The sequence below is a fragment of the Hibiscus syriacus genome, unplaced genomic scaffold (assembly GCF_006381635.1).
Source record: "Hibiscus syriacus cultivar Baekdansim isolate YM2019G1 unplaced genomic scaffold, ASM638163v2 tig00111392_pilon, whole genome shotgun sequence".
Lineage (NCBI taxonomy): Eukaryota > Viridiplantae > Streptophyta > Magnoliopsida > Malvales > Malvaceae > Hibiscus > Hibiscus syriacus.
Window position 1 is genome coordinate 4338855 of NW_024063078.1, and position 122297 is coordinate 4461151.

At 33.6% G+C, this 122297-nt stretch overlaps 8 protein-coding genes and 5 pseudogenes across 9 annotated transcripts; 5 read left to right on the top strand and 8 right to left on the bottom strand.

Moving 5' to 3' along the window:
* Positions 1–6930: 6930 nt before the first annotated feature.
* Positions 6931–20024, bottom strand: LOC120160721 (NPC intracellular cholesterol transporter 1-like). The gene is made up of 39 exons (XM_039171070.1): positions 19746–20024; positions 19172–19224; positions 18765–18864; positions 18462–18569; positions 18000–18116; positions 17557–17707; positions 17226–17473; positions 16890–17078; positions 16627–16703; positions 16428–16545; positions 15819–15902; positions 15008–15103; positions 14784–14885; positions 14357–14422; positions 14038–14133; positions 13817–13924; positions 13604–13717; positions 13321–13404; positions 12491–12619; positions 12109–12307; positions 11855–11998; positions 11646–11678; positions 11448–11554; positions 11291–11359; positions 11120–11196; positions 10495–10564; positions 10159–10308; positions 9647–9712; positions 9388–9532; positions 9175–9239; positions 9020–9085; positions 8602–8695; positions 8312–8348; positions 8157–8214; positions 7938–8048; positions 7755–7822; positions 7542–7608; positions 7384–7452; positions 6931–7292 (listed from the first exon to the last, which is right to left on the bottom strand). Exons 1-39 carry the CDS (start codon positions 19947–19949, stop codon positions 7206–7208), a joined length of 4026 nt encoding a protein of 1341 aa, XP_039027001.1. The 5' UTR covers positions 19950–20024; the 3' UTR covers positions 6931–7205.
* Positions 20025–32005: 11981 nt separating this feature from the next.
* Positions 32006–36408, bottom strand: LOC120160178 (annotated as a pseudogene).
* A 4152-nt stretch (positions 36409–40560) lies between these two features.
* On the top strand, positions 40561–42347 carry LOC120160255 (glycosyltransferase family 92 protein At1g27200-like). The gene has a single exon (XM_039170666.1). The coding sequence runs from the start codon at positions 40561–40563 to the stop codon at positions 42253–42255; it is 1695 nt and encodes a 564-aa protein (XP_039026597.1). The 3' UTR covers positions 42256–42347.
* Positions 42348–46155: 3808 nt separating this feature from the next.
* LOC120160130 lies at positions 46156–50015 on the bottom strand. 2 transcript variants are annotated; one of them, XM_039170566.1, is made up of 9 exons: positions 49528–50015; positions 48798–48846; positions 48599–48677; positions 48457–48502; positions 48267–48365; positions 47388–47456; positions 46951–47296; positions 46687–46835; positions 46156–46377 (listed from the first exon to the last, which is right to left on the bottom strand). In XM_039170566.1, exons 1-9 carry the CDS (start codon positions 49984–49986, stop codon positions 46168–46170), a joined length of 1506 nt encoding a protein of 501 aa, XP_039026497.1. In that variant the 5' UTR covers positions 49987–50015; the 3' UTR covers positions 46156–46167. The 2 variants fall into 2 exon arrangements, with proteins under 2 accessions (XP_039026497.1, XP_039026498.1); XM_039170567.1 differs by having other exon boundaries at positions 48798–48834; positions 49528–50014.
* Positions 50016–58290: 8275 nt separating this feature from the next.
* On the top strand, positions 58291–60101 carry LOC120160756 (transport and Golgi organization 2 homolog). Its single transcript, XM_039171109.1, has 4 exons — positions 58291–58388; positions 58465–58654; positions 58729–59127; positions 59954–60101. Exons 1-4 carry the CDS (start codon positions 58306–58308, stop codon positions 60077–60079), a joined length of 798 nt encoding a protein of 265 aa, XP_039027040.1. The 5' UTR covers positions 58291–58305; the 3' UTR covers positions 60080–60101.
* A 939-nt stretch (positions 60102–61040) lies between these two features.
* Positions 61041–62268, top strand: LOC120160755 (transport and Golgi organization 2 homolog). The gene is made up of 5 exons (XM_039171108.1): positions 61041–61159; positions 61233–61422; positions 61491–61697; positions 61780–61971; positions 62119–62268. Exons 1-5 carry the CDS (start codon positions 61077–61079, stop codon positions 62251–62253), a joined length of 807 nt encoding a protein of 268 aa, XP_039027039.1. The 5' UTR covers positions 61041–61076; the 3' UTR covers positions 62254–62268.
* Positions 62269–64123: 1855 nt separating this feature from the next.
* LOC120160739 (phosphoprotein ECPP44-like) lies at positions 64124–65051 on the top strand. The gene is made up of 2 exons (XM_039171088.1): positions 64124–64473; positions 64559–65051. The coding sequence occupies exons 1-2, from the start codon at positions 64234–64236 to the stop codon at positions 64931–64933; spliced, it is 615 nt and encodes a 204-aa protein (XP_039027019.1). The 5' UTR covers positions 64124–64233; the 3' UTR covers positions 64934–65051.
* Positions 65052–65173: 122 nt separating this feature from the next.
* On the bottom strand, positions 65174–67890 carry LOC120160738 (alcohol dehydrogenase-like 7). The gene is made up of 10 exons (XM_039171087.1): positions 67801–67890; positions 67563–67699; positions 67434–67480; positions 66798–67123; positions 66627–66709; positions 66458–66533; positions 66265–66329; positions 65937–66032; positions 65552–65716; positions 65174–65437 (listed from the first exon to the last, which is right to left on the bottom strand). The coding sequence occupies exons 1-10, from the start codon at positions 67853–67855 to the stop codon at positions 65321–65323; spliced, it is 1167 nt and encodes a 388-aa protein (XP_039027018.1). The 5' UTR covers positions 67856–67890; the 3' UTR covers positions 65174–65320.
* Positions 67891–75680: 7790 nt separating this feature from the next.
* LOC120160682 lies at positions 75681–79521 on the bottom strand (annotated as a pseudogene).
* A 21132-nt stretch (positions 79522–100653) lies between these two features.
* LOC120160692 lies at positions 100654–102654 on the bottom strand (annotated as a pseudogene).
* Positions 102655–104315: 1661 nt separating this feature from the next.
* On the top strand, positions 104316–106538 carry LOC120160691 (annotated as a pseudogene).
* A 139-nt stretch (positions 106539–106677) lies between these two features.
* LOC120160693 (ganglioside-induced differentiation-associated protein 2-like) lies at positions 106678–107776 on the bottom strand. The gene is made up of 3 exons (XM_039171047.1): positions 107589–107776; positions 107218–107482; positions 106678–107042 (listed from the first exon to the last, which is right to left on the bottom strand). The coding sequence occupies exons 1-3, from the start codon at positions 107713–107715 to the stop codon at positions 106823–106825; spliced, it is 612 nt and encodes a 203-aa protein (XP_039026978.1). The 5' UTR covers positions 107716–107776; the 3' UTR covers positions 106678–106822.
* A 4480-nt stretch (positions 107777–112256) lies between these two features.
* Positions 112257–116501, bottom strand: LOC120160301 (annotated as a pseudogene).
* Between the last annotated feature and the right edge of the window lie 5796 nt (positions 116502–122297).

Sequence of the window (122297 nt, forward strand, 5' to 3'; positions counted from 1 at the left end):
AAGGATTCTATCTGGGTGATTGTTGATCGACTCACCAAGTCAGCGCACTTTATTCCTATTCGGGTTAATTATTCTCTGGGCAAACTGGCTAAGTTGTACATTTCTGAGATCGTTAGACTTCATGGTGTTCCGTTGTCTATCATATCTGATCGAGATCCGAGATTCACCTCCAGGTTCTGGAAAGCTTTGCACGAGGCTCTGGGTACTCGTTTGAATTTCAGTACAACTTTTCATCCTCAAACTGATGGACAGTCTGAGCGAGTGATTCAGGTGTTGGAGGATATGTTACGGGGTTGTGTGATTGATTTTCGTGGTAGTTGAGAAGATTTCTTGCCGTTAGCTGAGTTTGCTTATAATAATAGTTACCAGGCGAGTATTCGCATGGCACCGTACGAGGCTCTGTATGGACGTAGATGTCATACTCCTATATGTTGGACATAGTTGCATGATAGAAAAACTTTGGGTCCAGACTTGATTCGAGAGACTGAAGATACTGTCAGACTGATTCGTGATCGCTTAAGAGAGGCATTTGATAGGCAGAAGTCATACGCAGATAAGCGACGTAAGGATATCGAGTTTGAGGTTGGAGATCAGGTTTTTCTCAAGGTATCTCCATGGAAGAAGGTATTGAGATTTGGACGTAAAGGTAAACTGAGTCCGCGATTTATTGGGTCGTATCGTATTCTGAAGAAAGTTGGACCTGTTGCTTATCAGCTTGAGTTACCTTCCCAGCTCAGTCGTATTCATTATGTTTTTCATGTTTCTATGTTGAGGCGATACCGTCCAGATCCAGATCACATCATTCAGGTTGATGAGGTAGAGCTGAGACCTGATTTGTCATATGAGGAGGAGCCTGTTCAGGTTTTAGAGAGGGATGAGCGAGTTCTTCGGAATAGGCGTATTCCAATGGTCAAAGTTCAGTGGAGTAATCGTAGCCCCTCAGAAGCTACTTGGGAGACATTGGAGTCAATGGAGGTTCAATTTCCTCATCTGTTTTCATAAGGTAAATTTCGAGGACGAAATTTCTTGTAGAGGGGGAGAATTGTAACAACCCGAAAATTTTAAAATAATATTTAATTGGGAATTGAGGTTTTAATTGTAAAAATTGGTGGATTTTTTGGGACTAAATTGGAAGTTTTTAAAACTTGAAGCTTGTTTTAGAGTTAAAGAAAATTCAGGGACCAAGCCCTGAATTTACCCTAAAATGTTAGGTATGGGTTGTTATATACGTGAATTGGTTTCTGAAAATCAGAAACCAATTCCTCCCAAATTCCCTCTCCCAACCTCAACTTCCGACGACGATCCTGACGCCGTCCGAATTCCGATCGTCATTTTAAAACCACCATCGTGTTCATCATCGAGCGAGGAACAAACCCTTCAATTTAATTGAAGCGAAACGCTGCCAAACGTTGTGAATTTCAAGTCAAAGCATCGACGTTTTTTTAAGCTCAATCGCTTAGAAAATCCTAAATCCATCGTCGATCGTTGCTCCGTTTACGACACCTCCCGCACCATCGTGTTCCTTGTGCCGTTCCGAGTCCGCCGGTATCATCCTCAATCTCCGTTGACGGCGGCGCGTGGGGAGGTGGATCAGTCAAAGATTCGGCCAAGTCGAAATCGAGCTCTCCGCCATTCAAAAATTTGAACCGATCTTTGTAAGTATCTCGAAATCGCTCAAAATAATTTTTAGAAAATTTTTCCGTGATTTTTAGAGCCCCGTAGGACGTCGCACGCGCCACATCGCAGGCGAGTGAACGCTGAAAACCGGTTTTGACCGGTCACGACCCGTTTACCCGTTGACCCGACTCGACCGTTGACCCGACCCGTTGACCGTTGATCGGTGTTATTTTGGGAATTAATTCGGTTTAGTGCTATACGGGCAATTAATTCGAAATGGGAGCTATTTTGGTATTTTTTTGAAAAAGGTGATATTCTGGGAATTAATTCAAATTGGTGCATTTTGGGAATTAATTCGAAAAGGGTGCTATTTTGGTAATTATTAAAAAAAAGTGCTATTTGTGTAAAATGTTTGATAGTTTGTTGACCTCCCTTGACCAAAACTTTGACTGGCTTTGACCAGCTATTAAACGACCTTTGTTTTCGACCAAGAATACCTATCCTGATAGTTTTCGACGTCTCGAATCCGTTTTTGGGGTCCGTTTTGCTAAATTCAAACCCGAAAGTCTCCAAATCGTCAGTCAACCCCGTTGACTTTAATTTTGACCAAGAATTCAAAATTTCGGAAGGTCATACTTTATATTTTTCGACGTCCTGAATTTGATTCCGAAGTCCGTTTTGCCAAATTCTGACTCGAAATTCCCAAATCGAGCTTGTAAACCCAAAAGGCTTAATATTTTAATATTTTGATTATTTAAATGAGATTTGGTCAAGGATTTATTCAATAAAATATTTTATGAAAGTACTCGTGTTTCACCTGAGCAAGGATCAATTAGGTCCTGTATTATCCGTTCGTTAGATCAGCCTGAACCGCGTACTACGAGAATTACCCGTAGGTTTCCGTATATTATTTAAATAATATTTAGATTATTTATATTAGGATTCCAATATGGATTTTTCCAATTCGTAGGATCTAGCGCTGCAGCAGAACGTGATCGACAGACCTAGTAATAGGCTTCCCTATTTGATTTCTCATACTGTTACAGGTGTGTTTCCTAACAGTATTATATTACTGATTTAAATAATTTATCTGAATACCGAGTATTTGATATTTGATTTGCTGTATATTCTGATATAATTTCTGAATTAAGGTATTTCATACCGATTTCTGAGATCTGCTTATCTGATATCTGAATTATTGATTTGAATTTTGATTTCCGTATTTTTGCATATGGTTTCTAAGTATGAAATATTTGTTATGTTTTAAGTGATTAATCATTGTTTTCAATTGAATACATTCATTGTCATTTGGGGGGGTATTGTTGAAGGAAGATTTTCTGCAGACTTCTCGGCTTTGTGCTCAGGGTCTAAATGGCATGTGCGGTTGGGTGTATGGTTCTGGGGAACCTACACAACTATGATGTGAACGGATGGGGGTAGTGTTCATGTTTAAAAAAAAACATGTTGCATAAACCGATTTCATTGAAAGATTTTATCTGTATATTTTTCTTATATACTGTATGGAGCACACTGAGCTTTTTAGCTCATTCTGTAGTTTTTACCCTTTTTCAGATAGTAGCAGACAGTAAGCTAGCAGATTTGGCATCAGTGGAAATCAACTACTTATTTTGTACGAACATATATTTCTATATGTTTTTCAGTTATGTTTGGTGACATGTATTTGCTATAATTTTGGACATATCTGTATTATTAATATAATGTATTGTAAGATATTAAAAAAAAAACCTCTGAATGGGATATGTGACCACTTAGGTTTGGGTCTAACTCACAGACCGGGTCTAGGGGGTTACATTGTTATCTTTGAAGGGACTCTTCAGGTTAACAACCTTTTTCTTGTCTTGCCCCTGCAACCTTTGCCAAACCATTTTCGAAAAGTGGACTTTTGATGTGCTTGGCGTAAATCTCGGTCTATTCTGAGTCATTCACAATGCAGCAAGTGACATAACCTTTGATTATGGGCACCATGTATTCTTGATCGAACGATCGAACGTGACATAACTGCCTTGCAGAGTGTCTCCATTTTCCTTCTGAGTCTTTTATGACTATAGTCGGGCCTCTGCGTTTTTTATCTCTTGTATTACGTCCCCTTTGTCCATTAATGCAAATTATTTATGTTTAACGAACACATTTTTTTTGGATCAACACCTCTTTTTGAATGAATGATGCAAAAGATGAAAAATAAAATAAAAGATAACAAAAATGACAAGAGGTAGTGAGGTAAATATAATAATCAAAATAATCATGAAAATAAAAAGTCTTACCCCACATGCTTATCATTCCTACTCGGACATGATCTCTATCCCACATGCTAATTTTAAACAAATCCTAACTGCATATTTGTCTAGTTCGCATGCTTTGAACAGAAAGTAAAACAGGAAATAATTCTAGCATCCTAGGGTTTGAAATGAGGTTTTGGGGTGGGCTCTAATTCTCTATAATCTCTCGGTTTAGGTTCTAAAACGGTACCCGAGTTCTCCTTGCCGGTGCCCCCTTGAGCTTGCCAGACCCTTAGTCCTAAGCCCATCACAAGTTTGTGTGGACTAAGTTAAACTCGAGGGGAAACATTCTCTTATGCCCGCACGGTGAATAAATTCACACGAAGACATAAGGTATATGAATCCCGAAGGCTACTTGCTAGGCCCGCACGGTGAATAAATTCACACGAAGGCGTTGCTTTCACCCCCACTTAAAATAGGGTTCAGAGTTCGGGTATAGAGCCAGAGATAGAAAATTTTCAAAAATCTGAAATCATTGAACAAAATGTTAGTACAACTATTTATTTGAAAAATGATCAAAGGTAAATAATTACAATCGAATAAATAAATTTAAATTTTCAATTTTCACTCAAAAAGGCAACCGAAAATTAATTCTGGCCTAACTCACTTACCTGTCCCCAGCAGAGTCGCCAAGCTATCGTAAACGTCTTTCGGTTAAACCCAGAATCGGGCTTCGACTTGAAAAATGTGGATTGGGTTAGAGTCGCCACCGATCATTTAAAAATAAGTTTCAGGTTGATCGGACACCATCTTATCTGATCTGTGTTTTACCAGAAACGTGTCGGGCTCGGGAGTCGGTTACAGTCAAGGAAGGACTAGCACCCTTGAACCGCCCTTTCGGTACCAATTAATTTGTCAGTTGTATTTATTTGCGAAAATTAAAATTTAAAAGTATTCGATTCGAATTGTTTACCTTTGATTGGTTTAAATGAAGACCTTTAAAAGATAGAAACGTTAGACAAAAAATAAATAAATAAATAAATGTTTAAAAATATATATAAAATAAATAAATAATAAATCAAGAGGAAAAGAAAAAAAAAATAAAAAAATTAAATAAAAATTAAATAAATAATAAGAAAAATGAAAAAAAGTCAAAGGAAAGTAAATAAAAATAGAATAAAAAAATCAAAGAACACAAAAAAATAATAATAATTAAAAATGTTTTAAAAAAGTTAAATTTCAAAAGCAACAAAATAAAGAAAAATATGAATAAGAAAAAAAATTAAAAATAATAAAATAAAAAACGTAAAGGATCAAATTAAAACAAATTAAACTTAATGGGTTAAATTAGTATTAGAAATGAACTGCAAAATTAAAAATAAAAAGTTAGGGGGTAAACTAGAATGATTAAAATAATTTTTCATGCAAAAAAAGAAGGGTCACAATGGAATAAGTCAGAACCTTGAAGGGCCAAGATAATAATTTGCTTGAAAATTCCAAAAACAATGGATTACACGTGACCTTTTTCTCCAATAATAGTGAAACCAAATGCAGATTTGATTCATTCTTCCTCTTCTTTCGGCCTTCTCGCTTCAGACCATAGCAACGCCGTTCGTGGAGTTTTTGCAACGTCGCGCCGTCATTCATCATCAAGGTAAGTTCGCGAGCCATTCCTCATGAACCCTTCGCACCCCATTCGCAGCCACCGTCGTTAGAGCGGGTTATCATCAAACCTGCGAGCTTCGGCTAGCCAACCTATCTCTTACGCTACTGTGCTCGGTTATTCGTGGCCATGGTAAGGCGTATCTTCTCCGGGAAAGCACAGTTGACTTGGATTGCGGCTGGACAACACCGGTTGGCCGTGAAACCTTCCCCGTCGATTCTGATTCAGGTATTTCCCCCTTTTTTCATGATTTTCCTGTGCCTAATCGTAGTCCATTTCGTGTAAACTCGGGTGTATGATTCGTGTGTTCCCGTATTTTTCATGTAAGTCTCTAGTGTGCAATAGTAGATTTTTTTGCTTGTGTATCTCCCCCTCTGTTCGATGTACATGATTTTATAGCCAAAGCTATCGGCTATTTTTAGAATCATATACGAATTAAAACACTTGATTTGTTTTTTGTTGGTAATGGGTCGTTGTCGTGCTCTCCTTGCGCCGGAGGATCCGAGAATGGTGGTGTGTTGCGTGAAAAGCGGAGGAGAAGCGTGCGATCGTGGGGGAGTCCTTGCTGAAGAGGAAAATAGCGCTGGATGGGTTCACAGGTTCATTTACTGGGCCACTTGGTCTTGTAAATGGGCTAGGTGTAATGATTTTGGGCCCATGTCTAGGCTTGTAAAAAGAAGGAAAAAATGTAATTAATATATACATATTATATAATATATGCATTATATAATAAGGGAGAAATACGGTGTCTACAAGGAGAAATTGGGTAGTTGATCTGGATTACATACCTAGGGAGGCCAATCGTGTCGCTGATTTCATCGCCAAACAGATGGGGAATCACCATGAAGATACCAATTTGTTTGAAGATTACCCTAAGGAAGTTGAGGAGCTACTTATTGTAGACAAAACGGGTAGATAGGCGAATTTTGTACCTTTCTCAACCAAAAAAAAAGGTTGATATACTTCTATAATTTCACACACATTTAATCATATCGTTCTATCAGCTTTTTGCCCTTACTCTTTCGTAAAATTAAGTTTATTCCAACAAGCACATAGTAAAAGTAGATCTTTTATCTTCTTTTTATATCATGTCTAATTCGAATCTAAAAAACATTAGATCTTAATGTGATGGTAATTTTTATATAAAATTCCACGTTCATGAGCAACTTTCAAATAGCAAACGCTCAGTAAAAGTGTTTCACCAAAACGTTACTTTCTTTATCTTCCATAAGAGAGAGAAAAAGTATGGGCTACAGACCTAGCAAATAGGAATAACGAAATTTGGGGAAGAAAAGTCATATAAAGATTATACACAGGATGGGAGTGGGCAAGGGCAAATGAGAATACGCAAACACTCGTTCAGCTTCTGACAGAAAAATTCAAAGACTACAACAACTACTACCATCATTCTATCCAAGTAATTTTAACTTTTTAGGTTACATGAATCAGCTACCTTAAAATATTGACAACAGCAGCAGCCAATATATGATTTTCCTATTACTTTGTTCCTCCTTGCTTTAAACAAAGCTTTACATGTTGTGATGGGATGGGGTGAACAGTTTTTTCTTCTTAATTTTTTCTGTTGTCTTTAATCCTTTGCTCTGGCGGTACATGCAGTTTCTATATCAGGCACAAATAGATTTGTAAAATCTCGACAAAAGTGGTAATTCGTGTCAAAGATTATCGCATTAAGGCTGTGATGAAACCGACGGCCGCTCGTCTTGTTTCTCGATTTTTATACATCTAGACGGTGGACCAAACATGCTCAACACCACCTGAATGAGAACACTTGGTTAGTGCCTTTCGCTTTGGAAACTAAACTTACCTGGTTCTAGCCTTTCTACATAACGGAAAAAACGGACTCACCGGCAAAAATACAAGCCCGTGTAAGAAACCTAGAAGGACCAACGCTAGGTACATCTGGAAGTAATAGACCTACAAAACCGATGAGGGTAAAGGGTTAAAAATCTACAGGACAAAATGAATGGTCCCATGATTAAAAAGGTCAGTAAAGGAATTGGTACCACAAAAACTTCCGTCTTTGAGAAGCAAAGAACCAGCACCCCTACTAGCTTTGTCAAAGTGATTCCACTGCAAATAATTACATTGGATAACAACGGTAAAGCAAGAATAGATGGCTCAAACATGGTGTTTCTTTCTTCATTTATCACACTCCCGGCGTAAAAAGATGGAAAGGAGTGCGGTGGATGGTGTGCTTATAAGAGAAGGAAACAAACCTGAAGACAGAAGCTCCCATCGTACCCAGAGCTTCCTTTACCCTTTCATCTCTATTCCCGCTGCTTACCTGCACAAGGAACTTGTAATTTTATATCAGCAAAATGATGAATATGGTAAATATCCACACAGCAAATGGGGGTGGATAAACCATATGATTGAACTGAAAGCTGATCGATACTAACCGAAAACGCATGTGTTATATGCACGCAGAACTCAACTGCAATGCCAACTGACATAACAAGATTAACAACCGAGACCGCATTGAGTTGAATTCCGAGAATAGCCATCACACCCTGAACAGTTTAACTTTGTAAGAGGGTATAACATGTGCAAATAGAAAACCGAAGTAAAACCAGTTCAAACGAAAGAAGTATTAAGGTGACGGTCAGAGAATAGATTACCATAAGATCAACGAGAATCATTGCCAACACCAGCATGATGATCGCTGAGGTCCACAAACTATATTTGGGGGGAGAATGTCATAGAGATTAGTAATTATATAGGTAAACCCGATCGTTAAAGACTTTAAATGGAGGGACAAAATTAGGAAGCTAACCTGCATGTAATAACTAAACAAACAATAAATACCGCACCTGAAGGCAATCAAACATAAGAAAATACAATCGAGTGTTAGAAATTACTACAAAATTACAATCCATTGTAATAATGCCTGCTAAATACCAGTCAAATACAAATGTAAAATTCAGTTACAAAAGACGCAGATCAAAATTAAATAACACTTTTGAATTGTTAATGTGTACCAGAAATGCCTTAAAAATAAATAATTTCTGGGAAAATGTGTGTACTAATTTACGACACTTGAGCAGGTTTCTGCAAATTACTAACCAATTGCAATTGCAAGGTTGATGAGAGCTGTCTTCCATATATCAAGGTATTGCTCAAAGAACATATAAAACACGGAATATGGGAAGATTTCCATCTGCACCAGAAAATGTCAGTTAACAAACGCATATCATCGCAACACTAGCATGCATCTAAATTTGCAAATATATTACGAACAATAGACTGCTTGCATGAGAACTTAAATAAGTTCCCATGAAATGCTGGTGTAGGAGAATTAATGAGGACCATAAAGTCGTATAATGAGTAACAATTGTACCACGCAAAAGAAGAGCTACATAAGGATACCCAATTACGTAGGGAAAAATAGGTTTTCTACCGAAGTACAAATATATGAACCGAATCATTTAAGAAAAACAATTAAAATAGGTTTTCTACCGGGCAATTACGATTGATATCTTACCTTTAAAGAATCTGAAACCCTTGAAGCAAATTGTCGAGCAGCCCTCATTGAGTTAACATAATCAATCTAAAACAATTGAAAGACAATTAATGCTGCTGTAAGAAATGAGAGAGAAAATAATTAACAAAAATTGCTGCACTGACTATTACTTCTACCTGCTTATTGAGGGGTGTATGGTAGGTGCGGAATGATGATGCCTTAATAATACCATTTTCATATCCTGATAAAATATAAAACTGGTCATTACCAAATTTAAATTTGAATACATATTATTTAAGGATTCTATCTCAAAGTCCAAAAGGTAAGTGAAAATTGTCAACAAATGGTAAATTGGTGTGGTTGTGAATGGAAAACTTGTTCCAACAAACCTTGAAGTTCCACACTGCTAGTGTAAGCTCCATGTCCACCTTTTGAACAATCAGCAGAAGGTAAAGCATCAAGGAACCATGGAAGTTTCTCCTTAAACTGAGCCGTAGAGGGTCGATCATTATGTAAATCTGAGTGACGGAAACACTGAAACATCCCATAATTGTTAGTCACAATAACTGCTTCATTTCATGTTGTTGAGAAGATACTACTGTAATACCCCCAAAAAAAATCAGGCAGAATATAAGGGTTGTCTATTACCGTGGTGCAGTCTTTGCATACTTCACTCAACCCACAAGTAGAGTCATTGGCAGAGCAACAAGGAGGCTGGAAGAAAGAAAATTTAATTTCAGTGAACTCAAATGTATCCAATTACCATAAACCCAGTTTGGAAAACCTAATTCTGGCGTGATACGAGAAACATTACATTGAACTTATTGATATCTTCTTAGAAATGAAAACTGCTAAGCATAGCTAAGTTCGAACAGGAAAATAGAGATATCTGGTTATTTCACTAAAAAATGGTGCCACCACTACCAAAAAATGCTTACCTGTAAAGCTATCAAAACTCCAGTCTTGAAATTAGATACAGAATTATAGAACCAAATGAGGTTTGATACCTAAGTTCAAGTGAACTTCTTTGCATAAGCAAAATACATGAGGCCCAGCAGATGAAGTCAGGATACATTATTATTGGAAAGAGAAAAACTCCAGGCATATCATAGGATTGCATTAAATCTAACAATAAGTACAAAGAATAATAGGATCATAACCTGATCATCAGGGGGACAATAACTCCCATTAGTAAATTTCCGACAGCAACCGAATGCTTCCGGAGATACCCATACAAGAAAATCATCAAGCCATGAAGCAGCTGGCTTAGCAATATAGCTTGATTCTGGTGTCAAGGATGCTCTAGCTATCTGGAGAGGCAATAAGATAAGGCTGTCAAATCAAATGAAACGGAAACAACACTAGGCAAAGGTTTTTAGATATGCCATCTTAAAAACATAAACATGCTTCAACTAAATAGAAGAGAATGGTTTACTAAGATAAACCTAATATCATGAATGAACACTCAAGAGATACAATCTACTAAACGATTTTACCTCATTTAAAAGAGAGTCTGAGTTACATTGGCTGATGGAGCACAATTTATTCGTATCTATTGATTCTGAACTGAGGATAGAAAAACGTCAGCACGAAAAGGATATTTATCAACTATTCAACTATAAACCAATTAGATGAAAATTTGATAATTCCATCTTTTTTCCTTGATAAGCAATGAAGCTTGACATACTTATCAGAAAGCAAGCACTTCTTAAATGATAAGAGTTTAACACCTGTTATGGAAAATGCATAGAAGAATATTCACATGGAGCTCTAATAGAATCGGCCTAAAATCACAGTTTTCTGCCATTAGTAGTTTCCTTTATAATATCAAAAGAAAGTAAATTGCATCATGGTCTTCTTCAGGTGTTTATAATAATTCCTGATATATTTTAGACAGGAAATTCATAAGCCTTTAGAAGAGACAATACTATGCTCTGTCATTTATGGTATTAAAAATTTTCCATATGCAAGGTTCATCATGTTCATAGTTGATGCTCCAAGAATGAAAAACAACCAATATGTCTCTTCATACTTTGGACCAGGTAATCATCCTTTAAAACACAGAAGCAGGTACCATGTAGTAAACTGAAGAAAAAGAAACTAGAAATAAAATGGAAATACCTATAATTATAGTTCTTCACGACAAAATACAGTGGCGGCCCAATTCTGAGATACTCTGAAACATTATTGAAATAGCCCTGCAAAATAGAATGCAGCAATAACTCAAGGATAAGAATGGATATCATGTGATTCATTTCTCCATTCAGGAAAAAGGAAACAAAAAAACTGAACCTGAAGATATGAGTCTTGGGGAAGAACTATCTTTTGTTCCAAACCAGGCTCGATTCGTGTGGACAATGCCTACAAAAATTTCCAAGCATAAGAAGTTTACTTCAAGTCATAAGCTAAAAGAATAAAATAGATCTTTGAAAAAGTTAAAGCAACTTACAATGCTAGCCAATGAAAAGGCAACAAAAACAGAAACGACTAAAATTTTCACTCCCCAAAGACTGAGAATGGGAGCATGTACCACCTGAAAGTGAAAACAGAAACAAACTGAGAAGCAAAAAAATGAAGCTTGTTTTGAGAAGAAGTACAATCACATTGTTACTTAAGTTCTAAAGTAGACACAATTACCTTCATATACCAAGCAATAGCCCAGGTTTTCTCCCACCAATGCCTGAAGTTTCATAAAAAAAATATCTAGTAAGCCTTCATGACAGCTTCATGATGAGTAAGAAAGGGTTCAAAGTAATAAATAACTAATAAAACTAGTTATATTCTAATGTATGTTCAAAGAATCAAGATATCAAATCAATTACATGATTCATCAATCATATACAACACCGGCTATACCTTTCTCGGATTCAGCATATGTCGATGATGCTTTTATACATGGAAAACAATCAACCCTTCTACCCTCGGCTCGCAAAAAGTCAAACACTATCAGAGAAACAAAAGCAGTGACCTGCAGAAGGAAGTCCAACAAAACGGCCAGTGCTGCAACAGAAAGCATGGATGTGAGGGGAGTGGCATAATTGGCATAAAAGAAGAAAAAAACTGTTTCAATGTATATTACTTATAAAATGTACACAGTAGCATGTATAGACCTGCAAACATGGAAAATACTCGACACGCTGGCATAGGAATGAAACTTCCAACTGCAAACACAAAAACCTCAGATAGACTAGCAAGTGTTATCGATGGTCCCACTTCCACAAGTGCGTTGCTTATTCTTCCTTCTAGAGGTAAGTCCAAAGGTTGCCGCTTAACAGCATGCACCAGTATGCACATATTGTCCACTCCAACCTGTTACAGGATAAAGAGTTCAGAAGGCAAGCCACAACAGAACTTGGCAATGGAGAGATGGAACTTGACAGACAAAATGCTTGATGTAATTGTAATATACATCCTCCAAGTCAAGCACTTGATAGTTTCGAACTTAGAAACATCATATGAATTTGAAATATGCTAAAGGAGCAGGGCACTTACTGCAAGAACAAGAAAAGGAATAACTTCCATAATGATTAGGGTAGATTTTACTCCAACAGCACTGAAAAATCCTACTGATCCAAGAACTGAGAGCATGACAAGCACAACACCAGAAAGGCCAAGCAACACCTGGAATTTAATCAATCATACAGTACCCATCATAGAAGATAAGCAATGGAAAATGTTTCAGACATTCGTCCAACCCTAACAGGTAACTTTTGTTATCTTGTTAACCTATCTATGGCAGTCCAAGAATTCAAGGGACATTTATTTATAGCTCCATCCAAGCATAACCCAAGTCATCCAATAGAGCATAACATGGAAATTTTCAAAACCAAGAGAAGCTCTCATTTATTAGATATAGATACCTGAAAGCATGAATAAGGTACACTTTGTTTTGGTAAAAAGGTCATTTAACTAAGTTTCAGCAAATTGTTAATAGCATATAAAAGTGGTCCAGGAGAAGTCATACAAATGGTTGGATTTCTAATAGGATAACCAATATGTATCATTTGCTTTGTCCTTTCTTTCTGAGATGCATCAAGATGTTAGTCCACTAGACATAAAGTCCCTATTGCTAAAAGCAAAACTAATTAAGGGCTTGAATTTATGACTATTAACCTTGTTAAGTTAAATATGCAAAGGCTTGAATTCCGAAGCACTTGATCAGATAAATTTCAATAACAATGTTACAGAACCTCTCAACAGAAAAGCTTAAGCTACTAGGTGAGTATCCGAGAAATCAAACCCAAAAGGAGAATAGAAGGTAGAGTAATAATAATTTGAAACAAAATATTATTATCTGGAAAGAAGAATCATGAACAAGATACCTTAGATGAAATGTAAAAGGAAGATAATCGAGGCGTATCACCCAAGGTCAGAGATATGTAAGCAAACATCACAAGATAGCTTATCTGCGATAAAATATGGTGGAAGGAAAAAGAAAGCAGTCTGAGAAAATTAAAACAAAAAAATCATATTTACAAGATTAATGATTTTATTTAAAAGAAGCGTGCTGGAAGGCCTCTTAGGAATTCCATTAATTACAAAGGTTAGGCTTCTAAAAGGACTCAAGTGTCATGTTTTCAAGCCATAATAAAGAAAAACACCTACCAATATGGTTATGGCATCTGCAGTGCTTTCTCTTTTCAACTCCTCCTCGATGGAGCTTTCCGAAGAAAACGAAAATGTCAAATTTTTAGATTGCACCATAGGCAACAACTCATCCTGTTCCATAACATGGTATCACAGATCCAAGAAAGGCCAAGACAAGGCAATTGCAAAGACAATAAACACAATGATATGATGCAAGTACTTGTACCACACCTTTGCTAACTGAACAAAGGCCTTCTCCCAAGCCACAGCCTTTTGAGTTGCATTCCCTTCTTTGTCAAGAGCATTGTCTACCGGATAAGTTACTATAAATGCAGAAGCCTGTATGATAAATATCATTTTACGTTACAACATCCAACTAGATATTTATATGATAAAGATCATACATTCAAAGATCTGACTGCATTGGAAGCTCAGAAAAGTAAAATTAATACCTCAGTATAGTTGCTCCCAGAGAAACCTCCTAATACGGTGCTAGGATCAACTGGTGCTTTAAAAGCACTCATACATGATTCTGCAGAGGTATAATGCTGAAAGAATGCACAACTTGAAACATTAAAGGTCAACTCAGGTGACAAGAAGATAGTGAAAAAGAGAAATGTGAGGAAAAAACAAGAAAAGAATCAATAATTTAACTTTATTGTCAAGATCTATAACTTGAACATGCCTTAGAACAAAGGTTGGTCAATAAGTAGAAATGTGAAGAAGGCGATTACCTTTTAACCAAATAAACAAAGAGGTATTAGGATATACCTGAAAACAATAGTTGACATGATCCAGTCGATCATCAGCATCATAACTTGGATCCATTTTGAAATACTATCAAGAGAAACATAGTTAAATAAAATAGTAAAGAAAAAGGATTATAACGAAGAACTTGTAAGGTGCTCTAGAAATTCGATTAGTCTGGTCAAATATAAAACACAATGGAACTTACGACAATGATCATAAATAGTAACCTACAAAGATATCACATCAAATTGTTTTCAATACTAAACCATGCTTGTAAAAGAAGCAACTAAAGTGTATATGAAGAAATATGAAGACCATTGCTTTTCTGCTGAGATTGAACAGTAAATGGTGATAAACAATTCATCAGTTCCACTTCCACGCATTTACATTTCAATTGAAAATTTATGATTCCATATTCTTCATTCATGTGCAGACACAAGCATGCTACCTGTATAACACTTTGTGTGGCACAATCCTCACCCATCGGCTTCATGCAAATATCTGTCAAAGATATCCTTGAGCCAGAATAATTTCCCCGGATTCCATCAACCTGTTAAGTAAACTACAATTGTTCAAGACCATTCTAAGAGAATCTAAATGCACAAACCATAACAAATCCAATCACACTGTGTAATGTTAATCCAGCCTGATAAATTAAAGTAGAACCAATACCTTCTTCTGAATTTCAAATAACAACTTAATGTTTTCTTCGGTCACAATGCTGGGCGATTTACCATCCAAGGGATCTGGAATTGTTGCTAGTATTAGCTGAAAAACATAGGAAACATTGTTATTCCTAAGTAATACGAGAAGATGCGTGCACTATAAAAACAAAAAACAATGCTCAATCCAATAAATAGATTTAAACCAGTGGTTCTCATATAATATCTCATTAGAGAAGAAAACTAAAGAATGTGAGAAAATGATTCCATGAGGAAGAGAATTAAATAGTCAAAGTTGATTTAAATAAATAGGAAAAGATTTAAAATTTGTGAAATGAGGGCTATTAAATAGGAAATTATATTGCACGTTGATCAATCCAATGAAGAGGAATTTAAACTAATGGTTCTTAGATAATATATCATTAGAGAAAACAAGAAAAGAACGCGAGAAAAAAAAGTTTCTATGAGGAAGAGAATTATATAAATAAAGTTTATTTAAATAAAAAGGAAAAAGAGAGATGAAAAGATTTGCAGGAATTACACAAATATGGAAATTATATTGCCGACTAATGGTAGCACCCTAAAGGATATATATACCCAGAAAAAGAATTAGCAAGAATATTTTACTCCAGGAAAGGATGTGAAAATATAATATATTGAAAATTGCTAAGGTATGCCATATAACAAGAAAATATTACTTAGAATATATTGGCCTCAGAATCATTCTATTAATTTTACCCACTTGACCAGCAGCAACAAACAATAGGGGAACCGTATAAAATGGCAAAGAAGGGGGAAAATAGTATAAAACAGGGGGAAACCTGCTCAATTCTGTAAAAAGGAGATAGGTTGCTGTCAAAAAACCGTTTCTCTTCTGCAGCTTTACTCCCAGGTCCTACCCATAGCTGACATTGTTTTGGTAACAGATATTCAGATAATAGAAAATGTATGGAAAGATGCATGTAAGCAGAAGTTTATCAAAATCAATTCGCTGATCTCAAAATGCTTGACAACTGATTGTATACATCCATTCAAAACAACAAAGCAGACACTATATTTGAGCATAGAACAGAAACAATGCAAAAACATCATTAAGGGAATCAATATAGAACATGGCTTGCAAGCATGCCAGTGTCTCAGGTGTCAGTTTCTACAGATTAGCTGGAGAATGCATCTAATCATAATGAAACAGATCATTTAACTTATATCTCATGCAAGTAAACAGAAGCCTGGGATTATTGTCGCTGGATCAACCATGGAAGTTAGGATGTTTTACTCGATATATTTGAAATTATTACACATAGTGAATCCTGAGGATGAATTTTGTACCAAAGTAATCATAATTACTAACCTCTTTGAATGGAAACAGAAATGATTGATGGTTCAGTTTATATAAAGATGCATCTAGCTATTCAGCAGTCAAGTATTACCTTCTCTGGTCGTGTTTCCACCTTGAAACGGACTAGGCCCAAGCAAAGTAGAAGAACCATTCCCACGGACAAACTCAATACAAGGGTTGGATGTCTAGCAACCCATAGTCCATATTTCCTGAAGATAAGTAGTTTAGGACAGGATACGAGACTTAATCATTGCTCAACTGATGTAAGCCATTATACATAGAAAGTTAACCTGTAAAAGTTTGACATGTATCCTTGCACGACAGAAAGTCGAACCGCAGTGCTAATTTGATTGGCATCTTCTAGCCTCTAATATCAAACATGAAGCACAAAGAAGAAGAAGAATGGTACAAAATAGAAAGGTTGTCAAATAATAATTACAATTTCGTAAAGATTTAAGGCAGATGTGAATGCAATAAACTAAACTAAAATATCAAGTGTGGAATAGAATGAGATCAAAGAAAACAAGCACAAAGTTTAAAAAAAAAAAGGCACCTGCATGGGGAGGTTCTCTGCTTTTTGCCTATTAAGAGAATCAGATTGACCACCATCTGTTGTATCCAAAAATGGTTTCATTCGAAAAGATCGACTTCTTTTTCTTGTCTGATGGAACAAGCCCCATCCGAAAAACACAGAAACCAATACAACATAGAGGATTGCTAAAGCTAAATCGACACATTTGGCCTGCAGATTTTCAATGATTATAATAAATTAGAAAAACATGTATTGTGGCACAAATTAGGAAACCAACTGTGCTCTCATATGAATTAGAGAATTCTCATTCGTTACAAAGGATTTTAAAAAATGAAATAAAACAAAAAAAAATCTCACCTTAAGAGATCCAATTCGAACTGAACATTTAGCCCCATTATTGGAAGTAGATATAGCTGTATTAGAACAGACAGGAGATGAAGCGCAATCACCACAAGAACAGCCCAGTGAAACATCTCCACATGAATAAGTGGATACATTCATAGGTTTCATCCCAGATGAATCAGGAACAGTTGGCAGGAATTGAATGGCATATGGTGAACCTGGCAAGTTATTCGGTGCTCGCCTACCAATGAAAGCAAACCACTCTGCCAGAACCAATCAGTCAGATGATGAGATTGAGACATGATGCACAAGTCCTGAAATAAAAAACTTATAACTAGCACTTCACCTTTGAAATTTTTAGCACCAGCACCAATAAATTCCATAGCACGAGTATTCATGGTACCAAACTTGACGTCCTTGCAAGATTCATACAAACCCTCACCAAAATCATCAGTTATGTAAAAGTCAATTCCATCCACAGTCAAATTATTTCTGACCTGAAAAGAGAAATATCAAATAATTTATCATCTTTGATATAAAAATTTGTGCCCCCGAAAGAAGTGCAGGACCATCTGTCCAAAGAAGCATACATAAGACATTGTGTATGTTAGTGGTTAATTCAGATTTCCACCCATAAAATAGCGTTTGAAACAACAATGTGATTGAAGATATCATTCCCAAGTTCATATTGGTCAATAATATTTCCAAGCTTTTATAAGGGAGACACAATTTCATGATCATATAAAAAAAATATCAAGTTGTCTTATAACATGATCAGAGATTCCTGACCTGAGACACAGAAGTCACATTGATGAACAAACTTTGATTTGGAGAGCATGAGAGCTCACAGAACAGATTCAAAAAGTTTCTCAAGCATGCTGGACAGCCTACAAGGAAAGGAATTGCCTGCAGTAATGTATAAATTAAATATATCATGTTATGAAGAGATGAAATTTAGGAGCATGCAGTCAACTAACTCCAATTGATCAAAGCCGGCATAAAATCCATGATGTTCGAATGAAATTCATCACTTAAAATAATTGAAGCTTTCAGGTAAGAAACAAATATTATACTTCTGATAGAACTAGAAGGACAAGCAGGAATAAATGCAATTATAAGTAAAAAAGTGCGTCGTGCAAAATAACAATCTAATAACATCAAAAGCCACATAAGCAAAGCAGTAATCATTCACGTTCTCTAATAATTCAAGCTATCATAACAAAAACAGTAAAGCTGAACAATAAATCTTACTTGCTGGACTTGACTCCGTAGTGTATCAAATTGAGCTTCTGTACAACAAACATTTCCGGTGATTGTTGGGCACAAACTTTGAATCTTGGACGAAAGTAACTCATCAGGCTGAGAAGCATAATAAGATATAAACGTCAAATAATTAGAGTTATAGTTTGTAACAGTTTTTTCCCAAATCTATTCAGAATAAAAAATAAAAAGGAATTTGTGCAAATTGGCTCGAGGAATATAGTTCATATCATACGAGACTGTCAGGACCTGAATTAGTACAAAATTTATGTGAGACAGTTATCAGTAACTTACCTTTACTGCAGGAGAACCAGAAGCACAGTTTACTACTTTGCCATCACTTCGTGCTCCGCAAATGTCATACATTGCACAATATCCTTCAGCATGTCTCTGCCTAGACATAACAAACACAAACAAGAGGGGGGAAACAATTAATAATAATTTACCAATCAAAATTTTCAATCAAGTTGAAATAAATTAGCAATTGTCATCAATTACTGTATAGATTTTCAGAAAGCGCAAATTTAACCAATAATTGTTGGAGCTATTATTTACAGGGAAAAAAATAAAAGCACCAAAAACGTATATACCTAGCTCGCTTCAAAATGACAGCTCAGAACAATAAATTTGAGCTGCACTGAAATTTATTGTTTTTGTGTTTTGTAGCAAAGTTGGCAGAGATAAGCAGGAATAAGTCATACCTTAGTTCATTATTGCTCGGCTGCGAAACGGCCACTTGTATAATCAATAAAACCTGCACAGACAAAACAAAACTGCAGATTCAGCTAAAATGAACAAGGACAATTTAATTGTAATCTCTTTTTTTCCTATTTTAACAAAATCTTCCGCTCAAATGAAAAGTCAGAACCAAAATATGAAACTGCACAACTTCTTAGGCCAAGAATTAAATGCTATTTTGAAGAAAAAAAATCAGTTTCTATGAAAGATTGACCAAAACAAACTTTCAAGAATTAGAAACAGAGCAAACAAAATATAACTTGAATTCTACATTTCAAGCCTCGATTTCATTTTTAAAAAATGGAGAAAAAAAGGAAGTTGATCAAGCAAAGCATTTGACAAGCTTTGACAAAAAAAATAAGAACATGATCAGATATTGTAGATCTCACGGAGTTCAAGCGTAAATAAGGCTCAAAACGACACATGTTTTTCCTTCGAAACAAAAAGTAAACGACTAGAGAAGCCAGAATTAAACATAAAAAGAAAAGTAAAATCCGAACAATGGAAGCAGAGGATGAAAGCGACGGAAACACTTACCTGAAACAAGGAAACGAATGAAAGAAATCCAGAAGGAAGCGCTGATCTCCGGCGAGAGGAGTCCATTCTGTTTAACTGCAGAAAGCCTTCTGCTGCAGCTTTGCTGGTCTGAGTGAGAGCAAAATATATATAAATATAAAAGGGAAAAGAACTGAAGTCGTTAAGCCGAGTGAGGCTGTGAGGGACTGAACGGGAGGATTGCATTTGCCCAAGGAAAAACGGTGTATAACTATATATACATTCGAGCCAAATATACAGCTGCCGGTTTTACGCTTTCCAAGGGGAATTAAATTTAAAAGGAAGAAAACTAAATTCCTGGCACGATTTCGATTGAGGAGATTTATGTATACACTGTATTTACGATGCCACCCTCGTTTTCGGTTTGATTCGTCCGGGTATTTGTTGGGTCGGGTCTCGTTGAGTTCGTTCTCAATTGTGGAAGTGATTTTTACAATTGTGGTCGACATTTTTTTTACTTTTTTATAGAATTAATTACTCAATACATATGCAAACTATATCTAGATTTTTGTCCTCTCAATTTCATGATTTCGTCATGAATAATTTAGACTGATTTACGTCGCACGCCTAATTTTACTAAGTGAGTCTCCCATCAAATTTTTTTTATATACACAAGAAATCTCAAACACGTGACATACTTAAGTGACATCAAATTATTTATCACTTGAACGAATCGTCATTAATTTGTATCTAGATTTTAAATAGTGTTGAATATGTTTAATTTATATATTTAATTTATTATCTTTTTTAAAATAATTTTCTTTATTTAATAAAATTAATAAAAAAATATTAGTTTAAAAATATATATTCAAAGATTCTCACATATAATATAATTATATTAAGATCCATTAATTAGTCGATTGATCAGAAATATTTATGTTAAATAAATTTATATATCAATATTTATCTTGAAAATATAATATATATATATATAACTAATTTTATTCAAAGTGGTAAATATCTTAAATCATGATAAATATTTAAAATCATAATCGTAAATTAAGCACATTATTATGACAATTTTCTATAATCATTGAAACAAAACTAGTGATTTAATATCACATAACTACCATACAATGAAAGATTAAAATATAACCAATAAAACTCGAACAAATATAGATATAAACAAATCTAATCACATCAGCAAACAAACCACGAAATGAGATCAAACTATTGAAATACCATTGACAAACCGAAAATCAAACTCAAACTATGTGAAAAGTTATCCATAAACGTATAACGGGTATCCAAATCCAATTCGATGGTCCAAAACATGGAAGATCTATAGTATAACATATAAGTGTCATATTAATCAGTCGTGGCAATATCAAATCAACCCTTAGAAAAAAGATAAGTGAAAACAACGATCAAATAATCGAAAAACTTGTCAAAAGACAAAAAAATGTTTCATAAAGATATGAAAATGTGTCATACATACAGACTTACTGAAAATAAAAGATAAAAAAATAAAATGGCATTAAAAAATACCAATAATTAACCACCAATATTAAAATTTGTGCCGACACTGATCAACAAAAAAAATTAACTACTTACCAATAAAAGAAATTTAAAACTCTATAATACATGTTTACTTAATAAAAAAAGTAATAATACTACTATATCGGTTTTAAGTAAATTAAAAACTCAATATCAGCTTACAACATCTTCTGTGGACAATTTTTGAAAATTATCCATCTTTGGTGATTTGTACTTTTTTTTCTCCACAGTTGCAAAGTATGTTGCGGGGATGAGGGCGTAATTGGAAACTAATGATGAGACTGAATTACTTTATAAAGATGAATGAGAATGAAGCTCAGTTGAAATGTTACCCAAAAATCATATAAAACAAATTATTTATTAAAATACTACTCCATTTACTATTATTTACAAAATTACCACCCATTTGAATAAAGTATTTGTTAGTATTTATAAAAATGTCACCTATCTAGATATAACGTGTTCTACAAGACGCACCACCTTACGTATACATAACAAAGCATATTATGCAGAAAACATATTATGTTGATTTGGCAGTACTCGTGCAAAACATATTTAATAAAATGTATTTTTTAAAAATTAAAAGAATTATAGGAGCCAAAGATGTAATTTGATACATATTGGCTTCATAAATTAAAAATGCTAATAGTGTTAGGTTATATAGGCACAAATTGAGTGTAGGTTTTGTTTGTTAACAATGTGAAATTAAAAGCTAAAATCAAATTTTTACCTTTTTCTCATATAATCTTTAGTTTTTTTTATTTGATTTAATACATTTTAAGTAATTTATCGACTTTAGCCTCATTTATATTAAAAATAAATAAATATTTTAATATTCTAAAATATTAAACAATTAATCTTATAAATTATGAAACAATTTTTTATTAAAAAATTTGTATAAATATTGAACTATAATAATCTTTCATATTCAATAATAAATTATTACAATATAATTATTTATTCTTTTTTGTTTTTCAGGTATTAAGAATAATATTTCAAAAAAAGGTGATCTAATGAATTTAAATTTTAATAAATTTATTCTTATTAAAAGTCAATTTTCTTTATATTTATTGTGTCAATGTAACAATTCATATTTGTTATATAGGATTCAACTTAAATTATAGATATAATTTTTTTTGTTTATAATTGGATTTACAATGATATATTGTAAACGTAAATAAAATAGAGATAAAAAAAAGTTAGAAGAAATATTATTTTATTCTTTAATCTCACATTGTTATAATAAACAAAGGCTAGCACTCCATTCACTCATATATAAACTAACCTCATTTGCTTTCTAACTCATGGAGCCAAAATTTACTAAATTATGTATTTGCTCCTTATAGTTTTATTTTTAAAAAAAATAAAAGTGTGTTTTATTAAAATTCATTTTGCCATGCATACAAAAAGACGTTTTTTTATAAAAAAAAAAACATTTTTACTTGCCTGAAAATATGTTTTCTACTTATCGCGCTCTTATTGACAAAATAGGTATTAGATTAATAAATAATGATCGATGGATATTAATTTAGTAAATAATTATTTTTAAGTGGTTTTCTATTAAAATTGTCAGTTTAGTGGGGTAAGGTCCCACGGCAAAAGGATTAAAAAAATAATCAGTGTCAGTCACTCTCACACCAGTTCACACTTGTGGGAACTGGCTGACCCTAATTATGTGTGGAAGTTCAGATGAGGTTCCACTGACAAACCAGCGCACAACTGAAAAAAGAAGAAAAAGTCATCGGCCCCGAGCCTTTTACATTTCACAGTTTTTGGACACCTTGGAATTGCAAAATGGATGCTTCGGTTTTAGTGCGTATGGTTGTTGTGTGAAAACAACCCAACCATTATTGCCTTACTTCAAATTTATACAATACGTTTGTCTCTTCACAATATTCCGACAAAAATATATTACATATTTATATTTAATATTTATAACTACTTTTTGATAATATTATTTCGAAATGCTTCCTTAGTTAGATAAACTTCCTAGGCGTGAGAAAATAGGTACAATTGAGTTTAAGGTGGGAACCTTTAGGTGAACACACAAATCAATACTCCGGTCTTATTCTAAGGTGCAACAAATGATTAGGTGATCAGTGTATGAATCATAGTGAAATTTATTATGATTTCAATTTATCATTCCAACTTTTATTTGAGTTTGTTTTTATTTATATTTAAATATTAATTTAATTATATATTCTAATAATTGATTTTACTTATAATTATTTTTAAAAAATTATGATTATATTTATATATGAAACTATATATATTTAAAGTATAAATATTCTTTTAAGAAAATTGTAGTGCCTTAATTCACATTTACCCAACATCTAGTTCTAGATTTCTAGAATGATCAACAATAATTACGCCTTGTCATGTATTGATGTAGTATCCAACAATAATAAGTTTCTTATAGGATGCAATAGGTTTTGGAAACTTGTATAAATTTGTCCAACTAAACTACTCCACGCACATTTTGGCAAACCATTATCGAAAGTGACTTTCGAACACTAGACTATTATCCATCAATATATAAGAAGGGATGGATGGATGGAAATATGTTAGGATGCAGTCGCATATTTAGAAATTTTGATATTTTTTTATATTTTAAATTTTTATATTTTTTATTGATTATCTAATTTCACGCATGTTAAAATTTTATAATTTTGTATGTTTTAAATTTTTTAATACAATTTTTTAAAATTCGCATCTCCTTGACATAAATTTATGCTTTTGATAATGTATACAAGTTTATTATATAATTGTGTATGTTTTTTAATTTTATTTTATTTTAAATAATCTAGGTGATTATAAGGTAGTCTTCGTTTATAATTACTTTAATAATTAGCTGTGTACATACATCATACACATCATGTAATTGCTTGAATTCATAATATCAAGGGCGATTAACACTTCATTTAACAACTAGTTCATTCAATGAATTATATTTTAAATTAATATATAAGTATAAAAAATCTCAAAATTGATGCACAATTTTAATATAACATTTGAAGAAATCAATGAATTTGGTTCGTGTTACGTTGACATTTTAATTAATCAACATAAATATCCGATTTAATATATGCATATATTAATTGGGGGATCAAATATTCAATTTAAAAGATTATCATAACCACATTAGTCTCTTTTCTTTTTTAATTTTGTGATTGGCGTTGGCATCAATCTTGGTTTTGTTTGTCGACCGTCATTATTATTTATTTATTTATTTGTTTTATTATAGCATATCTTTGTTTTTTTCTTGATATTTTTCTTAATAATTATGCTTTTTTGGCACATATTTTCTGCTATATAGAACATTTTCGGTTGTTTTCATTTGTTTTTTTAGGGTTGGATTTGACACCGCTACGATCGAATCAAAATGACACTTATTTGTTATCATTATGATCTTTCCTGTTTGAACCCTCATATTGAATTTGGATATGCGATTTACGTTTGTGGATAACATCGCTCGATCATGATTTACAGTATGTCGGTGGTTTAAAATATCATTATCACAATTAAATCAATGAGCATCGCATTGCAAATATATAACATATCTTGTACGCAACACTGAATTGACTCATCAAATTGAAAGAACCCCACACTTTTATTATTGTTGTTATTCAATCAACTGGTAAATTATTTTTCTCAAGTTTAGCTTGTGAATTAAGCGTTTGATCGGGGTCTAATCTCAATTAAATGGTGATTGTATAAACTCATAATTTTATATCTCTATTAAAAAATAATATATCGAATTTTACAATTAATCAAATTTGATTCCATAATCCTTTTGTGACATAGTAAGATGTTGATCCGAATCATTCTATCACGTGACATACATAAGCCATTAAAGATATTTATTTCTTATTGGAAGTGTATTCATATAACATATTTCAGAAAACTATTAACTATTATTTAATTAATATTATCTTTGGATTATAACTGTTATGTGAGGCAAATAATCCAGCTCAATGCATCTTCCTATTTTGTCTTTAACCAAAGTTTAGACTTCGTAGTGAAGGACAGAGGCGTCTTCTCCGCTTCAAGCTCACATATGTATAAATTTAGGGTAAACTTTTCCCAAGGTCATTAAACTATTGGTTTGATTATATTTTGATCAATGAACAAAATTTTTTCAATCAAACCACTTAACTTTCAACTTGATTTCAATTAAACTACAGATGTTAACTGTTAATAGAATTATTGATGTGATAGTTAAGTGAATTTGTATACTAATATATTAAATTAGATATAATTTAGTATATGAGAAATATAAGCTGCGTTTTGACATTAAATTAATATATTAGAATAAAACACCTATCAAGAAATAGTTGTAACCCATAATTCTAAACATAATTTATGCAAATTTGATTATTCAGTAGATATTTTAATTCAAATAATATCCTGATCTAAATTTAAGAAAATAGCAGGGGCCATTATGGAGAAGTGCATAATTCATTTCTCCTAATTAATTAATCACTTGTAGCTTATTTATGTTCCTTGTACGTTGGATGGAGCCATAAGTCTACTCAAATCAGTCATTGTATAAATAAATATCATTAAATATTCACACCCGCAAAACTTGGGTTTGAGTTTTTGTTGATGGTTATGTTAGATATTTTGGTACGATGAGCCAGTATTTAAGTCATCGTGAGTAATTGGGCAGTTGGGTAGGTGTGGGAGTAATGATAACGATATGATACTGCACAGGAATTCAGAAATTTAAAATAAAATTTATTTTTTTTATATATTTTATTAAAAATAATAAATGTACAAAAAAATTAATATTTTTTTAAAATGATAGGAATGCACTTGATCTCTTAATAGCCTTAATGCATCTATCCCTGTTATGATGGGGACGACTTTACTCTTTGATCAAGAGAGATATATTTAGATTTATCAAAAATAAAATAAAATTTGATAATCGAATAAATAAATATTATATTTATTTTTAGACTGTATAAAATAAAATAAAATGTATAATTGAACAAAATTGATACTTGAACAAAACATACATCCATAGTTCAGGATTTAAATATGTTAGAACTTATTTTTACAACTCAAAATTAATACGTTTATCTGTGAGATTATTAAATATTATATTGTTTAAATATAAGTTATTTTAAATGTTTATATGACTTCTTAAATATAGCATAAGGTTTATGTATGTACTGTACATATTTTTTTCTTAAAAACAAAACAAAACAATTATTTTTGTCCCTTTTTTTAACTTTCTTTCATTTTGATCTAATATTTTACAATCACACCACTAAATAGATAAAAGCATGACATAATTTTACTTTACCTTACAAAAAGTATCAATTCAAAAATAATTTAATATATATTAATCTTGTAAATCATTCTTGATTAATGATATTTCAAATTAAAGAACATAAATTTATCGTTATTATAATTAGTCTCATCCACGTTATTGTGTTTTACATCACCTATAAATGTTTTAACGTGGTCCAAAGAATTATAAAAGTTTTTTTAAAATAATTATAAAATAATATTTATTTAGATAATTTTTTAATCGATTAACAACATAATATACTTCATATTATATACATAGATGTTTAAATATATATAATCTAAATAAAATAATGATTTTTCTTTATTATTAAATTCCCTCAATATATTTGGTGAAAGAAAGGTTAAAAATCCGTTGCAGTCACAAATGTTGTTGGGAAATCGTCTCACCAAGGGCACAGTGGGCAGGAGAGAAGCGGCTACTTTTGGAAACCATTTGGAGTAATGATTGATATTCATCTGACGAAATCATGACCCTCGGCGCCACGCCTCGATCATGCATACTTTTTACACACACCACATGCCACATGGACACCGGGCGACGCCTCTTCGCCTCTTCCTAATTAGTCCTTGCATCACAACTCACAGCTAAAAGCAGATTTCTCACTAATAAAAAAAAACAGAATGTCTTTTTCACACAGGGAAGGTCAAATAAGTACCAGCTGCCAGGTGGATTTGTGTACGAAATTCTTTTGTTTATTTTGGCCCTTTCCGAAGTTAATTTCCCATGCGGATCGTCAATTGCGTTGCGTATGTGTGCGAGCGCTGCTATTGCGCTGGTTATCCGGCGCCCGTGACATTTGTGTTAGATACGGCCATATACCGATGTACGTTTTCTATTTCATTAATATTTAGATTTAATAAAAAAATAAATATTCCAATTATATATCTTATTAATTTTAAATATTTAAATTTTTATTACTGAAAGTGTTTAATATTTTAAAATTACTATTTAAAGTGTTTAACTTGTAACGGAGTTAAAAAAATATTATTAAATTAGTGTTTGTCACGTAATATATTTTTTAAGTTTATTTTTTAAAATTAAATTATTAATTTTTAAAAAATATTCTAAAATATCTAAAATATCTCTAAATCTATTATGTCATCAGTGAACAGTCACTACTTATCACCTTTTTTATCGTTAAATTCCTACTAATAAGTTGTATCCTTATTGTCACACTTCGTCTTAAATCTCGTAAAAAACATATTTTTCATCTCAATCATTGTTTATTCATCGTCATCAATGAGACTACACCACAAACCGAATCTTTTTGACTGTCGCTCGTCATCTAATCTTCCATCTTTAAGGGAATTTAAAAATTTGGTATTTGAGGAGAGTTTAAGAAATTAAAAAGAAAATTAGAATTTTCTACGAAATTAAAAATTCGTATCACATGTCAAGTAACAATTGATTAATAGATTTTTTTTAACAATCTTTGACTAAACTACCTTAAAATTATAATAGAATGAAACTTTAAAACCCTTAAATAGTAAATAAAAAAACATTAGACACCTATATTAATGAGAGAGAAAAACTTATTTAGAGTGAACAGAAAATGTAATTTAAACCTATATTTTTTTAATTGGACTCAGGGCCCCCAAAGAAGTTACAAATCCGTTCATAAAACATTGCGGTTGCATGTTATGAATGAGGAGGAATCAGGCTCTCAAGAGCTATAGGAGCAGTCTTTCTTCGTTTCCAAGCGTTCAGCTCCTTTGCAGCAGCACACTTGATAATCACTTCATCAATGCCGCCTATGACTTTTGGGTTACTTTGAAAGTTGAACCCAACTGGACCCCTTGTAATTTCTCTCGATCTTTGTCCCATGAAATGAGAAGAAAATAACATATAATAAGATTCTTATATGGAACCCAAATTGTTGCATGATGCAGTGAAGTCATAATATTAAAGTAAATTAGTAGTAATGATAGTGTTGCTATAATTGCTATTTTATGGTCCCATGGAAGTTTAGCTGTGTGAGATGGATCAGTGAAACGTGCAATGTAATATATCAGAAATGGTTCAATGGTTAGAGGCTAGTTGCAAGCAGACCTAATCATTGCCTGGATAAATAGGGATGGCGTGGTCCTCCTTATAGAGCTCAAATAGACTGTTTACTGAAAAAAAAAGGGTCTGCATGCAGTTTCTAGAGATCAAGTACTGGGATCTTGTGCTTGTCAAAAGTTTTTGAGCCTTGAAACTTTTTATCCGCAAAAGAAGCGTCTGTGTTCATAGACTCTCATCATATTAGGGTAAACTATCAATAGGTTACTTTTATTTTGATTTCCGAAATTAAAAAATATATATATTCTTTTATCATTTACGTTATCGATTTGTTACAATTTGATCATTGAACAGTTACTTTCTATTACGTAATTAATTTGTTACGATTTGAGACTTACTCATCTAACCTAAAGAAACAAAACCTAACTGAATCGCCCTTCATTGTCCACTACAACAACTTCATCACCATCATCCATTCACCACCACAATCGAACCTGTATAAACAAGTCCAAAATCAAACAACAACAACAAAAGAAAAAAAAACTTTCAGCCTTGGGTAGTTCTCGGTTGTCGGAATACTACATTCCAAATCCCAAAGGTGAAAAGTTTGTTTGACTCGAGAAGAGGAACACATCTCAGAATTGTAATGATCTAATGACCGGATGTAGAGACCGGTGAAGAAGAAGGTGTAAAGTTTGTTTTGCCATCATCGAAGCGATGATGATAGTGGAAGAAAGAGCTTTGCTCCGATGCCATCACTTGTCAGAAAGGTGGTCGAAGGGACATTGATAATAAATGACAATAGTTTGAGTTAAGAAAGAGATTAACCAAACTTAGAAGTTAGATTGATATTTTATTTAAATTTTAAAGATTTAATTAAAAAATAATTATTTTTTCTAACCTGTCTTGTCATCAATATAACAAGAATTAACATCTCAATAACCAAATCATTATAAATCTATAAATATTCAAAACATATTTTTTATTAAAAAAATCAATCACGATAATTGATCCTTATATTTATAGTCAAGTTGAATCACATCTTATTCTTATCGTATTATGTGGGCTGAATACCAAAAATACTTATAAAATTGTGTTACGTAAATGCTTGGGGTGTAATCATGTTTATAGGGTCATCATCATAAGATCTAAAATAATTTTTTTAGAAAACTCATTTGAAGAAAGAAACTTTTTTTTGTAATGACAACAATGATGCATTTGACATCATATCGTTTGATGAAAGAGGCTATATGCATCTGTTTCATGAAATATTACGACAGTTCGAAAAGTAAACTTAGAATGATCCTTGATTACATTTAAATAATATATCATGTGGAAATATAATAATAATAAGAGGGACTAGGGCATCAATAGTGGATGATAACATCATGATTAGAGTGGAATGCGCCGCCCAGTGTATAGAGCCAACGGGTCCACATCATCCCGGCAGAGCACTAAGAAGAATCATCAATGTTTCAACGTTCAAATATTCAAACATATACCATCCGCATCAGATCACATCACACATATATTGTAAACAAGAAAAAAAGAAAGGTTGTCGGCAATGGAGAGCGTGCTGCATGTGGAATCATATTCCCTAAACCCTCATCAACCTCTTTTAATCATAATCAACTTCCTATAATCATCTATCTCTCATTTTGCAGTTATTTTTTTGCATGCATGATCATTGTCCACCTACAACAACAACAATAAAACCTATTTCCATATGCATTGGGGTAAGAGGGAGGTAGGATAGTAGGTTGACCCCAACGCCAGGTTGAGAGTAACTTCCGTGGAAGACCTCTGGCAGTAAGAAAATTAAAAATAAAATAAAAATGCAATGCATGTATAAATAAATAAATACATAGTCGAACATGACCATCCTTTATATACATAGTTTCCTTCTTCATTTACCAAAAGTGGACATACAAAAATGCATGGGCCATTAGCCATGGGAATTGCCAATTCTTTGGGCCCAACTTTGTCTACTCAAAGAGGTCAATACTCGAAAGCTCAGCCATGAACACCGATCAAGTCTTCGAACAACACTCACATTGATCACCCCTAAGTGCACAACCAGAGGCGGCGGGACCATCACTGCACCGTAACGACACCATCAGTATTAGCTTTAACTCAACGATTGTTTCCGCGTCAATATACTTCTTTCTCTACATACTTCATTCCTAACCTGCTCCAACAGCACACACCTTCAACACATTGTCCTTCAACCTCAAGCTTCTATCCATACAATTGTCTAACTTGATAAAATGATCATCGAACAACATTCTATTCTGTTTTCCTCAAAGCTCCCAACAAATAACACATCCCAAACCTTCCCCTTGTTGGCAAAAGATTCCGATATTTTTATATTAATAGTTTATTATTTACCAATTACCATATATATATATATATATTATCGATTTTAATCAAGTATAAAACTTGGTTTAATGATAATGAGCGTCTATACCACAACAATCCTTCAACTGTAGTTTTATTTTCATTAATTGTTATTAATAAGATTAATAAAAGAATGTTATCAATCATTAACCTTGAGTTGAATTTCAGTCAATGATTAAAGCTCATAACCCTCTTTTACCATGTTTGATTTCCCTTATTCCTTCCATGGTTGGTTCTGATAAAATAGTGACACATATCATCATATAATTTAAGAATTAAATTAATTAAATTAAATTAAAACTAAATTAATGATTCCCCTTGGGATTTTCAAAGTGATTATGATTCAATTTCCACATCCATAACTCCGATAACATCATCCATGTGACCAATATTAATGTTTCCCTGCTTGGTTCCGAATCTCAATGGCTAAACTCCAAACTCGGGGGGTGTTAAGAAGGCGACAAACACTCATCTACTCTTTAATGTCTATAATCTATATGGTATTCTATACATCTTTAATGTCTATAATCTATATGGTATTCTATACTCATCTATAAGTATGTGTTCTCAAATTTTTGGTCTAATTACATTTTAAGTCATTAGAAGTTTAAATATTAGACAAATTAGATGTTATCTTTTGAGTTTTGAGTTTTTTTTTAATTTAGATGAATACATAGTAATATATGTACAAAGACTTCAACTATTTGGCATGAACGCTTATACCCCTATATACGTGATTGAAGTCGAGACCTCAAGAATAACAACAATCTCTTAATTACTAAGGTCGCTTGATTCATACTGAATTTCGAATTTAAATACCTAATAAGTCTTTATATTTTTCTTAATAGTCTAATATTTCGATTCTTGCCAATATTTAATTATGGCTCCGTCCCTGCGTACATGTAATATATGTACTCACTTGTCGGTAAATATTATGTTCGATCATGTCGACCTTTGGGTAACAACTTATACCGATGTGTTTCGTTCTTGTGACATCGAGAAAGAAGAGATCATTCTAAACTAGGCTATATTCTGAAATTAAAAAATGAGCTGCACCTTACTTGATCAAAGTTTACTGAATAACTTCAAACAGCGATCAAACTCCTGGGGTTGGATCGACGAGGGGTCCCTTTCTCTGGTTGCATCGGTGAGGACTGTGAGCTATTGCAAACCTCGACATTCTGTGATTAAGGAGCCCAATTCTGACTCTGAGAAGCCAAATATTCAAGTGCGACTAGGATATCGCCGATAAGTGGTCGGAAGTTGGCTTCTTCATTGAGACACATGGCAGTAATTGCAATTGCATAGTTCAAGCAGCGGCGAGGATAACATCCTCGAATTAGAGGGTCAACCAGTAGGCTAAACTTCTTCTGGTCTTTTAAATATGGACGGGACTGCAACACAAAAGGCATAAATTACATACCAGAGAGAACATAGCAATTAGCCAAGCAAACCCCAGGTCACAACAGGTGACGTGAAACAAAGAACGTAAACACGAGATACATCGACTAGAAACAAAGGGGGCAGTGAAAAGGATCGGAACAAAGTCGAACAGGATCAAACAATAAATAAATAAATCGAAGACTTATTTACCCTTGACACCAAGTTCTGATCTCCATGCTTCTTAGTGGAATCTATTGCCTTCCGTCCGGTTATCAACTCCAATAGCACCACACCAAAACAATATGTGTCAGATTTAAGAGTTAGCTTTCCACTCATGGCATACTCGGGGGCACAATATCCGTATGTTCCCATCACCCTGGTTGAAACATGGGTATTGTCCCCCACAGGTCCCAACTTTGCTAAGCCGAAATCTGAGAGTTTAGGGTTGAAATCATTATCCAGCAAAATATTTGCAGACTTCAAGTCACGATAAATGACGGGTGGATTGGCCTTGCAATGTAGATATTCGATTCCTCGGGCAGCACGACGGCTATCTTTATACGATTGTTCCAGCTCAGAGGCTCTTGTCCTGGTTCTAAATCTGTAGAAACACATTTGATTAGTGGCTTATGAGGAAACGTTGCAACAATCAGAAGAACTATTATTGCTTTTACACAACTATACGAAACAATCCCTTTACATATGAAAATGATCTGATTAAAAACTACATAGAATCGATGAATAAAAGGCAGCACATGAGCAAGCATCCAACTGGGAAGACAAGGTAAAAATACATCCCATTTGGGGCCAAATTTTAAATATTTGCATCCTCAAGTGCAAGGGATATTAAATAGCGAATATGATTGCACAATGAACGGCCATGTAAAGCACACATTCTAAGGCTATTCTACCAGATTTGGATGTTATGCACTCTTGCTTCAAGACGAATACTGAAATTGGTTGAAGGGTAAAATGCCTGTACAAATAATGGAAGCTTTACACATAATGCCCACAAATTAAAGAAAAATTCAGCAACACAAACATTATTAGTAGACTCAAAACTAAATTTCTCCTCACATGGCTCCAAAATCAATAGCGAAAATCTCGAATGAGACCGAGAGTTCTGCATTATTAAATTACAGTACACACTAGCAAAAGGCCTCCAAACGTAATAAGGGACACTAAGAAAAGTAGCAAGAAACAATGGATGATCTTCCAAACTGCCCATTGGCATGTATTCGTAAACCAAGAGCCTCTGATCCCCGGCAGTGCAATAGCCGATCAAAGTGACCAGATTAACATGGTGCAACAAGCTGAGCATAAGAACCTCAACAATGAATTCCTGATAGCCTTGAAGACCATTGTGATTAAGTTGTTTCACCGCTACGATCTGGTCAGTTACAAGAACATAAATGATCCAATTCAAACTTTAAAAGCTACTAATATGTATAATAGACAACAGATTCTGGAAATATGCCAAACAGATACATGAATTTGAATTGAAAAGCATCAATTTTTACCTCCCCGGTTTCCAATCGACCTTTGAAAACCTTTCCGAATCCTCCTTCCCCAAGCACATCGGCTTCTCTGAAATTCTTTGTTGCTGTTGCCAACTCTCGGAATGTGAACCTACGTGCTCCACTGCCTTTGGAGCCTTTTCCCTGATCAAGTCCATTCTTATGATCTGTTACCAAAATTTCAAAAAAAAAAAATACTAATCAAATCCACTGAAATAACACGAAATTTGGTGTTAAAATCCTGGACATTACCTTCTGGACTTGCTTTCCTTCTCTTAGCGCAGGAAACTGGTTAGAAAATATGAAGAACAAATGAACCGAGATAAGCAAATTTTATACGGAAAAAAGAATGAGAGATAGGGAAATGGAAAAGAACCTGAGGAATCGGCGGAATGACGAGAAGTAGTTCGACTTCCATTGTCAATGTCGATCCTTGCATCTTTAGAGCGAGGATTGAAGCAAGGGAAACAACTCACCTTCTCTCTGCTTACTTCCACAACCAGTGCAGTTGAACAACAAAGATTTGAACTTTGAACAATCACAATATTAACCAAAATCTTCCATCGGTTCTTTCCTTGAATCAAATCCACCTTTCAGCATGTAAAAGAAACGTTTTTTGTAGTTGGAAAAAGGAACCCAAAAGGGGAGAACGAAGAACAAATAAAATTTCGGCGCAGCTGAATGCTTTTGGGAATCAAAACGGCGAAAAAGCAGCGCAATGAACTGGGAATCTGTGAATGAAAGGGGACCAAAAAGACGGTAACCACGAAAAATCAACCAATAATTGCAAAAACAGAGAGCATAAATCCAGGAAACGACGAAAGATTATAAAGGAAGGAAAACGAACAAAAATGGTAATAATGAAGTGGATTGGAACAAGAAAATTACAACTACAACATAAGAGAAAAGCGGGGAAGGGTAAAAGAGACAAAATGAAAATAAAGGACTCGGGTGGAGCTATAAAGTTTAGGTATTCAAATGTGCCAATTGAGTGTAAGTTTGTAAATTAAGTTGGAATTCTTTAAACTTTAAATGATAAAAAAAGAGATATTCAATTGTTAATTTAACCGTCAACTTAATTGAATGGTTAAAATTAAATTAATTAATATTTTAACTATTAATTGAAACAATTGTTTCTAAAAATTATTAATCAAACATAATAAAATTAGGTTAATTCAGTATTTTTTTAGTTAAATTGATTTAATTTTAATAGACTTATATTTTTATTTTAATTAATATTTATTTAAGTCTTAAAAATTTAATAAGTTTGATATAATTAAAAAATAATTAAATCTTAATTTTTAATAGATTTGAATTTAAAATATATATGTAATATACATAATTTAAATTTAATTAATTAATTTCATTAAAACTAAAAAACGAACACTCTACTGGATTTATCACTGTAATAATGGGGTTGCTTTTTTGTTTTCTACTTTTATTTTCTATAAAATTTTAATTAAATTTCACTGAAAGCCGGAAGGCACTAAAAAAAAGTAAAAAGGTCAAATGTTGTAAAAAGTCCCTGTACTATGCATTTTAATTAAGCTTTATTATAATTTCGTCCTTTCCAACAGTGCCACGTAACTTCGAAGACAACCGAGCCTATCAACAAGTTCCAAATTTGATGATTGAGAATCCCTCGCTTTATATATATATAGTATTAGGATCCATTTATATACGTACATTTTTTTAGGACAATTAGTTGAAGAAAATTAAGGTTGATATTAACTCTTTATTTTTTATGATTACATTCTCATTTTTTACTGTTAATCTCAATATTTGATTTCGCTAAACCAACGGTCCTATAAAAGTATGAACAATTACAAGATCCTATCCTTATATATGTGTGTGTGAGAGAGGTAGAATTCAATTACACGATCTAAAACTAAAAAATATATTGATTTAGGATTGTTTGATGAGTGAAAATAAATGGTTTGTGATTAACAATAAGAAATGATAATATATTTACTGGAAAAAAAACACAGTCGTCTATTTCAACTCATCTAACAATCTTAAATTAATGTAAAACTTTTTTTTGCATTGTGTAATTATATCCTAACCCTATATATACCTCATATTTGACACATTTACATAATTTTTTTTTTTGAAAAATGTATAAACAATTATATAATTTATAAGAAAAAATCTATATATATAACATTAACATATGCTTAAAAAATCACTTAAAATTGTGTAATAAAATTAAAGAGAAAAACTTAACATTTAGAATTATAATAGGAAGTAATATTTATGTTCAAATATTCCATTAATATTAATCCTAGATTTAAAGTCAGCTTACTAGAAAAATATTTTGATTCTTATAGGTTTGGAAATTAAATATTTGAGTCTAAAATTTTAAAATTATAATTAATCAATTTAAATATTTTGATTTAAACACCTTTAAATCCCAATCAATTTTGAAATTTAGGTTGAGTTTAGGTTGTTTGGAAATGGGACCGACCGTTAGATGGGGCATACGCGTTTTTACTATAAGCAAACGGTCCTGATTCATTCCTTCAACCACCCGCATGGTGACCCCTTGTCTTAATTAAATATATCCACATTTAGTTTTTTTTATTAAGTATGGCCATAATTATATATGATACGAATATAATTAAAAAAATCATTATAAAATGAAATTAAATTGATAGTGAACATATAGTCAGAATTAGATTAAAATAAGTTTATAAAAAGTACACACACGATGAGATTTATATTATATTAAAATACAAAAATTGTTTTATTAAATCTGAAATTAAATAATTTTTTAATAGAGCATAATAACTTCTAGTATTATGTTAATTTAAAATACCATAATTTTTAAAGATGTAAATTATAAATTTATTATTTCTAAAGATTAAAATAAATTTTATTATTGTATTAATTGATTTGTTGTCTCTCATGTTGATGTACACAGGGATGGATCGAAGGAGCCTGAAAATTTTAAATTATCAAATAATTTTGATTTTCTATTAATGATATATTTTCACCTTCTAAAGTTTTATAAAGTTTTTATATTTAAAATTTTAGAAATGCGTACTCTAACATAAAACATTGCAATCATCCATTGATGTAGACATGATTTATACAAATGAAAATTAAATATAAATATTCATATGATGAGATGAGATTTAGTTAATTGATTAATGAATTATATTAGTGCTAGTAGTTGATTAAAGGACAAATCATTTAGTGGTTGTGGGGTTGGGAAGAAGAAGGAAGACTATCCCTCTCATTGTCTAAATCTATAAAACAAATGCTTAAAAGTAGACTTTTTGGGGAGTTGGATATTTTCTCAATTTTAGGAACTTCATAAGAAAAAACAATATTAATATGATTTTGTGTCAGAAAAGGACAATAATGCATCATGCAAGTCCACGTGATGTTTCTAAATAAGACAAAATGTTTCCCTTGTATATTACATCAAACTTAGCGACTAAAATGAAAGCAACCTAACAATTTGGTGACTATTTTTGGAGTTTACCCCTTATTAATTAAAATTTGCACACATATATTTTGAATAGTTGATAATATACATATGACGTAATTATTCGGATTTAAATCTTTCAAAATAAATTATAATTTTTTACCATTAAAAACAGTCAATATATTATTGCGTATATTTGTTTTATATAAAAATGTTTGGTTTAACAAAATCTAATGACTAATAAAATTTTCGTCTTCTAACTTTTAGCCTTAGGGAGCGTTTGGTTCACGGAATGTAAGATTATCATTGGGAATAAAAGATTACCAAGGAATAAGATTACTGGAATGTTGTATTTTGTGTTTGGTTTAATTAGCAGGAATGTAGATTACCGTGTTTGGTTAAATGAATAAAAGATTATTGAAATGTATATTTGACCAAATTGTCCTTATTATATATTTGTTTTTTTAAAAGTTGAAAATATTTATATATTTTCTTTAAAAAATTTAAATTCATAAAATTTATATATATTTTTTTTACAAAATTGAAAATACCTAAGGAAAGGGAGGTAATGATATTCCCGATAATATACTCAAAAAAATCCACTATTGATAATGTAAGATTACCGAGAATGACATTCCCGGCCAACCAAACGAGAATGTAAATTTCATTCCATGAAAATCTCACATTCTCCCAACCAAACACCCTTAATGTAGTAAGTCTTTGATTTATTCCTAATTAAGGGTTCGAATCTGCCCACTCAAGAAAATGGTCCAACTTCAAATGGGCCTGATCTGTAATTCAGTTTGTATTGAGCTTCTGTTGGATTTTAGATTTCCTTGTTGTGAAGCCTTCATTAGTTTTTTTTTAATAGTGGAATGCTTATAAGAATATTTTATAAATATAATAAATTGGTCTCTTTTATTATTAAAATCATTCAATAAGTTCGAAGTCTTCATTAATAGATAAGGATTTGGGCCATGCCATGTCATACTGAACGAAGCTTCCAACCCCCTCTCCCACACCGCACCACACCCAACTTTGGGGTTCATATTAACCTATAACGTTAATCGATAAAATATTACATTTTATAGGTTAAGGCTAAACGGTTTAGGTGAACCTCACCGTAAAAGTGTTTATTAACGATTACAATTATAAATTTGATAAATGATTAACCATTTGTTAATCGTTAATAAATTATAAATAATAAATTATATTTTAAAAAAATATAATTGAAAAAAATTCTAAATCATACGTACATAAGTTTTTAAACTAAAAATTGAATATATAATAATATATTTGTTTTATAAAAATAAAATACATTTATAAATATATATATTGCGATCATCGAAATTTTTATGAAAATTTTGAAACTTTCATGTTGTTGTGTTGTCTTTAAAAAATTATAATAGATTAATCTATAATCAAATTATTAATAATGATTAAATGTTTCTTAATGATTAAGCTATAGTTAAAAATTTAATAACCGTTATAACGGTTAACTGACCGTTCAGTTTAAACGGTATGGTTAATCGATCATGAACACCCATACCCAACTTTAAATTTATTTGAAAATTTGAAAATTTTAATTTATATTTAATTTTATTATAAACTTTATCTGGTAATTATAGAAAAGGTAAAATAACATTTTGAGTCCTCCATCTTTATCATACTTATCAATTTGACCCTTAAAAACTATAAGTATAAATTATTAAAATTATATAATTCAGTTCATAACAATTTACTTATTTACTTTATAATAAAAAAAGGTACTGTAAACGTGGAAAATTTAAAATATATATTTTTTATTTTTGTCATGTCATACATTAATGGTAAAAAAACTAGAAATTAGAAGAAAATCCAATATTATTTAAAAAAAAAACTAATACAAAGTTTAATTTTACAAATTTAAAATAGGTAAATTAATTTTAAATTTTAAAATAATATGAATAACTTATATTGAAATATTTAATTTAATAAATTAATAATAAAGAAATGTGATTGGGGCGCTTTCCTGGATCAGATTCATAATACATACTATATAGAAAGGGAAAAGCAAGGGGCGAGTTAACTTTTGAAGCAATCGAAGGATATATAATTCGCTTAAGATATTCAACATATAAAGGTGCTGTGAAACATTAACAGACTCTGGATTTTATACGGATATATATATTAATTTCAATATGTAAAATTAAATTATTAATAAAATATAAACAAATAAAAATATATGAAAATGTGAATTTTTCAAAAAAAAAAATCAATTACCTTTAGTACTCCCTCAGTCTATTCGTGTTGATAAAAGTAAATAAATATGGTGTGAAGTCGCACATTTAGTATATATATTGTATAACAGGATTTTATCTTTATATGAGTTAAGATCTATTTATAATGTAAAAAAAATTAGTTTTACACAGATTTAGGATCGTTGGATGAGTGAAAATATATGACTGATATTAACACATTATTTTTTTTCTAGTTAATATCTTCTCATTTTTTACTGTTAATCACATCAATTTTTATTCATCTAACGGTCCTAAATTTATAAAATTACAAAAATTTTACATTGTGTAGTAGGATTTTGTCCCTATATATATACACGCAATAGAATGAGAAGCTAAGAGAATACAAAAGTAGGCAATGTGAAGGTTAATGTTAGAGATGAGGAAAGTAATTAACAGAGAATTAAGAAGATATTATTTAGCAAACAAACTCTGGCAATGAGCGAAAGGATTTTTTTTTTGGTGTTAAACGAGATAGACTGTGGTGACTAAGCATAAAATAAAACTCTTCTCCTTTTCAGCAATTATAAACAAGGCTAAAGGTGATGGGGATATTTGAAAAAAATGAGAAATTATAAAGTTTTTGAGTAAATTAAATATAAAATTTTTATTTAAGGATCTATTTGATGTTTTAAAAGTAGTTTAGAGGTAAAACTAAACATTAACTTTTTGTAAATATGTTATGTCATCAATTTGATGAGGATGACAGTGGAGTGATCATATTATTATAAACCGATAATATTAGTGACCAATATGTTACTTATAAATTTTCAATGACAAAAACGAAAATATATTTAAATATTAATGACTATTTGTATAGTTTACCCTTAATATCAATACTTTTTGGAGAGAGAAAGAATGATAGGTAAACAAAAGTGGATAATTAGTGAAAGAATGATGACGTTAGGATTGGGAATTTAGTTGACAATATAAAAATCCTAACAAAATGCTTGAACTCCCACTACTTTTCAGCCAAACAATGCCTCGTAAAGCTCCCACCACCATCACCGTCTTCCTTATTCTCCTCTGCCTCGCTTTCTATTCTCTCCTCCTCTCTCGCTCCGCCATATCTTCCTTCCCCTCCGACCTCCGCTTCCTCCCCCAGAACCTCACCGCTCTGTACAAGGACTCGGATTCTTTCAACCATGTTATTAGAGAAGATATAAACGAGCTCACTCGCCGAACTCGACTCGTCACCTCGATCAAAGGTCCCGTTGATTCGTTTTCTGTTCTATTGCCCAACTGGGAAGTCCTTGTTCTGGTCTATAATGAAACCCCATTGATGTTGAATCCCGGCGATGGTGGTTTATATTGTATTTTCCCAAGAAACGAGTCTTCTCCGGCGAATTTCTCCGGGATGTTGACTTTAAGCGGCGCCTTCACGTTCAAGTGCATTCTGCCGAACAGGAACCGAAGACTTCATCCGTTTCGCCAGCCTGTCCTGGCGAGGTTTCTGGAGAAGGAACCGAACGCCACCTCTGCTTCGCCGGTGATGCCGCGGTGGGACTACTTGGCGTACGAGTGCTTCTCCGCCGAGGCCGACGTGGTTGTTTTCGTTAAGGGCGTTAACCACCGCCAAGGAATCAATAAGTCCCCAGAGGAATTCAGTTGCGTTTTCGGCGACGACATCAAGAACGCCGTCAGAACCGCCGTTACCAGCTCCAAGCAGGAGGTATTCAGGTGCCACCATCCCGTGATCGCCTCCGCCGAAAGAATCAAAGTCTCCATCGAAATCCGAAGCCAAAAGCTGGTCGTCCCTTCGGTTGCATACTACACTACTCCCCCGAGGCGCACCCCATCAAACCCGAAGCCGAAATCGCTATTGTGCGCCACCACCATGGTTTACAACGTGGCGAAGTTCTTAAGGGAATGGGTCATGTACTATTCCGTGATCGGCGTCGACAAGTTCATCTTATACGACAATGGAAGCGACGACAATCTCCAGAGAGTCGTGAAAGTGCTCAACGAAGAAGGAGATTACAACATCGAAAGGACTTTCTGGGTTTGGCCTAAAACCCAAGAAGCTGGATTCTCTCACAGTGCAGTTTATTTCAAAGATTCATGCGCATGGATGATGTATGTCGATGTCGACGAGTTCATATTCTCACCATCATGGCTTAAGAATTCATATCGACCATCGAAAACAATGCTTAAATCTCTGTTATCAACACCATCCGATCGATCAACCGGTCAAGTTTCGATCAAGTGCAACGATTTCGGGCCGTCGGATCAAAAGAACCACCCAGAAACGGGAGTAATGCAGGGATACAACTGTCGACGACAAACCGAGCAACGCCACAAATCGATCATTCTACTGGAGGCGGTCGACCATTCGTTGCTTAACGTGATCCATCACTTTGATTTGAACGACAGTTATTACAGTTGGAAAGAGTTGCCGTTGGAGGCGGCGGTGATCAATCATTATAAGTACCAAGCGTGGCCCGAGTTCATGAACAAGTTCCGAAGGAGGGTATCGGCTTTCGTTGCGGATTGGAGGACGAGGGTTAACCCGATGTCAAAGGACCGGACCCCCGGGTTAGGGTTCCAACCCATTAAACCGGACGGTTGGGAGAAGATGTTCTGTGATGTAAAAGATGAAAGGTTGAAAATTCTGAGTCAAAAATGGTTCGGTTCTGAAACAGCGGAAGGGTTCAAAATGGCTTGGCAGAGATGAACAATGCGAAGGTGTAGGTACATAACTCAGCTTAACAAAACTTTTTACCAGACGAGTCGATACTTTTTTTTTCATTTTAAAATACAGTACGTTAATATTCTTTACAGTTGTTTTCTTTTATTCCTTTCTATGCAAGTAGAGAAAGGAATTTTTGTGTGTGTGTTTGAGATCAACTTTATTTTGTTACTTTTACGGATCCATTGTTTGGAACATATGAAAAGAATTTGTTTTGTTGAGGGTATTGCTTTACTCACATTGCCTTTATTCCCTTCTGATTCAAATATTAATAATTGAATAATAGAATCTAATCTACTCATTCTTGTTGATTAAGCTTTAACGATATGATATTATTAAAAGTGATCACAAAAACGAATACGAAAGATGTTGAACATATAATATTCAATCCAACAAGACATGGTATACGTTAGCAAAGGCTGAAATATGTTGGTTACTATCTCTGGATATGAGAAATATGTATGTTTGCTTACATGGAGAAGGGAAGAATCTCGAGTCTAGTGAATTCATTTTAAGAATGGATCCAAAGAAGGTTGGGTGGGAGTAATCCCTCCCCTCAAATATTCAATTTAATATATATTTTAGATAATAATTTGTTTTTGCCTCTTTAGATTTTTACAAGTTCTCACCCTTCGAAAATTTTATATATTCATCCTAACCTAAAATCTTACTATCGTTCTTGATTCGTATGTTTACACCGTTGGGAGAGAAAGGAATGTTGTTTTGCAGGGTGGTGTTCAAAGTGGAGTAACTCAAGTATGTTAAAGTAGATGCTTCTATACTTAAACTCGTACGTTTGAAATCCATAGTTTTTTTTTTTTTGGGGTTGAGATAGGAATAGAACGATAAATAAGACAAGATAGATTGTAAGTAATTCAAGTTCGAATCGGTTAAAGTTTGGTTAACATTTAAATTGACTGAATTCTACTCGAACTCGAGTTCTTAATGAGCCGAAGCGAGCTATTTGATACTCGACTCGAAAAGCTCGAGAACAATTCGAAATAATATATTAATTTTTTTATTTTTAAATTAAATTATTAATAATATTAAAATTTATATATTACAATTTTTAAAAATCAATACAATATAAGATTTTTATGTATTCAAGGTTCGGGTTCGAGGTTGAGCTTCAATTGAGCTAAGTCTGAGAACATTTCGAGTTCAATTTTTTGTTGAGTTTGAATCAAACTTGAAAATTTTAAGCTCTTCAGCTTTCGAGCTCGGTACCAAATAGCTCGTGAGTTTTTTTTTAAATGTATAAGCTTGCGAACTTACGAGTCTAGTCAAACTTCAATTTTTTATTTCGAATTTGAATTAAGCTTGATAATTTTAAGCTCACGAACTTACAAGTCTAGTTAAGTTCATCTTTATACTTTTCGAGTGAGTTAAATTCAATAATACTAGACTCAACTCATTTACAGCTAGGGCCTGAGTTGAGTTTATATTGTACCAATTTAATTCCTTACTTTTTGATTAAAGATAGAGTTAAAATTATAAATAAATAAAATCCCAAAGATCAGAAGAATATTTCCTTAATTCTAACCAACTGCTAAGAAATGCATATTACGCAAAATTAAGAAGAAAACGTTTTATTTCTATTTTAATATTTTATTGTTTGATAATATTAATATTAATATTTTATTTTTAAATAATTTTATTTGAATGAACTTATTAAAAAAAGTAAAAGACTAAGTCAAATTTAATATGAGTTATATAAAAATATAATTACTTATTAATTAATTTTCTAAAATGAAATGAGAAAATAATTTGATTTAATTTTGAGGAGTGGTAAAATTTAAGTTAAATATTAGTTTCATATATTTAATTATAAAAATGAAATGTGTGAACCTCTCTCTAAATAAATAATCTAGAGTGATTATAAAGTAATATTTATTTAGAATTTTTTTAGTCATTGACAATACATATACCCGCTTCAACTAGAAACTCTAAGAAAAAAAATAATACTCCCTATAACTACTAAAATCACTTGATGAATTCGTAAAATGTGTAAACTTATTTAATATACATATAATTATATATTTACTTCCATAAAATTATTTTAAAAACGTGTAAGAAAGGAAAAGAGGAAATTATATATGGATATAATTTTAAACAAGTGAAAGAATCAAAATTCATACAAGACGTAACATTTTCTATTATTTGTTAATTTCTAACGTCGTTCTTTTAATAATCTAAGTGATTATAAGATAATATTTATTCATAATTTTTCTTAGCTGTTGATAACGTGCACACACTCATAAACACTTATAATAAGTTTATTAAAACTTATAATTAACTTGTACTACCATCGAATCAAAGTGCAATAGTTGTTTTGTAAGAGTAAGATTACCACACATTGAGAGTTTATGCTGAGATGCTAAGGTTGGCGAGGCGCTTACCCAATGATTCTTTCCGTGATTCAAATTTATTATTTAAGAATGAACAGATACATGTATCAATAACATAAATCTTTTGGATGTGATTATAATAAATAATAATAAAAAAAAAGAATACGGATTTCAGAAGGAACACTTACCCATAGAAAATATAATTACATCCGTCGGTGCTGGCCCTTATTACGTTAAATACACCAGCGAGAACATTGTTAACTACATGAACTACGACTGTCCACCGCGCCTATAACCAATCTCTTTGGGTCCTCAACAAGGTGCCTTTCTCTCTCTGAAATCAACATTTTCTCATATCAAAAAGTTCATCTTTTTCGTGATTGCTGTAGTCGGTGGATGAATCAGCTCAGCTGCGCAGAAGTTGAAGCACCTTTGTTTTTCGTGATATGCACAAAGATGTATTTGGTCAAGCTAGGTATAAATCATTTCGGGTGTACATTATTTTGATTTCATGTCATTCAAGTTCGTTTGTCGGTTTTTCTTTAAAGTCCAGTCATTTTAATTTCATACCATTTTCGATCACTGTTTTTTATTATTTAATTCAAATCAATTTGAGTTTTGATCAAGTTAAACTCAATTTGTTAATTTTTGCGATTTAATCATGTTTATTCAAATTAGTTAAGTTGATTTAATCACGACTTTCATGATAAAGACACAAAAGGTATAGTTCAATAATAATCACAAACCATATAGTATACGGAAATCATCGAATAGGAACTATAAATGAACAGGTTAAATCTGAAATATAAATCTGTAAATTCTTTTACTTGTGGAAAAAAAAAATCACATATCAATCTGTACAAAATGCTCCCTACAATTTGATCTTAAGAACAACTGCTACTCAATGAACCTTCCAATGAAGAATGTGGTAAGTTCCATTGAAACTTATCCGGGGAACGAGGACCTAATACTGCAATTACCTTTACGTCAAATCATTCGGAAATAATGGATTTGTGGCTAATTGTATCAGAGTTGCAATGCTAAATCTGGGCGCTGGGGTGAACCAATTGGCAAACTAGAACTAGGTGAACCCGGTGCTGGGAATCTCACATTAAGATCGGGCGGAAATGGCAGGAAGTCTTGTTCGTTATCGGGTTTCTGCTGAAGCCCGGCATTAGTAGCCCCATGTGACACCATATCCATTGCATTTGCAGAACTATCAGCAAATTTAGTCTGTTTTGGCATCGGCCATATGGTGGAGCTGCTACCTGAAACCATGCCCTGTGGTTGAGAAGGCACTGAAGTATTTTCTGACATGGGCTGCACTACCAATCTGGGTTGAGGGGAATGATCACTAATAGAACCTTTGATACCTGAGTGCAGTAAAGATCTTTGCTGGAACTGATGAGCTGGTGCGGATGTCAAGTCGTTTTGAGAGCTTGGTCCTCCGACTGTTTCTTCATCTTCTTTACCTTGCAAAGGAGATCTACTTGCAGCAATAGAGTTTGAACCAGAAGCAATTAGAAGTAAAAGTCTGCTGGAATAGTTATCAGATAGAGTTTGAAGATATCTGTTTATCGGAAAACGAAAACCGCAGCTGCTCAATCTTGTTTTCTCCTACCCATCCGGGACCAAACTTCACTCCTCTAGGTAAAACACTTTCGATTTTCTTTGAAGCTATTTTCCAAACAACAGGTCCAAGATCTGCAGCAAAACGTGCCAAGCTTGTAGCATAACCATTTTCAGCACTCAAGCCCACCTGATACACATTGGAAAAGGGACAATTGATACATAAAATTTACCCATCCGGATTGTTTCCTATTTTTCTTTTATAAATGCCCCTATTGGTTAGATGTACGAATATATACTAAGATGTAATTTACCGGCACAAATCAAGCTATTCTTACAGCAGAAAACTTTATATTGCTTAGCATGCAAGAAAGTAATTTTAGGATTCTCAGGCCCGTGCTTAACAAATTTAAAATTGATCAAACATGCCATTTATACATTTAATTAGATTTATCTTTTAACTGACGCATTAATTGCTGTTATTCAAACATACACACACCGGAATTAGTTGTTTTAGTTCTCCATCCAAGATGGGAAAGATTGGCTGCTCATGTCCAGAAGCGCATGAAAGTTTGTAGGTATCACGCCTGTTCTCATCTACTGCAAAATGTTTCTTCCCATACTTCGTCACAGCCCTCACAACAGAAGCTGCAACGTGAGAAAAGTAGCTCAATACAAATATGAAAATATGTTTAAAAGAATTAACTTTAAAAAAGTTTTAAAAAACAAGGATATATACAGTTCAGACTATGAAACATCAAACCTGGAAATTCGTTCTCCAATTCGGACAACCAGCTGGAATAATTGTCATTGCTATGAGAACCCCAGGAGGGCCTGATATATGGATCAGCAAAGCGGGGCTTGTGTGAACTTGGTACTTTCCTCAAATTGTAAGTGTTATGTCTGGAAGCATCTGGTCCAGTAGCTAGAGTAGCATCAGAGGAAAACTCAGAACCAACACGATCAAAAGACAATGACTCCAATGACTTTTGGAGGCTCTTTCCAGGTGGCCTTCCTCTCCTCACAACTTTCGTTTGTGGTTCTCCTTCATCACTATCTTGCCTCAAATTCTCAAAGTCCTTCTTAGCTAGCTCTTGCATAGAACGTGCCTAACCAAGAAGTCCAAATTTTTAAAATAACATAAACCAGAGTATCATAATAACAAAGGAATTAATATATTTATTGAGATCTAAGCCAAACCTGTTTAAAGTAAATTGTATCTGATGCATTATATTCCATTGCATTTGAGCATATCAGGAAAATGTCTTTCTGCATGAAACAAACTCACAAGTTACAATTCCAGACATAGCAACATCATATGTCACATATGCAGGAAACTAAATCCCCCTTAACAAAATTTATACAGTGTTTCCAAAATCTATAGACTCTTCCCCACAAGATAAGTCAAGAGCACTCATACAGACTTCAAAATCATTTCAACATGATGTCCACTTCTCAGATAACCTAAACAAGAAAAAAACAACTCACAGCATATAAAGTTGTCTGCTAGGGAAGAATAAGCTGTTGTGATGCCAAACTAAACAGAACAAGTTCTGCAATCAAATTCCACAGATCATTGACAATAATTGGCAGTGCCAATTAACTTCTTTATCATATAAACTTTAAAAGAATGTAAAAAGGCTGGGGAGAACAATGATCCATATCCTCAATCCAAATAAAAAGAATCACTCAGACATTAACAGACCAAAATTGTATACACAACTGGACTTAAGACGAAGAACTAAAACATCATCATCATAGTCAACATCACTACAGTATTCTCAAAACGCATAGTATGCCTGCCTATTCAACAAGGGCTTGCTCATGGCAGCAAAAACTTCGCTTGGCGTGTACAATATTTTCTAGGAGAACACACAAATCAACCAGATGAACCCAGGTAGCTTCATATCAAATTAAAAATCATCAAAGAAACACAGACAAACAACTTAATGAGCCTGTCTTGTCCCAGGAAGAAAGAAATGAAGATTGTTGTCCATATGATCAACTCAGCAAAGAGAAGGATTGCCACAGCACCAAAAGAGAAAAAATAATGAAGAAGAGAAGGCTTGCAAAACAAACCTCAAATTGTTCCAAGGTTGTATAAGCTCCCTCATCAAGCTTTTTCCTGACTGTCGAAAAGTCCATTGGATGTGCAATGATCTCATGGTAATCAGGAAGCTGCATCAAGATCAATCCAATGTTATGTCATGAACTGGAAATCCACTCATCAATAAGCTACATTTATACAAGAATGAAAAAGAAAATGCACCTCTTCAGGATTCACCGGCTCAGAGAAAACCGCATAGGTGTCCTTCCTGAAAGTAGATTAACAAACAATAAAAACCCACTGAAAATATGACAGGATAAAAAAAGAGAGGAAAAAAATCCAGTGAACCCAAAATAACACATACTTTTGAAGCCTGTCAAGAATGAACACCAACAACTTTTTGTCTGGCAAAGGTGTCGTGGGGCCAGACTCCACCGGCGACCCTGTTCACATATAAATTACAAATAATAATTTTAGTTTAATTGTCAAAAACCAATTAACCCAACACTTTTTTAAGACTTCCCAGAAATTCCTTTTCATGAAATTTGAGATTGGTTTCATACCATGAAGAGCGTCTGTCGCTTTCGATACCCTCTCTCCCTGCCTCTCTCCCTGCAAGCATGAAAACTATCTTATCAATCAAAAACACACACATATATATATATATTTATATATATTTAACTACAAAGATAAAACCTATAGCTAGAGATATTTGCCTTGGTCATCGAAGAATCAGAGAGTAAAGTTACATTAAAAAGCTACAACACAAAGAAAGTACAAGAGCACCAAAAGAAAACACACACACACACACAAACATTGAATTATTATTTATTAAAGAAAAGAAAAGACAAATTGAAGCTTTTCAGACATGATTGGTCTGCGTATCTATTATTTTTGCACATATATAAAGGTCAGATTAAATACAAAGACAAGAAAGAATAAAATAATCATGGAAAATTCGTAAATTAGGAAATAAAGAGAAAAAAAACTGTGTTCAACACTATTTCCAGTTTTCCAAATATCAAAAAGTTGAACTAAATTTCCAGTGACAAAAAAAAAAGCTCATGACTTAGTCAAAACTCATCCATTCATCTTCGATCCAACAATAAAAATTCAATTGACGCGCGAAACCCAAAAGTTCAATTTCAAAATAAAATAAAATGGAAATAAATATCCAAACAATATGGGCAAAATCTTTTCTTTTTCTGTTTCAAAAAAAACATCACTCCCGAAAACCCCACGAAAACCTATTTCAACGCCCAACATTTTATATATTAATGTATAATTAGTCACCATTTGATCAGATCCGGGCCCGATGGTGGCGACTTTGTGACGCTTGAGTGACGCCTCCTGATCTTCACCATCGGCATTCGAATCGGACCTGCAGGAGGCCGAATCGGGCGTGGATGGGATGGAATAATGCTGTTGGTTACGAGAAGAATTGAGGCCGAGCAACAGCTTATGCTTCTTCTGTTGGCGCTCGTCGTCGTCGTCTCCTCCGTCAGTCGAGTCAGGAACAGGGTATCCGCCGTCTAGATTGTGGTCCCGGCGAGTGGACCGGCGGGTTGAATTGAGGGGGGAATTAGGGTTTACGAGATTAGGGGTTTTGTGTTGCGGAATCGATTGGTGGTGGCTCCGCCCCTGGAGTTTCTGTTGTTTGAGGGAGCGTTTTTGGAGTTCTAAAAGAGAGGGTCTCCCCTTCTTCTTCTTCTTCGTCATTGCTGTCTCCCCTGCTCCTCTCTCACCTCCCATTGCCTTTTTTATTTTCCGCTAAACTTTATTTTTTTAACAGTAATATATTTGGGAATGCAGCGTGGCGGGGAAGTCACGTGAAACCGATGGATGTGCTCGGCTCCCATTTGGTTTAACACGTGACACTAATTTATCCCATATATAATGCTTAATCATCTAAAATTAAGTCCCAGCTTACCAATACATTTTTAAAAAGTATTTCCGAAAAGTAATTTGATAATTATCTTGAAATTTAATTATTTAAAACTGTGATTAAAAATACATTTAATTTTATAAATATATTATTATATATTATATATGTTAAAATTATTATTTCATTAAATTAATTAAATAATATAATTGTTTATATTAATATATTTTTAATACGTTAATACAATTCAAAAATTAACTTTCATGATAAGTAAAATATAAAATTATTTATTATTTTTTAAAATTTGATATATATTTCTAATAATTTACCTAATTAGATAAAAAATAAAAAATAATTATTTATCTAATTATACAATCTTTAAGTTAATATTTTTTAACTTTTAATTTAATATTTTAAAAATTAAATGTTTAATACTATACTTAAAAAATAAATCAAATATTTGTTTTAAATATTATTTTTTTAATCAAAGAAAATAATTGATGATGTATATGAGAAAAAATAAATAATTTGATTAAAAAACATTTTTGACAAAAAATATAAATTTCAGGTTTTGAAAATAATTTTAAAAAAGTTGTTCAAAAACACATATGGCATGAAAATGTTACTTTTTATGCGTTTTATTTATCTAGGGGTGTCTAAAATTTTCAAATCTTATTATTCGACCCATCGACCTAATATCAAAATCAAGATTTTTAAAAAGAAAATGAAATTGAGGGTCAAGTATCTGACATGGGTTCACGAATTGTGGCCAAGCCAAAATATTAGTTCGGATTAGGGATGGCAAAAAAATCGAATCCGACGGGAAAAATCGAAAATTGAATTAAACAGATCGGATTCGGGGATGATAAACGGGGACGGGGAAAAATCGTTTATGTTAAACGGGAACGGGGACGGGTTTGGTAATCCCCGCCCCGATTACCCGGCCCGATAAATATTAAAAATTATTATATATATATATATATATATATTAATAAATTTAATTTAATTTAAAATATTTATATAATATTTATATATTTAATTTAAATATATATATACCCGGCCTGATACCCGTTTAAATAATCATTTATGCTAAACGGGGATACCCGTTTCCCCGCGGTTTTCCCCGATTACCCGATGGGGATCCCGTTTAAATCCCCGCGATTTTTTAAGCTGGGACGAGTACGAGTTTTTTAAACGGAGACAAGGACGAGGGACCAATACCCGGCCCGAACCCGGCCCGTTGCCATCCCTAGCTTGGATCAGATATTCTAAACTCGATTCCTTATTTTTAATTTAGATTAAATTATTTCATAATCGAGTATTTAATTTCATGTTAGTATTAGAATATTTAAATATGCACATGTAATTAATCATTTTATTCAATTTGGGTATCTAAAATCAACGATCGAATCAAATTAATCATTTAAACTAAATAAATTGAATTAATCGTATATGAACCTATGCATTTTTATTTGATAATATATTTACCTACATAGACACATGTATTTTTATTTTTTAATACAATTTAAACTTTTAAATTATATGAAAAATATTTTTAAAATTTTATGTTTGCACAATTGTTTTTAATGAACCTAAATAATTTTTAGTAGTATTTTTTTGGATTTTTAAATTTATTCTTTAGATTATATAATTTAGATTTTTAAAATCTATATTTATATTATGTAATTTAAATTCTTAAGTTTTTAAATCTTAAATTTAAATCTTTCTAAAATTTATGACTCGAAAAAAATTACAAATTTATATCAAATATTCTATAATTTGATTAACGAATATTCAATTTTTATGAGTATTCTATCGTTACAAGTCAAAACACATACAAACTTTTGTATTACCTAAAGAATAGATACTCGGAACTTCGAGTACCCATTTATAAACATCCTTAATCTATAGACAATTAGTTGGTATAGTTAGACTAGTCACTAGATTCCTTAAGCAAGATTAGATGTTCGGATCTTGACGTTTGTGAATGGAGCAAATTAAATTGAGAGGGTCGCCCTCGCCTCTGTAGTACCCGATCTGGATTAGTCGATAAATAGATTAGATATCAGTGATTAATTTAAAAAAAAATCTCCTTAATCTCAATTGCTTTTGGTTTGAAAGTAAATTTAAAGTAACGGTGAACAATACATAAATATTTTGATAATAAAGGTAAATTTATATTGACAGCATTATTTATTTTATTATTGGATAAAGTACACATACATGCACTTTATTCTTTTCTTGTACAAAGCCAAATTCATATTTTCCCTTTACACTTTATTTTAAAACATAAAATTCAATTAAGGAACTATAAACTAATTATCTATTATAAGTTTAATGAAAATAAATGCTTAAATTATGCATTTTTATTAACTTTGAGTGTTTATTTTTTTTTCGTTCGAAGAAGGTGTTAACTTTTTAATATTATTTTTTAAGTGTCTATATTATAACGAGTGTTAAAAAATTATTATTTTTTGACTCAGGTCGCGTTTTTACTATTTTGAAGTTTTTATTTTTTAAGAATAAAACCATTAATTCAAAAAAACTTCAAATTTTTTTTCTAAAATTTTAAAAAAATCAATCATACCTTTTAAAAAATTTATTCCAAACTCTATATTATCACAGTCGGTCATCATAAATCACTATTTATCACCGTCAAATAGTTATTCATTTGTCGTTATCTATCTAACAATCGATTGTCACCTATGTTGTCACTTTAATCCCTAAAATTTTAAAATCTCAAACCCTTAAAGTGTCTAATGTGAAACCCTTATATTAATGGTGGAATGAAAAGGTTGGTGCTATGCAATTCCCAATTTATAAAATTAAGACCCAAATTTCTAGGTGTTAGATAATGTTCAAGCCTGGTTTTTATTACCGGAAGTTTATTCAACACTAATTAATGTTGGGATTGTTGGGAAATTCTCCACCCACAGACAGGCATTTTAAATTTAGCGAAACCTTTATTTTATTTATGTGTAAAATACACGAATGATCAATAATTTATATTAAATTATCTTTATAGTCATTAAAATTTTAAAAAGTAATAAAATTATTATCAAATTTTACAAAATGTTCATTTAATGATTCTATTATAATCTTATTTAACACCTCCCTCTTAGTCTTATCTTTCAAAAAAAGTAAACTACCTTATTAGTATTTAAATTATTATTTTTGTTCCGTTTTGGTATCTACACTTTATTTTCTTTTCGAGACTATACCTAACTTTTAGTTTAGGTTTATTTTGATACTCATTATTAAAAACTTAACAACATTGTTGATGTGACATTTAAAAAAATCAATCGTGATGTGACATTACCTTATGGTGTCACGTCAATAGTTATGTTACATTTTTAACGACGAGATACCAAAATGAAACATAAACTAAACATTAGGTATAATTTTAAAAAATAAAGTTTAGATACTAAAATAAACAAGTGATAGTTTAGGTACTATACGTGTAGTTTACCCAAAAAAACTTCCTTTATGCCTTGGTTTATATAAAATAAATACGTAATACTTTTTTCTAGGCTTGTAAACAAACCGAATCAACATGAAGGTATGTTAATGTTTGTTCATTTAACTTTAATCGAACAAACGATCGAACATGAACAACTAAACGAATACTTTTTTTTTTTGTTCGTTAAGAAATGTAGTTTGTTTGTGTTTGTTCGTTAAAATGACTAATGAACACAAACAAACGTAAACAAGCGTAAAACGAACATAAATTTAAACGATTCAGGGTATTTCCCCCCATCTATCGTGAAGTGAAAGGAAATACAGATGTGTATGAATTTAAACAAATAGATTACCGAACATTCACGAACATAAATGAACGAACAAGACATTTGTTCGTGTTCATTCATGTAGTTAAACAAACATAAAATCTTGTTCAAATTCGTTCATTTAATAAATAAACGAATATAAATGAACTTCCTGCCGAACAGTTCACGAATGATTTGCCGAACGTTTGGTTCGTTTACAGACCTACTTTTTTCTCTAATGATTCGAATATATATATATATTATCATGTGCCTTTAACATGTGTTTATGTTTTTTTTATCAAAAAGTATTTTTATAGAATTATTTTAATAATCAAAATTCATTTCAAACGACTCTTGTCATAATTTAATTTTTAAAAAATCAGATACAATTGTTGAGAAAATGTGGGAGTGATTTCAAAATGTTTATTTTCTTTTGGACAAATTTTTTTCTTAAATTTCATATAAAAGGCATCCTCGTCATACAATTTTCACACATACCAAAAATAAATATATTTTCTTAATTTTTTTTTCTGATAAAATAGTGTCAACTCAATTTCATATTCCTTATTTGGATATACGAATATAAAATAATTTATAATCTTTTAGTGTCAATAGATAATATTAATACAAATTCTATTATTATAGATATGATCCAAAGAATTTACTCCCTAAAGTGTTTCATGAACATGTGGTTCATATGAGTGTCGGTAAACAATGTGTTGAGTCATATCAATGAAATTTGTTGTATTATTTATGATTATAACTTTTTATATTTATTCATTTGTACAAGCTACGATTTATTAAATACTTTGAAGATAAATATCATACCTTTCTATTGTAATTTTGCATAAAATATTAGAAAGTGTTTTGATATCTCATAATCTTGAAACGATACTGATTTTTATTAAAATAAAAGAAGATACAATCTTAATAATAAAACAAATAACATAGAAAATTTTAAGGACTATGTCCACAATTAAACTTAACCGTAAAATAAAATAAAATAAAAAACTAAAGTATTTTGGGCTTTAAGTTATAAAGTATGATTAAATCAAAATATATATAGTTTAGAAAACAAAGAGTACGACCAAAAATACAAAGAGAACACAAATATGTTATACGTGTAGAGATAACAAAGAGTACAAATATGTATCATAAAATTCGATGTATCCCAAAAACTGTTATATCATAATATTTCTATAAAATTTATCTCAACAACATAAATACTAAATTGTTATAAGATCATAAAAAGATTACTCCTCTCTAAAATAGTTCTTTCATAATCCTAAAAGTTAATTCACTATATATTATATATATATAGAAAAAACAAACTTAGTCCCTCGAAATTCTTTAAATAAACTTAATCATCAAATAATATTTAACCACTAAAATTATAAAAAAAAAAAACTCAATCTAATTACCAATTAAAATTTAAATCAATATATTACATAACATGCCATTTACATAACCTTTAAATGAAATGCAAAGATATTAAATAATGTGATATTCTAAGATTATACTACGTGATAAGTTTAAAGAGCTACCTTGTCAAAATGGATCAAAATCCAAATTGATAAACGATTTCATGGATGAAAATAAAAAGGCAAAAGGGTTATCTTTATTTATGTGATAGTCTCAATTTATTATTTTTGTTCCTATCATACTTTCGTATCAATTTAGTCCTCAAAATTGTTTAAATGCATCATTCTATACTTTACCTCTAACTTAAAAACCTAAATTGATAACCCTAAACCATAACCCCATAAACATATAAACTCTAAACCTTAATCTATAACTTAAAACCCTAAACTATACATATAAAATGATACTATTGAGCAACTTTGAGGGTTAAATTAATGCAAAAATACGATATTAACAGAAATAATAAATTAATCTACTACAGGGACAAAGATGATCATTTTGTCAAATAAAAAAACTTATCGAATTCGAAGACTAAAGGTACTTTATCCCAAAAGTACAACACTAAGGGCTATGGTGGTGAATGGTGATATCTACTTATATAGTAGGAGTGGCTCTTTTGCCGGAGTGGGAGGGCATCTACAATCACAATTTTAATTAGAAAAAGCCTCAAAATTGGTTGGGCCTAAGAAATCCGGTTAATTATTTGGCCGCAAAATAATGCCTATGTAATTTGATAAATAAATATTTATATAAATTTATATGATTTTTTGAATAATCGGGATAGATTACAAGATAATATTTATTAATATTTTTCTTAATCATTGACAACGCATATACACTGAAGACCAAGTTGCTCGAACCCAAGACCTCGAGGGAGAATAACATTCCCTTTAACCACAGAAGACAATAAATTTAAGTTCCATGAAAAATTTAAAAAGAAAGTATAGAAGCATGATAAAACTTTAAATTTACAAAATATAATTTTAAATTGTTAATTTGGGTGAATTAAGCCTATAATTTGTTATTTTGCTTAATACATACGTCAGGCTTTTATCAACTTCGTTTGGCAAATCTTAATTGTCGTAATTTATAGGTTTATAATATAAGTATTAAATTTGATGAATATGTGGGTAAGACATCACTATCAAAGCCAAACTCTGCATATGGAATCAACTTAAAATAAATTCATTCTTTTTAATGTGTTGAAATATAGCATTTTATATGGACCAAATTAAAATTAATTATAAATGTTGTACTAATATCGAAATTTTTGGATTGTCTTGTAGCAAGATATACTTTAAATTATATTCAAGTCGCCAAAGCTATAAAGCACATATTTATCTACAATTTGATAAATTGTTTTAATACACTCAAAGATGATAATAAATCGGATAACTACAATTTTTATAAAATCTAAATATGAATCCACAATATACTTTAAAACCCAAGTTCATATGTTATTCGCATTAAATCCAAATATTACTATCTAAATCTGAATTAATTAAATTATCCACTAAACATATTTAGTAAATATAAAAAATTAAATAAAAATTTATAGAGAAAATCGAATTATGGATTCACAACCATCTTTATATATACTCCATGTTAGATTTAAACTAACATTTAACACATGAATTTACAACTAGTTGATGGAAGGACCTAATTGACATGATTACTCATACTTTTTAGGATTTAATTAAAAGATAGTTTTAAGGACTAATTTAAAATCTAGACGATAGTTTGAGACAGATTGGTTAAATTAACCACAAATAAAACATACTCGTTACTTTTGAAAACGGCGGCCGGCCGGAGGCGTTATCGAAGTTAATATAAATACGACTGCTTTGGCCCACCCGGCGTTTTACGCTTAGCTTTAGAGTTGCAGCCGCTACTTACTCTATTAAACGCGCTGATAATTTCTTCTTCTTCTTTTTTCCAGGTATTTATTCTTAGGCCAAAATATGTATTTAGTCATCTAATTTTTAACAAGTTTCTATTTTGATCACTTAACTTTTATTCTTTTAGGTTACTCTATCGTTAAGTCTTTACTGTCGTTTATTTTTTACGTTAATTTGTGTAAAAACCCTAAAATTTTCTTTCAAATTCGAACGATGAGTCAAGAAGGAGAAGAAAATCAATATATCTAGAATTCACACTGATCAGACGATGAAACCGTTGATCAAACAAATATGACATTGAACATTGATTTGAGTTTTGTTGGTTTCAAAGAAAACAAAATTGAGAAGAAGGAAAAGGGGACAAATGATATTATTTTGGTATTAGTTACATCGCAAAGGATGGTTAATTGCAGTTAAATGATGGCGGAGAAGGATGTTGACCGTAGAGAAAAAGAAGGTTAAAAGTTTAGGCCAATTTAACAACAACAAAAAAATTCAAAATGTACCATTTTAGTGCTATCGTTAAACACTTAACGGTCTAATGATTAAAAAGAGCGAAATTTGAGAGTTTAATGATAAAAGTAAGAACTTTAGAAATTTGGTGATAAAAAACAGAAACACACTAAAAAATGGGTGATTAAACAAGTAATAATACCCTTATTCTTTTCTACTTATTGAATTCATCTTCTAAATGACATGCGCTGTGGAATTTGATTAATCATATCATTATTCATTCCTTCCTCTTCACACTTTGCTGGATGTCATTTTAATATCAATTTTCACTAAGAACATCTTTTATGAGCCAATAAAAGTTGGTTGAGTTAATAAAAAGTGGAATACTTCACTTACAGATTCTAATTTAAAATTAAACACAATTTATTAAATATTAAAAAGAGAGCATTTTCCATTAAGAGTAGAAGTAGCAGTCATTGTAAAACAATCAAATAAAAAGATATACGATAATAATGATAAAAGAAAGGGTCGGGGTAATTAATTTCATAATATATAGTTCGGTCCGACCCTGACTAATATGCATGCAAGAACAAGAAGAAATTGCATTATTTCCTTGTCTAATCTGCTATTCTCTTCTCATTCTCCTAGAACCATGTGTATTGGTGCATTTATTTGGCAAGCTCATCCACTCTATCCTCTTCTTCTGATACAAAACAGAGATGAATACCACAACAGGTATCTTCTTCTTCTTCTTCTTCTTCCTCCTCCTCCTCGAATATCTTGTTAATCTGTGGGTGGTATGGCATTGAAGGCCTACTAAGTCATTGGCATGGTGGAACGTTGATGGTTGCGAGATACTGGGAGGAAGAGATGAAGTTGCAGGAGGGACATGGCTGGCATGCACGAGACAAGGCAAAGTAGCTTTTCTCACCAATGTGTTGGAGCTTCATCCCCACCCCGACGCCAAGACCCGAGGCGATCTGCCTCTACTTTTCTTGGAGGTAAAATTGATTTCTTCTTTCATTTTGTTGAACCAAACCTCACAGCTAACAACGATGGCTGTTGTTGAAAACAGAGCACCAAGAGCCCCATGGAATTTGCCCACCAACTGGCCGCGGATGCTCATCGATACAATGGATTTAACCTCATAGTGGCTGATATTCCTTCCAAATCAATGGTTTACATCTCCAACAGGCCAACGGGGGAGCCCATTGCCATCCAACAGGTTTCTCCGGGCCTTCATGTGCTCTCAAACGACAAGCTCGACTCACCCTGGCACAAGGCTCAGCGGCTAGGTAAAGGCTTCAAACAAATGCTGAACCAATATGGTAAAAACGAAGTAATGATAAAGGAAATGGTTGAGAAACTTATGAAGGACAAAGTGAAAGCAGATAAAAGCAAGTTGCCCGGCATTTGTGCTCTCGACTGGGAGTTCAGCCTTAGCTCTGTCTTCGTTGAAGTGGACACCCCACTGGTAAAATCCCCACTTCCTAATAAACAATGCCAGTAAACAAACTGTCCTCCAATTATATGATGCTGTTTTGTTCAGTTCATTGACTATTAAAAATTACAAAATAGTCACTTGATTATTCATATATTCTAAGTTCGTCATTTTTTGGTAAAAAATTAACCCTCGTATGAGTTGGACGTTAACATGTTGACTGAGATATGATATTCATTTAAGATTTTGGGATCAGATTTTAGCATATCTCAGTCGACATGTTAATGTCCAACTCAAACTGACGTCAATATTTAACGGAGTCTGAATCATTTGAATAATCAGGTGGATCATTTTGTAGCTTTCGATAGTCGATGGACTCAACAAAGCAACGCCTTATAATTAAAGGATCATTTTGTAATTTTTAATAGTTAGAGGACTTAACAAAGCAACATCCTATAGTCGATGGACCATTTGTATATTTTACCCAATATTTTAAACGTGCAATACTTGTGATAAAATCGGAAAAATACTCTGTAGATATCTTTTTATCTCCCTATCTCACGTCTATAAAAAGGGATTTTCAAAAAATAAAATTAAAAAGGGATGTTCATTTGTAGTCATTTTTACTCTTTCTATCGTAATCTCTTTTCACTAATAATCATATTTTTGAGTCTCGGTTATCATTTTTACCACTAGAAAAAACAATAAACTAAATTTTAATTTTTTTCTTTCGAATGTACGAATTAAGAAATATTATATTAATCTTGAGAAACAATCATTTACTTTTACAATTATACCGGTGGAGATGAATTCATGATGTTGAAGGTGATAAAAAGTGTGGTTGTTTCCACCTGCACAGGGGCTTTACGGCACGAGGAGTACGGCGGCATTGGCGATACGTGCCGGTGGGGAGGTTAGCTTTTATGAGAAATATCTTGAAAAGGGTGTGTGGTTTGAGAGAACCATTAACTATACCATCAAGTAGATTCAATACATGTCGCCCAAGCAAGGAATTCGAGTGCTCAAACTTATATATTTATTTGTGTATTTTATAAGAATTTTAAAGTTTATAGTGATGAACTGATGTATTATTATTGTCTGTCTGCTTGCTTAATCCAATATCAATACAAGAAATGGAAGCAAACGTATTATTACAATTAGGGTTAATGTACCTTTTGCCCCATGAATTTGGCTTTATCTATAATTTGACCCCCGACTATCTGTTAAAAGCAATTTGGTTCCTGAATTTGGTTTTGATCTATAATTTAGTCCCTACCTTTTTTAACATAGATTTATCTTTAGTTAAATATTTGGATTTATTTAAAAAAATTAAAATATATATCTTAACACTTTAAATAATTTTTAATTTATAAATAAAAACTTAATTATTATTTAAAATTAAAAAAATATTCAAGAACCAAATTGCATATCAAAATTAAAGTCAACGCCAAATTGCACTAAAAAAGGGATCCAAATTGCATATAAAAATTAAAGTCGGTGCCAAATTGCATTAAAAAATAGGGTCCAAATTGCAAAGTTAGGAGCCAAACATATCAATAAATCCTATCTCCTCGTATAAATGACAGATCTAATAAAAACCGAGTAAAATGTTTTTTTATTAATCTAGTGTGGTTACAAATTTATTTAAAAGAACAATTATCCTCTTAATCACATAGATGACTTGACTTGTATATGTGCGTATAGTTTTTAACCATCTTTATCTAATACAAAGAAATAATACAATAATTTTTTAAAAAAAGATAATGCACTTCAAACTTCCAAACGTTTGATGTAATTATTGCTTTGAATCATTCGTCAATTATTGTGATGGCTTTTTATTACTTGTTACAATCCTATTCTTTCAAAACAATACAAATTGCAGATTTTTCTCCTCTTGTCTGCTCTTTCCTTGTTTCGTTGCATGCTCTTATCTCTCTTTATAGAGTTGAACCAATTCACTCAAACCCAAACAATTGAATACCATGTGTATTGCTGCTTTTGTTTGGCAAGCTCATCCACGCTATCCTCTTCTTCTGCTACATAATCGAGATGAATACCACAACAGGTATCTTCTTCTTCTTCTTCTTCTTCTTCTTCCTCAAATATCTTATTAATCTATGGGTGGTATGGTATTGAAGGCCTACAAAGGCATTGGCATGGTGGGATGTTGATGGTTGCGAGATATTGGGAGGAAGAGATGAAGTTGCAGGAGGGACATGGATGGCATGCTCCAGACAAGGCAGAGTAGTTTTTCTCACCAATGTGTTGGAGCTTCATCATCTTCACCAAGCCAATACCCGCGGGGAACTCCCTCTACTTTTCTTCAAGGTAAATAAATCTCTATCTTCTTTCTTTCCAATGATGCTGGTTCATTAAAACTATTGATGTTGATAAAGAGCACAAAGAGCCCCATGGAATTTGCCCACCAACTGGCTGCCGATGCTCATCGATACAATGGATTTAACCTCATTGTAGCTGATATTCCTTCCAAATCAATGGTTTTTATCTCCAACAGGCCAATGGGGGAGCCCATTGCCATCCAACAGGTTTCTCCAGGTCTTCATGTGCTCTCAAATGCCAAGCTTGACTCACCCTGGCCCAAGGTAAAACACAAAAGGAAAAATGAATTCTTCCATTCTTCTTCACTTTTCACTAATGGAAGATTAATCATTTCACACCATGCAGGCTCAAAGACTAGGTAAAAGCTTCAAACAAGTACTGAACAAATATGGTAAAAACGAAGTAATGGTGAAAGAAATGGTTGAGAAACTTACGAAGGACAAAGTGAAAGCTGATAAAAGCAAATTACCCGGCATTTGTGCTCTCGACTGGGAGTTCAACCATAGCTCTATATTTGTTGAAATGGATACCCCAAGAGTAAAATTTACTTTCTTTTTTCTTTTCTTTAATAGTCTAGGTGATTATAATATAATATTTATTTAGATTTTTTCTTGACCTATTGATATGGTTACTCGAACTCGAATATTTTAAGGAAAATAACATTCATTTGTCTGTGGGAAACAGGGGCTTTGTGGCACAAGGAGTAGTGCAGCATTGATCATAGGTGCAGGTGGGGAAGTAAGCTTTTATGATAAATATCTGGATGAGGGTGTGTGGTTTGAGAGAACCATCGACTATCATCTCCACAAGCTCAAGTAGATTTTGCTGCTCACGTTTTTTAATTATTCGTTGGTCGTTATCGATTTCCTTATTTAGATCATTTACTAGTGAGATAAAGGTGAAGCTTAAAAGATTTGATATTTCATCAAATCATATTATTCAAGCCCTTGCCTTAAATAATCCGAGTATTAAGAATGTAGATTTGTCTGCTTGACGAGACTAATTACTATGATTTTATGAGTTGTTTTTGATTAACTGGCTTCGAAGATCCACCACCCAACCTGCCAACTTAATAATTGTTGACATGAATGCTTGTTGCCTCCTATGCCCACATAATAACCCCCTATATGAAGATTTGATCGAAATAAGCACAATATCTTTTTATTTTATATTATTCATAGTATTCACATCTTTATCGGACAAAAAAACGACATCAAATAAATTTATTGGTATTGATAGCTATTATAATGAAATATGATATGTTGTTTTGTATGATTTTTTACACATGTAATTCCTGTTTCTACTTTCTCTCGAATGAAGTGATATAGAACTCGAATGTATTTCTTTTAGATCCCTCATAAGATGTAAAGTTCCCTAAGATGTATTTCTTTCTTTGAAAGCGAAATCTTCATATTATTTCTGTCCCAATAAATTTACTTAAATATAATTTTATTTGTTGATCCTAAGTCATCCATTCCAAAATTCCAAGTCAATTGTGCATTTAATTCTTCAATATAATTTTGTTAATGTTTACAGCTAACATGTCATCTACTATACATAACAAAAATATAAAAAATCATTTTCATCAAACTTTTTAAAATAAGCACAAAGATTTGTATTGAATTTGTTGTATCCAAAACACACGATGAAATAATCAAATCTCTTATACTATCATACTGGCACATGCTTTGGACTGCATAAATTTGTTTAACATGAAAATCAAATTCCTTTTTATATATTCTAAACCTTAAGGCTCGAGCATATAAATTCCTTCATAACAGGCTCGCTCATATAAGTTATGGGCAATAAACCAAACCAATAGAAATAGGCCCATGTTTACAATTTTAATGCAGGCCTAAAGCCTCATGCGAAAAGATAACCCCAAAATTAAAATTAATAATGAGACCTGTCCTTTTAAAGTTCCTTTAACTCATACTAATGGAATAATTGGTACGTGCCCCTTTCGAATTGATTAACTTATCTCATTTGAATAAATACAAATAAATGATGTCACTTGAAGTGCGTATAGATAATTCCAATAACCACAAATGTCCAATCTTATTACAATTTTCAGCTAGAGGCGTGATCTTTTTAAATTGCATCTCACGACATGATGTTGATAAGTACCAAATTTAAGTTGAGAATAAGTGATTAACGTAAACCGAAGCCGTTTCATCTCCATACTTCAAAATCTCGAACCCTCTTTTGCATTCCGACGCTCAACACGTGTCCTAACATCAGTATCCTCTGTGGGGCCTACACACCGACAATCGCACTCCAACCAGGTCCCACCAGAGACAAACTTATCCCCATGTGTCATCATTTTAGTGGTCGTCTGGTACACACTGATTTAATTTTTACCTTTATGGCGTTTGACTGTCATTTTCCCACCAGCGCATCTCATAGAATAGCTTAAATACTCGCTGTCTTAAGCTGGCAACTTACAGATGTCGGGTGGATAAAGGGAGTGAGATACAGTCAAGTAGCTTGAGAGAGTAAGATAGTTTTAAAACATATTTATTATACAAAGTTTAACGCAGAGGTCGGTTACACTTTAAGGGATGGCGCTCGATTTGCAAACTCGTTTAGCTTCCTTCCGTTTATTTTTTTTTTAAATTACTTAACTGCGTTAGATCCGTGTTCAGTGAGTCGATTGACGCTTTTCACGTACTATATAACCCCATTCTTTCTTCTCTCAGAACCATCAATTTGCAGCCAACTTTGAATTAAGTGAAGTGATACATTAGCCAACTTTGATCGTTTATATTTCTTGTGGTTTAGTTTCTGGTTGATCTGAAAATGGCGGAGCATACCAACGTTGGCGGTGAGCAAGGAGAAGTGGAGAGCAAGGACAGAGGGATATTTGATTTCTTGGGGAAGAAAGAGGAGGAGAAGGCTGAAACTCAACCGGAAACGATGGCCACTGAGTTCGAGAAAGTTAAGATAGAAGAAACAAAGGCAGAGGAGGGACACAAGGGAGACGAGAAGAAGCCCAGTCTCCTCGAGAAGCTTCACCGATCGGATAGCAGCTCCAGCTCTGTAAGTATTTTCATTGTCTTTAATGTTCTAGAAGTTTCCTATATTTGGATATATCATAACATGCTTATGTTTTGTAAATGTGCAGTCTAGTGACGAGGAAGAAGGTGAAGGCGGAGAGAAGAAGAAGCAGAAGGAGAAGAAAGGATTCAAGGAGAAGATCAAAGAAAAAATCGGTGGTGAAAAGAAAGAAGATGACACGGCGGTCCCGGTGGAGAAGTGCGACTCAGAGACGCCGGAGAAGGGTTTCATGGAAAAGATCAAAGAGAAGCTCCCCGTGCAACATAAGAAAGATGAAGAGGTTACCGCACCGCCACCAGCTGCGGCTGTACCAGCCGAGAAAGTAACGGTGGTGCACCATGAAGAAGATTCGAAAGAGAAGGGATTTTTGGAGAAAATCAAGGAGAAGATTCCCGGTTACCATTCCAAAACTGAGGAGAAAGATACCGCTGCTTCCCATTAAAGAGTCGGTACTTCTTATTTGAAGCAAAAAAATGTCTATGGGATTGCCTGTTCTTTTTTGTTTTGGTTACATATTTCATGTTTGTGTCCTTTTTTTATTCTGTTTGCAAGTAAAAAAAGTGTGTTACTCTAGTTAAAAAATAGTAATAATATGTGTAAGAAATTATTATGTATTTCCTTTCTTTTTTAATTATTTTGGATTTGTTTCGCAATGGGCATAAATTAGGTTTATAAACATCTGAATTTAAACGACATTAGTTTATTAAAACATATAGACAATGATGCAAACTCGTACATTTTAAAGGGCAAACTCAGATACTTTATGACAATATAAACGGGACACGAGTGAAAGCCCTGTTATTATTTAGTGAAAGCGTGTATAAATCACTCATTTGTCCATCCATATCACGCATCGGATGCACTTTCCTCCCAGAAGTAATTCAAAGGCTTTGTTGATGTCTTCAAACCTTATATCATGTGTCACAAATTCATCCACCACTAATTCCTGCATTACAATATAACCACTTAAAAAAATAACTAACACTATTTCCGTTCATTCAATGATCTTAAAAAGATATAAAATTAATAGAAACGATCATATAATATATATCATATCTACCTTGTCAGTGTAACGTTTTAGCAGAAGTGGGAGATCAGATTTGGTTTTGACTCCTCCATACAAGGAACCAGTGAGGATTTTCCCAGAATGAAGAACTTCAAAAGAGCTTAAGTTCAACTGTGCACCTGGCTTGTCCACTCCCAAAACAATAGTCTTTCCCCAACCCTGCAATTGCACACAATTGAAGTATATTGTATACATATCTTGCTTGGTGTTAGCAACATTATTACATGTCCACCCAGAGATGAAACAAGGGTAGATCTTAAAATTTCCAAGCCAGAACCTAAACTGATGATAATCTGGGAACATATGCTTTTGCAAAATGTTTAAAGGTATGTGTAGGGACGTATGTGATTGTGACTTTGTCAGAGACATAAAGGAATACCTTTCGACAGCTTGCAAAGGCTTCTTGTACCAAGGATGCTATCCCAACACATTCAAAGCAGTAATCTGCACCTCCTGCAGTCATCTCCATGAGAACCTGCTCAATGTTAAAATGGAAAAGAAAAAAAAGAAGGTAAAATCTACAAGTTGGTAAATTAACCAGTTACTCATGAAGGTTACATGTTCCTCAAAATCTGCTTCTTTTGCTGCACATTTTATTTCAAAACAAATGATTCACAAAAATATTTCTGCTCCATCAAAACTGCTCAAAATGAACCGAAAACTTCAAAATTAACTGAATTCTAAGGCATAAGCAACAACAACAAGACCTGGCTTAAAGATTTGTCCCCACATTCTTTTGAATTGATAAACTCGGTGACTCCAAATTTTTTTGCTGTATATATATGTGAAAGAAGAAACATCAACTAACAAAACCATACAAAACAAGCCATCATTATCATATGCAACTATCACTACTCATATAAGGAGATTTTGGCTGTTTTCAAATAATGAATTACTCACCAACTTCAAATTTATCGGGGTTCACATCCACTCCTATAATCCTACTTGCACCACATAATTTTGATCCCTTTGCAACCTGGGAAACAAAGCAGGCTGTGAATCAGTCTTTCCAGCTTGCAAGCATGGATAGGTATCGTATTGCCAGTGAAACATCAGATCGAGATTATACTGCTAGTCCGATCGATCCGAGCCCGAAGATGACAACAGTTGATCCTGCCTCAACATTTGCTGTTTTGCAAGCCGCACCAACCCCTTAAAAACCAATAAGGAGCTCTTTGTCAGATTTTTTTATCAAACACTTTGCAAACAGGAAATGCCAGCAAGATCAAAGCACAATTACCTGTAGCTACACAACAGCCAAAGAGGCATGCCCTATTTGGAGGGATTGAAGGATCAATCTTGACTACATGGCACACATCAACCACCGTGTACTCAGAGAAACTCGAAACGAATAGGAAATGATATAAAGTCTGTCCTTTAAGGTCAGTGAACCTGCTAGACTCGTATCTAGGCATCCATGGATGGACCTTGAATGGGAATTTTGAGCATAAATTGCTCTGTTTGGAACAACAATCATCACACTCTCCACATTCTGACAAGAAAGTTGGAATGACGATATCCCCTGCTGCTACCTCGTTTACATTCTCACCCACACTCTCCACCACACTGAAACATAATGTCCAAGTTGTAAATTAAATGAAGAATGAATTTTTCCCTTGATTTTGTTAGCAGTATTGTAATATAATCTAAATTATATATTATGAAAAAAAATCACATTACAAAGAATTTAACTGTAAAACTGAATTGAATTATATCTGTTACTATTATATCGAACACGATAGAATTCTTTCCCTTGGGTTTAAATCATAAAGACTGGTTAAATAAAAGTCAAGGTTTTGATGTGATGCAGAGAAATAGCAGGCAAATGTAAAATGCAAGGAAAAAACAGAAAGGTCAAAGAAGAAAACAGGTTCACCCGACCGCCTCGTGGCCTAGGATTCTGGGGAAACAAGCAGGAGGCACCTTCAAAGGATAATTAAATTTCAGGTAAGCAAAAAGAAGGACGAAACTTATAAAAAAAAAGAGCAGAATTCCGTTGAGAAACCTTCAGTTTCCAGAACATGATGTCGCTGTAACAGAGAGATGTGCAGATGATCCGAATTCGAACTTCGTACGGACTCGGAGGAGCCACCATGATTTCCTCTATCACTAGAGGCTCGCCTGCTTCGCGAGAAATTGCAGCTGAAACGGAGAGCAACACTCGGTTTCATGCTTTAACAAAGCAAAGCAAAGCAAAAAAGAAAGGAAAAAGAAAAACTGGGAAAAGTTCGTTGAGAGTTTACCTTTGCACCGAATTGGTTTTCCGGATGTTTCGCTTGGCGATTTGACGTCCGCCATAGTCAGGGAAATACAAAGGCGATGATTGGTTGGTGGAACGGACTGTGCAAGAAGTGAAGCGGCCACTTGACTATTTTTATAGGGTCAAGAAAGTTTGAAACGAGACGAAATCTATTTATAAATTGAATATGTTGATTTATTCTCTTCGCCGATGGTATTTGATATGTGTACTAACAAAACTAATTCTAAAAAGGGTAACTTTTAATAAATTAATTAATTAAATTTTTAATAAATTAAAATTATTATAAAATAGTATATGTTTGAAAAAATTTAACCAATTGCTAACACATTATGCGCAACTCCTCTAACTGATTAGGGGTAAGCAAAACTTGAGTCGATTCGAAAAATTTGATTTTTTTTATATAACTTGAAGAATTTTTAGTAATGGATTGATTTTTAAGTTTGAATTGAATCCTCTACTCTGTATGATACATATATATCACATATGGAAAAAAATGAAGAAATATATATGTATGTATATGATTATAAAACTATTTAAATTTAAATCAAATAATATCGTAATATTATAAATATTTACAATTAAATTTATATAAAAACTCAAAAATAGACCCAACTCGAATTTTATAAACTCAATTTGAATTGAAAAATTCAAGTCAACTCGAGTTATAAAATAGACTCATCAAGTTAAATAACTCAAAATTTTTTACTATACTCGATCAAATGCTCACCTCTGCGTATGACTTCTAAGGAGACTATCATTTTTTCTAAATTGAAACCACTTTATATGTCAAGAAATCGATTTTCTTTATTTTGAAAATGATAATGCACAAATATTAATTAAATAAAATATATCATAAAAGTATAGAAAAATATGGTTTAAATATATCTAGAATCTTAGTCTTTTTCCTAGTTTTGTTTCGATTTTAATGTTAATTGTTGATCTAACATATATAGAAAAAAGGATAATTTTAATTTTAAAATTTCTAATTTTTTTTATTAATTTGATTTTAAGTCTTTAAAAATTGTACGAATCAAAAGGATAATTTAATTTTAAAATTTTAAAATTTTTATTTATTTTATTTTAAGTTTTTTAAAAATTGTATGAATCAACTAATTTCAATAATTAAAGGATTTGTTGTTACCTTTTAAGGTCTCATGTCCAAACACCACATGTGCCACGAGCATGAATATTCATTGTCAAAACACTGAAATATATATTATCTTGTATTTATCTCATATTTATTAAAATAATAAAGATTGAAGTTATCATTAATTAAACAATATAATTTTTCAATTATTTACATTTATTAAAATTGATAAAAAAGTTATTTTATACGTGTAGGAATAAAAAAGTATTTTTCTTTAAGTTAATTGTTTGTTTGATGCATGTATTATAATGAATTTTTTTTAGGTAGTCCTTTCAGTTCCAAGGTTTTATCTTAATCAAATAGGATCAACCCGCGACACACACATAGTTTTGGTAGATGAATCTCTCAACATAGATTTTTTACACACATAAAAATTCAAACTCAAAACCTTACTTCAACAATATTAAATTTCTTACCAATTGAAGCAACATATGTTGATATTATAATGAATATTTCAATTTCATATAAATTATTTTTTCTCTTAATTTTGTACATGAAATTTGTAATCGTAATTATTTATCTACTTTTATCACAAAATCTGATGTGATAGTGACATAGCGTGCCAATAAAAAACATACATGTGACATTTTTTGAAAAATATATATAAGAATTGAATATTTATTTTCTAAAAAATATAAAAAAATATTCATATCAACAAATGAATTTACACAATAAATTTACATAAATGAATTTACATAAATATTTTATTGATTTATCAATTTCACCCTTAATATTAATCACATGGAAAATATTGATTCGTTACACAATATAAACTTAAAAATTTACAATTACGAATAAAGAAACAATAACATAAGGATCAAGATTAATAACCTACTAGGAATTAACCTCACTATATTTATTCCTTCGATTAATAACCTTCGATTAATAACAACATGAAGATTCTTTTACCAAAACCACTCACGGGTCTTCGTCTGTGTGTAGTAAGGAACCAACTGGAATTTACCAAAAGCTCCCATCATATGCAGCTGGAAATTTACACGAAGCTAATGTCCAAAAATTCCCAATCTTTGTCGTGTACTCTTTCATTTGATTTGATATTTTTATATTTGACGTAAAAATTATATGATAAAATATGGATCATTAATTCGATTAATTTAAAATTATTTAATTTGAATAATTCGATTAATTAGAATATTCACTTCTAATTTCTCATGCTCTTAATTCCTTTACCATTTTAAATTCATTTTTTATTAAATTTGAATTATATGTTTTTAACGTTAAAATATCTATGTAACTTTAATTTCTATATGATATTTATCTAACTTCAATTTCTATTGTAACAATAAATTTATGTTTTATAATTTAGTCCATTATTTTACATTTTATTTAATTTAGCTTTTTGCTATAAATTTTTTCTTTTCATCCTTTCTTTACTCTTCTATAATCTTGTCAATCTTTCCCCAAAGTATCTTCTTTTTTAAAATAAAACTATAAATATATTTTATAATTTTAGATGATATTTGATATATTAAAAACATCACAATATTAAAAATATGAATAAATATTTTTTTTGTAGCGTTAAAAAATCAATAAATAAGATCAATCTATACCAAAATATTATAAATATTTATAATTAAAATATCTTAAGTTCAGACTTACTCAATTTTTAATCAAACTTTTAGACCCAAATGTTTTCTTCTCTTTTTTTTCCCAGGTCGTTTCCGCTCAATTCCCATATGAATTTGTCATCTTCAACCTCAAAAGTCTGCGAATTTACATCTATTCCTTTTGTTTCAACAATCTTTACGAAAGAAGACACTGTGAAGAAAAAATAAGGGTACAATTGAAAAATCAATAAAATTCTTAGTGAAATTGAAAAATCAATTAAGAATAAAATTGTGAATTTTTTATTAAATAATAACGGTGAATTGAAAAATGAATTAAGCTTTCAGGATTAATTTTATTACTTTTAAAGTTAATGATTTTTTAAACTATATCGTGTTTATCGTTGATTGATTAGAATACTTTTATATATTTTTCAAAAATATTTATTTATTTTTATACATAATTTGATTTTAAAATGATTAGAACTGAAAATGAATATTTTTATTTTTAAAATGAATAATTTGATATTAAGAATTAAATTTTATGATTTTTTATTAAAAAAACATAAAATAACTTGATATATAAATGCAAAACCTACTAATTATGGGAACTTCCATTTTGTCTGCCTAGGTAACGTCCGATCTTTCTTTCTTTATTGGAATGGGTTGCCTATCGCAAAATTCTGCAAGAATTTCTGGGTTACAGTTTTTTTCGGTTTCATATGGTCTATTTGGATTTCAAGAAACGATGTTTTGTTCAATGATAAGTCTCTATGCAAAGATCAAATTTATGCATCGGCCTTGGCAAATTTTGGTTTCTGGTGCAAATGTATTTGGCTAGATGCTCGGTTCTCTATTCAGGATCTATTCTTCTGCCCGAATGGAATTATGGTGTTCGTTTAGTCTCGAGTGTACATGTGCTGAATGTTGGAGTGTAGTCTATTGTGGAGCAACTGTTGTGTCTCTCGTCCCGTTGTGTGCAGATTGGTTTCATTGTCTTTCATCTGTGCTGGAGTCTATAGCAGATTGCCGTGGAGGCTCTGCCTCGAGTTTTGCATTTTTGCTTTGGCTGCCTCGTTTGTTGTTGGTCTGGTTAGGTGTTATTTGCATACATTTCACTGAACGACCGTTCATTGTGCTGGGTGTTAGTTGCCCAGGTGATAAGTATAGGCATTACGGTGGTTTCTTCTTTTCTCGTCTCGTCGGTTTGTGCCTACTACTGTTTCTCTGAGGTTCTGTTGGGATGTGCTTGACATTGGGTGTCGCCTTGGTGTTCACCGTTTACTGTTGGGTTGGGTGTGGTTTTCCAGTAACCTGTGCTTAGGTGGGTGGTGTCTGTCTTGGGCTTGGTGATCTGCCGCGTTTGAATGTGTGCTGTTGCTGCAGCTGTCTTGTGTGTGCTTTGGCTAGTTAAGAGTCGACTGTTCTCCTCTCTCGATTGGGGCCTGGTTGACTCCAGTGATGGGTGGCTGTTTCTATTTCGTGGGCAATCTGAGTGGTGCTTATCTCAGTATGGAATGCTGCAGTCGTTGGTGGTGGTAGAAGCTGCCCATGATTTTGGCGCTGCTAGTAGATGCTCTCTAGTGTCCGCTCCTGTGTTTGTGTAATGCTTTGCCGTTTTTGTGTTCTGATTTATGTCGGGTCCTATGCAGTTTGGGGAGCTGGCTGGCGTGTGATTGCTGCCCTTGTAGTTGGGTGTTGGAATGGGGAGGCAGGGTCTGTGCTGCTGTTTCCATGGTATTGGGTGCGTTGTGATTTCAACGTTTTGCGTATTGCACGAGGTTAACAAGTTGTGCTGTGTATATATGAGCATAGACACTCTTTCTCCTCCCTTTAGATTTAGGTAAGTTTTCTATTGAGGTCCATGCTTGTATCCGATTTTGTATTTGTCTCGACTATTAAATACAAAATCAACCCTTTTCAAAATAAAAATAAAAATAAAAACTATTAAATAGTAAAATAATAATAATTATATAACAATAAATGATATATTTTATTAACTAAATTGATATATTTTACTTGCTATCAACTGTACAAAAAGGAAATTAATTGGCAAATTTGGTGATGGTTGGCGTAATGGAAGTTTTCAATTAATGATCTCTTTTGTAGAAGTTTCCATAGGTTGGTTTAAGATTATTTATGGTAATGATATACACTTATTAATTTTTTTTTTTACTAATTCGTTGTTTGGTTCACCAGAAAATTAGAAGCATGAACAAGAAAATTGAAAGGGATATAATTTTAGAAAATTATACAAAAACGCTTTTTTAATTCACCTTTTTCTTTTTAATTGGATTATTTAAAAAATGATTATTTTTATTTTTCGGTTATGATAATCATTTAAAATACACCAAGAGTCAATTTGATTCATTCATGTACCTATCATTTAATGATATGTATATAGGAAGATAAAATTACTGGTCCACATTAAAGAAGAAGAAAAACTGAATCATATGATTTTATTGTAAAAATATAAAATCATTTTAATTTAATTCAGACAAATTATAATTTTCTTAACAATAATTTTATTTTGGATACCATATCTAACATCGTTGATTAAATATTATTATTACTTGATATACAGATGTGAATGCAAGATTTAATGTTAAGAGAGGCGAACTTCTAACATAATATAGGGAGGCGAACTTATAAAATTTTAAGGGACGAGATAGATTATTGATAAAAATACAAATAAATTATCTAAAATATATGATAATATGAAATTTCTAGGAAGCAACTATCCTCACTTGCTCTTCAGTCTCCCCGATCCATCCCTATTGACGCATTATGACTTTAATTGAACTATTTAATCTTTAATGTTAATTGTTACCTTTCGTAATATTCAATTCTTTTAGACATGTAAATGTATCAGTTAAAATATGAGAATTATATGTTTTTTCAAACAATTAGAATATAGATAAATTTCAAATACGAAAGTAATAATGGACAATACATTGTGTCATTCTCCCTATACGACTATGATAGCATTCTTGAATGGTAAATGAAAAAAATAACCTACGAACATGAGTTTCATATAATGTTTCTTTACAACTTCTAAAATATATTTTTAAAATAACTTTCAACACAATAATAAAGTAACGGTGAATTGTAACAATTACTCTATAATATTATGATCCAATTATTCGAAATCTCATACCATAACAAATTATATAAAAAATATGATAATTTATTTTCTAACACTCATTGATCTTATCGACTTCAACAAATTATTCATGGTAAAGATATTACACAACTAGAAAAAATGATATTCATAAAGTTAATGCGAAAACAACACCACTCACTATTATATTATAAATAATGTTATGATCTATCTATAAAATGATAATAATAATTTATAAATATTTAAACTCTGGGATACATAATAGCCAAATAGAGACCGTGATGAATATTTCACGTTTCTCTTCATTTGGACATTGCTGTCTTCATTCATCAACCAACTTTGTTTTAAAATGGACAATTGAAAGATGCTAAGAATGAAGTATTGATTTATATACATACAAAGTATTTTTTTTTTGTACAACACTACTAGAAAGATTAATGCAGCTTTAAATATCTGCTAAAAAAAGAGATGGTTTATGATTATCATTTGTAGTTTATAATTTAATTTAAACATACTACCAAAAAATTAAATGAATCAACTGATCATGTCTCAACCAACAATCATTAGATAAATTACTTACACTTATGTATTTTTTTATGAATTTTTTTAATGAATGAGTGAGTGTTTTTCGTATTATGTATTTAAAATTTTATTTTAGTGTATCTATTTTATTCTGAGTTATATATTGTATTGAAAAACGTTAAACTGAAATTAAATTTTGATTAAGTTTATGTTGCGTGGAATTACTTCTTTTGACAAGCAACAATAATTTACAGTGTTTAGGTTTTTATTCAATAACTTTCAAAGTTTTTTTTACATGAAGCTTTTATATTTTAACTAAAACTATGTCTTCAAATTGACTAGAAAGTGAATATTATAAGATAAGATAATATTTTATGCGGATAAACCATTATAAAATAAGCGTTTTTTTTTCAATTGATATGTTGCAATATATCGATTAAGTTTAATTTAGTTGATATCGTTATAAATATATTATATAAGCCATATAAAAGGACACATGATTAAATATTTTTAATGAGAACATTGTACAAAGTTGGCATCTCTATGGCTACGGGGCTTTCGTCGAGATAGTGTTTCAGAATAATGAGAACATTGTACAAAGTTGGCATCTCGACGGTTACAACATCTTTGTTGTCAGGAAAGCACAATTGTTTCACATCGATAATCCAAAAGACATATGCTTGGGTTTGTGCTGAATGATATTAGTTTCTGAACTATTCCGGAATGCAGTATGGATGGAGGACAATGGACACCTGCTAGTAGGCGGGGAGACAATATCCACGACACGGTTCACGATGTACGACTCAGGTAAAATCGTCACATTTCTCCATTTAGCTCAGCTTAAAACTCATTTTCCCGCCAAAGAACAAGATGTGATATCTGATTTAATGGTGAATGCATTATGCAGGTGTACCCAAGTCTTGGACGACAGCTTTGGGCAAGACAATATCTGGGAAAACAGCTTTTTTTGCGTGTATAAACGACATCAACTTCATTAAGGGATTGATTCCTGATCCCCAATAATGCACTGTTCTGGTCCCGACCAAGCGGCCATCTCACCAGGCCGCTCTAAGCGAGCATAGAGTAAAATATCCAGGTTTCCGCAGAGAAAGTTCTCCGGCTTAGAATTAAATAGATCATTAATGGTGCTAATGTGAACTATGAACTAGTATGCTTATAAGTTTAAATTATTTGATCTCAGCTCGAGGTCGCATTTTTCTTCTCACGACTGGTGTTCTTATATTGTATGATTACCAATCTATGGACCTTAGCTACAGGCCGATACCGATAGCGGCATGTGTATATCTTAGTGGTGCAGACAGGGATAGAATGGCTCATATAATCATATGGCAAATGGTGAAAGTATTTTCTTTATAATCCAGTAAAAAAAAATGAAAGCAATCTCTTTTGTGATCAATAATTCCTCAATGAACAAGGGAAAGGGCAAACTTATCTTTCCTTGATCCCCACCGTAAAGGAATGAGATAAAAAGTAAATAAAATTCTAACTTTTCCATCACATCAAGCTACTCAATCCAAGATGCACCCAACATCTTGGCCATGAATCCATATCGGTCACCAGCTTCATCAATCTGCATAACACAAAATGAATAGAAAGAATATGAACATTGCTGAACCCATCTGTTCCTTAAGATGAATACCTATCATTTCTATGATAATGAAGTCTAAAAACTGCATAGGCGAAGTTATTAGCGTGACATATATATGAACACTGGTTGGCAAAACCCATAACATAAAATGTCTTTGTTAAGAATGATTAAATTATTTTGCATTTGATGTACTACTGTTACTAACCTCGATCCGTACTAGTACTTGTTTACGAAACAAGAAATCAAAAATAAAAGCATACCATTTTCTGCGTTGGGCGTCCAGCTCCATGTCCAGCCTTGCATTCGATACGGCCTATAATCAGGTTGGTCTGGGGGCTCTTCTCTAAGCTTGTGCACAAAACATATTGCAGTGTCTGATAAAATAAGAAAACACACACAAAAAAATTAATGGACCAGCCTTACTCGGTTACAATACAGGAGCAAAGTGAGAAATTATATTTGGGAGCTTCTTAGTTTGTGCGCTATGTAGATGGGTGAAAAATATGACAGGTGATGGATGATTCAAGGACTCACTGCCAAGAATTTCAAAGAGTGTAATGGCACGACTCGATCATCATGATCGGCAGTCAATAGTAAAGTAGGCGGGTACTGCAATGATTGATCAGGATACTGTTCCCATGGTCTTCGTACATTATGCAGCGGCGAGTACCTTGCAAAAGAATAAGATAAATTGGAAATTATGTTTGTAAATAACCAACTAGTGTTTATGCCATTTGGCATTTTATGCTTTGTTTCTCCCTCGGGTGCAGAAGACAACCTTTTACATCTATGTTTGACATCAGATCAGATATTTGATAGCATAAGTCTGATTTATATTATTGTATTGCAGAGCTACGGATTTGAATTAAATGAAGGTTTTATACAACAGAAATTCACTCACTTGATTAGCCAGTGAAACTCTTCCTCCTTGTCAGAACATCCATAATCTGACGTCCATGCATGGCCTTCAAACAGAATCTTGATCAACATATATGTATATATATAACACTAAAACAAGTATACCATAAAGCTAAAAGATGCAAAGCAAACTAACCAATGGTGAACTTGTGAAATCGCAGCATGTCCATCACACCAACATGAGCCAAAGCACAACCAAAAAGATCCGGTCTCTGCCAAAAACAAATTAGCTCAATAATGAAAATGGAAAGATAATGATACAAGGTTTATGCAAATTTCAGTCAACCTGGTTTATGCAAGCCCCAACGAGAAGCCCACCATTGCTTCCACCTTCAATACACAACTTTTCAGACCTAGTATAGCCAGCAGATATAAGATACTCAGCAGCAGAAATAAAGTCATCAAAGCAATTTTGCTTCTTGGAAAGAGCACCAGCTTTATGCCATTCCTCTCCGTATTCTCCCCCACCTCTGATGTTGGCAATGCAGTAAAAAGCACCCAAATGCCTTGTAAGTACAATACGACTCACACTGAATGTTGGTGTGAGACTAATGTTAAATCCACCATATCCATACAGCAAGCAAGGTGTGACCCATCCAAATTAGTGTTCTTCCTACCCACAATGAACATTGGGATCTTGGTACCATCCTTACTTGTGACAAATACCTGAAACAGAAACAAAAGAATAAGAGAACATACTAAATGCATGCCATCGGAAGTTTGAAGTCGCCATATTGATAAATTAACAACCTGATTGACTTCAAACTCTGAGCGGTCAAATCCAGGCACACTAATTTCACGGAATATCTTCATCTCTGGTACCTCGGTGCCTAGATTGCACCGGTATACTATACCCGGAGTAAGAAAACTGGTAAAACCGATAAAAGCCACACTGTCTTCTCTCCGTGCCGAAATCCCATAAACAGTTCCAATGTCGATTGGCAACTGATGCAGCACTGATCCTGATTTCAAATCCCTTACTTGCAGCACATACTTCACATCACTCAGGTAACTGACGATCATTTGATTAACATTTACAGCATATGCTGATTCAAGCACATCCTTCTCAGCCTCTGGGATGACATCAAACCAGTTACTTGGTTCCTTCAGATCTACTCGAACAACCTTATATTTGGGGGCATTTTTATTGGTAAGGAAAGTAAAAACTGTGTCATCATTAGCAATAGCTTCATATTGTGCATCAAATGTATCGATTAACTTAACAAATGGGAGAGGACCATTCTTTTTCCTGAAACCCTCAAAACCTTCATTTAGCGAGGACATATCGCAGTAGTATAGTTTATTGACAGGGTCACAGCTCTCCCCAATAGTTAGGAGAAGATACTGCACATCAAAATTTAAAAGGGAAAAAATGAGAAACAAAAAATTTGCTTTCTCCTGGCATTTGATCTCCAGGTTCTCTAACTGTTAACATTATGAATTAGTGTAGTTTCGTTAATACAATATGATATAAGATATAACTCTTCAGAAACATGAAAATACAGTGAAATTAGGTTAAAAGAAGCAGCTTAATCTAGATATACATTCCCATGTCGCAAACATGACACCCTTTTACCTTTCCATCATCTGTGACACTACCTGCCACAAAGTGCTTAGGATTTTCACGATCTTTCCAGCATAAAATATCTTCACTTTGTTCTGTACCAAGAAAATGATAGTACAGCTCTTGATTAAGGTTAGAATCGGTCTCCGTTCCAGCATCGACACTTCCCCCTCTCTACATAATAAATATACCATAACCTCATTTCGATTTTCAAAATCTATGAAGTATCTACTCTAATCAAAACATCATTTTTACTTACTTGGGTGCCGGATAACGACTATAGAAAAATCCTTTGCTATCATGGGTCCAACTTATACCTGAAAACTTCACCTGTGAACCAAATTGATTTGCAGGGTAAGCCGAATAATCATCAACAAGCACTTGTAACAATTAAGACTAAAAGTTCTATTAGCTCACCCATGATAAAGTATCAGGCTCAGATGATTTATCCTCAACGCGCATCACTTTAATTGTCACCCAATCACTGCCACTGGAACTAAGCCCATATGCCAAGTACTTAGCATCCTCACTCACAGACAAGGAGCTCAACGACACAGTTCCATCCTCACTAAGCGAATTCGGGTCAAGTAATACCTCAGCTTCTCCATCCAAACTATCCTGGAAAAAAGAACAAAAACCCCACACCAGGTCAGTTCTTGAATTCCTTAATACAAAAAAGAAAAAAAAACCTTTCGAATAGAATCTTTGGATTACGAACCTGAACGTAAAGGACATTTTGGGCTTGAAGACCAGTGTTATGGTGATAGAAATACTTTTTGCCTCGCTTGAAGGGGACCTCATACCGTGGGTGATCAAAAAGCTTGGTGATTTTATCGCGAAGCTTATCCTTTACCTCGCACTTTTCAAACACCGATTCAGTTAATTTCACCTGTTTCTGAACAAAATCCTTCACTTCCTCAGCGTCAGGATCTTCAAGCCTAGAAAGGGAAATAATCGAATAGCATATTCAACAAAATCGATCTGAAATTTGAATAAAACGAAAAACAAATACGAAGGAAATTTCAATGAAAACAAACAGGGATTACCATCGATAAGGGTCAGCAACCTTAACGCCATGGTAATCGTCAACGACGGATTCATCTCGTCGAGCAATTGGATAATCTAAAGGGTCTTTCAACGCAGAAAGTGAACCCATGAGTCTAGCAGTGGAGAACAAAGACGGTTTTTGAAGCTTTGAAGAAGAAGGGTAGAGGAAATGGAAGATGTTTGGCCGTGCTGAGACTTTCACTAGTAATTGGGACCTAGGTTTCCGTGACGGCACGTAAAATGGGGGACTCTGATAAGGAGTGAGTGGCTCGCGTGTCGAATCATCTACAACTATATATACAAGAAACAATTAAAAAAGCACTTCACTAGGTTAAGTCCGCCTCTCTGTAGTTTACATGCAATCTGAAGTGTTGCCATTTTTGCTACAATATGTATTATTTGAAGGGTCTTCTTCGGAAAATAATGTTTTTTTAGGATTTATATTATTTTGTAAATATATTGTTCATTGATTAAAAAAAAATTAAACAGATACAAATCTAATAACTTTAAATCATTTAAAAAAAAAGACAATATTACCTTTTTTTTCTGTCCTTTATGTTCCCAAAGTTTCGACTTGAGTAATTCGGATTGATTCAGGTCGCACACCTGATTCTAGTGGATTAGTCTTCCAACGGGAACTGTTTGCATACATAAGAGTTGAACTCAAAAACTTATTTAAATGATATCAAGTTGCTTACCACTTGAATGAATCCCTATTAATAGATATTATTACTTTTTACTTCTATTATATTCACAATTTTATACCAAAATATCACTTAAAAAGATTTTATTTCTTATAATGACACTCATTTTGATCATATAGAATGAAGATTTATCGTTCAAAGATGCTTAAATATATACTCGTTGAGTGATTGAAGATAATATCTATATACTTATATCTCCGCATCCATCCAATCACTTGTGCAATTACGTGTCCTCGACACGTACTGTATGTATTAATTTTTTTGAATAAATTCGTACATTTTTTCATCCATCATTTTTCATTTCTTTCATTTTAATATTGATTGAAGTCAATATAAGAAAAATCATTGGATATCACTCACGTGGGTAAGAGTGTCTTTTTCTCGTCTTATGTGATCAAAATGAATGACATTTTGAGAAATATTTTTTTTGAATATTATTTTAGTCATTTGAGGCTTAAAAACAATATCAATATCGACATTTGTTGAAAAACTAAATCTTCATCTTTTGGTAAGTTTTTAATTCTATTATATGCTTATCAAATAAAACAAATAAATTAATATAACATCCTTAATAATCAAAACAGTATAAGTCACATTCTCAATCATATAATTAAATAAAGAAATGTATTATTCTAGTAACTAAACAAAGTATAATTTTACATCATCAAATAACGTTAAATAATATATATGTGTTATTAAATTACAGCATCATGTTATGGCTTTAGATATGCAATGTGTCGTAACCGGTTTTCGTCCGGGCACGAAATATTATAATTTGGAGGGGAAATTGATGTTAATAAATAATTTTGAAATAATTGGGTGAGTCGCCATCGACCTTTTGAATCAGGTAGGTCACCTAAAAATTTTCTTTTAAAATAGTTTTTAAGAAACCATATTTAAAAGATGAACTGATCTGCGTTTAACGCCTTAGCCATGAAGCTGTACCGGGCAGCATCCTCATCGATCTGAAGCAGAAACCGCCGTAAGGTCAAAACTCGATGCGTCCAATGATCGGGTTACAAAGGACATGTTGCATCATCCGAAAAAGAACAGAGAACTTACTGCCAACATCTTCATGAATGTAACAGAACGACACGATCATCGTCATCTGCTATCAATAGCATGGTGGATGGATATTGTGACAGTCCACCGGGATTTCTCCCATGATCTCCTTGGCACAGTTACTATTCAATGGGCAAATTATGCAGCATGGAACCTGTTTCCAAATTCCCTTGGAGAACATAGGCATCGCTCAAATAACTCACAATCATCGGATTGTCATTCACAACACATGCCGACTCAAGCACATCTTTTCCATTCTCTGTTATAACATCAATCAATTTACTTGGTTTCCTTGGTTACAATTTGACCTAAATTATAATTAGTAATCGTCATTACACATTAAGATATGTAGCATCGAACTCATCTATTAACTTAACCAACAGGAGCAAGATGTTTCGGTATAATCAAATTTATCACCTAACAACCATATTTGTTCTACTAGCTTATGAATAACAATTCTTCAACTTATGAATAATCAATTCTACCAACTTACGAATAATCATCCTTATCCTAAATCTGTCATCAAAACTAAGGGTCAATATAACAACCATGCAGATTGATGAAAGGATTTTTTTTTCTTCTTCTTTCTCTCGAGCTCTCTCTAGACAATTGTTCATCATCATATTCAGTCTCTCTTCTCTTTATTTCCCCTCCACCAAACACAAGGTTGTGACTTTCATCCAAACCGAAAAAGGATAAATCATAGAAGACCACCCCAGCACATTCCCCTCTCAACACCTACAGCACTTAAAAAGTAAAAACATTTTGGGATATATCAATCATGAGCCGAAGTACAAGCACTTGGGAGAGTAAAAATAATGTATATCATATGCTAAGGATAGTTGCATCAGTACTCTACAATTGAAGCCATTAACATATCATTCTTCTTTGATTGCAATATCCAATGATCAACATGATTTCTAAAAATAGTATATTTGATCTGATAATCAACATGATTGTATGTACAATAGTATAGCGCTAGTATACTTGAATTAGATGCATTTATTTCAAGAACTAAACCATTCATCTTTACAAATAGTTTCAAATGTTAATCATTTCATTCATCTTTCATGATACAGATACATGCAAAATTAGAAGCTAATGGTAGTTGTTGTTGTTGTTATTTTTTTCTCTGTATTTTCTTTCTGTTTCTTTCTCTCTTGCTCTCTCCTTTTTTTTTTTTCAGGTGGGTGGTGGCTTTTATAGCCACACCGGTGCGTCATCGGACCGGTCCGAAGAGAGGGCTTTGGTGAGTCACCAGACTACCAGTGGTGACTCACCCCGTAGCCTTGGCGTGGACGGCCGGCGTTGATCTTCTGGAGCCTTCATTCGGGAACGTGGCAGCGGCGGAGGCGTCGGCAGTGGGCCATTGGACACTTGGCAGTGAGCGGCGGCTGGGATCTGGAAGATCAGAGGCGGCTGGGTGTGGCTAGGGTTTTAGAAACCCTAGCTGAAACCTTACTAATTGTTTAGGGTTTCTGGTTGGCTGGACGGTTCTAGTTGGCTGTAACTGGGCGGTCCAGTTGTAATTATTTTATAAATAATAATAATATAATAATAATAATAATATAATAAATAATAAATACTAATAAAATAATAATAATAATGAAATAATAATATTAATAATAATAATAATAATGCTAATAATAATACTATATAATAATAATAATAATAATAATATTATTAATAATAATAATAATAAAATGGATAAAAAATAGTATCTTCAGTGCCCCTCTTTGCTCATTCTTGTGTTAACAAGAATAGGGCAAAGATGAAAAGATAATAAAATTTTTATCCATTGACTTTCTTTGATTATAATGGAGATATTGAGTAAATTCTTCTCTCTCCAAATAAGTTCTTCTTATTATGAACTCTGCTGGGGATGAGATGACCTCCTTTCTGTGATAGAGTCATTCAAAAGGTTGAATAAAACTTGATGAGTTCTTCTTATTATGAACTTTCTCTTCTTTCTTCAGATGATATCAAACAAAGGTTGAACAAGCTCTTCTCATTATGAACTTCTTCTTCCTTCTTCAGATGAGTTCTTCTTATTCATGAACTTTCTTTGGCCATGTGATCCATCAAATGATGAATTTAAACAAAAAGTTGAACAAGTTCTTCTCATTATGAACTTCTTCTTCCTTCTTCAGATGAGTTCTTCTATTCATGAATTTTCTCTGGAAAAGAGATCCACCAAATGATGGATTCAGGTAAAAGGTTGAAATTCTTCTCATTATGAACTTCTTCTTCCTTCTTCAGATGAGTTTTCTTATTATGAACTTTCTCTGGAAAGATGATCCACCAAATGATGGATTCAGGCAAAAGGTTGAACAAGTTCTTATCATTATGAACTTCTTCTTCCTTCTTCAGATGAGTTTCTTATTATGAACTCTTCTTCTGGAAAAGAATGATCCATCAAGTGTGGATTCAGGCAAAAGGTTGAACAAGTTCTTCTCATTATGAACTTCTTCTTCCTCTTCAGATGAGTTCTTCTTATTATGAACTCTTCTTCTGGAAAAGAATGATCCATCAAGTGATGAATTCAAGCAAAAGTTTGAACAAGTTCTTCTCATTATGAACTTCTTCTTTCTTCTTCAGATGATGAGTTCTTCATTATGAACTCTTTCTGAAATGTTGATCCATCAAGTGATGAATTCAAGCAAAAGGTTTGAACAGTTCTTCTCATTATGAACTTCTTCTTCCTTCTTCAGATGAGTTCTTCTCATTATGAACCTTCTTGGTAATGATGATCCATCAAATGATGAATTTGAATCTTTGCTAAAATCTTTGAAATTCCTGTTAAATTCAACAAGAATAAAATGAATGAAAATGCACTATTTTTGTAAACACCTAAAATATGATGCATGAATGTTAAGTTATTTGATTTCAGATTGGTGAACTGAATATTTTTCAGTTGTAGAAACCCAATAATCTTTCTTCTTCAAATCAGAGAATCTATCCTCTTTGACAAATGAGTAGATAATGTCACAAAAATTTCTTGAGAATAAAACTCAATTGTGTAGGCTCTTGAAAAGCTTGCATTCAAGCAACATGTTGATTATGATAACAGCTCATCTGATTATGAAATGGCTTTTCAAGATGATTTCACAGATTCAATAGTTCTTCTAATACCAAAAATCTTGACTTCTGATTCTGATGAGGAGATAAACTGTTATACTTGACAAAATGGGATTCTCAAAGGCTGAAGCTTCAATAGCCATGTAGAAATATGGCCAAACTCATCAATGTAAAATTGATAAATTTTATTGTGCTGCTCAAATAACTAAGGCTGATGATGCACTTCTTCGGATCAAATAACTCAAAGAACACTTCCAGAAGATGCTATGTTATGATCAAACAGATCAGATAACTCAAAGACACTTCCAGAAGATGCTATGTTCTGTCAATCAGATCAGATACTCAAAACACTTCCAGAAGATGCTATGTTCTGTCCAACCAGATCAGATAACTCAAAGAACACTTCCAGATGCTATGTTATGTCCAACCAGATCAGATAACTCAAAGAATACTTCCAGAAGATGCTATGTTCTGTCAATTCAGATCAGATAACTCAAAGAACACTTCCAGAAGATGCTATGTTCTGTCCAACCAGATCAGATAACTCAAAGAATACTTCCAGAAGATGCTATGTTCTGTCCAATCAGATCAGATAACTCAAAGAACACTTCCAGAAGATGCTATGTTCTGTCCAATCAGATCAGATAACTCAAAGAACACTTCCAGAAGATGCTATGTTCTTCTAACCAGATCAGATAACTCAAAGAACACTTCCAGAAGATGCTATGTTCTGTCTAACCAGATCAGATAACTCAAAGAACACTTCCAGAAGATGCTATGTTCTGTCCAACCAGATCAGATAACTCAAAGAACACTTCCAGAAAATGCTATGTTCTGTCCAACCAGATCAGATAACTCAAAGAACACTTCCAGAAGATGCTATTGAGCACATATCAAAGGTTGAATTGTTTATAAACATGTTCAGGAAGTGCCGAATTGACAGAAAGGATCTGTAAGGCTTTTGAAGCTTATGACAATGAGTCACCTTCGAGTGTCCAGAAGTATGTTCTTGATGAGTGCTGAAAATGGAATCTAGTATGGGTTGGAAGGAATAAAGTTACTCCACTTGAACCTGATGAGGTGGAAATGCTTTTAGGTTTCCTTAAAAACTATATACAAGGATCTGTATAGAAACATGTTTCCCATTGATATCAATGTCTTGTTTCTTTTTGTTGGAATCAATGCTTCAAAGGTTGACTTTTATTGTCTTAGTATATTTTTTCAAACAGATGTGCAAGAACTGAATGGTGATCAGTTGGAACAATTGATGAGTAGATTTGGCGGATTCGACCTTGTTGTCGGTAGCACCACTTGTAACAATCTTGATGTTCATGACTTTAAGCTAGTGATGATTTGCTTACTTTGTATTCCATGTATTCAAAAATATTAACATAAAGTGATATTCAGAAATCTTTAAATTATTTCAAAATTATGTTAATTCAATAGAAAAGAATAAATTGAATTTCCAAAAATAAATTGAATCTCAAATAAATTGAACTTGAAATAGATAGAATTGTATTCAAAGTTCTGGCAATCATAAGAATAAAAATTCAAATGTCTAAGCATAAGTATTTCTAAATTAATCAAGTTGACACAATTTAGAGATGATGTAAGCCTTTGTCTGGAAGATCTCAATCGTTGTCAAAATGCTTGTAGATGTGAAATTTCCTCCAAACTGTCAAAATCTTAAGAAAGTTCAATTGCCAGATGCCTAATATCAACTTGCATTTGAGCCGCCTTTTCAGGTTTTCAACTCAAATCCTTCCTTTGGTTACAAGATGCCCTTTGCGGGTTTTCACCTTGACCCCTTTTTTTTCTTCTTTTTCTCTTTCTTCTTTTCCCCTTTTTTTCTTTCTTTTCTTTCTCTTCTTTTTCTTTTCTTTTTTTTTTTTTTTTTTTTCAAGCATAATATTTTTTTGACAGAATCCGAGTTTATTGGATTTTTCAGAATTTTTCCATCCATTTCTGCCAAGATCAATGCTCCTCCGGAAAAGGCCTTTTTCACAACGTATGGTCCTTCCCAATTAGGCATCCATTTCCCACGGAAATCTTTATGTAGGCAAGATCTTTTTAGTACTAGATCACCCTCTTGGAATTCTCTTGGATGTACTTTTTTGTCATGAGACTTCATCATCCGTTTCTGATACATCTGTCCATGGCAAATAGCTTTCAATCTTTTCTCCTCAATAAGGTTCAATTGATCAACTCTAGCTTGGATCCATTCAGATTCATCCAATTTTATTTCTCTCAATATTCGGAGCGATGGAATCTCAACTTCAATTGGTAAGACTGCTTCCATCCCGTAGACTAAATGATTCTCTTGATGTTCTTATTTGCTGCTTCACTGCCCCATTCATCTTTGGACGATATGCCACTGAATTTGCATGTTTGATCTTAAACTGTGCACAAAGTTCGGTCATCATTTTGTTGTTCAGGTTCAGAGCATTGTCTGTAATATCCTTTCTGGTAGACCATACCGGCAAACTATCTCTTTCTTTATGAACTTGCAGAATGTGGATCTCTTAATATTGGTATATGAAGCACTTCAACCCATTTGGTAAAATAATCAATTGCCACAAGGATGAGCAATGTCCATTGATGCTTTTTGGTGTGATTGCCCCAATGACATATTCCCCACATAGAAAAGGCCAGGGCGCTGTCATTACATGTAAAGGAGATGGGGGTATATGAATCTTGTCTGCATATATCTGGCATTTATGACATTTCCTTGCATAATCAATGCAATCTGTGTACATGGTAGCCCATAATATCCATATCTCATTTTTTCTGGCCATGAAAGACCATTTGCATGTGTTCCACATTCCACTGTGTATTCTTCATGACTTTTCGAGCTTCGCTAGTATTTAACATCTCAATAGCATTTGATCACGCTTTCTTCTATACATAATCTCTCCATCAAGAAAATATCCAGCAGCCATTCTTCTCAAGTTCTTTTATCAATTTCTGATGCATTTGGTGGATAACTTTGATTTTTGATATTGCAGGATATCATATACCATGGTTTACCATCTACCTCTTCTTCCACACTATAACAATGTGCAGGAATTTCATATACTTGCATTTTGATTGGCATCATATCAACCTTCTTAGTTGCTTGAAACATAGCAGCTAATGTAGCCAAAGCATCTGCTTTGATTTCTTCTCGAGGAGATAATTGAAGGTAACTTTCTCAAATTCTTTCACTAATTCGAGTGTAAAATTTCGGTATTCCAATAATTTGGGATCTTTTGTTTCCATTCTCCTCGCAATTGATACACCACTAACGATGAATCTCCATATATCTTGAGAAATTTGATTTTTCTTTCTATAGCTGCTTTCAATCCCATGACACAAGCTTCAATTCCGCCATATTATTGGTACAAAAGAACTCCAGTCTGCTTGTAAAGGGATAATAAATATTTTCTGGAAAATCAACACTGCCCCGATTCCTCGTCCCAAAGCATTAGATGCTCCATCAAAATAAAGCTTCCAAGTTGCAAATTCATCATTTTTCTGACTTCTTCATCATGGATATGCACAACAGATCTTCATCGGGAAAATTGAAGTTCAAAGGCTGATAATCATTGATACACGACTGGCGAGAAATCAGCTATGACACTTCCTTTTATCGCTTTTTGGTTGACATAGATAATATCAAACTCAGATAATAACATCTGCCATCTAGCCATTCTGCCATGTCAAAGCTGGTGATTCCATTAAGAACTTTAAAGGATCAAGTTTTGATATCAACCAAGTAGTATGGTATAACATATTGTCTGAGTCTTCGAGTAGTCCACACCAAAGCACAACATAATTTTTGTATTGGTGGATATCGAACTTCACAATCAGTAAATTTCTGCTCAGATAATAAATAGCTTTTTCTTTCCTTCCTGATTCATCATGCTGTCCTAGTACACATCCATCGAATTTCGAAGACAGTCAAATAGAGAATTAATGGTCTATCAGGCATTGGTGATACTAAAATTGGGGCATTGGATAATATTTCTTAATAATCCAAAGTTTCCTGACATTCTTCATTCCAGACTTCAGGATTATTCTTTCGAAGTAATTTGAACACTGGATCACATTTGTCAGTCAATTGAGAAATGAACCGAGATATAATTTAATCTTCCCAAAAAGCCTCGAACTTCTTTTTTTGTGTTGGGTGGTGGAAGATCTTGAATTGCTTTTACTTTATCTGGATCAATCTCGATTCCTTTTTTGCTGATCACAAATCCCAAAAGTTTCCCAGAAGTTACCCCAAAAGTGCATTTAGCAGGGTTAGCTTTATTGATACTTCCTCAATCTCTGGAAAAGCTTTCCTCAGATTTTGAATATGTTCTTCTTCAGTTCTGGATTTGGCAATCATGTCATCTACATATACTTCAATCTCTTTGTGCATCATGTCATGAAACAAAGTTACCATAGCTCTTTGATATGTTGCCCCTGCATTTTTCAATCCAAATGGCATCACTTTATAACAGAATGTGCCCCACATGGTTATAAATGTTGTTTTCTCCATGTCTTCAGGATTCATTTTTATCTGATTATATCCTGAAAAGCCATCCATAAATGAAAACCATACGTGTCCTGCAGTATTGTCCACCAATGTATCTATGTGGGGTAATGGAAAACTATCTTTCGGACTAGCTTTGTTGAGATCTCTGTAATCCACACACATTCGAACCTTCCCATTCTTTTTTGGTACGGGAACAATGTTGGCTACCCATTCTGGGTATTTAGATGCCTGTAGGAACCTGCATTGATTTGTTTCATCACTTCTTCTTTGATTTGCAACAACATTTCTGGGCCTCATTCTCTGAGCTTTTGTTGAATCGGTTTATATTCTGGATTGATTGGAAGTTTGTGTATCACTATATCTGTGCTCAAACCAGGCATATCTTGATAAGACCATGCAAAGATATCTTTGAACTCTTGAAGGAGATTTATCAATTCTTGTTTTATCTGGACTGTCAGAGTGGTACCAATTTTCACCTCTTTTCTGTCTCATCTTTCCCAAATTCACAGTCTCAACCCTTTCCTTATGGGGTAGAATTTGTTTGTCTTCTTTTCTACCAATCTTAATAGTTCAGTAGGAATATCACATTCCAGTCATCTTCACAACCATTGATTCTTCCAGACATATAGGCTGCTCTAAATTTATCACTGGATTAAATTAGGAATACACATGCTATTAACACAGTGACACCTGCAATTTAAATCGGACATATTTACGAAAGAATATAATAAATTTATGAAATGTAAAAATGTAATAAAATGTAAAGAATGATTGCCATCTGAAAATTTTAAAGAAAGTTCCTTATATTTAACATAATTTCTTTTACAAGATAACGAAAGTTTCATATTTTTGATCTAAACATAAAGATTAGTTCTGAATATTACTCTGCATTAATATTAAAAACTATAGGAAGATCTTCAGTGGTCCAATTGGTGAGTGTTTCTCCAGGAAGACATGGTCGAATCCTATCCAAGTACTTGCCAGTCTTGTTGTCATTCATGATCATGTTGATAAATAATCCACTCATAGATTCTTCAACTATGTCTTGATCTTTCATCAACTTTTCTTTTTAAAGGCTTCAACAAGCTGCTGTTCCACATTAATTGTTCCCCTGATGAATGTTGTCTTCAACTGTGGGAAAGACATGTGTTTCCAAAAGATTGCTCCCCCTTTCAATTTTGTCTTTCTGTCTTCACATCTTCTTTTCATCTCTTTATTCTTTTGCTGAAAATTAGGCTTAAACCCTAGCCCAAAACGGTCTTTTTTCATCTGTATACTGATAGGAACTGAAATCCCTTGAAGATTCTTTCCTATACCTCTCCCAGTTTTAGCTCCGATGCCTAAAGTTTGTTGTACTGTCATCTTAGTGCAATCAGACAATCTGGGATATGGAATTTTCCTTCCTTCTGCAACAAAGGTTGTATTTACAAATTCAAGAGCTCGAAAAGAGCATTCAAGAGCTTCATCATTGGTGTCGATATATGGAACATCGTTTGTTACAGACGCAATGATTTCTTCTTCAGCACTGACGCATATGAGTTGTCCATCAACAACAAATTTCAATTTCTGATGTAATGAAGAAGGAACGGCTCCTGCTGAATGAATCCATGGCCTCCCTAATAGACAATTATATGTGGGGTGGATGTCCATCACCACAAAATCAATATTGTACACGACTGGGCCAATTAACAAAGGTATTTCCATTTTCCCAAGCACTTCTTTTTGGGTACCATCAAAGGCTCGTACCACATTCTGATAACTTTTCATGTGTGATTGATCCAGAGGCATTCTTTGAAGTGTAACTAGAGGCATCAAATTGAGGGCAGACCCATTGTCAATCAATACTCCTGGCAACACATGACCATGACAATGTGTCGTGATGTTTAAAGCTTTTACTGACCCCATTCCGCCTTCTGGTATTTCATCATCTGTGAAGGTTATGTAATTGTCGGCGGCTATATGTCCCACAATTCTGTCAAGTTTATTGAGGGATATATCTTCGGGGATAAATGTCTGATTGAGGATTTTCATTAAAGCATTCCTATGCGCTTCTGAATTCATCAAAAGATCAAGAATAGAAATTCTCGCCTGTTGTTTGTGTAGTTGTTCAACCACACTATACTCACTATGTTTTAGGAATTTCAAAAATTCTTGAGCTTGCTTTTCTGTCACAGGTTCATTGAATGCTGGAAGGGATTTATCCTCAAATACCTTCTGAGGTATTGCCACAGCTTTTCCTTTTGCTTTCACTTGTTCTGAAGCATTAGATGTTTCGGGAGAGTAACATCTTCCACTTCTCGTAAAGAAACCGACTTCGCTTACTGCTTCAGATGTCGATGTAGTATTCAGACTTTGTATTTTCTCTTCTGTTTTTTCTAAAGAAAAAGGTTCTCCTACCATTGAAACATTGGTAGTATAATTCCAAGGTACCCTACGGGTATCTTTGTATGGAAATGGTAGAGGAGTGGTAATAACTACTTTTGGCCTTATTGGTGCCGGAATCACCGTGGATGATTTCACATTAATGATCACAGGATCATTTATTCTTTGATTTGGTTTAGAATCCTCTGATGAGCAAACATCATTTTCTTTTTTCCCGGGTTCTTCTTCAAAGAATTCTATTTCTCTATTGTTCATCAATTTTTGCACCAAGTTTCTAAACTCAGGACATAGTTGAATTTTATGCCCTTTCTCCTGATGATATTCACAATAATTCTTGCCTTCATTCTGCTCTGGCCTGAATTGTTGTGGAATTATACCGGCTAAAGAAAGTTGTTGGAAAATCCAAACAAACGGAGATTTAATTTCAGAAATGTCAGTCTTTGCTTTCTTTCTGTTCTCTTCCTGAATTGCATTCACGTTTTTATCTCCATGATTTGGCAATGGATGACTTGATGCGGATGGTGTATTGAATTCCAACTTCCCAGTGTTGATCAAATTTTGAACCACCCTTTTGAATGCTAGACAGTTTTCAATAGAATGTCCTGTAATTCCTTCATGGTAAACACAGTGTGCCTTTGTATCATACCAAGGAGGGAATGGTGGTTGCATGGGAACCAAAGGATAGGGCCTTATAACTCTTTTAACAGCGAATCATAGATCTCTGCATATGGTACTGTAAAGGTGTAAAAGACAACCTTTCATTTTCTTTTCGAGATCCTCTGGACTCTGCTCGATTAGTGTTTGTTTCCTCTTTCTTAACCCTTGGCTGGGTTATTGTAACACTTTTCGATGAATCTTTGCTGTAAGAATTGGCATTGTTGACCTCATTCTCCTTTTTCCGGTATGTAGGTCTTTTGGAACTAGATCCATCATTTGATTCAATCTTGCCACTTTTCAAGACATTTTCAATTAATTCTCCAGAAATGACCAAATCTGCAAAATTTCTGGTTGCATTCCCCATTAGATGGTTTAAATAAGGAGCCTTCAATGTATGGACAAACATCACTGTGGCCTCTTTTTCTGACAAAGGTGGTTGAACTTGGGCCGCAGTGTCACGCCATCTCTGGGCATACTGTCTGAATGTTTCGTTATTCTTTTTCTCCAAATTCTGTAGAGTCCATCTATCAGGGACCATGTCTGTCACATGGCGGTACTGCTCTAAAAATGCTTTAGCCAAATCTTTCCAGGATCTAATGTTGGCTTTGGTCAGTTGAGTATACCATTTTAAAGCCGGTCCTGTCAAGCTATCCTGGAAGCAGTGAATTAACAATTTCTCGTCTTTCACATATCCTGCCATTCTTCGACAAACATAGTAATGTGGATGAAGGGCATGTAGTACCATTATTTATCAATTCGGGAGCTTTGAACTTGATAGGGAGGATTAAGTCTGGAACCAAACTCAGCTCACTAGCATCAAATCCATAGAATGATTCAGTTATTTCCACGGATTTCATTCGCTCTTCTAAGCTCTTGATCTGTCTGGTCAGTTCTTCATTTACTTTTTGTTTCTCATTCAGCTCATTTAAATCTGGGATCAAATGCTCAGTATTAAGGTCCCCTATTTTCACATCGGACATAAGCAGATTTTTGCTTGAGATGCAGGATCCACTTGTTGTTCCTCATGTGGTTGACTTCTTGTAACGCAGATGTACGAGCATTGATTGTATAGGGGTAGTACCAGAGTGATAAATTGATTCTGGTGGAAAACCTAGAGGGTATATGGGTTCTTGGTCAAAAGATACAGGATTTTCCTGCATTTTTCCACTGATAGCCTGCCTTTTAAACATATCCTCTATCTTCTTCATCATACTGTCTTGTGAATTTGCAATGCTGGCTTCAATTTTTTCCAGCTTCATTCTCATTTCCTCTTGTTCTTTATGATGCTGTTCCTCATACGCTGTATTTATCCTCCATAATTCTCTTAGTGGCTTGTCTAGTACCGTAGTGATGTAGTATTTCTCTTTTGGCCAGAGTAACTGCGATTGAAAAATCTTTTATATTATTTTTCAAATTTTAATTAATGAATTTTAACTTAATAAAATAATTCATAGTGAAAATTATGAAATGAATGATGAATGTATGCAAAATGCATGTATGTAAAAACATTGATCCCAAAAAGTTAACTGTCATAGAACAACTTTCATCGGCATACAAAAGTTTCTTTATAATAGTTCATAATACAGATAGGGCATAGCTTTCCTATTAAGCTCTATAATTTCTTTCATTAATCATGAAACCTTCTTTCCGCACTTAGAAACTGGATCAACTTGATGCTCAATTATTTTGGCTTCAACAGCTAGTTCCCCAACATATCTGGCAACTTCGCTCATTTGAACCATGGCCTCGACACCATATTACTTCTTTCTTCACTTCTTTCAACATAAAACTCAGTTGACTTTTGCCATTGTTCATTTGTTCCTTCAAGAGTCTGCTCTAACTCAGTGATCTGACTTGACAATTGTGCAGAATTTTTCAAGATCTCTAATGCGTCTTCGCAGTGAAGCATTTTCCTCATTACTTTCTTTGAGATCATTAGGCCCTAGACGAACCTTTTCTTGAAACAATGATTCTTCAAGTTGCAAAATGTAAGCATTAAACTCTGAGTTTTTGTTTCTAGACTGATCCAAATCCTCTTCAAGTTTTGTTCGTGCTTCTTGCGTTCTTTGATTAAGCTTCTGGATTTGAACATCTTTGTTTCTGCATCTTTGCATCCAATTGCTAGCCACCTCTTGCTCTACCTCAAGTCTGGTGTTGAAATTTTTCCTTTCCAGCTCCCATTTTTCTTTTTCAACATTGGATTCTTCCATCTTTTGGCCTCTGACTTCAAGTTCAGCAATCAACTGGTTCATTTCAGATTCAAATCCTTTGAACATGCTATTTTTCTCGCCTTCAAATTTAACAAAGATGTCATTCTTCATCTCTTCTAAATCTTTGGCTCGATCCCTTTCTCTTTGCATTTCATTCATGATCTCGCGGTGTTCAGCCTTGTGTTTTATAATTCGCTCTCGTCTGTCGACCTCAAAATCTTCTATTTTTGCTTTCCTTTTTCCAGGCTTTGAGTAGACGGCTATTCTTTCCTTTCAGATCTTCAACTCGTCTTTTCTCGATATTCAAATCTCTGGTCATCTGTACTGTCGATTGGCTGGGTCCTGATGCTTTTCGGGATTTATACAACTCCTGGTAATCTTTCTGTAAGGCTCTGTACTCATCCTCACCTTTTTCTTTATCTTTTCTCAACATTGCACATTGTGACGAATGAAAGTCAATGTCAACCCCCAACATAGCTTTATCTTGTCTCATTTGCTCTAATTCTTTCGACCAGCCCTCTCTTTCTGCTTCAAACTCAGCTCTCAAGATTTCAATCTCTGATGGAACCACCTTGATGCGATCATCCATAGAAATATCCTCATTTTGATCTGGTAGAGGAATATTTTCATTTTTTCTGACAAATCTCCATTCTTCATAATCAGGAGTTAGCATTTCTTTTGCTGCTTTAGCTCGGATACAAAAAGTTGTTTTCCAAGCTGTAACGGCTTCCATGATGTTTCTTTTATAATTTTTGCTGTGGAATGCAAACTCAAATGACTGTAGTCCAACAGTGACAGGTATAAATTGACGACCTTCATATTGTCTTATAACCAGAAGTGGAGCATATCCAATTCCTCCCCATAATCCGAGCAGCATTATCCAGTTGTAATCACCACATCTGTAAATGAATTCCCTTTGTATTTGCCACGGGGCTCGCCAAACAGCGTCATTGCTTTGCAAATTTCGAAAGGCATTAATCCATATATCTTTCTTAATTTCTTTCTGCCATTCCTGCTCCAGAAATTCCTTTAATGGTGAATAATCCGTATTAAAGCGTCGGTATGAAACCTTTTCTGTCTTCCAGAAATGACTACGGATCCAAACATATAACAACTGGGTACACCTGAGAATCGTCCACCTCCTAACCTTCTGCAAGCATTTAACGATCTGAAGGTCTCTGCTAGGATGGCAGAAACAGGATTAATCTTCTTCGGTAATTGTTCAAACAAGTCTACCACTGCAGCTTCAACATATCCCAATACTTTTGGGAAGATGACCATACCATATATACCCAGAGCAAATAGATCGAATCGTACTTTAGCGTCTGGATGACTCTGAATAAGCTCTCTGATGTTGGTCCAAGCAATGCCTTCGCTTTCGCCTTTTTGTTTTGTACGGGATGCTACCCATTCTTCTCTTACTCCGGCAATTTTTGCTAATTTAACTCGGAAGGGTTGAGTTTTAATTGACTTTGAATAGATTCGATTTTCCAAAGTCCCATCTATATGTAGCAAAGTTGTGTATTCTTCAATAGTAGGGACCAAGTCTTCCTTATTGAAAGTGAAACAATTGTACCCTGGATTCCAGAATTGAACTATGGCTCGGAGTAATTCATCATCAATTTCTACATAGAGCAGATATGGGATATCTCCGTAAGTCTGATAAAACTGCAATTTTTTGTTTGAATCCCAACTTTCCCAAATGCTTCGCAAATCTTGCATATCATTTCTTTTTAGTGAAACTGAAGCATAACTGGATAAGTCAGATACATAATCATCCTGCAGACTATCTCCTTCTTGTCTTTGTAAATCTTCAGCCCACTGTCTTACTTCTGAGTTTAGAATTACTTGACTTGAACCCTTTTTATCCATGGATGAAGGTTTTCCAATGAGACTATTAACACAAGGATCAATGTCTTTTATCCTGTATGATGCTATGCAAACAGAAAAATAAAGAACACACAAAAGAAAATAAGTTAGTTTAAAGGATAATAACATTCATTTAATTTAAACATGCTTTTCTAAATAATTTAAATAAACATGTAAAATAAATTAACAGGAAAGACATAATTCATTTCTCCTGTGTGTACACCTATTTTAGACAAAATGACTTCTGATTGGAAGAGTTTCTAAGGTTTTTTATATGCAGGGTTTCAGAACTAGGAGTAAAGGTACCCGAATTGTCCTTGTTAGTGCCCCCTTGGGTTGCTAACCCTCAATCCTAGTCCATTACAGACTAAAGTGGATCGAGTTCAATTCGAGGGGATACATTTCTCTATGCCTGACACGGAGAATAAATTCTCACGAAGACAGAGAGCATATGAACCCCGAAAGTTACTTGCTAGGTCTGACACGGAGAATAAATTCTCACGAAGACGTTGCTTTCACTTTCACTTAAAAGGGACAACTCAATTATAGAGCTTTATGTTATGCAATGCAAGTGTTGTGTGTGAGGAGAAATGTTAAACTTTTGACATAAAATAAATACTGAAATAAATACTTGCAAATAAAAATAATAATAAAAAAAATTTGAAAGGAAAAAATTAAAAATTAAATATATAAATTTTTAATTTTTAATTAATAGAGACAATTTATTTAAAAGTTTGACCCGGTCCCCAGCAGAGTCGCCAAGCTGTCGTAACCGGTTTCGTCCGGGCACGAAATATTATAATTTGGAGGGGAAATTGATGTTAATAAATAATTTTGAAAATAATTGGTGAGTCGCCATCGACCTTTGAATCAGGTAGGTCGAATACCTAAAAATTTTCTTTTAAAATAGTTTTTAAGAAAACCATATTTAAAAGAGAACTGATCTGCGTTTTATAACCAAAAATTCGTTCTTTTTAATAATAAAAAGGGATTCGTGATCGGTTACGTTTAGGGAAGGATTAGCACCCCTACAACGCCCAAAATTGGTACTTTTAATTATAAATTGTCTCTATTATTAAAAATTTAAAAATTCAAAAATATATTTAATTTATAATCTTATAATTTAAAATTGTAAAAAAAAATATTTATTTATTTAAAATATCCGAAAAGAACTTCTAGGTGCCTTAAGACAGCTCTTTTCTTTGATATTGATAAATATTAGTTTTTAAATAATATTATTTAATTTTTAATTATAAAATATCAGAATAGGACATCCAGTTGTATTAAGACTGTCCTTTTCTTCGATATCAAAAATATTTATTATATGTATATATAAAAATATTTAACAGTATAAAAATATCACTAAAATAATATATTTTAAACAATAAAATGAAAACATATAAAATAATTAAATTATGAATAAAATTAAATCTAATTCCTAATTAATTGAAATTATAGGGATTAAATATTTTATTTTCTAATTTTAATAACTTAGTGACTAAAATGAATTTATTTAAAAATCAAATTTTAAAATAAAATTAATTAAAAATATGCACTAGGGATGAAAACTTTATTTATTAAAATTAAGGGATTAAATCTGTTATTTATCCTAAATATATATTTTAATAAAAGGACTAAAATGAATAAATTTAAAATTCGAAGACTGAACTAAAAAATATTAAAAATTCAATTTAGTGACTAAAATGTAAAGTTTACAAGTACTAAGGACTGCGGAAGGGATTTAATTATTTTGTAATTACGCGCATAGTCCTTCCCGAAACGACGTCGTTCGGGAAGGACTATAAATGTCCAATATCGGCTGGCCCGAAGGGCCAACCATTTCATTCCTCATTTCCTTCTCTCTCTAAACCGAGAGAGTTTCAAACTCTCTGCCTTCTCTCTAGCTTCCCTCACGGAGGGAAGCCGGTCATCGGTCGGCCACCGTGTGCCGCCGTGAATGTCACCGCCGGCCACCGCATCCGGTGGCCGGAAAAAATTATTCTTATACTAGTAGATAGATCGGACCGTCCTAAGGACGGTTCCGATGTTCTTTTTCCTTAAATGGCTCCCAATCAGAGCAGATCTGTAAATATACCTTCGGTATTTTTGATTTTCCGACGATGTTCAGTGATTCCGGTGGTGGTCAAAGCTTCCTTGGTAAGCTTCTCTCTCTTTTCTTTCTATTTTTGCTCTGCTGCTGTGGACTGGGATCGTTGGTAGTTGTTGTTGTTGTTATTTTTTTCTCTGTATTTTTCTTTCTGTTTCTTTCTCTTCTTGCTCTCTCCTTTTTTTTTTCAGGTGGGTGGTGGCTTTTATAGCCACCACCGGTGCGGTCATCGGACCGGTCCGAAGAGAGGGCTTTGGTGAGTCACCGGACTACCAGTGGTGACTCACCCCGTAGCCTTGGCGTGGACGGCCGGCGTTGATCTTCTGGAGCCTTCATTCGGGACGTGGCAGCGGCGGAGGCGTCGGCAGTGGGCCATTGGACCACTTGGCAGTGAGGCGGCGGCTGGGATCTGGAAGCATCAGAGGCGGCTGGGTGTGGCTAGGGTTTAGAAACCCTAGCTGAAACCTTACTAATTTGTTTAGGGTTTCTGGTTGGCTGGACCGGTTCTAGTTGGCTTGTAACTGGGCCGGTCCAGTTGTAATTATTTATTAAATAATAATAATATATAATAATAATATATAATATTAATAATAATAATAAATACTAATAATAATAATAATAATATTAATAATGATAATAATAATTAATAATAATAATAATAAAATGCTAATAATAATAATAATATAATAATAATAATAATAATATTAATATTAATAATAATAATAATAAAATGGATAAAAAATAGTATCTTCACAATGCATTGGAAGTGGTCAACGAATCTATAGTCTCACGTTGTCATTTACATGTGATTCTCAGGCAGTGGAAGAATCGTGCAAGGTTCTAGAAGTGGAGATTCATAGTACTTGTTTATGAGATGATATATAAAGTTATTCTTCCTTTTCAGGAAAAGCGAGAATATATTAGTTACTCTATCCAAGATGCACCCAACGCCTTAGCCATGAAGCTATACCGGGCAGCATCCTCATCGATCTGAAGCAGAAACCGCCGTAAGGTCAAAACTCGATGCGTCCAATGATCGGGTTACAAAGGACATGTTGCATCATCCGAAAAAGAACAGAGAAACTTACTGCCAACATCTTCAATGAATGTAACAGAACGACACGATCATCGTCATCTGCTATCAATAGCATGGTGGATGGATATTGTGACAGTCCACCGGGATGTTTCTCCCATGATCTCCTTGCACAGTTACTATGTCAATGGGCAAATTATGCAGTATGGAACCTGTTTCCAAATTCCCTTGGAGAACATAGGCATCGCTCAAATAACTCACAATCATCGGATTGTCATTCACAACACATGCCGACTCAAGCACATCTTTTCCATTCTCTGTTATAACATCAATCAATTTACTTGGTTCCTTGGTTACAATTTGACCTAAATTATAATTAGTAATCGTCATTAGCAACATTAAGATATGTAGCATCGAACTCATCTATTAACTTAACCAACAGGAGCAAGATGTTTCGGTATAATCAAATTTATCACCTAACAACCATATTTGTTCTACTAGCTTATGAATAATCAATTCTTCCAACTTATGAATAATCAATTCTACCAACTTACGAATAATCATCCTTATCCTAAATCTGTCATCAAAACTAAGGGTCAATATATAAACAACCATGCAAGATTGGTGAAAGGATTTTTTTTTCTTCTTTCTCTCGAGCTCTCTCTAGACAATTGTTCATCATCATATTCAGTCTCTCTTCTCTTTATTTCCCCTCCACCAAACACGAGGTTGTGACTTTCCATCCAAACCGAAAAGGATAAATCATAGAAGACCACCCCAGCACATTCCCCTCTCAACACCTACAGGCACTTAAAAAGGTAAAAACATTTTGGGAATATATCAATCATGAGCCGAAGTACAAGCACTTGGGAGAGTAGAAAATATGTATATCATATGCTAAGGATAGTTGCATCAGTACTCTACAGATTGAAGCCATTAACATATCATTCTTCTTTGATTGCAATATCCAATGATCAACATGATTTTCTAAAAATAGTATATTTGATATCTGATAATCAACATGATTGTATGTACAATAGTATAGCGCTAGTATACTTGAATTAGATGCATTTATTTCAAGAAACTAACCATTCATCTTTACAAATAGTTTCAAATGTTTTAATCATTTCATTCATCTTTCATGATACAGATACATGCAAAAATTAGAAGCTAACCCTAAAACCCCTAGATGGAATTCGGTACACCCAGGAAATGCTAAAGTATCATACAGAAAGAGCAAAAACTGCATAAAATGGTATTTGCCTGGATCTTTATGAAAGGAAGAGATAGGGTAAAAGAAATGCATCAAAAGGGTTTTACAAAGAGAAGCCAACAGAGACCAGTTGACAGTATGTCCACCTCCATGGAAGATCAGATGAGAAGGTAAAAGAGAATGTGTTTCTTTCCCATGATTGGGAGGTGGACAGAATGCCAATAAACTCTGTAAGAAACTCTTTGCTAAACCCCCCCTGATAGCCAAAAACCAGCCTTTTGTATTAACACAGTGGCACAAACAACACAGAGAGGAGAGTTTTTTTTTTTTGAACCACAACAACAATTACAAGATTCTTAAAATCATAAAACCATCTTCGGATAGAGTGTAACCGAAGATAGAGCAACAAACCCCAAAAATGTTCATTTAAATTCGATTAGGAAACAACAAAAGGAAAACATAAAACCAACAACTAAGACACCGGGACATCAGATGAAAGATATCAAATAAGATTCTTAGTCAACTTCCTCAATCTTTGGGCCAGCACCGCTTCCACCAGCTGGGACATCATCATCCATGCAGCTACCCATGTCACCGCCGGCACCCTGGTACATCTTAGCAATGATGGGTTTGCAGATGCTCTCCAACTCCATCTTGTCATCAAATTCATCTGCCTCGGCGAGTTGGTTGCTGTCCAGCCATTGGATGGCTTGATCAATTGCATCTTCAATCTTCTTCTTATCTTCTGCAGAAAGCTTGGCACCAATCTTCTCATCCTTCACTGTGTTCCTCATGTTGTATGCATAGTTTTCCAACGCATTCTTTGACTCGACCTTCTTCTTGTGCTCTTCATCCTCCGATTTGTACTTCTCCGCCTCCTGAACCATCTTCTCGATTTCTTCCTTTGAGAGTCTACCCTTGTCATTAGTAATTGTGATTTTGTTCTTTTGTCCGGTGGTTTTGTCCTCCGCAGACACATTCAAGATACCATTGGCTTCGATGTCGAAGCACACTGTGATCTGTGGAACACCCCTGGGTGCTGGAGGGATGCCAGAGAGCTCAAATTTACCAAGCAAGTTGTTGTCTCTGGTCCTTGTTCTCTCACCTTCATAGACCTGGATAAACACACCAGGCTGGTTGTCGGAGTAGGTAGAGAAGACCTGTTCTTTCTTGGTCGGGATGGTGGTGTTCCTTGGAATCAGAACAGTCGTCACACCACCAGCAGTTTCCAAACCAAGAGACAAGGGGGTGACATCCAGGAGCAATAGATCTTGCACCTTCTCATTACCCTCACCACTCAATATGGCAGCCTGGACAGCAGCACCATAGGCAACAACCTCATCAGGGTTGATGCTCTTGCAGAGCTCCTTTCCATTGAAGAAATCCTGCAAAAGCTGCTGAACCTTTGGAATTCTAGTGGAACCACCAACAAGAACAACATCATGGACTGAGCTCTTGTCCATCTTGGCATCCCTCAAACATTTCTCAACTGGTTCCATACACTTCCTGAATAGGTCCATGTTAAGTTCCTCAAATCTGGCACGGGTAATGGTTGAGTAGAAATCGATACCCTCATACAAGGAATCAGTCTCTATAGTAGTCTGGGCAGTGGATGAAAGGGTTCTTTTTGCCCTCTCACAATCAGTCCTCATCCTCCAAAGAGCTCTGGGGTTTACCACTAATGTCCTTGTTATTTCTCTTAAACTCCTGGACAAAGTTGTTCACCATTCTGTTATTAAAGTCTTCACCTCCAAGGTGAGTATCCCCAGCAGTGGATTTCACTTCAAAGATACCCTCTTCAATGGTTAGAAGAGAGACATCAAAATTACCACCACCAAGATCAAAGATCAAGACATTCTTTTCACCGACACTTGTAGCTTTTTTGTCAAGACCATAAGCAATGGCAGCAGCCGTGGGTTCATTGATAATTCGCATGACATTAAGACCAGAAATGACACCAGCATCCTTTGTTGCTTGACGCTGGGAGTCATTGAAGTAAGCAGGGACAGTAACCACAGCATTCTTAACTGTAGACCCAAGGTAAGCCTCAGCAATTTCACGCATCTTTATGAGTACCATTGAAGAGATCTCCTCAGCAGCAAACTGTTTCTCTTCACCCTTGTAAGTAACAACAATCATTGGCTTGTCACCAGGTCCAGCGATGACCTTGAATGGCCACAGTTTCATATCACCCTGAACAGATGCATCACTGAATCTACGTCCAATCAATCTCTTTGCATCAAAGACGGTGTTGATGGGGTTCATGGCGACCTGATTCTTGGCTGCATCACCGATCAAACGCTCAGTGTCGGTAAAACCGACATAAGACGGCGTCGTTCTGTTACCTTGATCGTTGGCGATAATCTCAACACGATCATGTTGCCAAACACCAACGCAAGAATAAGTGGTTCCGAGATCGATTCCGATGGCTGGACCTTCTCCTTTACCGGCCATTACTTTCTACCTTTTGTTATGTCGACGAAAAGAATATAAAAAGAATGAACGAGGAAACAGTAAACTAAAACGAACCAAAGAGGAGAAACAGCTAATGACAACTAGGGTTTCAAGAGAACACTGAGAGTAGAGTTGATGGTAAAGAGAAGGGCTGATGCGGTTCTATTTAAGAATCAATGAAGGAAGACAGTAAATAAGAGAGAGAAAAAGAGTGATGGGTTCAATCCCCTATATGAAGGGTATATTTAGAAGAATCAAAGGATCATCGTCATGTTTATATACTCTCTTTTTTCCCTCGTTACTGGTGAAAAGAAAAAAAAACACCTTTTAATTCTGTCTTTTCTTTCCCTTCATCATCTCACCCCCTCGTTTCTGATGAACAAAACCCTCATTATACATGAAACCGAAAAATGAAACTAAAACCTCCAACAACAAAAATGATCAATGGAAAATTTAATTAGTCTTTGCTAATGGTTGCCACGTGAAACCTATCATCATATATATTAAAAACTTCTTTGTTCAAATGATGACTTTATTGTCTCAAATCGTCTATGCTAATGAACATCGACCATATTTCACTGTTTATTTCTTTTCAATGAAACTTGTCAAAATCCAAGAGTCGCATGAATCATGTTGAGAATTAATGGCAGCTTGGAGAGATTCAAGAAGTCTCTCTAATAGCAATGGTAGAAAAACACAAACGAAAGTGACTGTTTGTTGTGTGTAATTTTGTTCTGATCTTATAATTAGTATAGTAATGGTCAAATTTTCCTTTTCATTTCCCAGAGGTTAAAGAGAGAACAAATTCTCACAAATATACTTGCATGTATGTGTAAGATTAGTAATGGCACAGTACTGCACCATTTATTGCTTAAAGTCTACCCCCAAGACCTAACCATATCCAATTAATTGTTTACAGATTTACACAGTTCCAAATTTCAAAATATACAAAATCAGATAAAAGGATATCAGTATCTATTTGATAATTGCAGCATCAATGATCAGTGCACCATCAGCCCCTCCTCCCAAGGAACATACCAGTTGTCATACCGAGATACCGTCAGAGCCATGATTGAATCAGTGGGAAAAATGGAACATTTAGGATTGAATTTAAATTCTTTTTATCTCGAAATATTTTTAACAGTTCAAATATAGTTTATATTTTCTCACTTCTGTTGTAGGAAATTTGAAAGATTATATTAACCTTAGAAAGACACAACCATTTTTTAGGATGATATTAATCTGAACGAGGTTTGCTAATTTGATGCGTTTACTTATCATAGAAACAATGAAGTAGTCTCATTGAAGCAACCTTATTTACCTGTATAAGTTCCATGTCATGTTCTTGATATTTGCAAGGACACAAGTAGATGGTGGATATATAATTATATATACTGCGGTCTGCGGATAATTTTTTTTTATGATAAATTTTAAATCTAATTTTAATCTTGCTTGTAGGAAAAAAGAAAGAAAGAAATACTGCTGATATGTCTAAAACTCATAACTTAAAAAAAAAAAAAAGTTAACAACTCAGTCACTCAACCAATTATAAACTTATTCTATTGATAACCAAACTAAAATGTGTGTAACTAATTTGGGCTATTGCTTGGATTCATTGGGGTTGGTTCTTTTGCAAGAGTTTTGAGCTTTGCTTCGATGCTCTCAGTTGAGCGATGTCTCATCAACAAAGGCCGAAACCCAAGCTTTTACATAGTTGATGACTTCTCCACGATATATCTCCTTTTTTTTCAGAACTCATTCAATGTACCAAACAAAGAGACCTGCTCCGAGGCCTTACGATTCACGCTCGAATAGTAATAGCTGGTTCATCTTCCTGCGTACACCAAATGCGGGGACTTGTTACGAGCCAAGCGTGTATTCGAAAATATACGAGACAGAGATGTTGTCTCCTGGAACTGCATCATCAATGGCTACTCTCAACAAGGCCCCACAGGATCTTCGTTTGTCATGGAACTCTTTCAGCGAATGCGAGCAGAGAACGTCTTGCCTAATGCCCATACCTTCGCCGGCGTTTTCACCGCTGAATCGAATTTGTCGGATGTATTCAGTGGGCCGCAAGCTCATGCACTTGCAATTAAAACCGACAACTTTTGTGATGTGTTTGTCGGGAGCTCTCTTCTGAACACGTACTGTAAATCGGTTATCGGGAGTTTTGGTTGAGGCTCGTAAGGTGTTTGATGAAATGCCCGAAAGGAATTCGGTTTCTTGAGCTACAATGATTTCTGGTTACGCTATGCAAAGGTCTGCCGTGGAGGCTTTTGAGCTTTTAAAATTAATGCGTTTCAAATATGAAAAAGTGAACGAGTATGCATTGTCAAGTGTCCTTAGCGCATTGGCGGATCCTGAGCTTCTTAGCACCGGTAGGCAAATACACTGCCTCACGGTCAAAAATGGGTTATTAGTGTTTGTATCTGTTGGGAACGCTCTTGTTACAATGTACGCTAAATGTGGGAGCTTGGATGATGCACTTAAGGCATTTGAATTATCAAGTGATAAGAATTCGATTACATGGTAGGCGATAATCACTCACTGGTTATTCACAAAGTGGGGAGTCCTTGAAGGCTCTCAAGCTGTTATTAAATATGCATTTTGAGGGGATCACACCTAGCAAGTTTACTCTTGTTGGTGTTCTTAATGCTTGTAGTGATGTTCCTGCCGTTGAAGAAGGAAAGCAAGTTCATGGTTACTTGTTGAAATCGAGATACGAATCGCAAGTATACATAATGACAGCTTTGGTCGATATGTATGCAAAATGTGGTAATACGATAGATGCTCGGAAGGGGTTTGATTATTTACAACATCCCGATATGGTTTTATGGACTTCCATGATTGGAGGATATGTGCAAAAAGGGGATAACGAAAATGCAATGAATTTGTATGGTAGAATGTGGATCGAGGGGATCATGCCCAATGAGCTCACAATGGCCAGTATTCTAAAAGTTTGTTCGTGTCTCGCTGCTTTGGAACAAGGAAAGCAAATCCATGCTTGTACCATTAAGCACGGATTCGGTCTCGAAGTACCAATCGGAAGTGCTCTTTCAACCATGTATGCGAAGTGCGGGAGTCTAGAAGATGGGAGCCTCGTCTTCATAAAGATGCCATGGAGGGATATAGCGTCGTGGAATGCAATGATATCAGGGCTTGCTTAAAATGGGCATGGAAATGAAGCTCTCGAACTTTTCGAGGAGATGCTGCTGGAAGGAACAGAGCCGGAACATGTTACATTCGTTAACCTTCTTTCAGCTTGTAGCCACATGGGATTGGTGGAAACGTGTTGGGCTTATTTTGACATGATGTCCGATAAGTTTGGAATTGTTCCAAGAGTAGAACACTATGCCTGCATGGTTGACATCCTTGGGCGTGCAGGAAAGCTCGATGAAGCTAAGGAGTTCATCGAATCAGCCACCATAGACCATGGCATGTGTTTATGGCTTATTCTATTAAGCGCTTGCCGGAACTTCCGGAACTACGAATTAGGGGCATATGCCGGAGAGAAACTCATGGAGTTGGGTTCTCAAGAATCATCCGCATATGTCTTATTATCCAGTATATACATCGCCTTGGGCAGGCTGGAAGATGTGGAGAGAGTCCGGAGATTGATGAGACTTAGAGGAGTGAATAAGGAGCCAGGATGTAGCTGGATCGAACTAAAAGACGGTGTTCACGTGTTCGTTGTGGGAGACCAGATGCATCCCGAGATAAAAGCTGTACGTGAATAGCTGCGCATCATAAGCAAACAACTTAAAGATGAAGGTTACCATTACCAACCCTTCTCTGATTCAGTTTCTGAAAATTCGTATAGTGATGAGGAACTAATCGCTGCTTTTATGTGATAATTTGTTTCATTCTTTGGCCCGCTCTTGCCTACATCATTTTCCCATATAACAACACAACTTTAGCATCAAGATTTGTCATTTGTTTATATGAAAAAATGGCATCTAATTCTTTCTTATCCATTAGAGAACCAAGTGGCCAAGTTGGTTTTAAGAAAAAGGGTTTTCCCTATCTTTACTCATTCGTTTCGAGAGTTGATTTTTATCCATTTGGCGACTAAGTCGTTCACTCGGCCAATCAAGTCGCTCTATTTACACAACAACTTCCATTCTGTACAATATCAAACACCTAAACACTCGAGAACCCAAAAAGCCATAAGCGTATCAACAAAAATCTACAGTTCTCGACTCTCCAACGCTCGGTTAAGCTTTAAGCTATGCACCTCATAGAGTACACAGAAATCGGATCCATCAACGGTGGCTCGGTGTAAACTCTAGGGTGGTCGCTTTCCAATCCGTAATCCATCACCGGACGGTACTCAAGCTCCTCATCATGATCATGCACAAACTCCGGTACCTTAATCTCCAACCTCCTCACATGGTCCCATAGAAACTCAAGCCTACTGACATACTTAAGCTTCGAATACAACCTGCCATTCAAATCCCAATCATTCATTACAAATTTACCTTAAAAAACAACTCTTCAACTTAAAAAAAGCAGATGAATCACAAAAAAAACCACTATCGACTTTATCATCAATGGCTAAATTGTCTGATTTGAAATTCAAAAATGTTATAATAATAGAGAGAGAGAGAGACCCTCACCCTCCATTGAAGAACAGACGGCCGAAAGTGGCGAGGAAAAGCCTGGCATGTAAACCGGGATGCAAGAAATAAACAGCCTCCAGATTGTTCTTGACGTTCATTGGAATAGCATCGTAGATTGATCTTAGGACTGAGATTCCCGGGAAATTTTCACTCCTTTGAACATCCGTATGAAGATAAACCACCGAGAAAGGCTTTTCCCCTAATTTGGGGTAAATCTTTTCTTCCAAATGCTTCTTCAGAACCTCACAGCTAACCGTGCGTGCTATCGCCATATAAAAAGAAAAATACCCAATTAACTTAACATAACAAAGAACCAATTTCCCAGAAAATTTACAAAACAAAACACACAATATGCTTGTTTTTTTTACCAGGGAAGCGTTTGCCGATGATGAGAAGCACATTACGGCCGCGTTTATCTCTACCTTGAACCTTGAAGACGTCGAGTTTGTCCAAGAGATGTTCTTGCTCTGACTCAGACAGAGTGGAATAACTCATGATTATTTGAGTGGGAATCGCTCTAAAGAGATTTTGAAATTGTGGGGGAGATGGGGAAGAAGAGGGTTTAGTTTATATAGGAAAGGGGGTAGCTTTATCCGAGTTTCGAGCAAAGATTGGGCTAGAACGGAATATTCTAAGGAATCTTCCGTTTTGGAGGCAGGTGAGTCTGTCACAACTCGGTGGATTTATGATTTGAGTCGCTGACACGTTCGGGGTCCACCTCTCATGAAATCAAATATTTTATAATATAATTTTATTTTCATATTTAAATTCGATATTGTTTGATAAGTAAAGTGTTTATCTATTTTTTCGGATAAATTACTTTTTCATAAAAAATTATCAAATTATTTTTATTTTGAATTATCAAATTCATTTAAAAATTTAAATCATTTAAAATATTTATTTTTAACTAATTTAATTTTTAACCGTTTATCAAACAGAATCTAGTTAAAACTTTAAAAATCTATATATTTTTAGAAAATATATAAAGCCGATGAACAAAATCTTTTGGAGCCCATGGTATTCACTAAAGTTCTTTTCTATATTTAGTCAATTTTGATTTATTTTTTTTTTAAAATAAATCTTATAGGTTAATTATATTTAAAAAAAAAAAAGTAAAATTGAACTAGTATCTACTCGACACGAAATCAACCCTGTGCTGCTGTGCAATTATTCTACCATGTTTTACATTTTTAAACAATTAAAATTGAGTTGAATTGACAATTAAAATTTGGAAGGTAATATTTAATGTTCAGTGAATTTGGGAGCTGCTAATAATGACAATAAAAAAAATGAGTAACTTGACTAATTAAATAAATTTATTTTGAGTAAGTATATTTATTCAGTTAGTCAAGTTACACATTTTTTTAATCATATTTTCTTAGATTATAAAACGTTACTCTTTTTTTTTCCTTTGAGTTCTCATTTTTCCTATCTATGTGTAAAATTAGATTTAGAATTTATAAAAAAAATCACTATTTTATTGAGTTTTTGTGTAAAATCCAAATCAGGTCGCTGTGAGTAGCTATTCTTTAACGATTTAAGATTTTAATGTTGACTAAAGTTGAAAATCAAATTTATATTAATTTTTTGAAAACACATTTTAAGTCGAGTTAAAAGATAAATTTAATCTAAAAAATCATATATTCTATGTTTTTTTTTCTTTTTGAAATATATTATTGAAAAAAAGTTTTATTTAATTTTAGGTATTTCACAAAATAAATTTATAATTTAAATTTAAACCTTCTTTTAATATTTAAAATTTCAACTTATCAATCAATGCCTAAATTAACTATTCAAACTCAACTTATAACAAGCTTGAATTTATCTTCATAAATAAATAATCGATATAATAATAAATTCAATTATTAATATTTATATATTTTAAAAGAAAATATTTTTAATTCAATTAAACACTTAATATTTTAATTAAAATATTATAATATTAACTGAAATAATGATCAAACTATTAATTTTTCATAACTATGATATAATAACCAATCTAGTTTATGTATACTTGATTATTAATATAATATTATTTTATTTACATAACAGTCTATATAATTTATTTTACAATAATTTATATTTATAAATATAAGTAAATAATCAAAAGAAGTTTTGAGGATATAACTCATATGTGAAAGAAAAATGAAACTAGTCGGGCTCTAATTGGTCCAAATACTAATAATAAATGAAACGAGCCGGGTTCTAATTGGTTCAAATACTAGTAAATCTTCCTTTTCATATGTATGTCCTTTTCTAATTGGTCCAAATACTAATAATAAATGAAACGAGCCGGGTTCTAATTGGTCCAAATACTAGTAATCTTCCTTTTCATATGTATGTCCTTTTCTTTATTTCTCTATAGACAAAGAATTTTTCTTTTTTCGCTTCGTATTCTTAACGTTTCGTATTAATTAATTTGAATCGATTTTAATGATATATTTGATTTTAATAGATGAATTTTTTAATATAATTTTTTTTATATATATAAAAATTCAAACTCAAAATTTTTATAAATACTATTCAGCTCAGTTGGTAGAACATAAGTTTTTTAACCTTGGGGTCGTAGGATCGAGTCTCACGGAGGACATTTCATAATTCGGAAGTCTTCTACGGAAGCTGTTCTCAACCTGATGTTGGAGACAATCTACTATTTTACCTCCTCTTACCTCATTACATATGGGAACATAGACAATCATTTTAGTACTTAAATCAATTGTCGTTGGTTATAGACAAAGGCTTTCGTATCCAAACAGCCTACTGAAATCAGATAGAAACAAAGCTTTTGGTCTTTCAAGATAAGATTTGTCCTCACCAATTATTGCAATGCCTTTTTCCTGCGGCAACCTTCTCCACATTTATATTTAATTATTCATGTATATTATATTTTTAATCAAATTTAATTTAATATATATTTTTTAGTAAATCAGTCTCCATCTTTTAGTGTTTCTATGTTGGTGGTCATCCAACTATAAACATTTTCCATTTGGTCATTAAGCTTTAATATTTTATTGGCTTCAGTCACTCACATTAGTTTTTTTAACATTAAAACACTGTGTTTTAACCTTTTGTTTATGGAATTAATCTAACATTTTGGCCTTATTTTTCACAATAACCAACATTTTTCTCCACTGACTAACATATACGAAGTCACCGATACCAAAATCTATTTTTTCTATTTCTTTCTCTTAGTTTAGTTTTCGTTGAAACCAACAAAATTAATCGATGTTTTGACTTTTTAATAGTTTAATTTACAGTCTTCATCGTTTGATCAATATGAAGTAGATGATATATTGCTTTTATTCCCCTCGTAGACCTTTTCACTATTCAAAATTAAAAGAAAGGCCTCTTGTATTAGTGAATCAAAGGGGATTCTAAAAACTGGATCTAAAGTTTAAGAGAGGAAAATTTCAAGGGATTTCTGTATTATTTTTACCACAACTTTCAGGGTTTTTACTTTTTAGCATAATTTTTAAAAGTCGTTAAAGAATTAACTTCCAACAGTCCAAATGACTTAAAACGGATAAATTTTGGAAGTTTAATGATCAAATTAAAAGCTTTTATAGTTAGGAGATCAAAACAAATGATTCTAAAATTTCAATGACTAAACAAATATTTTACCGTATACTTTATCATTGAAAACTACGTGGGCCCAAGGGAAACATGAAGCCTATCAGATTACCGTTTAAAGCCGGCCACCGATTTTGGAAAACTAACGTCTGGAACAAGAGAAGGATAATCCTGTCCCCATAATTTTACTATTTAATATCCCTAAGAAACAAAAGTACATTTAACGTTTAATTTACTTTTAAGAAGTATTTTAGATCCACCTTTCTCGTCAGTGATATTCGTGTTATATGAACAAGGGAGAAAAGGATTATAATTAATTGTGAAATCACATCAAAATCATAGTGGTTCGATTATGGAGACATGCTGCTATAAATCATTGGTTCTTTGTTTCCTCTCATTTTTAACGTTATCTCTTAGCTCTTAAGACTACTATGTGATTGGATTTTATTAACTGGGGTTGTTTGAAATCTTTTTCAAGTATATCAATATATCACTTTAAGTAGTGTATTTTATTTCAACTTAATTCGATCAAAATTATTTATAATTGATAATAAATATCACGATATGGAAAGACGACGAGTGACATGAATCTCACATTAAAAATAAAAAAAGAGGTCATTGAGTTTTTAAGCAGTGGCGTTGTATATCCTATCAAACATGTCTTTTGAAAAAAAAAATCTTTAACAAATAATATCAATTTACCCGTGATGAAACTGTTTTATTTTAGAGAATTAAAAAAAAAATGATTTACATGATAACTTTTAAATTTAGCAAGATAAAACTATTTTTAGCTTATTTAGATTCTTCGAACTTCCTTTTAAACTATTTTTAAATAATTCAAAAAACACACAGCTCGATGTTCTCAAGTCGTATTCTATTGTTGGCTAATCCTCAAATTATAAATACATCTTCTAATACACACCAAAATAAGAACATCTCCTCCTTATTGCAACTAATATGATGTCTCTTAATACGAAATACGCCATCTTCATTGTTTGATGCTCACATTTGTGGTTTTTATTCTTGATTATCTTGTAGGGAGGCATGGACTTGAAGATAACTGATGGCAATGTTTTTTCACAAGCTGGTGGATAATTTGAATCTGTTTCATGGGATGAAATGCTATGTCAATCCAAGCTTCAATTATGGAATGGATCGCCAACCGAACTTCCACGATGATAATGGTGATGTCAATGTGCTTTGATGGCACATAAAGTGCACATCTATTTGCTCATACTTGGAAACGGATGATCATATGTGCTAGATCTAATATAGTAGAACGAATTGCAAAAAAATTAAGCCAACTGGTATAAATTTGGTGATTGCATATGTCTAGTGCTTCACATTAAATAGACCATGGGCATCAAATTCAAGCCATCAATGTGTTAACCACATGGATGCCTCTCCAATATACAGTATATATAGGAAGAACCAGACTTGCTCACCCATTGTGTCCCCCTTTCTTTGGTTTTTCAGTAGAACCCATACAATCATTTATATCTTCGCGATCCATATAGGAAGAGCCAACTTGCCCCGACCCTATTTTCCCGTTCTTCGGGGTTGAACCAGAACCATGCAGTGATATGAACATGGCAAATATCGAAACTTAGGTAGTAAGAGCACAAGGAAGTGTTGTTAGAGTTCCAAGTATCTTACCACCAAGATCGGGGAAGGTCTCTTGTCCAGGCAAGTGGCTTACTTCTCCATTGCCATCTACCGCAATGGGTTATTTGAGTAGGTATCCCTGTAATGGCATAAAAGCCTCGCTTGTGTACCTTATCCAGTTCTCTTCAGCGATTCTTTTAACAGTCTTCAAGCAGTCAAAACTTTCAGGTTCTTTAAAGCAGTCATCGATTTTTTCCATGTGTTCAGCCCAGAGTGACATTCTATATCCATAAACCTGCAGGGTCATTTGTAAATCTAATCAACACTTCTCCGTTAGGCATAGATAATTGCACCCGAACACCGGATAAAGATGATAATGGCAAGGATGAAGGTTCAAACCTGACCGTGAGGATGCCTCTTCCTCTTACCCCATGTGTAATAGGGTTGATATGCACCCATTGCTATCTCGGTATCCCTTGACCCAGCCAAAGATCGTTGATTAATATTGGCGGACCCCATTATCACATACTCGTCGTCTACTATCGTTCCCTTAGAATGTACATAAATCATAAACCGTTTGAACTTTTGTGAAGCTGAAACCTGAAAATAATGATTTATCTTTACATTCATATTCCGATATAAAGCCTCGATCCAAATCAAGTTCTCGAAGTCAATTCAACTAACTGATACCCTAAAGCTGAAGACAAAGGTGAACCTGTTTTCATTCTAGCTTGGAACCAAGCAGAACCAACACAACCAAGTTCTAACAGTCGATCAACTAAGGATATAAACAAATACGATGGTAGAACTAGTGTTTGATTACCGTTTCACCAAGGTTAGATTGGGGTGAACTTGGTCTAGAATCGCCGGGAATTTCTTCCCTATTAGCAAGGCAGTAGAAATTTAGGTAATCTCGTGGATGAGAATTCTCAATACCCATTGATTTCAACTCTTTCGCTACGACTCTGTACATCATTTGAATCGTCTGCCCCTGAAAGATAAGAAACAGAAACTAAGCTACATGATAAAACAATGAAACTGTTAGCAAGCACTAGAAATAACGACGGATGATCTGTTAGTGCCAATGAGTTTGGTTTTACATTCTTCCTCTCCGATTCTAGGCCCTTTTACTACTAGTGTAAGGTACAAAAGAAACAACTATTGTTAGATAACCTGCCAAAAGAGAATTTCTTGCACAGAGGCTGAAGTAGGGGCGCCCTCGGGCCAAATCGGTATAACAACATACACTGCAAATCTCTCCTTTTCTCTTATCTTAGTAGCAATCTTCAACGCCAATTCCATAGGAATTAAATTGTCGGCACCTAAGAATACCCCCCAAAAGAAAAAGTTTCGTCTCTCAAAAACAGAAAGCAAAAGAGTACTAGTAAAATGTAGATAGAATGTTTTTTAAACCTGCTTCCTTGTAAGATGGCCAAGCATATGATGATCCGATGAAATATTGATTCTCGATGTATATGAAGTGTTGAGCAGATCTAATTGCCTGGATGCATGCTGTCTGAATGCTCTTGTCGATCACCAGATTTTTTGCACAAACAAGATTCTGCAGTAAAATAGAGCTTGAGCAAACCGATGTACATTCGATTGAAATATTGATATTGTTTTATATTCTTTAGTCCTAAAGAGAGCATTAGAACCAGAGATTCTCCTTCAAACACATTCTTTGGGAACCCTTTCACAGATCCTGAATCTATAGAGCGGAAAACCTGCAGATTCGAAGAGCAAACAAAGGTTAAATCAAACTGAAGTATTTTACTTCGTGAGGTGTGTGGTAATTTACCTGAATATGCCAGTTCTCCGGATCTTCCTCATCAGAAACCCATAATGAAGGATCATCATTCGGGATTGTCGCGGAAGGGCTTAGTATCCAAGAAATTCGTCCCAACTTTATTAAAGAATCATCATGCCACCTAGAAACCCTGTTGAATCTAAGTCCAAACTCCGACAATTTTGTAGCTTTCCTCCATCGCTGCTCAAAGTTGGTAAGAATATCATAAGCAGCTGGCCCTTCAACCTTGCAATGTAGGTCATGCCACGGTTGCCTCAGGGCCCTGGTTCCCGACTAACAATTGAAATATCTGAATTGACAGCATATCCAGTTTCAGTTTAGCAGATTAAATCAAATACTAGACAAGACGACACAAAAGAGATACTCACAGAAAATGTCGGGTTGTGATAATCATTTTGAAATACAGTGTCGAGATCCCGAAATAGTCGGTGTTCCGGTGTATCGTAGCGACCATCACAAAGGTCCAGGCCACCTATAAAAGCAGTGATCTTTCTATTGTTTCCAGGTGCTTGTGAATCCACAATCACACATTTCTGATGGTGTGTGAAGAGGGTCCCAACAACCTGGATTACATGCCACAACTTACGTCCTTCAGCCTTACTGATGCTATTTTGCAGTCGGCAATCACAACGGAAAACGTGCAATAAGAATAACTGGATAGTGTAGTGCATGCCTGCCTGTTGCTTGAAAATGCTAAGCTTACTGCTAGCATGGGGACAACACACACAAAACCGACGAGTGCTTGAAGAACTTCCGAGTTTCTTCATCGTGAGTTTGTATCACTCCCGCCTGAATTCAAAGCACTTTCCATGTTAAACCAGAGAAGAATAATCCTATGTGATAGCCTGGTCCCCATAGAGAAGAATCTCAGACTCTCGGTTAATATTAACTTAAAGGTCGCTTTCTCAATGATGTAGAGCATTGATTCTAAAAGCAGCCAAGCAATGACGGGCAAAACAAAAAAGGTAGCATCTTTGAACAAAAACCAAAAACATTATTAACAAGTTTTCTTCTTCACAAAAAACATGTAGTGAACTTGAGCAGGTATTTAAGTTGCGTTGTGGCCGTGTTTTTCAGTTGCATTGTGTTTATCAATCGAGTACATAGAAGATGCTATTGTGATCATTGTGGGTTTCATAGTCGTACAATAACAATTTCAGCAACACCGTTACCGCTATTCCAATGGCAGACCACTATTTAAATCCGTGACCTTGAGTACAAGACCTTAAAGCAGTAACTTTTCAGAAATATTTGTACAGAACCAGAAATTTCATACCGTGTTAATGAAGAATTTGCTATGGGAAGTCTTGTCGTCCAAGACCAAAAGCAAAACTCTAACCCCTTCTTCCGATTTGTACTTAAGCAAATCCCCAAAACTCAAATCGCCGCCGTTTGGTAACGGCCGTGTCGGCTCTCTTACAAGCTTCGCCTGCGTATAAATCGTCCATCCGACGATGTAAACCAAGTGATGCGCTTCTAAAATTGCATGACAATATCTTCCCAACATGACTCGTGCTTAAACTCAGTTCCGTTCTCTAATTTAATCTTCGGCATCGAGGATCCATTGGTGTGCGCGTCTTGGTATAAAGTAACGGAACCCCCGTGCCGGAGGGGAAAATAGCAGTTTCTGATTGCGAATCCCGTCGAGTTTACCACCATTCCATATCGGTACGACGGCATTTCCTCGCATTTGGTGAATCTCATCTCAATGTGAACCGCGCAGTCGGGTTTCCATAAGAATCGATTATAGGAAACCACCCGCTGATCGGTTCACCGGAGAGAACTTTAACCGCAGGCACCGTCGCGATCCTGATCAAATCAGCACCGAATACGTCATTATCCTTAACGTAAAACTCGATGTAAGGTGTTGGGTGGGCAAGGGATATTTTGAAACGCTCGTTCCAAACCGGGTTCTGTGAATTCGAAATCACGCGCGTCCGCGCCACCGTTGCACCGGCCAGGCAAACCGTCAAGTAAGGGTCGCTGGTGATGATCTTATGGTTGAGATGCTTCTTCTTCTTCTTTCCTGCAGCACACGGGGATCGGCACACGCGGAACACCGAGAAACATTGCCGGAGACGCTCCGACATCAAATCCATGTTCGGCAAATATCGAGCTTCAATGATTTTCAAATCAAGGTCGCCATGCAAGAACACAACGGGATCCGAATCGTCTTCCCCCATTGAATCAGGCCCAGATAAGAACATTTATTCAAAAAAGGCACGAAATCTGAGGAAATCAAAATGATAAAACAGCAATGCGAAATGTTGAGTAAGTTGGATTACTAGTTAAAAGGTGAATATTTATTTCTCTCTTTTGAGTGATTAGTTAGCGTTCATTGGCAGCAACCGGAAAAAAACAAACGTGCTGAAGAAGAGGTCAGTACAGCAGAATTCCGTTTGTTTTCTCCGACTAAAATTTCTCTTAAAACCTCTCTACCTTCAATCTTACATAACTTAAACCTCTTTTAGTTTTAAGCCATTTTAAGTTTTTCTTAATCTTTTCTATTACTCCAAATATCAAAATCAATTTTAAAACGAAAGAATTAACCAACTTAAGACCAACTTATCTTACCAATGGAGTCACGGGAAGAGAAGAAAAGAAGATAACTCAAGCTCCAAAATTTTCTTTCCTTTTTCTTTTATTCCATGTGCGAATTCTCTTATTTATACACATTACTTCACTTAATATTTACTAACAATCATCCACAAAATATTACTAATTTAGTCACTGAATTTTTTTATCTTTCAAAATCAAACCTCAAAATTTTAAATTTTACATTTTAGTCACTAGCCCCGATTTTAAGATATTACATAAAATGTAAACTACACTCATGATCACTGAACTTTTATAGTACTTTTATTTTAACCGCCAAACTTTTAAAACTTGTATTATAATTGTCAAATTTTTAAGAAAAGATAACATGACATGTCAAATTCTTCTATCTTAAAATAATAAGGTTTCAAATTGACAATCCTCGCAAAGGCCAGATTTCTGATGAACGGAGCGACTGTCAATCAATCTTAACAGTAGAAAGGTTATGTCTGATCACAAAATTAATATAGTTCAACTTTTCTTTAAAATAGTTTGGGTGATTACAAGATAATACATGTTCATAATTTTTTTAGTCATTGACAACGCACACACCCTCCAAATGCAACTCATCGAACTCGGAACCTCTAAAGAGAACAACATTCCCCTTAACCACTGAGGCCGCTTGTTGAATTCTAATATAATTCAACTTTAAGCTAATTCAATATAAAAATGTTGGGATTGAAAAAAAAAATCGATTGGAATTTAGAAAAGCTAGAAAACTTTTTAACAAATTTGATGCGAAAGAAAGAAAAAGATGTTTGATAATCTTTTCGATTGAAGAAATTAATGAACGACGAGAGAAACAATAGTGAAAGAAGAGTGATGATTGGCATTTTTTAGGTTTCTTAATGTGTCACATCTATGTTGTTAATGGTTAACTGTCCAATGATTGAAACGATTTTTTTTTTAAATAATAACTCAAATAAAAAAATTGATTTTAAAGATCAAAGCAAAAATGCTCTAATTAGAGTTTAATGACTATTAGTGTAATTTACCCAAGTATGAATTTTAAAAGTATTAAGTATATTAAATAATTTAATTAGATTTTTTTAAAAATATAATTATATAAAAAAGGAAAGAAATAAATTTAAAATATTTAAAATGTTTCTGCCAATTGATAGAACAATATAAAGCTAAAATTGATTAAAACGAATTAAAACACGTCAAAATTTTAAGTATAATAAATTCTAAATTATTTAAAATCATACTATTAACATAACCAATACCAATACTCGTCGTGTTTAGCCTATGATATACGAATAATGTTAAAGAGATGAAATCCAATAGGAAGTTGGAAATAATAAGGGTAAACTACAAGTTTAGTACCTTAACTATTATTTTTATTTTATTTTGATCACTCAACTATTTTTTTAAAACCATACATAATGTTACGTTTTGGTCACTCACTGTTAAAAATTTAGCAAAAATGTTGACTTAATACGTTTAAAAAAAATTCAATAATGACATAGTATTACCTTATGGTGGCACATCAGTATCACTGTAATTTTTTAACGGTGAGACAGCAAAACGAAAAAACGTAATATTATGTATGATTTAAAAAAATAATTGAGTGACTAAAATAAATAAAGTGATAATCAAGATACTAAACGTGTTATTTACCAAATAATTAATAGGCAGACATATATGGATGGGTATGAAACATTTTGTAGTTGTGAGTCACGTGGTGGCAACGTCAAACTGACGCTTCCCAAACTCTTAGGGTGTGTTTGGTTCACGGAATGTAAGATTACCTCCGGGAATAGGATTACCGGAATGTAACATTACCTAACACATTACTGAGAATATTACATTATTGTGTTTGGTTTGTTTGGTAGGAATGTAAGATTACAGTGTTTGGTTGAAGTAATAAAAGATTACTGGAATGTATATTTTACGAAATTGTCCTTGTTCTATATTTTTAACAAGTGAAATTTTAAATATTTAAATGAAAATATTTATATAAAAATTCATCGAGAATATATTACTTTATTATTTTTAATATATATACTTTTTAATAAAATTTATATAAAATTTTTTATAAAATTTAAAAGATAATTGGGTAGAATAAAAGAGTAAATATATCATGCATTATTTTAATTAATATTAAATTTTACATAATTTATCTAAAAATATATTAAAATTTTACATCAACATTTAACTAAATAAGCGTATGAACATTTTAATAGATGAACCATTTTACTCCTACCAAAATGTATAAAGATGACTTTATTATAAATGAATGCATTTACTTTTTAAATGTGTATAAATAAATTAAAATTTTATATATACAATTAAACAAAAATCAAAATTATATATATTATATAAAATTATAAATTAAACAATTTATAATTCTATTTCTTAGTTAGGTTAGTGTCAATTTATAATTTTACATTTGATATTTTATTTCACTGTTAGGTTAGTGAAATAGGAGAAGTAACACATCAATGGGAAATTAAGAGTCGTAGCATATTTGTATGTGCATGTGCATACATATGCACATTTGTTGTACAAAAATAAAACTACATTAATGAGAAATGACTCGAGAGAACAAAATCGCGTTTGAGTTGAAACATCAATGAAAGGAAATGAGAAATGTCAATATGAATGATTGTTGCAGTATCCATGTAAACTTCACCATGGACAAGACTACAAGAGCCCGAGCTTGAAACCCCTAAACGTTAATTACAGGAATGAAGAAAAAGAAGACCTGGAAATCAACTCCATCAACGTTCCTTTCACCTCGAAGGTGACTGTCCAACATATCTAGTGTTCAGGTCCTAAGATGTCTTCCGCCTAGGCGAAAAATGTGGGATTTAGACCTAATGGTCGTTGGTTGTTTCCGAAAAGATTGCAGGATCGACGACTAATCGTCGTCCCTTTCACCCCGAACCTTGCTCGAATATACCGAAAATAAAAAATACTCATTATATACATGCTATTAAAAGAGATTATGGCCATGAACTTTGTCATGAAACTCAAAGTGTATACATCATTAGGTTGAAAATAGTTGTTCACAACAAAACATTTACAAACCTCAACAGTTGGTTTGAAATTTCATTACATAACGAGGTATACACATTTTACATGTCTTCGAAGTGGGAAGCAATAAAAACAATGACACAATTGATCACATATGACATGGTTTCTCACAGCAAAATATTTACATACCTCGAATAACACCGTTGCGGCGATGATTTCTCGATCTTTCATCTAATTGCAAAGCAATGTGTCCCGTGTTGCGTTTCTGGTGGTCAGATTCACCCTAACACCAAAATGTCGTTTCAATAATCGGATAAATGTAGAACATGTTTTAAAGCAGTTGTTATAGCTAGTTATCTTACCCACCTGCAGCTTTGCAAAGATATTCACGTTGATCATCTCGCAGTGATATATCTGTGAAATATGATCATAAGAAGACAACCAAATAAATTGACCGACTACGCAGTAATGAGATTCGCGGGCAAATTATGCACAGTTCATCGATATTCAACTGACGGAGAGTTGAGTAAACTGAAGTTTATACATACCAACACCTGTTATATTTGATCCTTTGAAAGATGTGTTTCCCATTGCAATTGTGCCTTCCAAGTTCGCGTTGCTCTGCAGATAGGAACGATCGGAGATTCGAACGAAGATATCATCCGATAGAACAATGAATTATCCGTCCTAAGATCAGCTTCAAAAGGTCGGCTCCTGCATCGTTTCGGTTAATCAAAAACCATTTAAAACACGAGTAGGGACAAAGATCAAAAGATTCGAGAGTTCGCCTAAAGTTGCAGGCATGCACTTATCTGAACTATTTACTAGCTGCAACTCTAAAAAAGGTCGATGTTTATTATGTAAGCATATATGAGCATAAAAGCAGCAGAAGATCCATGAAAAATTGATTTTACCCAAGGCCTTTTACAACCTCAACTAATGAAGATTACAGATATTTCATGAAAACCGATACGAATCGAGGTCTTTTAACCATGAGGCCAACTTAACCACATTACATTACTTTACTAGCCCTTTAATAACCTCAACCTATATGGCAATCATATGTTTAAAAACCCCAAACCATTATCGGACCTTAAAAACAAGCTCGAAACTTGAAATTAGTCTCGTCGAATACTTTTTTCGAGACAACAGAAAAATGGAGGGACTTTTGAAGGTCTTTAATGAAAAATGTTCGAATTTAGTTAGTTGACATAGAATAGTTGGGAGAAAAACTGTCAAATCGGCATCGAATATGCTAGCACCAAGCAATTCGCGCCTTTGAAATTGCCTAATTTGTGTGTTTTGTGCTTCTTTCTTTAAAGAACATGTGCTAAAAGCACTTACCCTAGAGAAGCAATGTCCCATATTTTAAAAAATTGTGGAAATGCGAACTGCGACAATCGATAAGAACCCTGGAAAGACATCAAAGTCAAGAAATCACAGACTAAGTCCATGGAAAATAACAATTTGATAATCAATTTATAGACAAAAATCAATCAATCTTAAAACAAGTTTAGATAAAATCCGTTCTACTTCCACTTCCACTTCCACACCTACAATAAACTAAAAAGGCATGTATTTACATTTCTGAACAAATTACAGTCCATTCTAATTTCCAAACCCAGAAATTACAAGTACACAAAACCATATCATGTTGTTTGCTTTCTCAATCTTTTCCATAAATCAAAAAAAAAATCTCAAAAAATGAAATTCCCATTGGATTGAACAAATAATCCAAATGCAACATAAATTCCAACATAACTTTTCACTTTTCACTTGAATTATCATAATTTTAATCTTTTAGTTATTTTTTTCTTTTAACATAAACCAAGAAAGAAAAGAGACCAGTAAAAGAGTAATCTGAAAGTACGTCATAAAGGGAAACAGATAGAGAAAGCCAATTGGAACACAAGCTAAGAAAATTAATTATACATATATAAAAAAGAATGCATCGATTAGCAACTCAGAACAAAGCGACGACAAATTAACCTGTAAAAATTAAGGGTGGATTTTCCGAACAGATTATGACCAACAACAACTAATGAAAAATTGCCAGTTTTAAGGGATCATTGGGTATAAATCAATTCACCTGTCAAATTTGGCTTGTCGAAGTATGGACTGAAATGGAGAAAAAAGGAAGATCAAATGAGATTTAAATCATTGAGATTAACTAAGACAAATACCATTGACATATCAATTAACTGAAAAAACATAACATTATTGTCTTGAAATCTTGCTTGATCAATGGCTTTGCAAAGGGAGCGAGAGCTAAATTCTTCTTCCTGTCCTCCTTCTGCTGCAATGAGCCGGCAACCATTAACGACTGTGAATCTAGAGCGCACAGTTGGAGGCTAGAGCGGTGGAGCGTGAGGAAGGAATGAACGTTTTACAGTTTAGGGATTTCAATTTTGGGAATCTCAATTTTGGAAGCAAATACCTAGGCCAAATCGAAGAAGAAGAAGATTTCAGCAGTGGGGAGGCTATTTTAGACAACAATGACGGGAATAAGCAAATACCTAAG

What these genes read in the sequence shown, in the direction of transcription:
- LOC120160721 (XM_039171070.1), bottom strand. Translation starts at nt 19,949, where the DNA reads ATGCAATCCTCCCGTTCAGTCCCTCACAGCCTCACTCGGCTTAACGAC. An exon ending in TATGCAAAGACTGCACCACG is followed by an intron (nt 9,533 to 9,646) that starts GTAATAGACAAC and finishes GGGATGTTTCAG; the next exon opens with TGTTTCCGTCACTCAGATTT. An exon ending in ATACACCCCTCAATAAGCAG is followed by an intron (nt 9,086 to 9,174) that starts GTAGAAGTAATA and finishes CAATTGTTTTAG; the next exon opens with ATTGATTATGTTAACTCAAT.
- LOC120160255 (XM_039170666.1), top strand. Translation starts at nt 40,561, where the DNA reads ATGCCTCGTAAAGCTCCCACCACCATCACCGTCTTCCTTATTCTCCTC.
- LOC120160130 (XM_039170566.1), bottom strand. Translation starts at nt 49,986, where the DNA reads ATGGGAGGTGAGAGAGGAGCAGGGGAGACAGCAATGACGAAGAAGAAG. An exon ending in AGCGACAGACGCTCTTCATG is followed by an intron (nt 48,678 to 48,797) that starts GTATGAAACCAA and finishes ATATGTGAACAG; the next exon opens with GGTCGCCGGTGGAGTCTGGC. An exon ending in AACTAAAACAACTAATTCCG is followed by an intron (nt 46,378 to 46,686) that starts GTGTGTGTATGT and finishes AATGTGTATCAG; the next exon opens with GTGGGCTTGAGTGCTGAAAA.
- LOC120160756 (XM_039171109.1), top strand. Translation starts at nt 58,306, where the DNA reads ATGTGTATTGGTGCATTTATTTGGCAAGCTCATCCACTCTATCCTCTT. An exon ending in TGCCTCTACTTTTCTTGGAG is followed by an intron (nt 58,655 to 58,728) that starts GTAAAATTGATT and finishes TGTTGAAAACAG; the next exon opens with AGCACCAAGAGCCCCATGGA. An exon ending in TTGAAGTGGACACCCCACTG is followed by an intron (nt 59,128 to 59,953) that starts GTAAAATCCCCA and finishes CCACCTGCACAG; the next exon opens with GGGCTTTACGGCACGAGGAG.
- LOC120160755 (XM_039171108.1), top strand. Translation starts at nt 61,077, where the DNA reads ATGTGTATTGCTGCTTTTGTTTGGCAAGCTCATCCACGCTATCCTCTT. An exon ending in CGAGATGAATACCACAACAG is followed by an intron (nt 61,160 to 61,232) that starts GTATCTTCTTCT and finishes ATGGTATTGAAG; the next exon opens with GCCTACAAAGGCATTGGCAT. An exon ending in TTGACTCACCCTGGCCCAAG is followed by an intron (nt 61,698 to 61,779) that starts GTAAAACACAAA and finishes CACACCATGCAG; the next exon opens with GCTCAAAGACTAGGTAAAAG.
- LOC120160739 (XM_039171088.1), top strand. Translation starts at nt 64,234, where the DNA reads ATGGCGGAGCATACCAACGTTGGCGGTGAGCAAGGAGAAGTGGAGAGC. An exon ending in CGGATAGCAGCTCCAGCTCT is followed by an intron (nt 64,474 to 64,558) that starts GTAAGTATTTTC and finishes GTAAATGTGCAG; the next exon opens with TCTAGTGACGAGGAAGAAGG.
- LOC120160738 (XM_039171087.1), bottom strand. Translation starts at nt 67,855, where the DNA reads ATGGCGGACGTCAAATCGCCAAGCGAAACATCCGGAAAACCAATTCGG. An exon ending in TCATGTTCTGGAAACTGAAG is followed by an intron (nt 67,481 to 67,562) that starts GTTTCTCAACGG and finishes TATCCTTTGAAG; the next exon opens with GTGCCTCCTGCTTGTTTCCC. An exon ending in TAAAACGTTACACTGACAAG is followed by an intron (nt 65,438 to 65,551) that starts GTAGATATGATA and finishes ATTGTAATGCAG; the next exon opens with GAATTAGTGGTGGATGAATT.
- LOC120160693 (XM_039171047.1), bottom strand. Translation starts at nt 107,715, where the DNA reads ATGAGTTATTCCACTCTGTCTGAGTCAGAGCAAGAACATCTCTTGGAC. An exon ending in CATCGGCAAACGCTTCCCTG is followed by an intron (nt 107,483 to 107,588) that starts GTAAAAAAAACA and finishes ATATGGCGATAG; the next exon opens with CACGCACGGTTAGCTGTGAG. An exon ending in CGTCTGTTCTTCAATGGAGG is followed by an intron (nt 107,043 to 107,217) that starts GTGAGGGTCTCT and finishes TTTGAATGGCAG; the next exon opens with GTTGTATTCGAAGCTTAAGT.